Source organism: Hemicordylus capensis, chromosome 4 (assembly GCF_027244095.1).
Source record: "Hemicordylus capensis ecotype Gifberg chromosome 4, rHemCap1.1.pri, whole genome shotgun sequence".
NCBI classification, from domain to species: Eukaryota; Metazoa; Chordata; class Lepidosauria; order Squamata; family Cordylidae; genus Hemicordylus; species Hemicordylus capensis.
The window spans coordinates 33252439-33396617 of NC_069660.1; the positions used below are offsets into that span (position 1 = coordinate 33252439).

Below are 144179 nucleotides of genomic sequence, written 5' to 3' on the forward strand. Positions count from 1 at the left end.
TCTATGACACAAACAAATCAGCCAGGCAGAAGGAAAATCCAACTGATCGTTATCCTCTACCCTCTCATCTTCTGCGGCTTTGATCTGTTCTTCAATTTGATTATGAAGCAAGGAATGGAAGTTCTATCTCCTGCCCTTTGCCCTGTGTCCTGCAGCTGGGATTCTCTTGCTTGTTATCCAGTTAAAAGGAATCATCTAATCTTTCTTCACATTGTCAGTTTTATGCCTGTTCAGTAAGGAAAAGAGCAGTGTTCCCTGATAGTGATACGGATTCACTTTGCAATATTTGTTGTTGCCAGGTCAGTGCAACTATCTGTTCTTCGGAGTTATAATTGCTCTTGGGTGGGAGCAACTTGGGTAGCATCTGCACTCCTTCCATGATCTGCTTTTGAAATATCCTTTCAAGATGTTTAGCTTTTCTCTGAATCTTTTACAATCTGTCCATCTCTTTTTTAGACTGTGGTCCTCAGAGATGATGAACACACCATATTCCAGATGCGGTCACCGCATAATCAGCACTAGTGCTGAATTATGTCTCTATTTATACACACATATCCTGAGTTTTTAGCCAGGCCTTGCTCCCAAAGTGGCTTGCAAAAAAAAAAGGAAAAATGTGTTTCACGAAAATTTCATTAAAAAAAGTTTCATGAAAGTTTCACGAAAAAACCTTAGGGCAGGCGTGGGCATTAGGTCACTCAGTGGCTATTACCACCTCTTGGGCTTATCTGAAGTAGCCCTCTGAGTGTTTGGGCTTCCTTCTCCCTCCCTTCCCTTCCAGCCAATACTAAGAACATAACATAGCAAAACATAACAGCCTTGCTGGAACAGGTCCAAGGCCTATCTAGTCCAGCATCCTGTTCCCCACAGTGGCCCACCAGATGCCTGTAAATCTGATTGTCTGGTTTAGTGGTGGTACAACAACACCATTTTTAATCTCTTTCTCTTTTGGTGCTCAGAGTTGATTTTGCTTTCCCATTCATTTATCTCTGTTTTCTTCTGAGCAGATTATTTTGTTCCCCTCGTGTTGTAGCAAATATATCATGGAATTCAGGAGATGTGATATTAAGTTGAAAACCTTTTATTCTGTTGAAGTAAGTGTTTGTACAAGCTGCCATTTTGGGACTAGTTCTGCCTCCCCAAGTTGTTATTTTGGTGCTAGCAGCTTCCAAAACACACACACACACACCCCTACTCGCTGCTGCCTGATATTATTATTATTATTACATTTATATCCCACTCTTCCTCCAAGGAGCCCAGAGCGGTGTACTACATACTTGATTTTCTCCTCACAACAACCCTGTGAAGTAGGTTAGGCTGAGAGAGAAGTGACTGGCCCAGAGTCACTCAGCTAGTATCATGGCTGAATGAGGATTTGAATTCGGGTCTCCCTGGTCCTAGTCCAGCACCTAGTCCAATATAGGAGTTTTCCATATTCTGAGAAACATACCAGCGGGGATTCGAACTAGCAACCTTCTGCTTGTTAGTCAAGCATTTTCCCGCTGTGCCACTTAAGGTTGAAAAGCGGTATATAAATATTCGGCCTATTCATATTCTATGGCTCTATAGCAGGGGCATTGACAGCATAGGGCCGCTGGGGGCATATGCCGTGAATCAGTTCTTGAGTGCCCCAGTCCTCCGTGCTGCCTGAGAAGCTGGACCTTCTGTTGCTTTCTCAGAACCACACGGTTACTCTCAGCAGTCCCTCCCTGCCATGGATGCTTTCTGCCAACTGCATTCTCAGGAAACCCCCTCCACCACCAATCCACAGGACAATGACAGCAGACAGCAGCCTCCTTGTTGTGCAGCACACATGCTCAAGCAGGAGGTTCCTGCAGCGCCTACAGGTGATGTGGAATGCAGATAGCGATGCCTTCCTCTTCCATCCCCTCCCACTACCATGAGGCAAGTGGTAGCTTGGGGAAAGTGCACTGAACTTGAGGCAAGTGGTAGGAAATGCACTGCTTGCAAGCAATGGAGCAAGGATGAGGGGGAGCATGTAGGGGAGCAATGGCACTTCAGCCCCCAAATAGCAGAGCAAAACCAGTTTGGTGAGAAAGCAGCAAAGCAAGAGGTCTTGAGACAGTTCTTTAGTACTGAAGAACTGTAGGGATTTATTTAAAGAAAAGGTTACAAACAAACGTGAAAAAGTCTGCAGCTTAATTTCAGCTGTAGCTCATGGCTGAAGAGAGAGAGCAAAACAAACAGCCATCTCTGGAGAGACAAAATGGAGATTAACACTAGAAGAACAAAGAGGGGAGGAGTCCAGCACTTTTATCCATGACCCTAACACCCCCCCCCCCGTGGTCACTATGAGACATTGCAACTGAGAGTTGATGCTGCCAAGGTCCTAGCTCCAACAGAGCAAAGGCAATCCTTTGTGGAGGACAATGGAGGGAGGACTTGGGTGCTTTAAAAGACAGTCACCTCATTCACATGACCATATATACCTGGGTACAGCCTCTGACCTGGGTATGTATGGTTGTGTGAATGTGCATGTGCGTGCACACACACCCCTATACACACAACCATGCACACCCAGGTCAGAGGCCTGGTCGTGTGAATGGGATGAGTATACATGTCTTCAGATTGCTGTCCCTGTGAAATATTGTGAAATATTTCCATTAGTGATTGATTTCTCTTGGGAAAAGAGTGGCTGTTCACTTTTCTTCATATACCAATTCCCAACATGAGCATCTTTTAAGTAGTACCTAGCAGTGCCCCTGCTCTCCCGACTTCTAGATGTCAATCCTTTCAAAGGAGCAGACTAGACTCTTGCTTTCCTATTCCCAAAGGGCTATGGTTGAGTGAGCCTCCTCGATTCACTCTGAGCATGTTTTCATGGACTCATAAATATTTTCAGAAATCTACCGGAAATGTCAGACTGGCTGGTGGAATCCAGATGGAATAATGATGTTTCTCGTTGACTGGAGTTATCATGTTTCTCTGAGTTATTAACCCCTAATGTGCAAATGTAATGAATGAAGACAGAGTAGGAACTAGTCTTTTGGTAGCAAGCATGAATTGTCTCCATGTGCTAAGCAGGATCTGCCCTGGATTGCATTTGAATGGGAGACTATGTGTGATCACTGTAAGATATTCCCCTCAGAGGAAGGGGACACTCTGGGAAGAGCATCTGCATGCTTGCATGCAGAAGGTTCCTTCCCTGGCATCTCCAAGATAGGGCTGAGAGAGACTCACTTCTGCAACCTTGGAGAAACTGCTGCCAGTCTGTGAGAAGCAGACTCACAGAGTTAGAATACTGAGTTAGATGGACCAATGATCTGACTTGGTAGAAGGCAGCTTCCAATTCCCCACCCTTTATTTATTATTATTATTTATTTTATTTATAAACTGCCCTGCCAAAATGGCTCAGGGCGGTTTACAATAAAAACAAACCACTAGAACAATAAAGAACTAAAACAAATTAAAAACAATATAACAACAATTAACAATTTTAAAACATTTAAAACAACATTTAAACAATTACAATGATTAAAAGCCCCAGAATCGGGTTAGAATATTAAAACAGATTTAAAAACCCTGGAAATTCAGGCCAAACAAATATGTTTTTAGTTGTTGATCCCCCCCCCGCCTCCCGATACTCAGTGTCTCAGATATGTGATATACATATTTTTCCTTAGTTGTTGACCCCACCACTCGGATACTCAGTGTCTTGGACATCAGATAATATAAAACGGATCTTTTTCATAAGGAACTGATCTCTTACAACAGGGCAGATTTCAAGGCCATTGCTCTATCTTAGATATAAAGGATATTCACACGACTGCTAGGCAGGGTGGGTGAACAGGTGGAGAGAAGTCTGCATGAAACTCACCTTCTCCGCAGATGAGCCAACAACATTGGTGGGAAGCATGGACTGCATTGCCACAAGTTCTGTGCTGTGGGATGCAGCACAGATCTCTGGAGGCCAGGACGATGTGTCTTAGCCTTCACGTATCCCACAATGCACTGTGCGACGAGCCCCAATAAAGCAGCCCGAGTGCACACAGAACCAGGCGACAAGAACTCCTGGCTCTTGGGAAATCCTGGTGCAGTGCACTGAGGGATGCTTGAGGATTTCCTCCTCCGGCTCCCTGCTCTGCTGCTCGCTGCAGCGCTGATCATGTGCTGAGTGAGTGGCGGAGCCTTAAAACTAGATTTGATCATGTGTGGGGAGGCAGGTAGGAGCCTGCCTCTCTGCCAGCCTATCTCTCTGCCAGCCCTCCCCCCCCCGCCACTGTTATTGGTCGTGTGAACAACCTTAATATCTAAGTTTCAATAATGGCTTTGAAATCTACCCTGTTGTAATGGATCAGTTCCCTGTAAACCCACTATTATGAAAGGTCTTCATTTCTGTTTGTGTCACTGTGATGTAATAAGAATGGTAGGAAATTGTATGGCAGTAGCAAAAATGCTGATAGCCAAACTGTACTGAAAGTCAAGTTCATTGCCAAGTTTAGAGGAGTGGCACAGGAAGAAATGATGGGTCACATTGATGGAGAAAAAAAATAAGTGCACTTACTAAAATGAAAAATGGGGAAGTCAAATCCATGCCCATATTTGAAAGTGACTCGAATGAATTTAGATTTTGGAATAATAAGTACAATCAAGAAAACCTGAGTGAAACAATATTATTAATACTATAAAAAGCCATGATATGATTATTGTGAATACAGTCAGTTCAGCCAATCAGGAAAAAAAGTTTTTGAAGCCTGAATATTTAATGCTTGGTTGGTAACATGGTCAGGTTTAAATTTAAACTTTTTACTTCCTTATCATTTTTGGCTTGTTGACTTTTCTTTATTGTGTGTAAAAATTGTGGAGTGATGTGATTTTTGTTTTGTAAGACTGTGAACATATTATTTCAATTAATAATATGATAATTGATTTTAATTTTAATTTTGTAAGGTTGTGAACATTTTAATTTTGTTTGAAATGGTATGTGGTGTGATAATAGTCAAGAAGAAAAATAGTCCCCGTGACTTTTACACACAGCAGGCTTGACTGCGAGTTTACTGGGAGGCTCTACTACAAACTCAAAGTTGTCCCAAGAAACTGACAAAAATAGTGGATTTTTTTAACCCGGATATAAATCAGGCTACACTCTAATACACAGTGAAAAACCTGAATTGTGTGTGAACAATTATGTAATGATAACAATTAAAGTTATCGCCCTGATAACTCACAGGGACATCGGGTAAATCTGGCTGATGTGAATGCAACCTCTTCATTCCGGAGGCTTTGCAAGCCAAAGGGCTTTTACTATGAACTTTACTGTGAACTAAGTGCTTTCCAAAAAACCTGATGCAAAAAGTGGATTTTTAAAACCCCGGATATAAATCGGGTTGCACTCGAGTAGTGAAAAACCCAAATCATGTGTGAAGTGCTCCCTGATAACTTGCAGGGACTTTGGGGGTAAATCTGCCCAATATATGAATGTGCTTGCTTCATTCCGGAGGAGGAGATGCAAGCTAAAAGCTGGGTGTGGAAAACATGCAGGCAACAGAATATATGGGGAGAGTCCTAGCTCCCAGTTTCACTCCCTGGCATCGATGGTGAAAAGGAGGGCAGATTATTGGGAAAAGGCAGCAGCATTAAAAACTACAGTCCACAGTGAGTGAAAACCCTCAAATCACACACCCCAGTCACCAGCCTGTATATCAGCCTCCCCTAAATGTGCAATGGGGAAGCAAGGTTTTAACGCAATGTCTGAAGGAGTGCAAAGTAGAGGACCACTGGGCGTCTATGGGGAGGCACAGTCAGTACCCCCACAGAAAAAGCTCTGCTCCTAGTGAAGGGATTCTCAAACTTGGGTTCCTGGTAGTTCAACTACAACTCCCATCACTTCCAGCCACAAGAGAGATGATGGAAGCACAAAGTAAGGCACACATTTAAAGGTCATCCTTATTGTACCAGGTCCCCAACTGTTTAGACTTTCAGAGGTAATGCCCAGCACCTTGAACTAAACTCAGAAACCAATAGACAACCAGTGTAAGGTTGCGGTAATGTGCTCCCAATGCTCAGCCCCTGTTAAAAGCCTGGCTGCTGCACTTTGTACCAATTGTATTTGTTTCTGAATGTTTTTCATGGGCAGTCCCAAGTACAGCACGTTATAGTAGTCCAACCTGAAGGTGACAAGATCATGGATAGCTGTAGCTGGATCAGACCTTTCTGCAGCTGAAGTGACTGAGTAAAAGATCTCCTTGTCACCAAGGCTGCCTAAGTCTCGAAGAGAATTCTTGGATCAAGGTTCACCTGAGAATTCTTGGATCAAGGTTCAGTGCCTGAGATTGGTGGGTTCAGATGCCATGACCAATCTCAGTTTATCCTAACCTAGGAAGAAAGTAGACACTTGTGCCGTGATGCAAAGGGAGAACATTTGTGCCTAAGACTGAAAGACGTCACATGGAGCTCTGCATCAGAACTCACCCTACGTTTTCTGCTTTCCTTTCCATATCATACCCCTCCCCAAAGCCCTTACGCTCTACCTCTGTGATGTATAAGGGCTTTTGCCAGCCCTAAGAGAACAGCAAAACAGCAACGGCTGCTGCTGCCCCAGGACAGAGGAAGGACTGGTGCCCCAATACAGACCAAGTACTGGGTCAAGGCAGGGTGAAGTGTCCCCTTGACCTAGCACCAGGAACAGCCATACACTCTGCTGCCACTGCAAAGAAAGATGAGCACAAGATCAAGCCCTAAACAAGTTAATAAATAGACAAACCCCAAATATTCATTTACCAAAGTAACTCTAACCCGGATATTATGTGCAATGTCCACCCCAGTCCTTTACAGTGCAATGGTTTGTTTGCAGGTTACCTTTATCAGCCAGGGATGTGTAACCTTGTCTTCACATTCCCCCCCACCCCTGTCTTGGCCCGTTAAGCCTTCATTTCATTGAAAAGTGACCTCCCTTTGTTTTCTCTAATCTCAGTGGCCTTCTGGCATGGAAAATTTATTCTGTGCCTCACCTTTACTTACTTCATGTCAGGTGAGATGCACAACCCCACTGTGATGACTAGAGAGATCTGAGTGCCTCCTCTCGCTATTTTTTTAAAAGTATGTTGAAACATTTTTTCTGTGTGGAGTGGTCCCTCTTGAAATTATTTTTTTGAAACGTTTGTGTTTTGTAGCTGCTTGTTTTCTGTTTTTTATCTGCTGTCCTGCAAATTGTGTTATTGTAAATGCTTTCATGTTTTTTTCATAAGCTGCCCTTAATTTTAAAAGAGTGGGATGTTATAAATCCATTACAGAAACACATGAAAAACAAATAACTGGACACGTTAAAAATATTTTGGTAATGATCCCCATCGCATGTTGAGGTCATCTGCAGAGGTCCGTCTCCTGGGACCATCAGTTCTTCTGGTGGGGACTTGGAACTGGGCCTTCTCTGTAGCTGCTCTTGGCCTGTGGAATGCACTCCTGGCAGATATCTGTAGTTTGGGCTCATTGTTGGCCTTCAAGAGAGCCCTAAAAACATACTTGTTTGGCCTGGCCAAGCCACCTAATGACACAGCGAGGAAGCAACCTGCCTAGAGAGCAGGAGGCTGTTGGTTCAAATCCCCTCTGATATGTTTCCCAGAATATGGGAAACATACCAGATATGTTTCCCATTTCCCAAAATATGGGGGTGTGGGAAAGGATTTACCCTGCTAATTGATCAAAGAGGCAGCTTTTAAAAGTGGTGATTCTCTTTATTTAGCAGGGGGATAATCTTTATTTAGCAACTGGCTCTATCAATTCCTAGCACAGCATCCCCCCAATGGCTGTTGCTGGTGTCTGTCTTACATTTCTTTTTTAGATTGTGAGCCCTCTGGGGACGGGAAGCTATTTTGTTTGTTTGTTTATATGTAAACCACTTTAAATAGTGTCCTGTACAAAAGGAAAGTGTTTGGAGTGGGACAATGCATTTGGCAGTATCCTCCACAATAAGAGCGGCCAGTGTAGTGTAGCGGTTAGAGTGCTGGACTAGGACTGGGGAGACCTGAGTTCAAATCCCTGTTCAGCCATTGAACTCATTGGGTGATTCTGGGCCAGTCACTTGGAGGGCTATAGGCCACTTCCAGCCTCGAAGGCAGGATGCCTCTGAGTACCAGTTGCAGGTGAGTAACAGCAGGAGAGAGGGCATGCCCTCAACTCCTGCCTGCAGGCTTCCAGTGGCTTCTGGTGGGCCACTGTATGAAACAGGATGCTGGACTAGATGGGCCTTGGGCCTGAGCCAGCAGGGCTGTTCTTTTGTTCTTATGTTTGTACTTAACTCTCAGCCTAATTTACCTCACAGGGTTATTGTGAGGATAAACAGAACCATGTATACTGCTCAGGGCTCCTTGGAGGAAAAGCGGGATATAAATGTTAATACTGAGCCATACACAACACAGAACACTGAACCGTACACAATGACTCTCATAGGAGAGAGCCTTCTGGCTGTGTGTGGGTGTAATTGCGGATGACCTAAAGCTTATTGTATGTATGTATGTATGTAAGTATGTATGTAATACATTTCTACATTTCAAGTTCTCTGCGCGGTTTACAAAACAATAAAAACAGTCAATAAAATATTAAAACATTTCAACAATTACAAAGTTAAAACTATTAAAACACAATTAAAACAGAATCTAATTAAAAGCCCGGGTGAACAAATGCGTCTTGACTGCCCTTTTAAAAGTGGTAAGAGTTGGGGAGGCTCTTATTTCACTAGAGAGCGCATTCCAAAGCCTCAAGGCAGCAATGGAGAAGGTCCGTCCCTGAGTAGCCACCAGACGAGCTGGTGGCAACTGCAGACGAACCTCTTCAGATGATCTCAGTGGGCAGTGTGGTTTATAACAAGGAAGACGTTCTCTTAATTACCCAGGGCCCAAGCTGTTTAGGGCTTTATAGGTTATAACCAAAACCTTGTACTCTACCCGGAAATGTACCGGCAGCCAGTGTAGATCTTTTAAGATAGGAGTGATATGGTCTCTCCGAGATTACCCAGAGACCAACCTGGCCGCTGCATTCTGGACTAACTAGCTTCTGAACTACATACAAAGGCAGCCCCACACAGAGTGCATTGCAGTAGTCAAGTCTGGAGGTGACCAGCAGATTTACTACTGTTCTGAGGTAATTTATTTCAAGAAATGGACGCAGCTGATGTATCAGCTGAAGCAGATAAAAGGCACCTCTGGCCACTGCCCAGCTTCCTCTTCCCAGGTTAAAAGGAAAAAGGAAAAAAAGGGCTTTGCCCACTTCCGAGCTTTCCAAAATTTTGCAGTGTAATGTCCTCAGTTCCTTATTTGTAAATGTTTTTGGGGGGCATCAAGTGTCAAGCAGTTTGGGCAAAAAGAACTCTTTGGGCCAGGCTGATTGCTTGTGCATCTTGTAAATGGCAATTTATGGTGATAGGGAATGATACTGATATGTGGTAATCCAGTGTTCCCCAATAAATTGTAACTGGGGCTGATGGGAGTTGTAGTTCATCAACATCTGGAGGCCCCCAGGTTGGGGAACACTGTGGTAATTCAAAGTTTATTTTGCAGTGGCTTGCAGATTTCATTCACTCATTATACAGGCTGCTCTTGCAACTCTTTATGGAATAAGGAACGGCAGCTAGGAACCAGGAACTAACTCCAGTATTTCTGTGAGCACTGTGTTCATTGCAGTGCAAAGAAAAACAAAACCCAAAACATTTTTGCTTCTGCATTTACTGCAAAGTTATGCTTTGTAAAGCATCATGACTGAAAATGGTAAAAGTGGGAAAGAAAAATACATATTATTTATTTTGATCAATATAAATAAATAACTTTTGATGTACGCTGTGGGGAGAAACTGTCTGAGAAAATTATCTGAAATTCCTTCTTGGGAGAAACACTCATTTGGGAAGAATGTTGGTTTCTTCATTCTTACCATGATGCTGCATTTTTTTTTTAATCAACTGGATAATGGGGGGCAATTTTGAAAAGTTTGTCCATAGTCAAGCTTTTGAATGACATATCAAAAATGCAGTCAGATAACTAAATACTGTGTGTGCACTCCATTTTTAAAAAGTGCCTGGGAGTGGGAAATATATGTCATTCCCAGCTTTCCAAAATAACAGTGGGATAATAAGCATTACAATTTACAAACAGGCAGAAGATGTGCATTTTCCAGGGTCCAGCCTGCCCATGTTCTTCGTCATATGCTGCAATGTCAAACTGTGAGCAAGCTGGAAGAAACAGTAAGGCTGTTCAACAAGCAACCCTATCCAGGTAGGGCTGCTCATCTGGAGTGCCAGGATTGGGGCCAGTCCTGGTGCTGCCCTATTGGGTAGCCTGAGGTTTCCCCCGGGCTATTACCTAGATCAAGGTTTCTTAGCCTTGGGCCCCCAGATGTTGTTGGACTACAACTCCCATCACCCCCAGACATGGCCTTTGTGGCTGAGGATGATGGGAGTTGTAGTCCAACAACATCTGGGGGCCCACGGTTAAGAAACCCTGACCTAGATAGAAGGGTCCGAGTGCACCTTTCTACCCAGGTACCTGGTCATGTGACTGCTCAGGCTGCAGGCAGCCTGAGCGGACACAGAGCTGGGTGCCTAGAGTGCCCGGCTTGTGGGGGAATCCCCAAAGCATTGTGCTCATCACATGGTGCATTGTAGGATACAGGAGGCCGCAGTCTGCTTCTCTCCTGTTCCCTCGCCACTCTCAGAGCCACCGTGCGCCTGTGGTGTGGGTGTGCGGTGGTGGCAAGCCTGAGAGCGATTTGAATCATGTGTGGGGAGGCAGGACAACTCCCCCAGCTACCCAGGCTGGGTAAGCATAGGTTGTGTGAATGACCTTTGTGTGTGATTTGCAGTGTTGCACTTGCAACACCCAAGCATGGAATCCAGTTTAGGGTGAGTGATATCCAGCATCTAGGCAATCTAAGCTTGCTTCATGTTTAAACAAAAAGGCTATTTCCCCAGTATTTAAGACTGCTAAGATGAGCTTGAAAGAGAGATGCCAATGTCGTGGAACCTTTAGGGAACGTTGACCATAGTGTGATCAAATTCAGCATATATGCAAGGAGAGATTTGCCAAGGAAGTCTAACACAGACACTTGGAATTTCAGAAGATGAAAGATTTGCTAAAGTAAGGAGTTTGGTGAAAACAAAACTGAAAGGGAAAATGAGGAGAGTCACTGCACCAGAATGCATGGAGTTTATTTAAGACCACAATAATAGAAGCCCAGTTAGAATGTATACCAAAAAAGATGAAAGGTACTACCAAGTCTGGGAGGATGCTAGCATGGCTAACAAGTAAAGTCAAGGAAGATATAAAGGGGAAGAAGACTTCTTTCAGAAACTGGAAGGCCTGCCCAAATTAAGAGAACAGAAAGGAACACAAACTCTGGCAAAGGAAATGCAAGGAGACAATAAGGGAGGCGAAAAGAGGGTTTGAGGAACATTTAGCTAAAAGTACCAAGGGGAAAAACACAAACTTTTTTAAATACATCAGAAGCAGGAAACCTGCCTGGGAGGTAGCTAGACCGTTAGATGATGAGGAAGTGAAAGGGATTTTTAAGAAGGATAAGAAGATTGCAGAGAAGCTAAACAGGTTCTTTGCATTTGTTTTCACAGCAGAGGATACTGCGCGTATACGTGTGCCTGAACTGAGCTTCTCAGGGACAGAGGCTAAAGAACTGAGTCAGACAGAGGTGATAAGATATGATGTTCTAAACTGCACAAATTAAAAATTAATAAATCACCAAGGCCAGATGGCATCCATCCAGGAGTCCTTAAAGAACTCACATGTGAAATTGCCGACCTCCTTGCAAAAATATGTAACTTGTCCCTACAATCAGGCTCTGGGCCAGAAGACTGGGAAGTAGCCAATTTAACACTGATTTTCAAAATGGGATTCAGGGGGGATCTGGAAAATTACAAGCTGGTTAGCTGCAACATCAATCTGTTGCAGGCAGATTGATGGAAAGCATTCTCAAGGATAAAATTGTTAAGCATATAGAAGAACAGGCCTGCTGAAAGAAAACAAGCATGGCATCTGCAAAGGTAAATCTTGCCTTACCAACTTTTTGGAATTCTTTGAGAGGGTCAACAGGTATGTGAATAAAGATGATTCAGTTGACATTGTATACTTGGACTTTCGAAATACTTTTGACAAAGTTCCTTATCAAAGACTGTTGAGAAAACTTAGCAGTCATGGGATAAGGGGACAGGTTCATGTGTGGATGGGTAACTGGTTGAAGGACAGGAAGCAGAGGGTAGGTATAAATGGAGTGTTTTCTCAATGGAGGGAAGTAAGAAGTGGGGTCCTCCAGAGATCTGTACTGGAACTAGTGCTCTTTAACTTGTTCATAAATGATCTAGAAGTTGGGGTAAACAGTGAAGTGGCCAAATTTGCAGATGACACTAAACTATTTAGGGTAGTGAAATCCAAAACAGACTGTGAAGACTGTGATCACCCCCATGATCACTGGAAAGTGGGCTTTTTGGAGATGAACTTCCAGTGCATTAACCTTTTGCACCAACTGTCCTAATGACCACTAGCGGCATTGGGAGTAGAGACAGTGAGTCAGGGTCTCCCTATCTCTCCCTACTCTGACCCCTGAACTGACTCTGCAGCACTTCCTGTGCTGAGTCACAATCCTCCCTTTCCTCCTAGAGAGCAGATGGAAACATCTCTCTCTCTCCTTACCTATCCACTATGTAGTCCTTTAGATTAGAGACAGGTCTTTCCTATCTAAGTGTATTTAACCAATAAATATTTAGTGTTTAGTCACACAAGGATCTCCATGTGTTTTCTCTAAATAGCTGCAATATCCAAACCATCCTCTGCTACCTACTCTGTAACTGGAGTGTGTGCTCATTCCTTAGTGCTCTGCTGTTTTACCTATTGTGGGTAATAATCAACAACCTCTAACAGGGCTAAGGGAGCTTAGCCCGCTTTCCAGTGGTCATGGAAAATACCGGGCTCGCAGGCGAGCCCGGTGCTCCCAAGGTGGCTAGCCTGCTAAACAACCTTCCCCTTAAATGAGGTTAACGGAGCAAGCACTCCGTAAACCTAATTTCATTGCTCGTGTGTCCCCACAATGTGCGGGACATCCTGGGACTTCTGGGGCCACTCGGCCCTCGATCCCTGCAGCCCCTGCCAGCTCCGTGATGCAACTGGCAGTCGTGTGGGCGGCCGATCCGGCCACCCAGCTAAGAGAGGCTGCTTGGCTGCGGGGAGAGCAAGCTAAGCCTGCTCCCACAGAAGCCTCTCATGCACTTCACACGTGTCATGTGAAGCGCCTCTGTGAGGAGCTTCAAAAGGATCTCTTCAAACTGAGGGAGTGGGCGACAAAATGGCAAATGTGGTTAAGTGTAAGCCACTGTAAGTAGCCCAACCCCACCCACCCACCCACTTCACATATACATTGATGGGGTCTGAGTTGTCGGCGACTGACCAGGAGACGATCTGGGGGTCTTGGTGGACAGCTTGTTGGGTCAACTCAACATGACGCCGCTGTGAAAAAGGCCAATTCCATGCTTGGAATAATTAGGAAGGGGATTGGGGGACCCCCCATTATTATAATACCCTTATACAAAACTTTGGTGCAGCCACATTTGGAGTACTGTGTACAGTTCTGGTCTCTATACTTCAGAAAGAATATTATAGAACTGGAGAAGGAGAGAAGAGGGCAACCAAGATAACAGGGGCTAGAGCACCTTCCTTACGGGCACATATAGCAAGTGAACTCACAAGTATGCAAGAATATAAAACAGGTGTATTTATGCAAGTATGCATTAGCAGAAACATTTCAACACACAACTTAACATATTCCCATTGCACATATTTCTTTCCCCACTGCCGGCTCCATCTCTAAAGCAGAGGTCACACCTCAGTCGCCCAGTGCAGGATACAGTCATGCTTGGCCACCTGGTGCAGCCTGGGCCAGCGGCGTGGTGACTGTACCACCCGGGACAGACTAAAGAGGATTTGGGGGCCCTCCAAGGTGTGTGGAGGCCCTGGAGCTTGGCCTGGAACTTCAGGAGTAAGAATGCCTCTGCTAGAACCAGGAGTCATCCCATTAAACTGATTGCCAAGAAATTTAGAACTGACAAAAGCAAGTACTTTTCCACACAACGCATAATCAACCTATGGAATTCCCTGCCACAAGATATGAGGATAGCCAACAGCCTGGATGGCTTTAAGACGGGTTTAGATAATTTCATAGTCACCTTAAGTGACACAGAGGGAAATGCTAGACTAACAAGCAGAAGGTTGCCGGTTCGAATCCCTGCTGGTATGTTTCCTAGGCTCTGTAAAACACCTATATCGGGCAGCAGGGAGATAGGAAACACCTATATTGGGCAGCAGCGATATAGGAAGATGCTGAAAGGCATCATCTCATACTGCATGGGAGGAGGCAATGGGAAACCCCTCCTGTATTCTACCCAAAGAAAACCACAGGGCTCTGTGGGCGCCTGGAGTTGAAATTGACTTGACCTTTACTTTTAGATACATTCATGGAAGACAGGTCTATCAATGAAGCTATTCTCATGAGCAGTGAAATCCGGGCTAGGGCTAGGGAAGCCCAACCAATTTTCACTGCTCATGAAAACTGCTGGGAGCCCTGGTGGCATGGCGGTGAGCCCTCCTAAGAAGCCTCCGCTTAAACCATCTGGTGGGCCACTGTGTGAAACAGGATGCTGGACTAGATAGACCTTGGTCCTGATCCAGCAGGGCTGTTTTTATGTTATGTCCTTATGTGTGAGCAATAAAAAACCTACTGGGAGGAGGGTTGACCAGCATTTCTAGTGGGCAGACGATGGGACATGAACAGCAAAAGCAAAAGTAAGCAAATAAGCAAATATCTGCACATTTCCGTATTCCGCACAGGTTGCAGAATCCAGATTTTTCTAAGCACAGAATTTAGATAACTTGCCTCAGGTCTGAGGGTTTTTGTGTTTGTGTTTGGCGTAAAGAGTCCTGCTGATACATTCTTGACTTGAACACAAACTACTTGCGTCACAAGCTTTTAAATACACGAAATACAAAGTGGCTTCTTGGGTTCAGCAGCTGCTATGTGAAGGCATTTCTAGCCGCAGTCTTCTCCATTATAGTGCAGCCGCCCTGTAGGAAGTGGAGCTTTGGTCGGTTGCTGCATTAGCAACAGTTCACACATGCAGGCACACAACTGGTTTTCTTTGCACTTGTTTACCGGCAACCACACGTGTGAACTAGTTCACCTGAAATGCATGGTGTGTGTGAGAGAGATTTAAGTTCTGCGACAGCTTCATTTTTGATAGTCCAAACACCACGCGAGTCGTCACTGGTTGCTGCCGAAATCAAGGCATGAACGCGCACGTGTGAACTGGGCTCGCGGAGCTAGTTATCCAGAGAGAAGGCAAAGCCATTCCATATGGCGATCTTGTCTCGCTTTTTATTGCACGTGTTCCAGGTCCGAATCTGGAGCATTCGAAAGGGAGCCCAGACACTTCCCGATTCCCAGCGCAGGGCGGGTCAAATGAGACGCGTTTGCCCGGAAACTTCTCCAAGGTTGCTGTCGCCTCCCATCGCTCAAGCGGCCCTTGACTATACGTGGTGCTGCCCCACATTACTGCTGGCCGTAGTCCCTCCCACGCCCAATCTGGGGCTGCCCCGCCGGATTTCTGAACCAAAATTCCTCCTTCCTCGTGGCCTCAAAAGAGGAGGCGGGCAAAGGGTTGGCCCATGGCATGGCGAACCACCCCGTATCTCCCGTTGAGCTCCGCTGGCGGGGGCCGGGAGGAGGAGGCGGGGGCCTCTTCTCCCGCCTGCTCTGGTTGGGAGGGAGAGCCGGCAGCCAGGAGCCTCGTACTCCGAGCCGCCGCCGCCCCCCGCCCCGGTGAGAGCCCGGCCTCTTTCCCCCTCCTCCTTCTTCCCCCGGGATAAAACGGCGGCCGTGGCGCGAGGGCCGCTCTCTCTCAAGCCGGTCCCTCGGGGTGCTTGTCGGGTTATGGCAGCGCTGGGAGCCTTAGTGAAGAAACTGTGGAGTATCCGCCGCTTCGTGGTGCTTCTCTGCACCCCACTGGTGCTGCTGCCCATCCTCTTCAGCCTGCCCCCCAAGGTAACCCTTTGCCCCCTCCCCATGATAACCACCCCGGTTAGCAGCGCCCCCCAACGGAGCGCCTTCCTCCTCCCCTTCGCTTCTTCCTTTGCCCCAGCCCTGCCCCCACCACTGCTGTTTTTAGGGTAACCGTAAACCGTCTGTTCATCTTCAACTTGCTCCGTTCTCACTCCAAAACAGCTCTGATTTGTTCTTAGCACTTTAACGGCGGCAGGGCAGGCCGAGTTTCAACAGGTGGTGCTTTCCCCATCTATGCATGCCCCTCTGTGCCTTGACTTTCTGCCTGTCATCATCTTCGTCATGGAATTGGCACATCTGTCAGGTATACTGCACTGAGTTTTTTTGCACTTTTTTTTGCACTGAGTTTTTTTGCACTGAGCAGAGGATTGGTCTGGAAGATCTCTAAGGTTCCCCTCCAGCTCTAAAATGCAGTGATTCTAGGATTCTTTAACCCTATCAGATAACAAGGAAGGTATCATATGTTTCCCTTGACTTAAGAAAAGCCTGTGCTGCCTAGCCTTTCTGAAGAAAGCCTTTGCCCTAACCTGTCCCATCATGGGTATGTGCTGCCCACCTTCTGCCTTTGTTCTTTGGGTTCCTCAGAGAGAGAAAATCCACATCTCTTGAATGTGCTCAAGGGATTCCTTTATCCTGCAGCAGCTGCTTGCCCTTTGCCTGCCTCTCCTGTATCAGCATAGGATACCTGACTGCTGCAGTCATGATTCCCTGATTCCATAACAAGTACCTTTAAGGTAAAGGTAAAGTATGCCATCAAGTTGATTTTGACTCCTGGCACCCATAGAACCGTGTGGTTGTCTTTGGTAGAATACAGGAGGGGTTTTACCATTGCCGCCTCCCGCGCAGGAGTCGAAGGTGCCTTTCAGCACCTTCCTATATCCAGGGGTGTAGCTATAATTGAACAGATGGGTTCAAAGTACCCAGGTCCCTGAGCTCCTAAGGGCCCCCCAGCTCCACCCCTCCCTATCTTCTCCATTATCTCCTTCACTCTGAAGGGCCGCTGGAGAGAGGGGTGAACACGGCCCCCTTCTCTCCTAGCTACGCCCCTGCCTATATCGCTGCTGCCTGATATAGGTGTTTCCCGTAGTCTGGGAAACATACCAGTGGGGACTTGAACCGGCAACCTTCTGCTTGTTAGTCAAGCATTTCCCCGCTGCACCACTTAAGGTGGGACACCTTTAATGTAGTACCTCTTTATCTAGAGTCCCAACCAAGGAATCTCTATAATAGCTCTCGCCTCACCTATCCCCAATACTTCCACCACACATTTTAGGTGGATCATTCTTTGTCCTCTGCTCCTTGCACCTTGTTGAGGATCAGGGTCCCTGATCCTGAGGCCAGTCCTTTCAAGATCTAAGGTTACTGCTTTGATGGTCATCCATTCCTGACTCAGACATTCCCTTTGCATCCCCTCATGTTAGCTCCTACCTTAAATGCTTTTCACTGAGTAAGGGAACTTGTCCCTCTTGCCCACGTGGGAATAAATCAAACCTAACGCATACCCTTCACTTTCTCTGCCTCTTACTTCTGTCAAGAATTTCTACAAGAAAACTTTCCCCATATTATAGAGGTTCTCAAAATTGGGTCCCCAAAATTGGGTCCCCATATATTGTTGGATTACAATATCCTCATCCCCAGCCACAATGGCCAAACAGACATCCAGATGCTCTTATTTTGTGAGAACATCTCTCAATTTAGGGCACTCTATTTTCATACAAGTGTAAATTCAAATGGCCCTTGTGGCTGGGATGATGGAAATTGTAGTCCAGCAATATTTGGGGACCCATGCTTGAAACACCGTATTAGAAAATGGCTCCTATCCCACATCCCTCTCATCTTCCTTCAGTTTTCTGCGTCTTCCTTCCAATCATTTGCCTGACCTACCTGGCATCCACTTGAATATGGCTCTGAAGAAATTATAGATTCCTACTTGTCTCCTCCAAAAAGGATGCTCCCTCCACAAAACTAACTTAGCATCCACTTTATACGAAACAGTCTTCCTATTCCCTTAAAAAACAAAAAACTTTTCTCCTCTATCCTGTCAGTGGACTACCAAACTAGACATTGTATAAAGCTCATTTTTGTATAGTTCAGTTTTGTAAAAAACTTTAAAGTAGCAGCTGCATTGAAGCTCAGTCCGGACATGGCATGGAGATAGAGGTGTGTGTGTGTGTGTGTGTGTGTGTGTGTGTGTGTGTGTGTGACCCCACTCCTGCAGAAGCCTTTGGACATTTATAGCAGCTGCTGGTGGGGTGAGGTGATTTTTCACAGTGAAATGTCTGGAGGAAAAGGGTTAATGCCCCTACTTCTGTGCCTTGGTCCCCATCCAGATTTGGCCCTCACATAGCTGCTGTTTTAAAGTTTAACAAACCCCAAATTGGACAGTGGCATTTTTAACATATCACGATCCATTTCTCTTCTCAACGCACAAAAAAGTTCTCTCTCTGCACTAGAAGGAATTGCCCAGCTTGATTTTCTGCTGCTTTTAAGGAAGATCCTTCAGGAAAACATCTGCCCAACCTGTTACTGTTAAAATGACTCCCCCTTTCCTGAAACAAATCCTGCTCAGCTTCCACAACAGATACCCAGATGCTCTTATTTTGTGAGATAAAATAATCTTTTAATTTAGAGATAATCTCTTAATTTAGGACACTCCATTTCCATACAAGTGAAAAGCCTGTCCCAAATTGGAGAACAAGGCACCCTACTTATAGCATAGAATTCCGGGATCATCCCCAGAAAGCTAATCTAGCTATTCTCCTTCAAGGGCTGCTTCTCATTCACTCTCATTCATGTCACTAGGAAATAATTCTTTTTCCTGGAGAAATTCCCAGGTTTTGTCCACTGCTCCCCTTAGGAATGCCCTCCTGATTCTCAAGGAATTTTTTTCCCTTCCAGTTACCAATAAAAGACATCACTTCATTCATTCTTTGTCTCTGTTTCTCAGTCAGTCTGCTTCTAGAACACTTCCTCTGCCAGTCAGCTTACAGACAGGTAGTGGGGGACCGTTCACAGAAAATGTTCCACCTACTGCCCGCCTCAGCATACTTACTCCAGGATAGGTCCCATTGAACTCAGTGAGACCTGAGGAAACATGCAGCAGATCTACAGGACAGCTTCCTAAACAATTGCTCAGTGCCCTACAGCAATTCTCTGCAATTTTTCCTAAATCTTGGCATTCCAGAGATCAATTCAGATATTACGTTGTGCATGTGAACACATCTGTGCACGTATACAAGTTTTTTGTGTGAATGAGTGTACATGCATTCATTAAAAAAGCAAACCAGGGTACAAGCCCCATAAAATTCAGACTACAGATAGGAAGTGTACTGCTGTTCTTGATGTATTGAAGAGCCCCTGGTGGCGCAGTGGTAAAAACTGCCGCCCTGTAACCAGAAGGTTACAAGTTCGATCCTGACCAGGGGCTCAAGGTTGACTCAGCCTTCCATCCTTCCGAGGTCGGTAAAATGAGTACCCAGAATGTTGGGGGCAATATGCTAAATCATTGTAAACCGCTTAGAGAGCTCCGGCTATAGAGCGGTATATAAATGTAAGTGCTATTGCTATTGCTATAATGTGCTAATAACTATCTGCATACAGATTTGTATGTGCATGCACTGGACAGACTGTATGTGCATCAAACAAAATGTGTGAATAGGGTTGAGATGTAATAGAGCCTAGGAGAGGAGAGCTGGTCTTGTGGTAGCAAGTATGACTTGTCCCCATAGCTAAGCAGGCTCTGCCCTGGTTGCATATGAATGGGAGACTTCTTGTGTGAGCAATGCAAGATATTCCCCTCGGGATGAAGTTGCTCTGGGAAGAGTAGAAGGTTTCAAGTTCCCTTCCTGGCTTCTCCAAGGTAGGGCTGAGAGAGATTCCTGCCTGCAACCTTGGAGAAGCCGCTGCCAGTCTGGGAAGACAATACTGAGCTAGATAGACCAATGGTCTGACTCAGTATATGGCAGTTTCCTATGTTCCTATCAATTACATATTAATTTTCTCATCTGCTTGGAAATGGAAAACTGAATAAAGGATCAATGGTAGGAAATGGTACAGATTCCCCCTCCCCCTCCAAATGCGGGAATTGTCCACCTTCTTGTTCTCTACTTGCCAAGTTCTAACTGAGGTTTCTAGAGCAGCATTCATTTGTACAGAAAAGACTTTAATCCAGGACACACAGTTCCCATTCTCTAGCAATACATGCCTTTTTTCTCTTGTCTGGTTTCAGTTTCTAAATCTTAATTTCATCCTATTTAAGTAAATGTCAGAATGTGTAATGCTGTGTGTGGCCCTCACTGCTCTCTCTTAAGCTGCGAGATAGCACAGCTTTTTAAGCTGTGAAAAATTACACTTTTCATATATTTCTATCATGACTGTTCCTACATACATTCAGGGGCCTGTTCTATAGAGGGGCTGACATCCAGAGCAAGGAAATAACGGTACAGCAAGAGGAGGAGACTAACAACTCTTCCAAACTAACTGCAATGGTGCACCAAAGGAGACATTTTCGATGCCCTTCCCTTCCCCTTCCCTCTGTGCCATGCAAAATATGTCTCTGAGTGTTGCACGGTCCTCAGGGACATATTTTGAGGTGACACAGAGGGCTTCTTTGGAAAGGGGACATAAAAAATAGCCGGTACTATTTTAGCTTGTGCACCGATGCAGTTAGTTTGAAAGTGCTGCTAGCCTGCTCCTCTCACTATACTGGTGCTCTAGTTCAGGTCAGTGAGGGTTTTTATTCATTCCCAACCATCAAACAGGACCCTACATTCTATGCTATAAGCTCTCCCCTTCGGCAACAAGGGTCTGTTGTCGCAGAACAATGAGCATCTTAAGCCATGAGTTCCCCTATTTTGCTTCCTCATCCATTGATCTGTTTGGCTGGCAGGACCATAAATGCACAGTGGAATCGATAATTACAATATCAATACAGTTGATAGAATGTTACAGAAGAGATGATGGCAATATTATTTTTCCTTTCTGGCTGGTGAAACTAACAGCCTTGCTTTCCTGTTAAACCCTCTCCAACCGTACACAAATATTTATTTATTTATTATGATTTATTTACTTATTTAACATATTTTTATACTGCCCGTAACTTATGTCTTTGGGAGGTCACATTTGGGAGGCCCCCCCACCCCAGTATTTTAAACACATTTTTAATGTGACCACACCACCCCGGACAGACTAAAAAGGATTTGGAGGCCCCTAGGGGGTGTGTAGGTCCTGGACTTGAGCCTGGGGTAAGAGCGCCTCTGCCCATGCTCCCTGACTTTAAAAAGGGAGAGGAGAATGGATTAGAAGAGGAGTGATTGGGCTAGAGTGCAGGAGATATTCTAGGCCACCACTCCTCTCTTCCTGCCAACATTGGATCTAGGGTGCAACACTGGAATCTTAGCCAGTGGCTCTGGGAAACCTTTAGTGCTGGTTCCATACCACTAGAGTTTAACGTTATTTGAGGTATATCTTCTCTTCTTAGTTTAACTAGGAAGGGGCTGCCAGACGGGGGCATCTCTCCTCTGGACTTTGTTCAACCTCTTTGGTAATGGATTTGTTAACTTTCTAGCTTTGTTGTAAAGAATATGGACTTTCCCCCTTTTAATATGATTTCCTTCTTTTTTAGCATTTAGGTTGGCCCACCCCCCACCCAATGTTTGCTATAATTTTTTAAAACAAACCTTGAGGGTCTGGTGTAGTTCCTCCCCCCTACATTCCCTGAGATATTGGTGATACTGGTTATTATTCTGTCAGTATATAAAAGATGCTTTTCAGAGTAATGTAAGCAAAAGGCAAGTCTCTGCCCTGGGAAGCTTACAATCTAAACTTCGACTAGGCCAATGCTGGCACAAGCATAGGGATGGACTAGGCAATCACCTAGAATGCAAAAATTCCAAGGGCATCTGCTTCAACCATATAAATGTCTTGGAGAGAGAGTCACCAACTATGAATCTCTATGTTCTGGAGTATCTCTGTTTTGGAGGAACAAACCATGAGCTTAAGGATTCCCTTCCTTCTCACACACAACATAATACATTATTAATATATTATTTCCTGGTCTAACCATGCCACAGTTTCCTGTGATGTCCAAACTGGAAAACTGCAGTTTGAGCAAGCCCTTCAAACAAGGATTGCAAACCAGTATCAAACAGCTTTCCAATCCTATTTTGGAGTGCTTACTCAAAGGACCTTTCCCCAGTTTGGGCATTGCATAAAACTAGCTTGATGAAACCAGGAAGCAATGTGTCAGTGTGCGAGAGGGGAGGAGGGAGCACATAAATAAATGAGTGATAACTGAGCCCTTTCTCACGTGCAGTGAGAAAGGGCGACCTGTTTTTGTGGGGAGGGAGCCCGAAAGCGCTTACCTCCCTGCAGACGATCCTTGCGATGTCCCTGGGTGGGTGGATCACCCACCCAGATGAGCACTGACTCCTGCTGGCAGCTCCAAGGGTCGGGGTGCCAGGATGCGTCATCCTGCATTGCCCCACTCCTCTGGAGCTCCAATAATGCACCGCGCAAGCGAATGGTGCATTATGGGGACCCCCCCCCGAGGGCTAACAGATGATCTGGAAAACGGGGCACTTGTACCCTTAACTTTGTTTCCAAAAGAGGCTCTAGGTGGGTTTGCCGCCATGGTGCTGCTGGGATTGGCTGTGATCCCGGTGGTTCACACATGCACGCTATACCGGGCTGGGCTCCCTTAGCCTGGTTTTGCACGCCTGTGTGAATAGCCTCATTAAGCGAGCGAGTGGTTCCCAAAGTTGGGCCCCAGGGATACTTGTTTTATGTTCTTAATCATTGGTTCTTGCGCATTTGTTTTATGATCTTGTAACATAAAATAAATGATAAAGAGTTGACAGGGATACTATTTTTTCGTATTCTTTTTCAATATCTTGCATTTCTTTCCTGCCTTCTCTTTATAAGTGTGCCTATGCCTGGGCAGCTCAGGCAGATAAAAAGGCTCGCCCCCATGGAGACTTTGTGGCTCCACTGCGGACCGCTGTGGAAAAGAGGATGCTGGACTAGATAGGCCTGGCCATGATCTTATAACATAAGACCTGTTTTTATAAGATCATGTCCAGGCCTATCTAGTCCACACCCTCTTTTTCACAGTGGTCCACAGATGCATCATGGAAGCCCACAAGCAGGAGATGAAGGCATGCTCCCTCTCCTGCGGTTGCTGCTGGTACTCAGACACATACTGCCTCTGAACCTGGAGGATAGCCTATAGACATCAAGACGAGGAGCCATTGATGGACTTGACCCCCAATGAACTTGTTTAATCTCCTCTTAAAGTGGTCAGCACTACATCTTGTGGCCAGGAATTCTATAGATTAATTTTACCCCATGTCAGTAGTGCAGCAGGTTTGCTGATGGCCCAGGACAGGTTGCCGCCGCCAGCCCTACCTGCCCACACCCCTTGTGCTGACATCAGGCACACGCCAGTGCAGGGGATGTGTGACCATTCAGTCCTCCCCAGCCTGCTGGTGCTTTGTTTGCTGGCTATGTGGTTCCTTCTCTCCCTCACTCCAAGTGAGAACACCTAGCTGGCAAACAAAGTGCTCACAGGCTGGGAGCGGGGGGGGGGGGGGGACCCCAGCTGGTGAGGACTTCATTTGCCAGCGTGTGGGAAGGGGGCAAGGTGGTTCCCTGGAGGAGGGGGCAGACTCTGGTGGCCCAGGGACATTTGTCTCCCCTACCTTGCTCAATGCACTATATGAAGAAGTTGTCCATCCTAAATCTCCTGCCAATCAGTTTCATTGGATGAGCCCTGGTTCTAGTGCTGTGTGTGTGTGTGTGTGTGTGTGTGTGAGAGAGAGAGAGAGAGAGAGAACTCCACTTTCTCTACACATCATTTTATTTTTTCCACATAATTTTATGTCTCAATCATGTCCCCTTTCCCCTAAACTAAAAAGCCCTAAATGGCATAGCCTTTTCTCATAAAGAAAGTGCTTTCCCCAAGATGACAGTTGCTGCTGCCTCCACCTCCGCCTCCTGCCTTTTGGAATACAAAGGACAAAAGTGAGGGCTTCCCAAATCTCAGTTCACCACAGGCAGCAAAAAAACCTTCTGCTGGTCCTGACTTGTGGGGGTGAAGTTAGGAGCCAGGAGAACAACAAAAGTGTGGGGAGGGGGATGCCTATTTTGGGGATACCTTTGGGCTCTGTGGTCGCCAGGAGTCGACATCGACTCGACAGCACACTTTACTTTTCTGTAGACAAGACATTTTATGTGTAGCTTTGTTTGGTACCACAGCATGTAGGCTGGAAGAGCTTCTTTAAGAGTTCATAATTCCCTTTTTGGATATTCAGTAATTTCTAAGTGCATATGTAATGTTTGGTTTGCTTCAAAGAGTTAAAAATTAGATTACAGAACCAATAGTTAATTCCTTTTGGGGGCTTGTAAATATCTCATTATGTTAACTTGTTCTACATTAGCTGCACAAACAACATTATTAGTTTTTAATGTCTTTTGAAGACAATTCTGTTGTAAGCCCACATACAGGGCTCGAAGAAAACCAAGCGTGTCGTCTTCTAAATGCAGACTACTCTCATCAAAGGAGCTCAGATTCCTGATAAACAATAGTCAGTGTTTTCCTCATGTTACATTAAACTGTGTGGGTTTTATGCAGAATCACAGAGGCATTCTTTTGCACTACAATAAGTCTGCACAATTTGTTCCCTGCCAAGCTGGATACAACCCATGGGACTTATGGTGGTTAGGCCCAGCCCAAACTCTAATCACACCCAAGGAAGCCCAATGACTTTATGGAAGATGTAACAATTGGAATATTTAGCACTGCAGGTTGTGCTGAGTACACAGACCCCAGTGCTTCTCAAACTTTGCTATAACAAAGTTTGGTGGGATCACAGATGTGTGTGCATCAGCTGATTTTGCATCACTTGATTGCCCAGTATTCTGTGACTCGCAGCTGAATGCGTAACTCTTCCCACTGAAAAATGATAGTCTGTTCATGTTTTTGTGTGAATGATTGTACAGTACATGCGTTCATTTTAAAAGTGAACCTGGGTTTTGGGGATGGGGCCATTGCTCAGTGGTAAAGTATCTGCTTTGCATGCAGAAGGTCCCAGATTCAATTCCTGACATCTCCAGGCTGGGCTGGGATAGAGCCCTGACTGAAACCTTGCAGTGAGCCACTGCCAGTCAGTGTAAACAATACTGAGGCATTGTTCCCTCTAACAGGGATTCCTAGACATTGTACACTACAACTCCCAGCATCCCCAGCTGCAGTGGCCTTTTGCTAGGGATTATGGAAGTTGTAGTCAACAAAATCTGGGAATCCCTGTTTGAGAGAACACTGTACTGAGCTACGGTAGATGGACCAGTGGTCTGATAAGGCAGCTTCTTGTGTTCTTGGGTTCCCCTGAAATGCCTGGTACAGATAGGAAATGTACTGCTGTACCTATGTTCAGCATAACATGTGAATAACTGTGTACAGGCTTGTTCCTGTGTACACTGTACACTCATCATATTTAAGAGCCCTTAAAACCCATCTGTTTGGCCTGGCCTTTCAGGGTTTTTAATTAGTTTTAATTGTTTTTCAAGGTTTTAACCTGGTTTTCAGGGTTTTAATTGTTCTGATAGTTTAATTGTATTTTAAGATGTTTTTAAATTGGTGTACATATTTATATCTCTGTTTTAATTGTTATTGGTTTTAATGGTTTCTGTTTTTAATTGTAAACCGCCCTGAGCCATTTTGGAAGGGCGGTATAAAAATCAAATCAATCAATCAATCACATGGGTGTCCAGCATAATTGTTCGAATAGGGCTATTGTTTTTGAGGCATTTAGTTTAGTTCTGTCTGTGGCATTTGTTTTTTTGATGGCTCAATCACAATTTGAAGCTAGTTGTCACTGCATGCAACTGCCGTCAAAATGGGGAACAGCCATTTGGGAACAAGCCTGACATTTCCTTTGTATGTCATGAAAATCAGGCATCAGCAAGTATCAAGACAGCAGCTTCTCCTAAAGGCACTTACTCATACCTAAGAGGATTAAGCAGGGGTGCCAATTAACAGAATTATCCAGCCTTGTCTGCATCAGCAAGAAGCTTTCTAATGGTTCATTGTGCAAAGCTGCTCGCTTGTCACGCGTATGCTCTGTCTCTGCAGTTGCTTTACCTGTTGTACCCTCTGTTGCTCCATCTTTCTAATGTGCTTACCCCAGGAGTTGTAGTGTGTTACATTTCCTTTCCTACCCCTCTTCACTAACAAGGATCCAGAATGTAGGGATTCTCAAACATGGATCCCCAGAATATTGTTGGACTACAGAGAGCTGGTCTTGTGGTAGCAAGCATGACTTGTCCCCTTAGCTAAGCAGGGTCCACCCTGGTTGCACATGAATGGGAGACTTGATGTGTGAGCACTGCAAGATATTCCCCTCAGGGGATGGAGCCACTCTGGGAAGAGCATCTGAAGGTTCCCAGTTCCCTCCCTGGCAGCATCTCCAAGATAGGGCTGAGAGAGATTCCTGCTTGAAACCTTGGAGAAGCCACTGCCAGTCTGTGTAGACAATACTGAGCTAGATGGACCAGTGGTGTGACTCAGTGAGGCGAGTCTCACGATCAGTGAGACTCTCTTGAATGGGGTTAGCGGGAAGAACGGGCTTAGCCCGCTCTTCCCGCAGACAAGCATGCTGGCAGCCCTGGGTGGCTGGATTGGCCACCCACATGACTGCCGGTCCATCACAGAGCCAGCAGGAGCTGCGGGGATCGGGGGCCGCGTGGCCCCTGGAAGTTCCAGGATGCCCCGCGTGAGCATGCGGGGAATCCTGGAGAGACCTCCAGGGTCTGGAGGCCTTTTCCAGCCTCCCGGCAGGGGTCTCCTCATGTATTGCCATGGTGTGGAGCCACGCGGCGGCAATACACAATCAAACAGATGGGGTTAGCAGAGCACTCGCTCCGGTAACCTCATCTAAGGGGAGGGCTACCCAAGCAGATTACCCGCGTTGAGGAAACTGGGCTCACCTGCGAGCCCGGTGGTTCTCACGCTCACCCAAAAGTGGGCTAGGCTCCCTTTGCCCGCTTTTGGCTGATTGTGAGAATCTCCTCAGTATATGTCAGCTTCCTATGTTCCTAACTCCCATAATCCCCAGCCTACTGTAGCTGGGCATGATGGGACTTCTAATCCAACAACATCTGGGGACCCAAGTTTGGGAACCCCTATAGTACAACATGGCTGGCCCTAACTACCAGTAGCATGATGATCTTATCATTCCTACCTGGCTTCTGCTCTAGCTGATTGCTTTAGCAATATAAAAGGTGCAAGGAGGAAGAACCCAAAGATGTACACAGCTCTCTTTGAAGTGGAAGTTAATATGATTTTTATGGCTTTCAGACAAGTGCATTTTCTGCCTTCGATTCTTGTGTTCTGTAATAGCAGAGTATGGAAGAGCCCAAAGCAGAGACTTCTGCTGTCTTAGAGAAGTTTATTTTATTTGTCTTCTGAATAAACAGATTTATTTGGATTAAAAATAATAATAAATGGCTTCATTTTATTTTGGCAGCCAGAAATGCTTGTTGTGCCCATGGGGGATTAAGTTCTGATGCTGGGAGCTGAGCTTAGCCAGCAGGCATTACTGGAAAAAGGAGGCACAGGTTACATTTTTTAGCAGCGTCTTGAAATGCCAAGGGGGTTGGGAGAGGTAAAGTCACAGCAGGCAAAGGAAGTTTATGTGGCTGAGTTCCAGATGGCATACCGACAGGAAGGAAAGTTAGTGCTACATCCATTTCTGAGTTGGAATGAGGTCTTCATTAGAGGCCTAAGTGGAATTCTCATCTACTAGTTGAGTTATTGGACTGACAAAAAGAAAAAAGAAAAGAAACATACTTATTTAGTAGGGGCACACTGTTCCTAATTAGCTCATTCTGAGTAGCGTCTCATTCTGCCAGTGCAGATTTAAAAATTTCCAAATGCCAGAGTACTCCACCTAAACAACACTTGAAATGTGCTTCGATACGGAGGGAAGCTTCACAGACCTGCTGCACTTGTGAAAACTGGTCTCCAGCTCATGACTGAAGAACCTGCCAGTTTTGCATGGTGCTGCTAGTCAACAGTGAGGTACTGCAAGGGCATGCAAAACTGGCAGCATTTGCTTGTGGCAAACAAGACACATGTGCACATATGCCATGTGCCAAAGTAAAAAGTGATCAGAAATCAGTTTGGATAAGGAAGATTTGAAAGCATGATCTGTGTGGAAATCTTTTCATTGGTCTGTTGTGGAGAAGACACAAGGCACTCCCCACCCCCCATTTTCTTCATTGACATACTTAATGTGTGTCTCATCCCTGCTAACTGGGCAGAGAGGCACCTTTAAAAGTGGTGATTCTCTTTATTTAGCAGGGGGAGAGCAACTGGCCCTATCCAGCCCCTCCAGTGGCTGCTGGTGGTGTCTATCTTATGTTTCTTTTTAGATTGTGAGCCCTTTGGGGATAGCTTATTTATTTATTATTTCTCTGTGTAAACTGCCGTGGAAATGTTGTTGAAAAGCGATATATAAATATTTGTAGTAGCCTTTATTTACCAGAGATAATCTCTATTTTATGGTTCCCCAGGAATATATCATCATTAGTATTAATTAATAAATAATTATTATTAATTATTAATTTAATAAATATGATATAAACAATTATTATTATCATTCTGCTTTTCAACAAGAAAGTTCTCGAAGTGGGTTACATAAGAAAGAAATAAGAGCCCTGTTCCAAAAGGGCTCACGATCTAAAACAAAACATAAGATGGATACAGCAGTAGCCACTGGAGAGATGCTGTGCTGGGGATGGATAAGGACAGTTGCTCCCCGCCCGCTAAATATAAGACCCCTTTAAAAGGTGCCCCTTTGCTCAGTTAGCAAGGATAGCTCACTATCCCTGTACAGATGATACAATACAATAAGGGAGCTGGCTTTTCATACAAGAAAAAAAGACTAACCATACTGGTTTACATGTTTCACAGCGTAATCCAGGTGGTACAGAACTACCTACATTGTTGCGAGGATCTAACAAACTTGGCCACAGTGCTGCAGAAGAGGACTGCTCTGCTGCTACTTATCCTTGCACAATCACATTGGGAATAATGCAAATAGTATCACAACAATGCAATTGCCAGGCTGGTCTCTGGGTCATCTAGGAGAGACCACTTTACTCCTGTATTGAAGGAGTTACACTGGCTGCCGATATGTTTCCGGGCAAAATACAAGGTATTAGTTATAACCTATAAAGCCCTAATCAGCTTGGGCCCTGGGTATTTAAGAGAACGACTTCTTCATTATGAACCCCACCGTCCATTGAGATAATCAGGAGAGGTCTGTCTGCATTTGCCACCGCTCGTCTGGTGGTTACTCAGGGACGGGCCTTCTCCGTTGCTGCCCCGAGGCTTTGGAATGCGCTCCCCAGTGAAATAAGAGCCTCCCCATCTCTGACAATTTTTAAAAAGTCTTTAAAGACGCACCTGTTCACCCAGGCTTTTAACTGATACTGTTTTGATTGTTTTTAATGTTTTTTTTCTAATATTGTTTTAACAATGTTACATTGTTGTGTTTTAAATTTCTTGTTCTTGTTTTTAACTAATGTTTTAATGTTGTTTTTATCTTCTTGTAAACCACCCAGAGATTTAAGTTTTGGGTGGTATAAAATAAAATAAAATAAAATAAAATAATAAATAAATTGTGCAAGGGAAACTAGCAGAACATCCCTGTTCCACAGCACGGCAGGTGTGTTTGTTAGACTCTTGCAGAAGTGCAGGTGGTTTGAACTAACCACATTATGCTGTGCAACATGTAAGTCAGTGAAAAAACAAAACAAAATTAGAAGATACCACTTTTTTCTTGCTTTTTTGCTTTTGGGGATTTATACCTTGTTAAATCTGGTTAGTGTCCATTTCTAAACTTTTATTCTTCAGAATTCAGCTTCATTTCCAGCATCAGAGTTAAATCTCCAAGTAGAAAATGGGTGCGTTTTATCTCTAGTGCACATGTGTATAAATGCATGTGCATGAAATCTAAAGCCCCATGCAGAGCAAGTCATCTCACTCACTGCAACTCCTGCAGGACAATGATGTCTTTCCAGTATATCTTTATCACCAAACAGAGCTCTTTGCGTTGGCTTGGATTGTATCCAAAGGTGACTTGCATGAATGAAAAGACACTTCTACTTGTGCAAGTCCCCTCGCCCCCTCTAGCTTCAGCCTCTGTGCCCCATCCTAAACTGTTCTGGAGGGCCCCTGACCCCCAATAGTGGATGTATGGGTGGCACAGGGGGCTGCAGTGAGGAGGAGGCAGCAGGAAATGTCCGCTGCATGAGTTCAGTTCTGCCTACATTGCTGTGGATACAACACATAGACATATTGGATACAACACTTTGCAATCCAGACATGCCAGTCATGGCCAAGAACAATTGAAATAAATGAGACAAGTTAGGCATGACTAACTTAAGGCCCTCACTTTTAAAGGGAATTAGGCACTTCCAACTTAGTCTAGATCCTGCCCATTGTGGCTGGCTTCTAAACTGAACCACAGCAAGCAAAATGCAGCTTTCAACAATGTATAATCATAAGGGAGGATGCTCAGGCAGTGATCTTTGGATGAGAAGAAGGGTTACGAACAATCATATCCCTGTTTTCATCCGTGAAATGTAGATAGGTGTGCCATAAGGTTGCGATCTTCCATTTAAAAAGCAGGCTGTGATTCTAAGGATTCTAAGAATGGGTCTATATCAGGCTGCACAATTTCAGCCATCCAGCTGTTGTTGGACTACAACTCCCATCATGTCTGACTACTGGCCACTGTAACTGGGGATGATAGAGGTTGTAGTCTAAGAACAGCTGGAGGGCAGAAGTTGTGCAGCTCTCGCCCACACTGTTCTCCCAAAAGCTCATGTTTTTGCTGCTGGGGGTGTAATGGACATTACCATCCCCTTCAATTATTGTTGAAGACTGTGGAGTTATCTTATGGGATCTATGAAGTACCGGACCTTGGACCAACACCGGGGGTCAGCAGCACTGGAAACTGCCAAGGCATACTGCCAATCCCTGAGACCACCTCTGTACCTGTAGCCTTTGTGCAGAGGTGATTATCTTGGCCCGGAGAATTGCTCCGTTGTCAACTCTTCTATCCCACCCACCAAGATAAACTCTACCAAGAACGCCAGGGAGGCCCAAGTCGGCGGAGGCCCATGGAGGGCCATTTGCCAAGGATCCCCTGAAACCTGCAGACGACACTGCCCTAAATGCCAAGCTGGCTTTCATTTTTGCATATCCAGCTGCGATGAACCACGAATGGTAAGTTGACTGAAATACTTTGGGATAAACTTATCAGCCTGATAAAGGCTGATGAGAAGAAGAAGCAGGGTGAGTGTGTAGGACTTTTCAAGACTGACAGAGAATAAAAACTCCACAAGATGGTGGGCTGCAGCTGTGTGGCTGTCAAGGATAATGGCAAAAATGTCAGGTCTGGGATCATGATGATGATGTCTAAGCATTCATATCCCACCTTTCTGTCACAAAAAGACTCTAAAGGCAGCTTACAATAGTAAGTTAACATTTACAAGAGGAATAAAAATAAGACTAATCAAGAATAACAACAGCAATTATTATTTTTTAAAGCCAGAACAGTAACAGAAAGACTGTAGGAGGGAGGCAGTAAGCATTATGATTATTATTCATATACCATTCTTCAACAGAAAGTGGTTTGTGTAGAATAACAACAACAACAACAACAACAATAATTCTGGCATCCCAGGTCCTTGGGAAGGACTCGATGTCTGGATAAAACAAACCAGTCAATAACACCTGTCTGACTGTGTAAAATTAATAATAATAATAATAATAATAATAATAATAATAATAATAATAATTTACTGGGAACAGCCTATATTCTGTGATGATATCTATAACAATTGACAATAAAATTCAGCCATCCCAGGTCCTTGGGAAGGACTCGATGTCTGGATAAAATAAACCAGTCAATAACACCTGTCTGACTGTGTAAACAAGAAACAACAATAATAGGGGAAAGATGGTTCCCTGTCTTGAAGGACTCACTAGCCTCATTTACCCCTTATCTAAAAAGAATGGTGTACTTGAGTACACCATCCAAAATGAGAATGGAAGTCCCGCCCTGTTGGCATGCCTGTCATTCTCCTCCCTCCCCCTCCCTCCATGCTCATGCTTACAGTCTTTGTCTGAAGCGGCAAAGACTGTAAGCATGATGGTGGGCACTTCCATGATCGGTAGGCACGCGTGACCAAGTCTCCCAGTCACAGAAGCTGCTTCAGATGAAGGCTGTAAGTGTGAATGCTGTGGGAAGGGTAGTGAGGAGAACGGCAGATGCGCCAGTGGTACAGGACATCATTTCTGCTTTGGTGGGTGTACTCAAGTTCACCAATCCTTTTTGATAATGTGAATGAGGCTATTCGCTAAAAAACCCAACAACCCATAAAACAGACATCAGCAAGCTGTGGCTGAATGAGGCAGTTGCTTTTCTAATGCTAAATATAAGAGAAACACCACTTTAAAAGGAGCTCCTTTCTACACTAAACACCTGATAAAACAGATACAATAAGGCCCTCCACACGAATAGTGTGGAGGGCCTGAATGGGGTTTGTGGGGAGAATGGGCTTGACCTGCTTTTTCCGCACATGAGCAGGAAGCCCCCCCTGGGCGGCTGAATCAGCTGCCCAGATGATTACCGGCTCCATTACAGAGTTGGTTGGGGTGGTGGGGTTCGGGGACCTTCTGGTCCTCGGAAATCCCAGAATGACCCATGCTAGTGCACAGGGCATTCTGAGGAGCCCCCCTCCCCGAAGCCGGGAGGCTTGTTGCAGCTTCCTGGTGGGGAGGCTGTTCGTGAGTTGCTGTGGGGTGGAGCCACGGAGTAGTGACACACAATCAGGAAAATGGGGTTAGCGGATTTTCACTAATCCTACACTAATATCGTTTAAGCAGCGGGATTTAACCGGGCTTGCCACCGGGAGCTGCGTGGCTCCCGTTGCTTCCCTCGATCGGGAGAAATTGAGCTAACCTTCCCTAGCACAATTTTTGCTGATTGTGGGAATAGCCTCACCTTCTCCAGCTGCCAGAAAGCCATCAGTGAAGGTGCCAGGTGGGCTTATTGGGGAGCAAGGTCCATACAATGCATGCTATCGCTGAAAAGACCCTGTGGCAGGTCTTTACCAATTGGTCTTCCAAAGGCAGGAGAACTCAGTGGGAGGCTCTGGTGGATGATCGAAATGAGGGCAGGCCCATGTGAGGAGAGTTAGTCTTTCAAATGCTCTGGTCCCAAAAATCATTTAGGGCCTTACAGGCAAATACCAGCACCATGAATTGTGCTTAGAAGATGATGCAGATGGGACAAAATTGGAGACTTGTTCCCAAGCATGTGGGTCCCAGGAAGGAGTCTAGCTGTCACATTCTGTACCAGTTGAAGATGTTATCAAAGTGCAAGAAAAGAACTGGGGAAGGCTGGGGCTGCAGCTCAGTGGAAGAGCATACATATACTCAGTGGAAGAGCCTTGCATACACAAGGTCCCAGGTTCAATCCCTGGCATCTCCAGGGTAGGTCTGGGAAAGATTCCTGCCGGAAACCTTGGAGTGCAGCTGCCATTTAGTACAGACAATACTGAACTAGATGGACCAGAGTTCTGACTCACAATCAGGCAGCTTCCTAAAAATACATAAAAAATTGTGAACCTGGAAAATATTACTAGCTCAGGAATTGTTTTAATAATCCATCTGCCTAATATGACTGCCACTCAGTTAAGAAATATGGATTGGCTAATCATATGGGATTTGATAAATAAATCTGTATATATTTCCATATGAATACAAGTTCTGAATTAGAAAGCATTATTCGTTCTAGGTTATGCACACACATGTGTCACAGCAGACACTGAGGTCGTTCTCATGACCATTTCCTACCCAGGTAGGGCAGTGCTAACCTGGGTAGGGCTGAGATTCCCCCCAGGGAATGGGTGCTCTTGGCCTCCATCTCTGTGAAAGCAGCCGGCTCTGACACATGATCCCGGCAGCCGAGTTAAGAGCACACTTGCACCCTTGACCTGGGCTAAGAGCCAGGCTTCAGCACTGGGTTTGGTGCCATGACACTGCCAAGATCCAGTTGGATCCCAGTGGTTCTCTCAGGAACAGCCCCCTTGTCTCATTGTCTGAGGTTGCGGACTTCTTAACCTGGGTGCTGATGGAGCTGTCAACCCTTTCTGGGAAATGGTGAATGATTGCAAGAGGAGCAGGCAGGGCAGGAGGCAGCTGGAAGAGCTGTACTCTTGGCAGGGGCACAGCGGGCATTTTTAATGAGGTGTGCAAAGAGCTTGTCACTACAGCTTCTAATGGACTTGGTGTCAGTGGGACTCAACCTTGAAGCAGGCAGCAGGTGCTGTAAGCTGTTCTTCTGTCAACCAGGGTCAGGTTACGAAAGGCCTCCGCTTCAATAATGGATACTCTGGACATTGCAGAGGTTATTAGGATGGTGCCAAAACTGAGTTGGGGAGCCCTTTGAGACTAGGAGAGAAGCAGCACTAGCAGTGGCTATAATGCTGCATGGCTGGTTCCCAAGCATACCAACACCTATCCAAGCTATATTTGCTGGTGGTGAAGGGATGAAGGGTGAGTAGCTTCAGGAAATATTGGCAGAGGGAGGGAAGGAAGGAAGGAGGAAGGAAGGAAGGAAGGAAGGAACTCCTTGAAGCCAATTGTTTACAAAGCCTCATGCTTTTTAGATTCCAGCTTTCGGAGACTCTGAAGTTAATCAAAGTACTTTTTCTGAACTACAGAATCAAAATATTCCAGTACACTTTTGTGAAAGTGGCCCCCCAAATAGACTACCACGGTAGCTCTAAGAGTGTTTAAACAAGGTTTTGTAGTGCACTGAGGAGTGATTCTGATGAATACCCCTAACACACTATTAAAGGATGGGCTGAGCTTGTGACAGCATGTCCTTACTGACGTTGGAGCAGATGTGTTCTTACTGCAGCCCTGATGCTGTTGAGTGTAAGGGCTGCTGCAGACTGCTATTCATCTGGACCGGCCTGCTCTCGCGTTCTGTATTGACACAGGCCCAGGGGTGGAGCTACTATTGGGCAAACAGGTTCAAAGAACCTAGGCCGCCACCAATCATGGGCTGTGAATGTGGCCCCAGATAGCCCCCTGGCATCTGACATCAGATGTGGGTGGGGCGTTATTTTGGTCCCAAATGTGGCCATGAGGCCCCATTTTGGTACTGAAATCGGCCCTCGCTGCATTGGCGGTGCGGCTGGAGTGACTCTCCCTGCCTTTAAGGCAGACAGAGTCACTCTGGCCCGTGCTGCCCAACACAGCTTGGGCCAATCTCCCTTCAAAATGGGGTTGCACGGCCCCATTTGAGAGGGAGACCACGCTCCTGCTTCTGACCTCAGATGCGGGGGCGGGGCCAGGGGGCCACAGCGGCGGCCACACACGGGCCACCACCAGCCTCCCTATGCTCCTGCACAGGCCCTAGTGTGGTACAACCCCATACTTTCTCTAACCAAAAGCCTGCATTGAAAGAGCGGAAATAAGATGCTCATTCGACATATTTTGGTGAGGGCTGTCACTCAGTTAATCACTACACACAGTCATATTATTACTTTAATTGACCTATTTACATGTATTTCCATAGGAATAAATAGTTTTTTAAAATCCTTGGCTTTTAAATAACGCCCACATATGTTGCATCATTCAGATCCTCATTTTAGAAGGGGCATTCTCTCCTTTGTAGAAGAAACAGGCACTATTATTGTAAACACTTGATTAAAGTTTAAAAAAACAAAACAAAATTTTGCTGCCTGATTATTTGGGGCACATTTCTCAGCCAACCAATCACATTTATTTGTATGTCATCTTTACACAAGCTGTGCCCAAGGTGACTCACAACAAGCAATTCTTAACGTTTTACAGTAAGATCTGGGAAATGGTCTGGCATCCTATTTCCCAGACTGGCCTACCAGGTGCCTCTGGAAAGCCCACAAGCAGGAGATGAAGACATCCCCCCCCCGCTGCTCCCCTGCAACTAGTACTCAGAGGCATACTTCTGTTGAACCTGGAGGTAGCATATGGCCATCAAGATCAATAGCCATTGATAGGGTGGATTCACAAGACTGCTTGGCCAGTCTGTAAGTGAGAAACATGTAGATACAATGTCAGGATATGAGAGCACGCACTCCCAACGGGTATGTGACATCTGAACCCATGCAGGTTTGATTTGCGAGATGCTCCATTCAATATTCTCTCTATTTCCACTCCCAAGATCTGGAAGATGGATAAGAGAATATTGGGCAACTCCATGCTACTTGTGAATGTGGCTACCGTAATCTCTCAAAATTGCTAACAGAGTTTAGCTACAAGGAGCAAGGCATGTCTTTTTCAGCCTCTTTTGATGACAGATATTGGAATAAGTCCTTGAAAAGGGCTTTGCCAGAGCACATGGACATTTTATAAAGTCTAATTTGAAGGCATTTGAGGATTCTCCTCTCTCTTTTTTTGCCAAAATTAACATTGCACTCCCTCTGGCATGGTGATTCTCTCACATATTTTTTCAATTAGTATCTTCAAAGGCTCATATGCATGCCCAATTACCCACAAAGGTAAAGGAATAGTAGCACTGGTGTCATTTTTCTTGATGGGTCATGTATGCATTTTTTAGAGGAGTAAACTTCCGTTACAACCTCCCAAGTCAAAAGATTACTACCATTGGAATAGGATTCCTGATAAGCAGAGGCACTGTCTGTGGACACACCAGGTTACAGCAGCTGGTGCCAGATGGTGCTGTTATTCTATTGTAGGTAATATATGGCTGTATTTCATCACTTAAATACTTTCTTGTTCACCTCAGTACTCTAAATTGCTACTGGTAATTACCACTATGGTCTTTGGTCCTGCATATCACTGATATCATTGACAGTATTCTCTGCCATGGGAATGTGGTGATGGCCACCAGCTTGGATGGCTTTAAGCAGGGCTTAGACAAATTCATGGAGGACAAGTCTATCAGTGGCTACTAATCCTGATGGCTATAGGCTACCTCCACGTTCAGAGGCAGGATGCCTCCGAATACCACTTGCAGAGGAGCAGCAGCAGGAAACGGGGCATGCCTTCAACTCCTGGTTGTGTGGCTTCCCAAGAAAACTGGTGGGCCACTGTGGGAAATAGGGTCCTGGATTAGATAGGCCTTAGGTCTGATCTTGCAAGACTGTACTTATATTCTTATGTATATCAGTATCACAATAACATCTGTAAAAACGTTGGCCAACATGATGTGGAGTGTCTCGTCAATGTTGCACATGGCACCAGGGCTGCTCCAGACACATGAGCAGCCCCAATGCAGTTGAAAATGAGAGGTCTCACAAGCAGTGTGCATGAGAGTAATTGTGGCAGCACTGTTTGTGCAACCACTTGTTCTCAGCAGCGTCGAGCTGCCTTACATGTTCAAAGCAGCCCCAAAGCAGTGCCCAGCATTGACAAGACACTGTGCATCATGTCAGCCACTGTTTTATAAATGAGACCTGAGTCAAATAAAAATTCTCTCTCCCTTCCTGGGTATAATGAGCCTCAACTCAGAGCTTCTAGGTTGGAGAGAAGGTTTCTGCTTCTTGAACTATCTAAGTCAGGAGTTCTCAACCAAAAGCCATTGTGGCTGGGGATGATGGGAGTTGTAGTCCAACAACATCCGGGGACTACCCATGGTTGGGGACCACTGATCTAAGGACTGGTTGTACATAGTAGATGAGTATCCACTTTGCATTTAAAAGTCCGAGTTCAGTCTTCAGAGTCTCTAGCAGGAGGACGGGGAAGGATTTTGGCTAAAATCCCGTGGAGCTGCTGCAGTACAGTGTAAGTACCACTACTGGACCAATTACCTGATGTACATCTCCAGAAGTTAGATTTCAGTCCTGAAAAGGTGGCAATCTAGCTAACTGCCCCATGATTGCTCTCTTGAGCAGTTTCCATTCAATTGGGGGCATGGCACAGTGGGGAAATGACTTGACTAGCAAGCCAGAGGTTGCTGGTTCGAATCCCCCCTGGTATGTTTCCCAGACTATGGGAAACATCTATATTGGGCAGCAGCGATATAGGAAGGTGCTGAAAGGCATCATCTCATACTGAGTGGGAGGTAGGCAATGGGAAACCCCTCCTATATTCTACCAAAGACAACCACAGGGCTCTGTGGTTGACAGGAGTTGACACCGACTCGACGGCACACTTTACTTTTACTTTAAGAGAAGGATATATGGTGGGTTGTGTCCTTGGTCTTTTCCCTTCCTCTAGACAGCCTTTCCTGTTATGCAAGCAGGCATGATCCAATAATCAGCAGCTGCTAGATAGGTCTGGGTTTCACTTTAGACTTTAGAGGTTAAAAGATATAGAAGAAAATCCCCTGGTACAGTTTTATAGGATGGAACTATAGTTTGTTCCTTCCCCGAACTCATAGTACTGACTGATTGTGTAAATAATGTCTTGTGTAACTGAGGAAAAACCTAAGACGTATTTTTCCTTGTTAGCAATCATTACATGGTTAGAAAATTAACCCAGTCACAAGACAGTTTCTGTTTGTGACCAAAAATTATTTGAACTTTAATCAAGTTAGATAATAATTCATTTTCCAAAAAATAATTTCAGTTTACACGCAGGCAAGATTGGTTGCTATGAGGCTGTGCATTTTACAGCAAAATGAACTGTATGGTGTTGAATGCTCTCCTCTCTGCATCTAAGAGCTGCTTTAGGAGGGAGATTTGGATTGGGGCTCCAGTGTGTGTGTGTGTGTGGGGGGAAGGTTACACTACCCACCACTTCTCTGGTGGGACCAGCCCCACCATGCAGCAATGTGAAGTAGAACAACTTGGGTGGAAAATATTGGGGAGGAGCAGCAGTTAGTGAACTGACCTGCTTCTTCACTGGCTCGCTTGCTCCTATGACTACTGTGAGTAGCAGCACAAGTTTCTAGCTCCGTTACAGGCTAGAGGGGCACTTTCTCCACTCTCTGAATGCACAAGGAGGAGTGTGGCCCTTTGCCCTCCTGATAGGTGCAAGATGACTGCCGATGGCCACCATTCCTGCTGCAGCCAAGTAGCCAGGTGGAGGATGAGAATGCAAATGGGTGGGTAAGTGGGGGGTGGGGGGCAGCATTTCAGCACTTGCTTCAGGCATCAAAATGTCTTCAGCTGCTACTGTCCCCCAGTGCCACAGCTTCCATTGGAACTCCCACTGCCTGCACTGGCTTTGAACAAAAGAAAGGGACACCAGAAGATGCATTCAGTGCCTTTGGTGTCACATTTGGTGTCGCTTTTAATTTGCCCTGATTTACCAGGGCAGGTTCTGTTTTGCAGTTCCATTGCCCAGTGCCGGGCAGCTGATGTACTTGCATTGATTTAATTATACATTTCTTGCTTTAAGCATCCTGCTGAAATGGAAAGGGAAGGAAGGAAGAGAGAGTGCAAGCAAGCAAGCAAAATAGTAAATTGTGTGGTTCTGCTCCATTGATTTGAAGGTGGTCAGAAAGCTGCTGTGTCACCCTTCTGGCCAAAGGTGATTAAGAAAGGATGCTGTCCACATACCTCCCTCATTTCCATAGGAACTGGTGCACTTTGGCCACATCCGCCAGAAGGGCACGCACAAGATGGACTTTGCTTTACCATAAAAATGAAAGATGAGGAAATAGATTGCTCAGATTAATCTTTGGAAATCTGAAGTGCCCAAGTGGGAACAGAAAGGGCAAGTGAATGAGCAGATCACCAATTATGTCTCTGCCATGATAGTTCTGCACTGTGATAGGTCTGCTGCACCTGTCAGTTGATTTACAGGCTAAGTAATTCCAAAACTGTGGAATTATTTAGCCTGTAAAGCGGGTGCCTTCATGGACATTGCTTCTGCATTTGAATGCTGACAACTAATATCAATTGACTTTGCTGCAGATTTTGCTGGGATTTCATTGGAAATCCACTGAGGTCATTCACACAATAAAAAACTCTGTTCTACCCAGGTTTGGGAGCTGTGTGTGCTCCCAAACCTGTGTGTGCTCTCATTTTTTGGTTGTGCGGAAGCAAGGTAAGAGGAAAACCTGGATAGAAGTGATTGTGTAGAAGCAAAGTAGGAGGCAAAGCTGCCCAGGTTTTCCTCCTACATTCCTCCACACTATAACTTCTCCCCAGGTTTTCCTCTTAATTTGCTCCACACAACCGAAAGGTGAGGCACACACAGCTCCCAAACCTGGGTAGAACACAGTTTTTGATTGTGCGAATAACCTCACTTTCTGAAATTGAAAGAGCGGTGCTATATACTGGTGCTATATACACAAGCTTCTCTTGGATTCCTTTCCCAGCCTAGTCCCTGGGTATTGTATTTTGACTAGGCTATTAGAATTTCTCTCTCACTAGATTTCAGTTAATGCAACATCTATGGTTTTGTGGCTTCCATTCTTTTGTGCTCTGCCTAGTCCAAGGCTCTGCATGTTGCTCCTCCTAGTGGCAACTAGCTGCACTGCAGCAGGTTGTTAGACCTTTGGGGCCCTGGACAACCCTACTTGTGAGATCATTTAGTGACTCTCCTTGTAGCAGGAAGAGTATAAGAAGTTTCCTGTCGCAGGCAGGTCTTCCCACAATACAAACTTTCCATGCTTCTGGAGTGTTTGTTCTTGTTTGCTTCATTGATCTGTGCTTGGCTTGACTCCTGGTGTGTGTTCCTAGACCTCTGACTACCAGCATGACCCTTGATTACTGACTGTCTCCTTAGCTTGACCCCTGGTGTGTCCCTGACCTTTGGTTACCAACTTGATCCATGATTCCTGGCTGTCTGCTTGGTTTATCCTCTGATGTGTTCCTGACTTTTGACTACTGGTTTGAACCCTGATTCCTGGCTGTCTGTTCGGCTCGATCTCCGACTACTGGCTTGATCTCTGAGCCCCAACTAGTTGCTTGGCTCTCCTGGTCCTGCCTTCTAGCCTTGTACCACCCAGTGCAGGGGTGGGCAAACTTGGCCTTCCAGCTGTGACTGAACTACAGCTTCCACCATCCTTAGCCACAACTTTGTTGTTGTTTTTTGCTGGGAGTTGTAGTTCAGCAACAGCAGGAAGGCCAGGTTTGCCCACCCCAAGTGGCTGCTGCTTACAGCTCAACCCTGACACATTCCTTCACATACACTCCATTTCCACCACCCTCCAGTGTTGATCGATTGTGTCGTGAGTCAATGGGCAAGCCTCATATTTCCACCACAAGCCTTCTCATGTCTTGAGGCTCTTACCTCTCAGAAAATGCATCGTGAACTCAAATGGCTCAGACTCAGGGCCGTACTGTCCGTTAGGCAAGGGGAGACCGTTGTCTCCCGGCCTGCTGCATCAAAGGCCCCCCCCCCAGAGGCCAGTCATGCACACCTGTCCCCCGCGGCCACTGCCTGATTGCAGCCGGCCACCCCGGGTGGGCTGTGCAATGGCCAGCAGCCTCGGTGCGGTGAGGGCGGTGATGGGGGGGGGGTTCCCTTGCCTTCAAGGCAAGACTTGAGCAGTGGTGCCTGTGCACCCTCTCTCTTCCGTTCTGGACAGCAGCGGGACAGGGCAGAAGCCACCTGCCTGCCTCATGTGCATTGTGAGCAGCAGGGAGGTGTGTGTGGGAAGCTAGGCAGCGGCGAGGTCAGCCGACTTGGCTGGTGGCATTGCCAAAAAACCCACTTTGAATGAAGGACCTGGAGGAGACAAGGAGGAGAAGCTCCAGAGCAAGCAGGGTAGGGACTGCTGCGGCGGTGGGCCATTACGTCCTAGTCTCCACACTCCATTGCCTGAGCCGCTCTTCCCCTCCTGCATTGTTAGTAGCTATTAGCAAACTCCGAAGTTGCATGAGAAAACTCTCCAGAAATCCTTATCCCACGTAGGATTGGCAGCAGCAAACAGGACTCTTGGAGGAAGTAAATATGGGGCAGTGGGGTGGGAGAAGGGGAGTGTCACAGGAGTCAAATTATTTTAATTGTGATCACTGTAATTTGAGCCGAGATTAATCTTAATTGAGCTAAGAGTACCGTGGTCACTTCCTCCTCTGCAAGAGTTGCTTTCGTTTTCCCTGCATCGGAGACTGGGGCGGGGGGAGGGTGGATGTGTTGAGCCCTGGAGAACAACAATCCCATGGACATGTTCTTGTGAACGTGATATGTAAAGAAAATATTACATCTGATCCATGGATGTGCAAAGTGCTTTCCTTCCCACACCATGGCTATCCCCCACCCCCCCGGGTCTGGAATTAAGGGGGAGAGCATCCACATTAGAGGGGTGTGATGCAGGTAAAACTCTAGCTCCAGACTTTTAAAAAATTAAATCATAACAAGAAAACTGTTGGCACAGATGAACGGTCCTTGTGACCCAACACTCAGCTTCCTACAGTGCCAGCCAGTTGCTTCTGTGGAACTTAAAAGCTGGGCACAAAAGTAATAGCCCTCCCTGGTGTTTGTCCCTAGCTTCTGGCTTTCTAAGGTATACTGCCTCTATACAAGGAGGTTTATTTAGCTTTCAACGCTGCTATTAAATTAGGCAGAGACCTCTCCCAGCTCAACTACATAATTATTAGTGTTTTAACTGGAAAGGATGTTTGGCCCAAAAAGCAAAGGATATGTTGCAACATCGCTGAGGTCTTGGTTATTTTAAGAGTAGGAAGAGAGAAGTGGACCATTGCAGAAGGAGCAAAGGAGGGAGGAATTTGGTGCGAAGGGTGACAGGGATTGGTGAGAAAGGAGGTTGGTTTGAGGAAGTTGCTTGATGTAGTGACAAGAAGAGAAAAATAGTAGGGAGAGCGGAGCAAGAGTTGAGCCTAGAGAATAGAGGGATGGTAGGAAGGGTAGCAGGGCTAGGGAGTTTGTTAAGGGTAATAACAGTAGGGATAACTCTTCAAACTTCATGTAGTTAGAGCTGCAATGTGTCTACAGTCTATGGTTGGTGTTGCACCATTTTACAGATAGGAAGCAAAGGCTGAGAATTAATTAATTTCCCTGCATTATTCAATGAGGCTTGGGGCTGGATGAGAATCTCCTGACCACATTAGCTTTATTCTAGGTTTCATCTGTTTGCTATTTTTGCCAGGACCTCTTTATTCTCCAGAAACAATGACGAGTCTTGTGACACACCTTAAAGACTAACACATGGATTATAGCACAAGTTTTCATGGAGTACAGTCCACACCATTGGGTACATGAAGTATAATCTCAGACAGGTGCACATATAGTGCCCTGAGCCATTTTGGAAGGGCGGTATAAAAATCAAATCAAATCAAATCAATAAATTAATAAATAAAATAAATATAGTGGGGGTAAGTGAAAATAGTGGAATGACCTTATTCATTTATTGCTTAATTACCAGACAATGCTTTAGGGGCATGCTTGCCATGCAAACAATAACTGCCCTCCACCCTGCTTATAGTATAACTATAATACGGTTGGTGCCTTCAGATAGCTGGAACTTGCAAGTTATGGAGCTCAAGGACTTGAGTTGGGATATGTGCAATTATTAGAGTTCTTCATTGATACTGTTGTATTAGTTGGTTCTGCTGCTGTTTACACCTTGTAACTGTAGTTGGGATAGTTAGCAGAGACATGGGGCCAGAAGAAGGAGAGGAAGGCAGCGAGGGGCCCATTTTAAAATCTTGTCTCCGGAACCAGGTGCAGAGCCACCATTGGGCCAACGGGTTCAAAGAACCCGGGCGGGTGGCCAATCAGGAGCTGCGAGAGCGGCCCTGACACGCCCCCCGCGTCTGACGTCAGACGCGGGGGCGGTAGTTTAGCTCCCGAGTGGGGGCCGCGCAGCCCCTTTGGGAGCTAAGACTGGTGCTGCGTTCACAACGCAGCCCAGAAGCGGCTCTTCCCTGCAGGGAAGAGCTGCTCCTGGGCTGCGCTGCAAACACAGCACCAGGCTTCGTCTAACCGCCAAAGGGGCCGCGCGGCCCCTTCAGCAGTTAAACTGCTGCAGTGATCCCGAACGGAGCCTCAAGACTCCGTTCGGGAGCCAGACCACGCCCCCGCGTCTGATGTCAGACGCAGGGGGCGGGGCTATCGGGGAGCCTACCGCGGTCACACACGGGCCGCCAGCAGGCTAGCTACACCCCTGTCCGGAACCACTGCAACTTTGCTACGCCCCTGCTCAGACTTCTGTTTATGAAGCTGTATTCAGCCACTATGTTGTACCTGCATCCAGATGTCTGTACGTTCCTGCATGTTTTTGCGTGAATGAAGCTCTCTTCAGATGCTTTAAAAAAAAGGGCAATATACTCATGTACACCAGTCTGAGAGTGTGTGGAAGTCCAACCCCTGATGCATCACTCACTCCACAGTTATGGTCTGAAGACGTGAATACCATAAGTGTGATGGCGGGTGCTTCTGTGATGGGTACAGCAGTGGTGGAAATTGTTTTCACAAGGTTTCTCCACATCCAAAGAACATTTGGCTGCCCTAGACCTAAACAAGAAAGAAATATTAACAGAAACCACAAATGGTGTGGCTCCCTTGTACCTTAACAGTAATCATGCATAGAATTTGTGTAGTGGTTTTTCAGTGTTCAAAGCACTTTGCATATATATTGTGAAGATTGGCTCTACCCATACATGGAGGAGGAGCATATCTGTGTGCGCCGGCCATATTGCTCATGTTGACACCACCACTGGCCATGCCTCCAGGCTGTGCATTTGGTATTAATTACTGTAGCACTATTCAGATATTATGTTGTACAAGTGTAAAGACGTCTGGACACTGAAACATGTTTTTATGTGAATGACTGTACCTGTGTCCATTTTATTAATGAATGTGGATATAGGCCCCTCCAATGCATGGTACTGTTAGGAAGTGTACTGCTGAACCTGTGTTCAACATAATGTGTGAATAGCTGTACCTGTGTACATATTTGTACCTGTGTATACTGTGCACTTGTTGCACAAGTGTTGAACATAACAGGTGAATAGAAGAGCCTTATGTGTGTAAAGGTGCACATGCATAGAATTTGAGAGGAAAGCTGGTCTTATGGTAGCAAGCATGACTCGTCCCCTTTGCTAAGCAAGATCTGTCCTGGTTGCATTTAAATGGGAGACTATATGTGAACACTGTAAGATATTCCCCTTAGGGGATGGAGCTGCTCTGGGAAGAGTATCTAGGCTCTAAGTTCCCTCTCTGGCATCTCCAAGCCAGGTAACTGATCTCCAAGATAGGGCTGAGAGAGATTCCGGCCTGCAACCTTGGAGAAGCCGCTGCCAGTCTGTGTAGACAATACTGAGCTAGACAGACCAAAGGTCTGACTTGGTATATGGCAGCTTCCTATGTTCCTAATTTCATGCAGTTGGGATTCCTTCATGATTAGGGTTCTGTTTTATAGCTGCTTTCCTCATAAACACAAAGTAATTTGATGTAGATTTAACTAAAGATCTATTCAGAAACAACTCCATTGTATCCTTTCTCTTTCCCTCCCCTTTCCTTTCTGTCTCCACCCCCTACACTCTCTACATTATCACTTCTCAACAGCAAGACATAAAGGATTACTAGACAGAATACAACAGGTTCCCTTCCCAGTGGAATAGAGGAGTTCTACACAAGTACAGCTGTATCCATACAGAGCCCCTCTCACATTGATTCCAAATGTGTGGCTGCCAAGGGTTCATGGCTGGGCATGTTAACAGTCAGTGTGTGACCAGACATTGTCCTGCTCTTCCTCCTATGCATAGTCTAAACGCCTGAGGAGTGGGAACAAGGGAATGGTTCTACTGTTTCAGTAATTCTTAACACCATCCTTGGAAAGTATGTCTGTACTAACCCAGGTGGCAGAAGGGTAAGATTGAGGCACAAATTCTCAGAGAAAGCTCCATAGCTCAATAAAAGAGCATTTGCTTAGCATGCAGAAGATCCCAGGTTCAATCCCTGGCATGTGGCATTCCCAGTTGAGGCTGAGATTATTCATCTGCAAACCCTGGAGGAACACTGCTAGTCCATATAGGCCAGGGGTTCTCAACCTTGGGTCCCCCAATGATACTTGGGTCCCCTGATGGGTCTCCCGATTATACTTGCTGGGTGACTTTGGGCCAGTCACTTCTCTCTCAGCCTAACCTACTTCACAGGGTTGTTGTGATGAGAAACTCAAGTATGTAGTACACTGCTCTGGGCTCCTTGGAGGAAGAGCGGGATATAATTTTTTTTATTTTAAAGATGTTGGTGGACTTCATTTCCCATAATCCCCAGCCATAATGGCCAGATGCCATTGTGGTTGGGGGTTATGGGAGTTGAAGTCCACCAACATCTGGGAATCCAAGTTTGAGAACCCCTGATATAGACAACACTGAGGTAAATGGAGCAATAGTTTGATTTAGCATAAGATAGTTGGCTTCCTATCACTTGCCTCTTGCATTTATAGGATGAAGCAGCCATACATCTTCCTAAGGGTCAGACTGTGTAAGAGTGTTTCCTTCCTTCCTTCCTTCCTTTGTTTGTTCCTTCCTTCCTAAGGGTCAGACTATGTAAGAGTCTTTCCTTCCTTCGTTCCTTCCATCCTTCGTTTGTTCGTTCCTTCCTCCCTCCCTTCCTTCTTGGAGCTGCAATCTGGACTGGAAGTTTGCATTAGGGAAGGACGAGCGATGCTTATCTCTTCCCTTACAGGCCTGTTTTCGTATCAAAATTGTCCACTCCAAGTTGTATTTGACCCCCACAGGGATATGTGGGATATTATGTTGCTTCCCTCAGAGCGCAAAAAGCAGTGTGGATGGTTGCTTTTTCTTCTTTAATTTTATGCAGAAGAAGACTTTCATTCATTTCAACAGAGACAAGACTGTTATAGAAACAACTTTCTTTCCAGCTCTCTATGTTCATAATGCACATTCCAGTGAACAATATACACAGTAAGTCCATTTGTCTTCCAGGTTCATTAAATAAAATGATCCAGGTTGTCGATGGATAACAGTCAATTTATCCAATTCTGTTCTTCCAGGAATGGCAACATCCACTCTCTGATCGTAGGAGGGATTTTTTTTTTTCTAGAGACATGCCCAGGCATTTTTCAGGGATATCAATGTGTTTGATATAAGAACACATTTAGGATATTTTTTTCTCTAACATGAAATAATATCAACAAATAATACTGAGGGCTGCTTTTACCTGAAAAAAAAAAGGTTCACAGAGAAAGAGGTGTGTCCCTCTCCCCCACCCCCATTAATTTCCATTTCAGATTGAAGCTTTCAATATTTTCTTTGGGTTACAATAATAAAATCATCTTAGCGAGAACATTAATAGGACTGAGCACCATATATAATAAGCTCCTGTGAGTGTTGGAAGAAGTTTGAACACATATGCTTTGTCCCAAAGTCATGCATCAGAATGGAGCGAATCTGTGTCCAAATGTTCTACCAACCTGCAGAGGTTGCATCCTTAGAGATGGCCTCTTCTTTGACTATGACCTACTGCAAACTCTGATAGCAACTGAGAACAGCCTCTCGGTTATGCTCTCTTGCACACAGTATTTTGATGGTGTGAATGCAAGAAGAGGTATCTTAATGGCTGTCCCACAATGGTAGATCACCCTTGTTTTTTCCATGCTGAATATTTTTGTGTGTTCTTTACATTATAACTCACCTTTCCTCCAGAGAGGAGGCTGGCAATAAACTGAGATGTTTTGGGCAAACAGATATGTCAGCCTCAAATCCTCATCTATTAAAAAGAGAAGAAGAAGAAGAGGAAAATGGCTACCTGCTTTGTGAAGTTGATATTGCAACAAATAAGATACGGATATGAAGATTAGAATTATCAAGGGTGTTGCAGATTCCCAAGTGCTATAAGAACCATATGTAATATTATCTCTTCCTTTTTCTCTTTTGATTTCCTTACAGGAAGGAAAATGCCTCTATGTAATTCTGTTGATGGCCTTTTACTGGTGCACTGAAGCCCTGCCGTTGTCCGTGACTGCCCTTCTTCCCATAGTTCTCTTCCCATTCCTAGAGGTCCTTCCAGCCAACAAAGTTTGCCCCCAGTATTTTGTAGACACTAACTTCCTCTTTCTAAGTGGCTTAATCATGGCAGCTGCCATTGAAGAGTGGAATCTGCATCGCAGGATTGCGTTGAGAATCCTTATGTTCGTGGGAGTCCAGCCAGCCAGGTAACTGATGAAGTGACTGAACTTGGGTTTGACTGTAGGGATGTGCAGGAGCTGTTCATGCAGCTGGCAGCGGGGTGTGGAGTGGTTCCCTTTAAAAGCAGGGAAGGACCTCCTTACTTGTTCCTCTGCCACTCCACTGCTTTTGTAAGGTTGCCAGATCAAGATCTTGAGTAGATACTTCATCCAGGTGTGGCTGAAGCTGCCATAGTTGGTGGGATTTTCCTTCCTATATAATTTCTCTAAGGGTCTAGGAGCTTTGCTTTTTACTTTTAAATGTTCTAATCTAAGGCATGGGACAGGGAACCATCTTTCCACTCTTTTGTGATGTAAACTGCTTTGATAGCTTTTGTTGTTGTTGTTCAAAAGCAGTATACAAATATTCTACATAATATTAATGTCCAGGGATTTTTTTGTATGGGGCGGTTTAGAAATATAATAAATAAATAGGTAAGCAATCAAGCAAGCAAGCAAGCAAGCAAAGGTAGAGTCTAACCTATGCTAGGCATGCATATTTTAAAGATGCATTTGGAAAAAAAGGGGTGGGTCAATCAACTGTCTGGTCACAGTAATTAAAAACCTGAAAACAGGGGGCACAGTCCAGCCATAGTTAAGTACTTGGTTTACCTTGGAATAACTGAGTGAGCCTTTGTTCTGGTAAATATATTTAGAATTGTGCACAGTCATTAACTATCTTTCTGAGATCCATATTGCCTACATGATTATACTCGATAGAGCATGTCCATGAAAAACTCAGTTATGGAGAATGGAAATGTTTCATGAACACATTTCTTGTAGTTTAAAAATACCCAAATCTTTCCTCAGAAGTCATTTAGTACAAATTCCAGATATAACATTACTGAGATAGCTGTTCTGTCAGAAGCAGAGCAGAATAACTGAGCAGAATTACCTGTGTGATTCAACATAAGGCATTAATGAGAAATGAGCATTGAAAAAGAGTTCTTAACCATTCAACATGTGTCAGGAATAAAAATCCTTTGATAATCTGCAAGGTTTGTGCCAGGCTTGACTGCCAAAGGTGCTGTCCCGTGTCCCAGGCACTTAGCTGGCCAAGTAGTAGACTAGTGTATGGAGAGTTACTGCAGTGAAGTGGGGACCAGAGTTGAGTGACGGAGAACCTGCTTTGTATGCAGAAGGCTCCAGATCCAGTCCTTGGTGTATTCTGGTAGAGCTGAGAAATATCCCTGCCTCCTTGGAGAGCTGCTGTCTGTCAATGTAGATAGCTCTAACCTTGATATTATTACAAATATTTATATACCACTTTTCAACAAAAAAAGGTTCTCAAATGTCATTATCCTGGAGCCTGGAATCCCCCAGGTGGGGTATGGGACAAAGGGTTAGAGGAAGAAAGGTGATGCATGGTGACCTCAAGCAACAGGGAGTCCTCACATTGGGTGAATTAGGGATCCCTAACTAGCAACCCCACGAAAAATATGAAGACACTGTCTTACCAACATCCTCTGAGTCAGAAGAGTCCTCTCAGGATCTCCCCAGGCATGGTGGATGCCCCACAATGTAGCTAAAGCATACTGCTGTGAAATTGGGCAAGGGCCAATTTCTCTAAACACCAGGGCTTGCCTATGGAAGAGCAGGATAGAGTCATTGAGCCTTAACAGCAGACTATAAAGCCCAGCGGTCTCTTGGGAGACACTGCTGGAGCAACATCTCCCGGTTGCAGAACCCAACTCCTGCAGTTCCTGGCGAGCTCTGGCCATGGTCCTGACTGATTGTTCTGGGAGCTGTCCCAAGTCTGAGGCATACCTGGTCTGGGCCGTAGAGGAGATTGTGGTGCAGCCCAGAACAGAATATCAACATGGTTTATTCAACAAGAGTAATGAGAAGATGGCCCTGTCTCAAAGGGTCTAACAATCTGAAAAGAAACACAAGAGAGTCTCCAGCAACAGACACTGGGAGGGATGCCATACTGGATCAAATAGGGACAGAATAGTTGCTTAATTTAAGAGAGCCAATAATGGTGCCTATTTACCAAGTCAGTAGAGGTTAGGGATGGACCCAGTGGTCTGACTTGGCACGAGGCAGCTTCATATGTTCATATGAGCAACTAGCCATATATAGCAGTCCCAGGAAGCATTCTGTTTCTGCTGTGTGTCTGGATCTGCAAGAACAGGGTTATCAGCATTTGGCAGGGTCACAACACAAGGCTAGAGAGCTGCTTTCAGCTTGGTGTGTCACAAGTTTTGTAGGCCTCATCTAGTGCAAGTAACATTCCTAACTTTCCCCCCTTGACTAGTAAAAGAGGAGCAAAGAAATCCAACTAATTCAATGCTGTTGAAATCAGATTAGCATTTATCCCAGCTGTATAGGCTTGGGCCTTCTTACAGAATTTAACTAGAGGCTGCTTTGTTCTGATTAATCTTACGAGGTCTTGGTATGGAATTTTCTCAGCTGGAACAACAACAACAACAAAATAACCCTGTAAATCTCTGATTTCCAGACTTCATTCCCTTTCTTTATTCTAGGCTCATTTTAGGCATGATGTTGACAACTTCCTTCCTGTCCATGTGGCTGAGTAACACAGCCTCCACTGCCATGATGCTACCAATTGCAACTGCTGTCCTGAAGAGTCTCTTTGGGGATAAAGAAACATCTAAAGATTTCAGCAGAGGGGATGAGGAAAACCAAGGTAGGCTTGATTGGCACATTTCAAGCTTATTAATAATGTGACTTCCTCTATGTCAAATTGCTGAATTGTTGTGGAGGTTCTTTTCAGCGTTAAATCTGCAAATGTACATGTTGTTAATGAACAACTGGCCCTATCCATCCCCAGCACAGCATCCCCCCAGTGGCTGTTGCTGGTGTCTATCTTGTGTTCTTTTTTAGATTATGAGCCCTTTGGGGAGAGGGAGCCATTTTATTTGTTTATTTTTATCTATGTAAACCACTTTGGGAACTTTTGTTGAAAAGTGGTATATAAATATTTGTCATCGTATTCGTATTGTTTGAAAATGTGCGGGTTTTTGTTTGTTTCCCACCTACAAACACTTGTTTTGTGATAGTGTATGCAATTGTAGGCTAGCGACATACACAAAATGGATTTTGTGTTCTGTTTTGAGTTCAAAACAAAAAAAGCAAAATGGCTGAAAGTTTTTGTTGAAACAGCATTTGGGCTGGCTGTTTCGACCAAAAGAGAAGATGACTGAATTTTGTGTAAATGGGTGAACCTTTTAAAAAGCTTTTTGGGTAATTTTTAGCTTTAAAAAGCTAAACCTTTTTAAAATGGGAAATTTAAGATTACTTCTTTTAAAAAGGTTATATTACGCCAAAGGAAGAGAACTCTGAATTTAAGATGAACCCCCTGCCCCATTTCTAACATTAAAGTACTTGGGGGAAAGCTAGTCTTGGATTCAAGTAAATACTGTATATTTTGGAGTGATTAGCTTTGGTGGGGGAGTTCAGTATGATGGAGGGGGGGAACCTCAACAGGATCTGCACCATTGGAGGGTGCTTCCTTTTGCTTCTCTCCTCCCTGGGCAACTGGCAACTGGAGCAGAGTGCTCTGGAGGAAGTAGGAGAAGTTCCCTGCAGCTGCCCTGACGACTGGAGGGGCTCCCAGTGAATGCAGGAGAGCCTCTGATTGGATGCTTGTGCATGTGCAGCAGGAGCTGCTGCTGACCATTGCCGGGATAGAAAAAAGAGAACCCATGCAGCACTGACAACAGATGGCTAAGGTGAGTGGAGAAACTTAGGGATGGATGGACGCCCCAGGACGCCCCGCTGTTTATGGGCCTGGCCTGTTCGACCAAAACATCTCATTCAAATCCCTTTCTAAAAGATTTTGGTAGTACAATGTTGAACGAACATTAAAGCACTAGGGTTGCTGTAGTAGTGTATAGAGTATTTTGCAAAGAGCCTTCAGTAGTTCTGCTTCTTTCTTCATATTATGAGTAGTTCTTTCTTCATATCCCCCATTTCCCAGAGGTCTCTCTCCTGATGGGGGTCCAGTGCACCTGGACCATATGATATTCATCTTGCATGTGTTAAAAAGCATCAACAACTGCTTCCTCAGTGTAGGTGTCAGGCCTAGTTTGCAGTACTGGCATAAGGGAGACTGAAAGTTTTGTGCATGATCATATAATGATTTCTATCACACCTTGGAGCACAGGATTGGACTGTTAGATCTGAGTGCTTTAGGACAGCATTGTGTCACTTCTATAATATGTATAAGGAAACAACTGCTGTAGCTAAATGGTAGCAACAGTTGCATCATCCTTGACAGATGGCTGTCTGGCCTCTGCCTAAAAACCTCCAGAGAAGGAGAACCTACAACTTCATGAGGCAGACTGTTCCATAGTCAAAGAGCTGCTATCCAGCCACTGGTTGTAAAGCAGAAAGTGGTGTTTCTGGAGATGATGGTGTCAAGATTAGAACCCTGATTGCTTAACCGCATTAATAATGGCTGTTCACTGCCACCTTGAATTCACTTCTTTACTCTTCTGTGACTTTGTTTCTCATCAGGGTGTGGAAATTTGATTATATTGCCCCCTCAATGGGAGGAACAGATATAATGGTCCTCTTGACTAGAGCTCTAGTTCTGTGTAAACAAGCAGGTCACCCACACAATCAAAAACTGTGTTCTAACCAGGTTTGGGAGCTGTGTGTGCAACCAGGAGGTGAGTCTCACGATCCATGAGACCCGCTTTCCCCCAAACTGTGGGGAGAGTGGGCTAAGCCCACTCTCCCCACAGATGAATGCAGAGGGAGTCCTGGGCGGCCGCCCACACGATTGTTGGATCAGTGACGGAGCCAGCGGGGGCTGGGGAGCTCGGGGGCTGCACGGTCCCCGGAAGCCCCATTATGCCCTGCGCGAGCACAGAGGGCATACTAGGGAGACCCCCGGAGTCGGGAGGCGGCTTTTTGCCGCCCCTCCGGGGGTCTACTCGTGAATAGGTATGGCACAAAGCTGCTCACTTTGATCTAAGAAATCAAAGGTATTTCTTAGAGCAAAGAAATCACTCACGATCTGTGAGTGGATCGTGAGTGATTTCGTGGCTAATCACTACTACTAATCACTACTACTCACGATCTAAGAAACCAGGTTCGCGGAGTGCTCGCTCCGCAAACCTGGTTTTGGGGCAGGGGTTCTTGAGTGGGTTACCCGCTCTAAAACCAGTGGGCTTGCAGTGGTTCTGACAATCAGGAAAAATCGGGCTAGGCTTTCCTAGCCCAATTTTCCCTGATCGTGGTAATAGCTGCCAGGTTTGAGAGCTGTGGATGTTTTGTTTGTGGAAGCAACCTAACAGGAAAACCTGGGTAGAAGTGATAGTGTGGAAGCAAGGTAGGTGGAAAACCTACCTTGCTTCCACACATTCACTTCTACCCAGGTTTTCTTCCTACATTGCTTCCAAACTAACAAAAATTGAGAGCACACACAGCTTCCAAACCTGGTTGGCATACAGCTTTTGATTGTGTGAATGACCTCCCAGTGTTATTGGGCACCTAGCTGCATGAGAAAATGGGAGGAGAGCTGGGTCTTTTGGAAGCAAACATGAATTGTCCCCTTGCCTAAGCAGGGTCTGCCTTGGTTGCATTTGAATGGTAGAATATGTGTGTCAGCACTGTAAGATATTCCCTTTAGGGGATGGGGCAGCTTTGGGAAGAGCACCTGCTTGCCTGCTTGCTTGCTTTCAAAAGGTTGCAAGTTCCATCTCCAAGATAGGGCTGAGAGAGATTCCTCCCTGCAACCTTGGAGAAGCTGCTGCAGTTTGTGTAGACAGTACTGAGCTGAATGGACCAATGCCCGGGGCATAGCTAGGGAAGAGGGAGCCTATGTTCACTCTGCCTCTGGCAGCCCCTCAGAGTGAGGCGGGATAATGAAGAAAATAGGGAAGGGACTGGAGTTGCATGTGAGGACATGTGGTTCTCTCCTTATGGAGGAGAGCTGGTATTGTGGTAGCAAGCATGGTTTGTCCCCTTAGCTAAGCAGGGTCAGCCCTGGTTTGATATGAATGGGAGACTAAATGTGTGAGCACTATAAGATATTCCCCTTAAGGGATGGAGCCGCTCTGGGAAGAGCATCTAGGTTTCAAATTCCCTCTCTGGCTTCTTCAAGATAGGGCCAAGAGAGACTCCTGCCTGCAACTTTGGAGAAGCCGCCGCCAGTCTGTGTAGACAATACTGAGCTAGATGGACCAATGGTCTGACTTCTTTGTTTCTATGTCCTCAGAACTTCAGCACTGTTCTGAGGGAGTGTCTGGGAACTGTTGTCAGGGGTGGGAACCCAAGCCAGGGTCGACCCCTCTTTCCTCTCAGACTTACTTTCCTCAAGGTCAGTGTCCTAAGTGAATCTGGACAATTTCAGAGCACTCCATTCATTCAAAGATAGTTTCTCTGCAGTCTTAATATGATTATTGAATCGTGTGTCTGGTACTGATGATCCCAGTCCCATACCTTCAGACTGCACCATTTCTCTTATTGCAATTTTCAGTGATTGCCTTTCTGGATGGTGATGTTCTCTGTAAGATTTTTTTTTATTTAAAAAGGTCCCTGAAGAAAAGTGCTAGGAAATTCATAATCTCAGAGAGGTATGATAAATTTCTTACAATAGTTCCATGGAAGTAAGGGAATATATTTCATCCAGGTCATTTTGGTTAGGTTTCATTCTTGGAGGTTTTTTTAAAAAAACATCCTGTGATATATTAATAATTAAGGCTGAAGTAGCTTTCTTCCCTTTCCCCTGAAATTAGAACATTTCAGAATGTCGTTTTGTTTCTCATTACCCATGAATCTGGAACCAATTTGACACTGTACTTGAACACTGATGTAGCAGACTGAAATTAAAAAATGCTACTCATGTAATTTGAAACACGCGCATCTGTTTTCTTCTGACAGATGTTAGGGGAAATATACACAGATGGGCACAAAAGGAAATGCAAAGAACATGGGAAATGTAGGCATGGTTCTCTCCTTCTGTTTTGCCTGCCCAGGAATGGTAAATATCTTCCTTCAGTAAACCTTAAGTAAGTCAAGAAGGGAGGCTGCATCGTTACCACAGATATCAGCTAAAGATGTGTGCACACAATTTCCCCCTTAAATGTCACCCCTCTTTCTTTTAGATCGGGGTAGGCTGACTTCCGGCTTCTGGAAGGTACATCTACCCCTGCTGCAGAGCCTTGAGAGACATCAGCACAAAATGGTCATTTGGGGAGGGAGAGCCAGTCACAAAATGGCAGCTTTTACAGCGACCTAGGCACTTTCCAGATTAGACCCTACAATGGAGTCACGTCGTATCTCGGAAGTGTGCTTCCACACTTCCTGAGTTGTGACACGGCAGTCCCTACACGGGCAGCAGGGTGCCGTTCGCATTCCCAATGCCTTGTTTTGAATTTAATCGCTGCAATATAGAGCTAGGACGTCGTATATCCAGAGTAAGAAAGTTGTTTTCCCCCCGGGGTTGTTAGTTTCCGCAAGACCGCTTCCCCTGCTGTTTATGTTTCAAATGCGACTTGCCTGAACAGAGGCATTTTGCTGCTGTTGAGCAGCTAGTCTGGAAAGCGCCCTAATGGCGCAGCAGGGAAATGACTTGCCTAGCAATTATGAGGTTGCCGGTTTGAATCCCCACTGGTATGGGAAACACCTATATAGGGCAGCAGCGATATAGGAAGCTGTTGAAAGGCATCTGTTAGAGGTTGTTGATTTTTACCCACAATAGGTAAAACAGCAGAGCACTAAGGAATGAGCACACACTTCAGTTACAGAGTAGGTAGCAGAGGATGGTTTGGATATTGCAGCTGTTTAGAGAAAAATACATGGAGATCCTTGTATGACTAAACACTAAATATTTATTGGTTAAATACACTTAGATAGGAAAGACCTATCTCTAATCTAAAAGACTACATAGTGGAAAGGTAAGGAGAGAGAGAGATGTTTCCATCTGCTCTCTAGGAGGAAAGGGAGGATTGTGACTCAGCACAGGAAGTGCTGCAGAGTCAGTTCAGGGGTCATAGAGTAGGGACAGATAGGGAGACCCCGACTCACTGTCTCTACTCCCAATGCCCCTAGTGGTCGTTAGGACAGTTGGTGCAAAAGGTCGATGCACTGGAAGTTCATCTCCAACAGCATCATCTCATACTGTGTGGGAGATGGCAATGGTAAACCCCTCCTGTACTCTACCAAAGAAAAACCACAGGGCTCTGTGGTTGCCAGGAGTCGACACTGACCCGATGGCACACTTTACTTCAGGCAAGTTACTTCAGGCAAGAGCTACTTCAGGCAAGTTCAGGAGCAGGGGCATAGCTAGGGGAGAGAGGGCCCCTCTCCCCATCAGCCCCTTGGATTAAGGGAGATAATGCAGAGAATAGGGAGGGGTGGTGCTAGGGGGCCCATCCACTCGGTTATAGCTACATCCCTGTTTCGGAGCTCCCAATAGCAACCATGCTAATTAATGCCCACTTCTATCTTAGAATCCATTGCGTCACCTAAATGCAGTGATCCAATATAACACAGAAATAATTTTCTTGACAGACAAACTAAGAGCCTGTATAACAGTAGCCCTTTGCTTATGTGGCTATATTCTTGGCTGTACCATATGTATTCTGTAAGTATTGAGGAGACACACAGCAAGCTTAAAAACAAAGGGGAAAAAATGCTGGGAGACAGCCGCAACATTTATAGGAAGAAAGACATTATGCTGGGCTGAACTGGAACAGTCGCTTTCCCTCTGCTAGGGATGAGAGTGTCGCCACTTTTAAAAGGTATTGTTTTTGCTCAGTTCGAAGGGGTTAACTTTGGGTATTGGCTGTTATCTAAAGGGCTAAGCATGAGCATGTGAGCCTCCTAATGGTGCAGCAGGTAAATGACTTGCCTAGGGAGCAAGACGGTGCTGGTTCGCATCCCCACTGGTATGCTTCTCAGACTATGGGAAGCACCTATTTTGGGCAGCAGTGATATAGGAAAGATGCTGAAAGGCATTATAGGAACATAGGAAGCTGCCATATACTGAGTCAGACCATTGATCTATCTAGCTCAGTATTGTCTTCCCAGACTGGCAGCGGCTTCTCCAAGGTTGCAGGCAGGACTCTCTCTCAGCCCTACCTTGGAGAAGCCAGGGAGGGAACTTGAAACCTTCTTCTCTTCCCAGAGCGGCTTCATCCCCTGAGGGGAATATCTTGCAGTGTTCATACATCAAGTCTCCCTTTCATATGTAACCAGAGTGCACCCTGCTTAGCTAAGGGGACAAGTCATGCTTGCTACCACAAGACCAGCTCTCCATCTCATACTGCACGGGAGGAGACAATGATAAACACCTCCTGTATTCTACCAAAGAAAACCACATGGCTTTGTGGTCGCCAGGAGTCGACACCAACTTGGGGGCACAACTTTACTTTTAATCATGAGCATGGACCTTAGCTTTCTCCTCCCAGTGGCAACCCCCCCCCACCACAAATAATATGCTCTAATGGTTTCTATTTACTAGGACTGTCCCTAATTTTTTATACATCTCTGGTAAAAAACTGTCCCTGATTATTCATTTTGGGGGGTATTTTTTTAGAAGTGGGGCGGTTGACTTTGGAGAATGTCTTTTTGAAATGTTGTTCATATTCTCACTTGTACATTAGAGTTGTCATTCCTCATATTTCAGCCCTCCTGCTAGCTTGCTAGAGGTTAAATCAAGTAGCATCTCTTGTTGCTGCTGGTGAGGTTCATTTGGAACTAATAAATATGACAATATATTATTGGACTGGCTGTTTCAGAACAAATGAAGTCGGCACACAGTTGGCACACCAGAGCCTTCAGAAATGTGTAAGAGGGTTGGAAGACCTCCTGGGAGTGAGGATGGAGGGTGTTACACAAGGCCCCATATTCAACTAGTAACTATTGGAGGGGGTGCCAAAAGCCACCCCACAAACTCAAAGGACCCTCTGGACTCAAGGAGCACTTCATTTAAGCAAGAAGGGCTGCCTGGGAATGGAAATTCAGCACACACTCTGCGGTGTGCATGCAGAAGCACTTTGCACATGCTCACAAGCCATTCTTGCTCCCAACATGTGTCTTTATCATGCTGACCTATATGCAACATGAGTTGTGAATTATTCCAAAATGGAGGGGGAAAAGGAGGGGAGATCCACATAATCAGTGCATTAATATTCTCCTTTTTAACCCCTTCCCCTTTATTATTGTGGTCATGGGACTGAGCTCATTTGCATTGCTTCACTAAGTCATGAGATCAGAGTTGCTGACTCGTAAAGTGTCAAACATGATCCTGCAAAAAGTCTCTGGTTCACTGAGCAGCAATAGACTAACATGGCTTCTACAGCAGAGTGAATGAGTCCATAGACTTTGATCTCCATGTACTTTCCTTGTGATGTTCTGTCTGTCTTAATGTGGGGAAATGGATAGGAGTGGGCAACATTTCCAAATGGAAAAATTTATACTGGGAAATTCAAGGTCCGAATAGCACTTGTGCTGTTCAAATCAATGAGCAACAGGGCATTCTACTGTTTAGTGATCCTAATCATGGCCTTTCGCTGGAAATTTAGTAACGTATAAGGATTGTGGGGGAAAGGTAAAATCAAATCTTTCACTGAGCCATCATATCAATAAATAAAACTCATAAGTATTCTGGATTCCAGGTAAAAAATTAAGCCACAGTTTATGTAATTTGCTACCCTGAGAAAGATCTTCTGCTTCTCTTGGGCATGATGTTGTTTTGGAATTATTGAGTGTTAAAAATCTGTTGAGAACAATAACAGTTAAAATGTGATATTATATTCAGAATTTCTTTTTAAAAATATATTTTTAAAAGCCTTTCCCCCAGTATACTCCAGTGTAAAAAGTAGTATATTCAGCTAAATTTCAGTGGCAGGATTGCTGGTGCAAAATTTGGTATCTGTAGGTAATCGGGAAGTATGATATTCAGAATTTGTTCTAAAAATAAATTAAATTTCCACTGAGCATATTTTGGTGTAAAAAGTAGTGGCAGGATTGTGTACGCAAAATGTAGTATCATTAGGTCATTAGAAAATGTGACTTTATTTCACACCAACCAACCAACCAACCAACCAACCAAGTGGCCTTTGGAAAAAACCTCGATGTTTCTGCTAAGCGCTAATGGTTGTCTTTGAAGTGTGTAAGGGAGTAGCCGCGGGCCATATGAATGGTCCACCTAATCCCCCAGATTAAACTGTCTCGAATCTGCTGCGAAGCAGATTTGCTTCTCGGATACCCCACCGCATAAATCCCTGTCTATAAAACCTCATGGTGAAGCTCTTCTGGGAGGGCATTCCAAAGCCAAGGGGCCACAACTGAAAAAGACCTTGCCTCTAGTTTCTGCCAACTGAATCTCAGTCCATGGTGGAGCCATGAGGAGAGTCTGAGATGCAGGGTCTTCAAATGGCAGTCAGGGCCACAGATACCCTCCTGCCAACTGCAGCAATCAGAGGCAACTGCCAACTGCAGCAATCATAGTCCTAAATCTATGTATTCTGGATGCTGGTGTGTACTCTTTTACCCCTTTTTGTTCTGTTCATGTCATTCCATAAGGCTGGAATTTAGCACTTCATTGTTTTTGAATAGCAGTCCTTCTTTCTGTATGGCTTAAGGAAGTATTTAAAAATATTTCTTTTTCAGTTTCTATACAACAGAATAAACTTCACATGGTGCCAACTGAGATGCAGCTACTGACAAATACTGATGAGTAAGTTAACACTAAAGTTTATATTAAAGACTTGGAAGAAGAGGGCAATGGTAGCAAGAAATTCTACATCAGCATCAGGGGTGTGAAATGAAGGCTGCTTACCTGGAAGTAAGTCCCACTGCTGGAACATACTTCCAAGTAAACATGGGGATCTTCCAGATGCTGGAACATCTGTTCAAATTGCTACAATAAGACAAAACAGGGAATCCACACTAGGAAGAAGGAGACTGCATTATATTCTTAGTGCCATCTGCTCTTGCTTCACTGCTAAGTTAAGTTGTGTCCTCAAGTTGGTGTCAACTCCTGGTGCCCACAGAGCCATGCGGTTTCCTTTGGTAGAATACAGGAGGGGTTTACCATTGCCTCCTCCCGCACAGTGTGAGATCATGCCTCTCAGCACCTTCCTATATTACTGCTGCCCGATATAGATGTTTCCCGTATTCTGGGAAACATACCAGCGGGGATTCAAACCAGCAACCTCTTGCTCGCTAGGCAAGTCATTTCCCCACTGCGCCATTAGGTGGCTGATTGTTTTTCACTGCTAGTGGAAGCAAAACAATCTTTTTCAACTTGGAATGGAATCAAGTTAGAATTATTTCATTGCTTCAGATTGCCAGCAGATGGTGGTACAAATATAATGCAACCTCCTTCCTATTGTGGATTTCCCATTTTATTTTTTGTAGCAATGTGAGCTGATGTTGGGATATATCTGCATTTGGAAGAGCTCAGGCTTCATGAGCACAGAAGCAATGTTAACAATGCTCTTGAGTTCGGGGTAACCCAAACTTGTGGATGTCTTATGGGACAGAAAGTGGACGTCACTTTAAATTCAAATGTGCATTTTACCCACTGTATGAGTATTTTGATTAGAGCAGTGTATCACATTGGTCCAATAAGCGGAGTGATGCTGTGCAAGCATTATCAGAATTTTTCACTGGAAATAATCCCAATAGAAAATTTCTTCAGTAATAAGATACAATTTGATAGAAAGACAATATTGTATTGTGTTGTGTTGTGCTGTATTTTATTGTATCATATTGTATTGTAACAATGGAGGGGGTGGGATGGGGAGACTTACCTGAAATGAAGAAGTGGGCTTCTTTGTATCTTCTTCAGAAACATCAAAATACAATTGGAAATCCAAATCCATCAGTTGTTTAAATGATCTCAATAATTGTAATTGGCTTTGATAGTGCCACTTTCCAAGTCCCTGAGGCAATTCTCCCACAGACGAGTGCACGCAGAGCCCTGGGTGGCCGGATCAGCCACCCACACAACTGCCGGCTCTGTCATGGAGCCGGCGGGGGCCGCGGGGATCGGGGGCCGCATGACCCCTGGAAGTTCTAGCATGCCCTGCATGAGCGCGCAGGGCATGCTGGAAAGACCCCTGAGCTGGGAGGCTGCTTTTTAGCAGAGCACGCCGTGGCAACACATGATCCGGAAGCCCGAGTTAGCAGAGCGCTCACTCCGCTAACCTGGGCTTAGGGGAGGGTAAGCTTAGCAGGTTACCCACTTTGGTGAGACCGGGCTTGGCTGCGAACCCAGTGGTTCTCACACGCGGGTGAAGTCGGGCTAGGCTCCCTTAATCCTTGAAGGTCTGCTAGTCCAACCCCCGATGAGTGCAGAAGAGGATTGCTGGTCTTGTTGTAGCAAGCATGACGTGTCCCCTTAGCTAAGCAGGGTCCACCCTGGTTGCATATGAATGGGAGACTAGAAGTGTGAACACTGGAAGATATTCCCCTCAGGGGATAGAGCCACTCTGGGAAGAGCAGAAGGTTCCAAGTTCCCTCCCTGGCTTCTCCAAGATAGGGCTGAGAGAGATTCCTGCCTGCAAACTTGGAGAAGCTGCTGCCAGTCTGTGTAGACAAAACTGAGCTAGATGGACCAATGGTCTGACTCAGTATAGGGCAGCTTCCTACATTCCTATGAAACAACAACATCCTTGACTGATGGCTGTCCAGCCTCTTAATGAATACCTCCCACGAAGGAGAGCGTGCAACTATATGAGCCAGACTGTTCAATTGTCAAACAGCTCTTATAGTTAAGAAGCTCATCCTAAGGGCCTTTTTGGTTGTGGCCTTTTGGCTTTGGAACACCCTCCCTGAAAAGCTTCACCATGCTCCCTCCCTCAGTATTTTTAAAAAACAACTTAAAACACATCTTTTAAAAGAGGCTTTTAAATGTTCCAGTTTGGTTATATCTGGTGGGTTCTTTAGTCTTTAGTTTTCATAATTCTCAATTTTTAGCTTTTAAAATAACTTTTAATTTGAAACCTAATAATTCTGATTGTGGTTTTAGTCTGAACTTTTAACTTGTTTACTTAATTTGGTTAATTTTAGTAGTTTATATTGTATCTATTCTATTATTGTGAGCTGCCCCGAGCAGTAGTGCATTGTAGGGATGTGCAAAATGGTTCAAATTCAAATTGGTTCGAATTCAAACCAGTTAAGTTCAATGGTTCGAATTTGAACCGAACCAGCCATCAGGTTTGAGCTGCAGGTTCAAATTCAACCCAAACTGGGGGTGGTTTGTTTTGAACTGGTTTTAACCAGTTAGAACTGGTTCAAACCTCCAAAAGTGGGTAGGGTGGTAGCTGGCACCCATGGGTACCTACCACCCAAACCCCAAAGAAATCGGACACTCGTACGATCTTTTATGAATTTTTGAAATTTATTTTAATTATTTTTCTCATTGGGTATAATGGGACCTGAACCAGCCCATTATCCCCTATTGTGGAGCACCTAGGGGCACAAAAGTGGGGTGGGTGGTAGGCACCCAGGGTTGCCTACCGCCCACAAAACCCCAAGGCAATCGGACACTCCTCTGATTATTAGTGAATTTTAAAATTATTTTTGAATTCCTCATAGGGAATAATGAGGATTCCAGCAAATGTATAGCTGCACGTTGGGGGGAAAGGGGTGGGCTAGAGAAGAGTGTGATGGGTGGTAGTTCCCAAGGGGGGCAAGGAAGCTACCAGAATTATTTGAAAGTAATTGGGCAAAGGGCTGATTTTTAAGTGATTTTTGAAGTTTACGCGTCTTTAAGGTTTTTCTCCATAAAGAAGCATGGAGGTGTCAGCAGCCCCATAACTGTACTTGGGGGTGCTGGGGTGGCCCAGAGAGAGTGATGATGTAGTGCACAGAGGGTGCCAACCACCCCCATGAGTTGCTAACCCATGGGGTACTGGGTTTTGTTGTTTCTGAGGTGTTCTGAGTGTAGATTCTTTGGTAGCAAATGAGAGTGGATTCATGGTTTGTCATTGAAAATCTCATATGCTACCAGAGAATCTACACTCAGAATACCTCAGAAACTGTCTGTCTGTCTGTTTGTCTAGGCTGAATCTGCTTCCTTGTAATTTCAACCCATTGATTCTAGTCCTGCTCTGAAGCAACAGAGAACAAGTCCACTCCCTCTCTTATGTGACAGCCCTTCAGATATTTGAAGAATGCTATCATATTTGATCATCTTCCTGCTCTTGTCTCTAGGGGGACCAGATGCCAAGGAGGACAGTGCTCCAGTACCTTTATGAGTTATATAAAGTGTGCTATCAGGTCGATTTTGATTCCTGGCACCACAGAGCCCTGTGGTTTTCTTTGATAGTATACAGGAGGGGTTTACCATTGCCTCCTCCCACCCAGTATGAGATGATGCCTTTCAGCATCTTCCTATATCGCTGCTGCCTGATATAGTAGCAGCAGGGATTTGAACTGGCAACCTTCTGCTTGTTGGTCAAGCATTTCCCCAATGCTCCACTTAAGGGCGAATTTGGGCAGGTGTAGCTTATTATGCAGGAGTGAGAAAAGCTGAAATTCCCTCTTTTACACAATTATTAAAGGTACTGAATATTTGTTCTCATTTGCATTGTGTTACCCCCTCTCTCGTTCCTCTTTTTAAAATAAGCCCTAGACACAAAAATAAACTGCTGTGATCCATCTCGAGTCAGCAGATGACACACTTCAGAGTCCTATTGGAGCCATGTAGAAACCCCCAATAAACAAAAAAGGCCCCCATCAAGTAATGAGCAAATAATATGTTTCAAGAATGATCTTTTGGAATGTTTTAAAGGAAAGACATGTCAGAGGAGAAGGAAGTCACAATCGAAGTTACCTCTGATGCAAGGAAAGAGGAAGAATACAGGACAAACATATGGAAAGGTTTCCTCATTTCGATTCCTTACGCGGCCAGTATTGGTGGGACAGCCACACTGACGGGCACTGCACCAAATCTCATTCTTCTGGGACAGCTGAAAAGGTATGCAGAAAAGGGGCCCGGGGGAAGGAGGTACCTGATGATTGTAAATGTTCCAGCTCTGCATGTACCTATGGTTGCTAAACTATGATTGAGGAAGTATGTGCTACTCCAGACTAGTAAAAATATGGCTATGAAGCAGTGTGGGAAAAGAGCTTTAAAATGCTGTGATGGTCCAAGAGGATTCTCCCCCTGCCTCTTTTTGGATTCCCTGGAATAGAAAATATAACAATGACAACCTCAGTTCTGAGAGAAGTTCTGAAAGGGACTACAACCCCCAAGGTCTGCACATCCTCCCAGCAGCTGTGTGGGCTTTCCAGGCTGCCCTGTGTTGCTCCCTGCCTGCCCCAAGCTCCCATGAATCACTGCACCATCCAGCTCCCAGCTGCCCCTGTGCCAGCACTGGGCGGGCACTTAAAAGGCCCCTGCCACAAGCATACTACCCGGGGTACTTGCCCATGCTCTGATGCCTCCTAGTGGTGGGGGCTGGGAATTCCATTGTTGAATCCGACATGCACAGCCCTGCTGTAAGTATGACATGTCATATATGTAAAATCTTTCCTCAGATTGACCCACCTTATATTAACTGAGCTTTCTCTCTCAAAGTTTTTTCCCAGGATGCGACATTGTGAATTTTGGCTCTTGGTTTGTGTTTGCATTTCCCTTAATGATCCTTTTCCTGTTCCTTGGATGGCTCTGGATTTCCTTCCTATATGGAGGGATTAGTTTAAGGTATTGTTGTTGCTGCTAAGAATATTTGTCTGATATTTGATGTCACTTTGATTCTTAAGTAACCAGTTTAGCTGGATTAGGTATGTACGAACTGGCTTGAGGTCAAGCCGGTTCGCCATTGAACTGGTTTGGCTTGAGGGCTCCAGCCGGGCCGGGCCGGTTTGGCTTGATCTTGAGCCAAACCCCCCAGCCAGCGCAGGTCGGGTTTGGAGGTTCTAAACTTAAAACCCCCCCACAATTTTTAAAAAACTCACTGCTGCAGCGCTGCAGGTTCGGCGGCCTTGGGGGCTGCTGGCACGGCCATGGGGAGGGGGATGTCTCCTTGGTCTCCCTCTCTCCCTGCCAGCCTCCTTCTGGTCTTGCAAGGGCCATTTTGGCCTGTTTTCGGGCCATTCCAGCCCTTTCCCCGATGGCTGTGGCCATTTTGGAGGTTGCAGTGCATGCTCCCTGGCCATTTGTGTGGTTGGGTCATGACTCAAACCGAACTGGGCAAACTGGTTTTGTGCACACCCTTAAGCTGGATCCTTATCCAAATCTTGATAGGAATAAAGGAAATCCTTTTCTGATTTCAGAAGGCTTTGAAAGAGGCCTTCTTTTAATGTGGAGGTATTTTCTTGTCCCACAACAAAAAAATTAATTTGAATAGGGAAAAGGGGAATTACCAAAATATTTAAAGAAAAGAAAAGAAAAAAGAAAAGAGGACCTCATAGATTTGCTCTCAAACAAATACAGGTGAGAGCGGTGATTTGCATTGGGAGCTCTGTACAAGGGCAAAGGGTTAAATCCCTGCCCACACCATGGTCACAATCCTTATCAGGGCCCACTATGGCTGCTACTGGTTCTTTTTTTTAAAAAAAAATCTGCACAAATGGAAATGCAAAAACCACATTTATTTTCCATTTATTTAACTAATTTATATACCTCCCAAAACTTATGCCTCTGGGCGGTTTACAATAAAAACAGTATAAATTAAAACAGAATTATAACATTAAAACATTAAAACAATTTACAGTTTAACACAATGTTAAAACTGTTAAAACGATTAAAAACTGTAAATCTAATTAAAAACCTGGGTGAATAAATGTGTTTTAACTGCTTTTTAGAAAGTTGTCAGAGATGGGGAGGCGCTTATTTCAACAGGGAGCACATTCCAAAGACTTGGGGCAGCAGCGGAGAAGGCCAGTCCCTGAGTAGCCACCATTAATCATCACCTGTAGGAAACTGCCTTATAAAGTCAGCACATTGGTCCATCCAGCTTAGTATTGTCTCCACTGACAGCAAGTCTCCAAGACTGCAGGCAAGAGTCTTTCCCAGTCCTACCTGGAGATGCCAGAGATTGAACGTGGGACCTTCTGCATGCACAGCCCTATCCACTGAGCTACAACTCCATTCCTTACTCTCATAAGGTTGCTGTGGAGGTGCCTTGATCCCTGACTTGGTACTCTTACCACCAAACAAATTTCTTTCCCTGCTACCAATGACCTTTGGATTCTCTCCATTGCCATTGATTTGTTGAGGTCCACAGACTTTTGCTAATTTGCTGTAATGTGTTCCAAAGAACTAGATTTTCCTTCTTACGTAATTCCTTGTCCATTTGGGCCTGCATCTAGTATGCCTGCAAAAGTTCATTTATGCATGTAGACATTTGTGCATACAAATTTTGAGGTTAGGCACTTGTTTCTGATACTGTTGAAGCATAAAGCTCACATTACATTGGCTTTTTAGGTTTAGATATAAAGTCTGTGTTTGAAAATTTGGCCCGAAACATGTTACATCGTGACAAGGATTAAACGTTAGTGATTTCATAACAATTTGTTAATCTGTAACAGAGCAGTAACATGGTTTTATTGTAAATCTTTCGCTAATCTGGGTATTTACAACCCCCCACCCCTCCCCCCCAACTCCTTCACTTGGAGCATGTCGGTCAGAGGCATTGCTGATGAGCTGGAATAAGTTTACTGCAAGTCTTTATAAATACAAGCAGCCATGGGTGGGGGGTGGTTACTGCATGTATTTAGTAGGACTTTTCAAGGAACCTGTGGTATACTTCTGACATTCCATAAAGGCCTCTATTAATCCTGCAAAGCTATATGAAGTCCATCAGATGTATGCTCCATCCTGTGCCTGAATGCCTATGACACTTATTAATATGAATATATTTTTTTCTGTTAAATTAAGGGGGAAGAACTTTATGGGTGGGTGAGGGGAGAGGTACATTAGAACATATGAAATTGCCTTATACCAAGAACATATGAAATTGCCTTATACCCACTGGTCATAGGAACATAGGAAGCTGCCTTATACCAAGTCAGACCATTGGTCCATCTAGTCCAGTGCTTACAGGGACTCTTCAAATCCCCAAGCAGAGGTGCTTTGGGGCCTTGGAGAAGACAATGCTCATGGATTATCTACCTTCCTACCCTCCCGTTGCCCTTCACACAGCCCTCTCTCTGAGTCCCTCACTTTTTCACATAGCCTTCTCACCAAAGTGATGTTCGGCAAGGCCATCCTGACTTTAGATATCTGTTTAGAGAGCACGGCTTTTTTGGAGAGAGAGAGAGAGAGAGAGAGAGAGAGAGAGAGAGAGAGATGGAAAGGTTGAGTCCCCAGATTCCTCTGTTCTACTATCTCACAAATGATGTCTGATGTTCTTTTCAAACATTCAGTTATTTACACTGTCACCTGATAACCTGCATGATGATAACAGCCAGATGTCATGAATTCTGCCATCATAGATTACTATGTCATATTAGCCAAAGAAAATCTACTCATGTTCAAGCAAACACAATTTAGTGTAGTGAGATCATACCTCCAACATGAATTTATCTGCTGGCCATGCCCCCTGGTGACTGCGCATTTGGCATTTGTCTGCACAGAGGCAAACATGTTGTGGGTTGCTCAGTGGGACTTGAATTCCCAATCAGCCGGGGCTCCAAAAAGGTATCCTCTGCACATTCACTTCTGCCGTGCTTTGTACAGACAAACTTCAACAGTGAAGTCTCTTGTAAGTGTAGTTGGTAGACTGGTCCGTGATGCATGGCTGGAGGCACAATCCTGCTGCCCCTTCATGTATTTGCTTGAATACAAGTAGATCTTAAACTGAATTTTTTTCAAAAGGTGAAGATAGCTGAAACTATGGGACCTAGCTGAAAGTACCCTCACTATTTTATTGCAAATATTTATTTCTGTCCCAGGGTAAGCTCTGAAAAACTAATAATTTTTTTAAGTGTGTGTATGAAAAGTTAGCAGTGCCTATTGGATAGTACTGAGAAAGTCACCAGTGCACCTTCTCCAGTCTCCAGTTTTGCTCCTCATGAAAATGATTGACAGATTCATAACTGTAGAGTAAGTAGACTATACATTTGATGGTTTTACCTTCACTTTAGGAGTTTAATGGAAATCTAGAAAATGTCAGCATGACACTATTAGCATGTAACAAGCCAGGGATGGCTATAGCTTTCACATTTGCCCATAATAATGGGAGCAGAGGTGCATGGAGGAGCAGAGTATTTCATATCACACATAGGTTGCCTACTAAGGAGGCTTAGGGTGACAAATGAACTTAGAAGCACATTAGTATTTCATCCTTTGCTCCTCAGAATGCCTCAATTTTTGTTTTATTATCAGTGAACACTTTGCAAAAATCAGACTAGCCAGAAAATTTGTGAGTAATCTTGAGAGATGGCCTTGCCCCCCACTTTGACGCCTTCTGAATCAAGAATTTGATGGTGTCTATTGCTAGAGAGGATGCATAGAGGTGATGAATTACTGCAGACATGATGAGTTTGGCCTAATTTATATGATGAATCATTTCTGTGAACACAGGTTCTGATAGCTACAAAGAAGTTATTCAGTGCATTCAGGGAATTGAATATCTTTTTTGTATAAATGCCAAGAGATCAGATTCACCCTTGTGGATGGTGGTGGGAGAGCAGGAAATAAGCAGGTGATTGGAAAACTGAAAATCAAGTTTCTACAACTTTCTAAGTTTCAAAACTATATAATACCACCATTACTACTATACTTAAATTCTTCTCTTATTCCAAGAAGCCCAGAGTGGTGCACATGGTTATTTTTCTCCTCACAACAACCCTGTGAGGTAGGTTAGACTGAGAGAGAAGTGACTGGCCCAGAGAAACCTAGTGAATTTCATGTCTGAATGGGGATTTGAACTCAGGTCTCCTCGATCCTTGTCCAACACTTTAACCACTACAGCATGCTGGCTCTAAAAAAGATTCCTCACCCGCTTTTGTCAACATATAGGCCCTATTCACATTATGAACTCAGATGAATTTTATATCCCCACTTGCCTATTAATATTTGTTGAAGGTTCCCACATGTGTTGAAATACAGATCGTGGTGACCAGACCCTCTCTTTGAACACATGAAGCTGCCTTATGTTGGGGCCACTGGTGGGCCACTGTGAGAAACAGGATGTTGGACTAGATGGGAGGGCCTGATCCAGGAGGGCTGTTCTTATGTTGAGTAAGTCCATTCGTCCATGTAGCTCAATATTGTCTACACAGATTGACAATGATTCCCTAAGGGTCTTCCAGACAAGGGTCTTTCTCACCTCTACCTAGAGATGCCAGGGATTGGAACTTGGAACCTTCTGCATGCAAAGCAGTTTCTCTACCACTGAGCTTTAGCCCCTCTTGGATGCACTCCCTAGGAAAATGTGTTTGACTAGTCCTGTATGAACCTGAGGGAAGCAGCTAAAATGTTTCTTATTTTATTTATTTATTTATCAAATTTATATCCCTCCCAAATGTACGTCTCTGGGTGGCTAACAACAATTAAAACACAAATAAAAGTTAAAACAGTTCAACATATAACAACACATATAAAAGTTAAAACAATACAATAATTTAAAAACCATAAAATTAAACAAACAGTATTTTTTTAAATTAAAAACCTGAGAAAGCTTGGGTAAAAAAAGGGGTTTTCAAATGTTTTTTTAAAAATAGCCAGAGATGGGGAGGATCATAACTCAGCAGGGAGCGCATGCCACCATCTTGGGGCAGCAACCGAGGAGGCCTGTCTCAGTGTGACCACCAAAAGAGTTGGCGGCAACTGGAATCAGACCTCTTCAGATGACCTCAATAGGCGGTGGGGTTCGTAGCAAAGAAGACGCTCTCTTAAATACCCAGAACAAATTTTGGGTTTCTGGAGTAGCTGTTGATGTACATACCATGTTGTGTGAACTGCTTCCTTTTGATTGGTTTTTGTAATGTGGTAGTAGCTGAATGCTAGCATTACCAACCCAGGACCTAGGTCGATGAAACGAGATTGTCCCACTCATAGGGACTCAGTGCAGATGTAATTCCAGTCTTGAGCATGCTCGTTCAGTGATTCAGAAACATGATTATTATAATGTTTTTAAACCACCCAGAGATGAAAGTTTGGGGCGGTGTACAAATGTAATAAATAAGAAATAAATAAATTATTGTTATCAATAAGTGGTGCTTCTTGCCCCAGTTCCCTTCCTGTCCAACCAGCAAATGCCTGGGAAGTACACTTTACACAGGGGAAGCAATGCAGCAAAATCCCTGTACCTCATCCATGTACCTCAGTCAACAATCCCTCTACTTCAGTCAACAAAAATTTTAACAATTAAATTTCATAAATTTTATAACAGCTTCCCTCATAAACACAAAGCAATCTTAGGTAGATTTAACTGGGATTTTATTCAGAACAATTTCATTTTCTCCTTCTTTCCTTCCCCTTTCTTTCTGACTCCACTCCAACACTCTCTACACTGTGGGTAGGGAGTGTGGGACAAAGTGATCCCACTGGGACAGACATCTAAACCACGAAACACAAAAGATTATTAGAAATACAACAATAAATTACAAGCGTCAATGCTAAATACAAGCAATACAATCAAATAACTAAAATTATCACTCCAATTACTCAACTGAAATCCAACCACAAAATAATTAACATCTAACAGAACAATTGGTTATATTCAGAGATGATGATGATGATGACGATGATGATTATTTACATTTTATATCCCGCTCTTCCTCCATGGAGCCCAGAGCGGTGTACTACATACTTAAGTTTCTCCTCACAACAACCCTGTGAAGTAGGTTAGGCTGAGAGAGAAGTGGCTGGCCCAGAGTCACCCAGCTAGTATCATGGCTGAATGGGGATTTGAACTCGGGTCTCCCTGGTCCTAGTCCAGCACTTTAACCACTATGCCACGCTGGCTTTAAGATTACGTTAAGTTAAATTTGAATTTGGGTTACTTCCTTCCGTGCTCTGATTGCCATGGTACAAAACTTAGCAACACTGTAACTGCTTTATTCTCATTGGCTAAAAGAAGGGAAACATAAAATTCGTCTGGATGGCCTGGATATTTTAGTATAAAAGGGTGAATAAAAGTAACTGCTTGTAATAAAATGTGCTTCACCATTTCAACTTCACCAGACCCCCAGGGGCCTGGTTCTACACAGAGAATTTTATGAAATATACATTCTACACAGGGAACTTTATGATATTTGCCTTCCATTACCACAGATGGTAGGAAATTGAAGCATGCTAAGGAAAACGCCCTCCGAAATTTCTGCACTTTGAGACTATAAAGATAGTCGGCTGCCTTCTCCTTGGTTATTAATCTAATTGGTAAACTAACTATAATCTGATACAGAACTTAAATCATTTTGATGTTCAATATCAAGAATACACTGCTTTAAATACCATCTGATCTGTTCATAGCCCAGTGAGATCACATAATCAAAAGAAAACCCATAAAACTGGAGCTTATGGGTCAAGGACTGCTTCCATAAGGATTGGAACCTCATCGTAACTTTTCTTCTCTGTTATTGCTTTTTTTTGCATTTTATCTTTTGCACTGTACTCGGAGTGGGAGACGTTTTCGGTATTTCTGCATGCTTAAATTACCTAAGTGGGGAAAAAAAGTTCTCAAAGCTATTTAGATAATAAAAGGTTGTTTAAAGCAGACATATTTACCCCAGGATAAAATATCTTTTTTGCAAGAAAATTGGTTGCACAAGTATTGATTTGTGCAGCTTTTCATTTTTAAGTCTAGCTTTTAATTACATTTACAATTTATACATTGCATTTTTATTCTATATATTTATTTCGTAGATACATATCCAGCTTCTCTAGCCAGTAGCTCTTCAGGTGGCTTGTGATTAAACACAAAAATAAAACCATATTAAAACAATAAAACTTTAAAATCACAAACCCTGGATATAAAACTATATCTATCAGTAGATATAATAAACTATAGTAAACTATAGTAAACTATCAGGAGCAGCAAGGAATTATACAACCAAGTGGCTAGATACAATCAAGACACTCCTGAAAAGTCAGGGGGGAGGGGAAGGTTTTAATATTTTCCCTACAAATGCACTGATATGATAGCTGAACCACTTATAATCTCTAAACTTTTCCACAAGGAGGTTTGCAGTGCACCCAGAACCCCAAAGAAAGATAGGACAAGCATGTATGGATAAAACTAGGGCCACTTTTATTGATAAATTACTGGGCAAGGTCTGCAACAAACAAAGCATAACACACATGACCGAAAGTGTGGATAACTCTACCCCAGGCATCCCCAAACTGCGGCCCTCCAGATGTTGCTGGACTACAACTCCCAGCATCCCTAGACACAATTTTTTGTGGCTGGGTATGCTGGAAGTTGTAGTTCAGCAACATCTGGAGGGCTGCAATTTGGGGATGCCTGCTCTACCCCCTCACAAGTAAGGTCTGCCTCCTATAGAGGGCATGCCTCCTCTTACTGCTTCCTTCTTACTGCTTACTGCTTCCCGCATTAAAGTTGGGTGAAGCAGCCGGGCTTGGCAGATGCCAGCTGAAGCCTCAGCTTGGCCCCGCCAAACCACATAGTTACCTGTGTCAAGGAGTTACCTGTGCCCTCCAGGTCACCATCCCCCAAGCTGCAAGACCCTGAGTGGGTGAGTTGAACGGCACCCAAAAGTGGTCTATTCCCAGACACCACTCGGGCTGCAAGACCCTGAGGCACTGTTCCATGAAACCACTAATGACCTTAAAGGTGCCTACAGCTGAACACCAGTCCAGACCTTAACCTCCAAAGCCCTCACTCACCTGCCATTGAGACCACTTAAGCTGCACCCAGACTCCCACCCCTAACAGTGGGATTCCCCTCAAACATCATCAGTGAGGAGTAGGCGAATAAATCTCCACACAAGGCCAATCAGGTGGAGACAAAAAATTCCTACTCGTCCCTAAAAGTGACCAGCTGATCTCTCACTGAACTGGGAAGGGTGGGTGGGAGTCACTATCAAGCTGAGACTGAGCTGGAAGCCGGTGCGCTGATCAACAGCAACAGCATGCCGGCCAATAGCCCAAACAAGCCACGTGACCCAGGAAGGGCAGCCCCCTCCCCCAGGCGTTGATGTCGGGACGGAGTGGTATTGTGGCAGCAACACTAATAAATGAACAACACTGCTAGAAGGGGAGATATGTGCTTGGCGGTGGGTGAACTAAGCAATTTTTTCTTTTCTTGGCAGAAGCTGGAGAAAGAAGAAATCGGACATACGAGCAGATGCAGAAGCCAGAGCCAGAGCAGTAATAAGAGATGATTATCAGAAACTGGGGCCAATAAAGTAAGTCACAATTTAAAAAGTATATCAAATTCATGCAGGAAGGGGGGAAATGTCACGGGAGGAGATGACAGTGTGTGAGACAGACTGATTATAGCCCTGTCCTCGTCTTCATATCTGTGCTCTGAATGGAGAAGAGGGATTGTGCTCACTCGCCTGGTGCTGACTGCTGTACATCTCCTGGCTCTGCCTCCAACTTCTACATGTTCAATGGAAGGTGTAGAACAGTCTCTATGCTTATGCAAGTGCATGTGTATAAAGCAGGGTTGTCCAACCTGAGGCCCTCCAGGTGCTGTTGGCCTACAACTTCAGTAATCCCAGGCTATTGGCCCTTATGGATGGGGATGATAAGTATTGTTGTTCTATAACAGCTATAGAGCCTCAGGCTGGCCATCTCTGGTGTAAGGTCTGTATGCCTGAATGGGAACTTTGGTGCAATCAAGCTCCCCAGTCTGCATATTTATTTATTTGATTATATACTGCCCTTCCAAAAATGGCTCAGGGTGGTTTACATTTTTTTAAAAAACCCAATTAAAATCAATTAACAATTAAAATCAAAACTAAATCGATTAAACAATTAAAATCGTCTAAACATTAAAATCATTAACATAAAAATAATTTAAAACTAACATAAAAAATTTAAAACCATAAATCTAATTAAAAGTTGTTGCTCTTATTGGCTGAAAGTGGCCAGAAGTAGCGATCGTGTGTGTGCCTGTTGCGTGTGCACCCGTTGCGTGTGCGCACACGCCTGTCTGCTGTTCACATGTGCACGATGGGCGCATGCACGATTGCTACTTCCAGCCACTTCTGGCCAATGAGGGTAACGGGGTGGCAGGGAGGAACGCTGCTGCCTTGAGTGTTTGAAAATAATGGAGCGCCGGTGGGGGAAATGCGACGGGAGGGGTGAGTACACCCTCCCCCGCCCTTAAAGTACCACCCCCGCCAGCGCCGAATAACTTTCGGGCACATCCCTGCTTCCAGCGATGCAACAGACAGAGACTGGAGATCAATATCATCATGATTCTGGCATGAAGACAATGGAAATACAGAATCTTGAGCTCTCAGCATCAGCAAAGAGGGTGCCAAACCTCTTTCTGGGCATTCAGACTCCACAGAGGAAGCAGGCAGCTCCCACAGCTCTGGCAAACAAACTGGGGAGATTAAAGCCGTGATGTCATCAAAATGAGGATCGTTGGCAAACAACTTTCCAGGGCCCATAGCCGACAAGACAGTGTCCCTGGGGTTGCGTGTGGTGACTGTTGCTTTTGGGGCGATGGGTACACTGTAGAGGCCCTTTCCTCTGGGGTAGCAGTATCTGTGTGTAGGGTCTGGAGCTCTTCAGCCATAGTAGGAGATATGCATAGTGGGATTATGAGCTGGGGTTAGGGTTAGCTAGGGGTCTCCTACTTTAGGGGTTTCTGTGTCTTTGTGGAGCGTTTGAGGCTCTTTTGCATCAGGGGGAGCATAGATAATGCTGCCTTAGGTTGGGGCTGGACAAGCTCTGTGGTGTCCGTGCTCCTTGGATTAGCTGATGTGGCTGGTGAGGGATGGGTGGATTCCAGTCATGCCTGAGTCACTATCTTCGAGCTCTGAATCTGTGTTGCAGTCGGACTGATAATTTCTTTCTTGGTCTGGGTCTGGGTTACCGTCTTGCTTGGGTCGGTGCCTGGCAAGAAGGTCATAGGAATATAGGAAGCTGCTGTATACTGAGTCAGACCCTTGGTCCATCTAGCTCAGTATCATCTACCCAGACTGGCAGCGGTTTCTCCAAGGTTGCAGGCAGGAATCTCTCTTGGCCCTATCTTGGAGATGCCAAGGAGGGAACTTGGAACCTTCTGCTCTTCCCAGAGTGGCCCCATCCCCTAAGGGGAAGATCTGACAGTGCTCACATATCAAGTCTCCCATTCAAATGCAACCAGCGTGGACCCTGCTTAGCTAGAGGGACAATTCATGCTTGCTACCACAAGACCGGCTTGGCTCTTATGGTCATAAGGTCATGCTCCAGGGGATTGGTTAGGGCTCTGGCAGTTGCATTAGTGTAGCCCTCCGGTGAGGACTGATGGTGGAAGGTGTCCATGTCACGATCACTGTCTGTGGGTTCAGGCTCTGAGGAGGAGGCATGTCAGGGGCTGTACTTGCTCTTTCATGGCTGTGAGTAACTTGCTCAGATCTTCAAACTCTAGGCCTACGGCCCTCTGCTCATCACACTCTCCAGGCTGTGGAGATAGCCGAGATTCGGCAGGGTCATTTAAAAGATGTCTACTGTGGTTGAAGCTCAAGGAATGTTTTGACTCCTGGTCTTTCCTGAAATTAGTGACCAAATGGTGCAGTCTCTAAACACTTTATTGGATCTAACGTTAAAGTTAGAAGATGTCCCCCCCTCCCCCCCCCCAATCTGAAGGAGCTGGTGTGGGAGGATGGGATGATCGAAGGCGAGCAGAATTCAATTCCAAACCTGGGCAGCTTGGCAGAAATTGGATCAAATCCAGGTCTACAGATCTGGAGTGGCAGTTTAAGACTTGGCTCAGAGAGTTATTAATCTCTTTACAAATAGAGTTCATTTCTTTTTGTAGTAGCACCTGGGAGGTTTGAAATACACAGATTGATTTAGATGAATGGGTTGTTTTTTTGGCAGTCCAGCATGTGTCCTGAGTGTGATTTTGTCAGAGGTCCTGACTAGGCTAGGAGGGAGCTGCCTGGATGTTGATCCAGGGGCTGCATTTGGGGCTTTAATTGTATATTTATGTAGCAAAGGCATGCCTGAGCTTCCCTAATTTTTTTGAGATTGTGTTTAAAAGTGCTAGAATTTGTATAACTGTTTCCACTGTAAGTAAGCATGCATCTCCTAAATATTTTGGTAGGGGTCCACAGGAGTAGCCGCAGGGACACACATCTGGCTCTCTGGGGTCTCCTGTCTCTCTGCTCCAGGGGTTTTTCCAGTCCAGAGTTCTTAGATAGCAAAAGATATGCCTGATGTAATGCAGTCTTCCTTGTAGCAGACTCCTTGGGGGTGAGGGAGGGTTCTTTGTGCCCAGGGCCATAAATCTGTTCTTGGTAGTGAGTGTGGAAATTGTACTTGCAGCTTTGTTGGTGGGGAAGGTAGGAATCGATCCTCATCTGGTTCCCTGCCCTGGCTGTTTGGTCGTTTGCTGCTCCTCAAATTTTGCCGCTCTTCAAATTTTGCTGGGGGAGAAGAGAAAGTCCCCTCTTTTCTCCTCTAAAAATCACCACTGTGCGACGGGATCGGGGCAGTGAAGACCGCACAGTGGTGGCTGCAGAGAGGCGAGGGGAAAGTTCTCCCTTTTACTTTAAAATGCCACTGCGAGGTAGGATGGGGCGGTGGAGGCTGCAGTAGGGAGGGTGGTGGTGGGGTGAGGGGAAGCTCCCCCCTTTTACCCTCCCAAAGGTCAAGAATGGAGAAAGGTCCAAAATGGGCTGCAGATGGGGTGTGTGCAGTCATTTAGGAGCGAGGAGGGGAGCTAGAAGGAACTCTCCCTTGCTGCCCCACCATGCAGCGGCATTGCTTTAAAGGTAAAATGGGGAATGTTCCCCTCAGTTCTCACTTCAAGTTGTTAGAACTTCCACATGGGGAAGGGCACAATTTTTGCCAGTTTCCCCTTCCTTTTGAAGTGCTCTGTGCTACTCAAAAATATGTGCCCGAGGGTTGTGCAGCTCTCAGGGACATATTTTTGGGAGGCACAGAGTGTTTCAGAGGGAAGGGGAGATTGACAAAAAACCACCTCTATGCATGTGCTGCTCTATTCAGGATCGCAGCACAGTGTTCATGTGCTTACTTTGCTGTAGGTGCACTTCTTTAGTCAGGATATCAGCAAGAGAAATCATAAACACACCAAAAAGCAGAGGTGGCAAAAGAGACCCATAAAACCATAACAAGATGATACATTTGTTTGTTTGTTTGTTTGTTTGTTTCTTTGTTTGTTTACCATATTTCTGTACTGCCTGACATGTGCATCCCTAGGCAGTGTAAATCTTTGTTACATCCCTTCTCAATGCTTTTTGGTTTGCTTTTCACAAGCAGATCAGCTTCCGACTTCTGGTAGCGCTGCTAGAGAAAGTTTATCTCAAACATACCTACAAAGTGAATTTCAAATTGCAGTGTCAATGTGAAACTTCACAGTTGAGGATGTGTTGCTTAATTATGTCTGCTAAATTATTTAAGCAAGGAGCAAACTAATACTCTAATTAGCCAGTCCACTGAGTTTTGAATATTTGTAGCAACATGCTCGTGTATGATGCTGCAGACAAATGATGTGCTGAAGTCTTTATGAATAATCATTTATGTGATGATTAGAGAGCCAGAAGAATTCTGCACAAGTTGCAAATAGGAAATTAAACTGAAGTTTTGTTTCATAAATTATTCAAGGAGGATTACTCCTTTCATATTCGTATTCAGGCTAATAAAGTTAGTGCTGAGGATTTCTTTTGAAATGTGCCTCCCAAAGCTGAAAATTTTGTTTTTATATTTGAGAATACACAAATAAGTGGCTAGTACAGATGTGACATAGCCACCTAATGGTGCAGTGGGGAAATGACTTGACTAACAAGCCAGAGGTTGCCGGTTCAAATCCCTGCTGATATGTTTCCTAGGCTATGGAAAACACCTATATCGGGCAGCAGCGCTATAGGAAGATGCTGAAAGGCATCATCTCATACTGCGCAGGAGATGGCAATGGGAAACCCCTCCTTTATTCTACCAAAGGCAATAAACTGCTGGCTGCAGTTAAGCACTTAGTTACCATCAGTGTGGTCTGTGGGTAATGCTGACCAGGAAAACCACGATTTGAACCCACAATTAACGAGGAAGGGGAATTTTCTCCCAAAGAGAAAGGGCTATGGCAGTGATCTTCACTATTTTTCAAGCAGGGGGCACATTGTCAATAAAACTTCAGTGTGAGGACCATTTCCCACTGTGCCGAACTCTGTACAATACTGCACTTTTCTCAGTGCTGAGAGGGCCCTTTAAGAGAGACGGTACCCTCTCTTAAGAGCTCTATGGAGAAGTGCTGGGAAGAGCTACACCTCCTAAGATGGTTCAGGGGCTCAAGAGGGTTCTGCTTCCCTTAAAGGAATCCCCCAGTGCTGAGCAAAGTGCAGAACTGCATCTGCATTGGCCATCTCCACATGGTGTCAGGGAGACTGTGCAGAGTATTTAGCTTTGACTGAAGCTTCACACAGGCCCAATAAACAATTAGTCAGAGAGTTGCCCTTAGGGTAGATGGGAGTCACCATGGGCCTCTGGGCCTTACAATGAAGAACACTGGGCTATGGAGAGGGAATGTGCGTTCCCAAGACTGCTTCCCAGTTTCTCAATTGCATTTAATGGGGAGCCAGTGAACTCATACAAATGGCCATGTTACTCCAGGGCAAGCTGTTCCTGGAGCATTTTCCTTATGAGGCTATGCTATAGCATCTGAGGCACTTTACCTTGGAAAAGAGGCACTAATAATCGAGGTGTATAAAATTGTGCATGGAATGGAGAGGGTGGACACAGATAAATTTTTCTCCCACTCTCACAACACTAGAAGCAGGGGTCATCCCATGAAACTGAAAGTCGAGAAATTTCGGACTGACAAGAGGAAGTACTTTTTCACACAGCTCATAATTAATCTGTGGAATTCTTTGCCAAGGGATGTGGCAATGGCCACCAGCTTGGATGGCTTTAGAAGGGGCTTAGACAGATTCAAGGTGGACAGGTCTATCAGTGGCTACTAGTCTGGTGGCTGTGGGACATCTCCACTTCTCCAGCCTCAGAGGCATGATGCCTCTCAATACCAGCTGCAGGGAAGCAACAGCAGGAGAGAGGGCATGCACATACCTCTTGCCTGTGGGTTTCCCAGAGGCATCTGGTGGGCCCCTGCGTGAAACAGGAAGCTGGACTAGATGAGCCTTGTGCCTGATCCAGCGGGGCTGTTCTTATGTTCTTATGATCTTATATTATTTCTTTTTGAGCAGGATGGACTCCAAATTATTATAAACCAGATTTACAATAGGCATTTATATAAGAGTGGGTAGGAAGGAAGGTGCTGAGGGTTTTAAGATTATCATTTGATAAGAGCGGGGTGGAATTAAAAAAAAAAAGAGGAACATACCTGACAATTCAATTATAAAGATTTCAGTGCTGAAAATACAGAGCTTATTTGAAAGATCCATTTAGAGATATACAGTACTTTAGAAGTCAGATATCATACAGCATGGAGACCCAGATCCACTACACATTTCAAAGTATATTTTACTAGCTTACAGATCAGGCTGCTTTTGTGTTAACTTCTATGAAATGTTTCTTGAAAGACAGCTGGTGCAGCAACTAAATGAAAGAAATTAGTTTTCCCATTCAGGTCATTACATATCAGCAACCTGCAAAGTATCATCGTAAGAATCAAAGGCCTGTTTTTTTTAATCCTAAGAGTACAGAAAGTCCAAACCAGCCACTGCCAATTTGATTAGCAACTCTAGGTTTCTTCCAAATGCCACCCCCCTCTGCCATCTATTCTTCCTTAAATCTAATATTTGTGATTTGGTTCCTAGTCTTAGCTAGATACATAATCAGCAGACACCAGAGAGGCAGTGGATGCTCTGAACTGGGGCTTGGAGGCTGTTCTGGACTGGATGGGGGCAAACAAGCTGAAACTTAATCCGGATAAGACGGAAGTGCTCTGGGTTGGTAGAACTGATCATCTGAGTAATTAGGTAAATCTGGCCTTGGACAGGGTCACACTCCCTCTGAAAGACAAAGTCTGCAGATTGGGGGTACTTTTGGACCTGACACTGTCCTTGGAGGTGCAGGTGGTGGCGGTGTGCAGAAGTGCCTTTTACCAGCTACAGCTATACACCAGCTGTGATCCTACTTGGAGAAGTCGGTCCTGACCTCAGACACTCATGTTTCGGAAACATCCAGATTGGACTACTGCAATGCGCTCTACATGGGGCTGCCCTTGAAGACAGTTTGGAAGCTTCAGCTGGTCCAGAAATGCTGCTGCAAGAATGCAAGGATGCTCGTGGGTGCAAGTCACTTCATGAGTGTCACACCTATCCTGCGGCAGCTTCTTTGGTTACCAGTCTGCTTCTGGGCTAGATTCAAAGTGCTGATCTTGACCTTTAAAGCTCTACACGGCTTGGGACCAGGGTAACTTGCAGACCGTATTCGCCCATATGAACCTGCCAGGGCCCTCCACTCATCATCTCAGACCCTGCTCATGGCCCCACCGCTAACGGAGATCCGGTTGGTGGGGGCTAGAGACAGGGCCTTTTCAGTTGTAGCCCCTCAACTTTGGAACGCCCTCCCTGAAGAGCTTCACTATGCTCCCTCCCTCAGTGTTGTGTTTTTTAAAAACAACAAACACATCTTTTTAAAGAGGCTTTTTAATGCTCCTTTTTTGGTTATATCTGGTAGGTTCTTATATCTTTTGGTTATATCTGGTAGGTTCTTTAGTTTTTAGTTTTTACAATTCTCAATTTTTAGTTTTTAAAATAATTTTTAATTTGAAACTTAATTCTGATTGTGGTTTTAGCCTGACTTTTAACTTGTTTGCTCAATTTTATTAGTTTTATTTTACATGGTATCTATTTTAGTGTTGTGCGCTGCCCCCGAGTAGTAGTGTCCTGGAGGGGCGGGGTATAAATATTTTAAATAAAATAGTAAATAAAATAAATGTGCATATTCAGTATACCTGTTTTTCAAAGGTCTGAAAAGGGCATGTGTGCAGCATGACTGCAGCATGCTCTAAGAAGTAAATTCAAATTCGTCTAAATTAAATACATCTAACGCTTGTCCCTGGATTCCATGCTTGAATGGGGCACCGTGGGTAATTAAAATGGCTGCCAAAGGACCTGAGTGTGCAGTGGGGCTCCTGCTGGGAGGTATAAGTAAAAGTAGGAGACATACTTTCTTTTGTCTTTTAAAAACAAACAAAAAATGAATGGCAGTGAATGGGGGTTCCAAAACTTGATCCCCATTCTTTCAATTCATTCTGCGGCATGCTCATTTGGAAACAAATGCAACCGGGATGGGGCTCATTTGTATCTGGTTCAGTTCATTCTGAAAACGAATGTACATGTCTAGCGAAGTATAATTTGAGGATCCTCCTAGTATGCTATAAAGTAGCTTTCTTGTCCTGTCCCTTCCCAACATGTAAGTTAAGTCCTGAGATTCCAAGTGATTATCATATGATATATATTTTAAAGACATGCTGCAACCATGCTGTGTACAAGCTCTTTTCAGACTATTGAAAAACATACATATACCAAATGTATAAAGCCAGGGATCATGTCCAGTGTCTCCACTCCTTATTTCCATGCATTAATGAGCACAAGAACAACCCTGCTGGATCAGGCCCAAGGCCCATCTAGTCCAGTATCCTAGCCCACACACTGGCCCACCAGATGCCTCTGGGAAGCCGGCAGGCAAGAGCTGCGGGCATGGCCTCTCACCTGCTGATGCTCCCCTGCAACCAGTATTTAGAGGCATCTTGCCTCTTAGGCTGGAGGTGACCTGTAGCCCACAGACTAGTAGCCATTGATAGACTTGTCCTCCATGAATTTATCTAAACCCTTCTTAAAGCTATCCAGGCTGGTGGCTGCCACCACATCTTGTGGCAGATAAGTCCATAGGTTAATTATGCATTGTGTGAAAAAGTACTTCCTTTTGTCACTCATAAAGTCCTAAATGGACTTTGTGTGCATAGAAGCTATTTGTGCAAAGGCTCTGGATGTGCAATTAGGAATTCTGCAAATTTAGGGTCTCCAGTTGCTCAGAGAGCCTCCATTCATAGGCACTGTACCAACAAAGCCAACTGCATATGAAGGGGTGGGGGCAGAGACAGTGGGTGTGATCCTGCCCCTCCCCACCATGTTCACTATACACACTTTTAAAGGGGTTGGAAAGGGTTACAGTTTTCAGCAGGCAGGAGGATTAGATTCCATTTCCTGCTGCTTTACAAAAATAGAAGAGGAACAGATATATAATAGGCCTTTGGAGGCATTCATTCTCCATGCTGAATGAACATGTGCGAATGGAGGGGTCTTGCTGTCCTTGAGACTCTGTTCAGATGTTCAAATGAACACATGTATGTCAGGGAGCATAGCTTATCCCCATCCACATGTGTATACGTGTTCATTCTGTATGGGGAATGAATACATGAAAGGGCTAATGTCAGTGGGCACTGCATCTTGAAATCTACCAATGATCATACATGTTTTATTGCATTCATTATTGCAATAATCAAATTATGCAGCCTTGCATATATAAGTGTTATATGGTTTAATTATACCAGGGCAGACCCGCTTGCTAACCCTTGTGGCTGTAGAGATATGCTAGAATGTGTATCTACAGAATTTCCCCCTATGACAGCAAGTGTTGAATATTTGTTAATCCTTGGGTTTTAGTTTTTGCATAAAATTGGTGTCCACCTTTCCTTGAGAAAAAGGCCCAAGGCTGTTTCTTCATTTTATTCTGAGACAGTAAATTCCTCATTACAATACACAGAACCTTTTAACTCATGTTTCAGTCTATAGATTCTAGTTCTTCATTAGAATGGTTCATGGCATTTCTCTTCACTACAGGTTTGCAGAACAGGCAGTATTTATTCTCTTCTGCTTATTTGCCATCCTGCTGTTCTCCAGGGACCCTAAATTCATACCAGGTTGGGCAAGCTTATTCACACCAGGGTAAGATCCCCCCCCCCGCTTCCCCCAGTCCTGTGTTTTGACACCCAGTTGTTTCATAGTGTTGTCCAGCATGCGCTGGTTAGAAGACTAAATATTCACACATCTCGATGAAGAGCCATTCTAATTGTTTATGTTTAAGAGGATGTCAGTTGTGTGAGTATTTGAAGCCTAGAGAAACAGTGCAAATGAGAATGTTCTTTCAATTCACATGTATTTCATGGCAACCCCATAATCTTGAGTCTAGGAATACTGTTTATGAATGTATTTAGAACTTAAAACACACAGTCCACTGACTTCTCAGTCCTGCCCAGACACTGCAGTTATTGCATTTCAGAATTCTTTCTATAACTGTGAGAGCGAGAAATTTAAGAGTATCAAATAAATATATGCCATGCATTGGGTTCAATGTATTCAGTCTCCCTTCCCTTTCCCTTTCCCTTCCTTTCCCTTCTCTTTTTCCTTCCTTCCTTCCTTCCACTGCTGTTTGCTGAGCCCTGGTACAAATTAAGCCTTGTCACCCAGTCATTCAGCATGCACATCACATGTAGAAGATCCTTGTTTTAACAGCTGATATCTCCAGTCCAAAGAGATCTTGGGTACTAAATGTTTGAAGGGTTTTTGCCCAAGAATCTTGGAGACAAAGCCAGCCAGGGGCCTATAGGCTTGATTTGGCTCAAGATGTGGCAGCTCCTAACATCTTTATAAGTTCTGTCAAAATTGCTTGGGTATGCAAAAGTTAACAAAACACTTAAATGAACTGTGGGGCTCATGTTTGCAAGCATGCACATGTGGGTGTTTCTGAATGAAGACCAAAAATCAAGCCATCAAGTAGGCATCTACACAGAGATTACAAAGACATTGTAATTTGTAACCAAATTAGGCTCAGTTCTCAAAATTAACTCCTCTACAGTCAGCACAAGAGTTCTTCCAGGTTCTTTGGCATTGTGTGTGAATATAACATTCCTGATCTCTTGACCATGGGACGTGGTTGTTGCACTAGGCCTCCATGATCATTCAAAACATCAATAGTAAAACAAACCATAGGTGATCATCCTTTATAAGAGATAAAGGGGCCTTTCACATGACTTACTGGGTGGGGGGGGGAAGGCTTTGCAAACCTTGCCTTCCCCCCAGACGACGATCCTTTGCTTGGAGGGAGTGCAGGGCCCAGGGGCGTAGCTAGCCCGCCAGCGGCCCATGTATGGCCGCGGCGGGTGCTCCGATAGCCCCGCCCCCTGCGTCTGACGTCAGACGCAAGGGATAGCCATGCCCCCGCGTCTGATGTCAGACGCGGGGGGCGTGGTCTGGCTCCCAAACGGAGCCTTGAGGCTCCGTTCAGGAGAAGCAGCTTAACTGCTGAAGGGGCCATGCGGCCCCTTCGGCAGTTAAACAAAGGCTGGTGCTGCGTTGCGAATGCAGCACCAGTCTTAGCTCCTGAAGGGGCCGGGCGGACCCTTCAGGAGCTAGTTAGGCTGGCACTGCGTTCACAGCGCCAGCCAGGAGCAACTCTTCCCTGCCTTTGCAAAGAAGAGCCGCTCCTGGCTGGCGCTGCGAACGCAGCACCAACCTTTGTTTAGCTCCCAAAGGGGCTGCGTGGTCCCCGCTCGGGAGCAAAACTACCGCCCCCACGTCTGATGTCAGATGCGGGGGGGGGGGGCGTGTCAGGGCCGCTAATGGCGGCTCCTGATTGGGCACGGCTCGGGTTCTTTGAACCCGTTTACCCAATTATAGCTACGGCCCTGGCAGGGCCCACTCCCACATGATCTGTACTCTCCATGCAGCATGGAGCAGGGCGGATCTCTCTGAGGTTTGGACTCGTTATCCCAGCCTGTGGGTAGCCTGTGCTGAGCAGGATTCCCCCAGGGAACAGGCACTTGAGGCCCCGGTCTCCATGTCAGCACAAGCTGCAAGCAGCCTGCGCTGAGACATGATCCTGGCAGCTAGTTTAAGGGCGCATTTGCTCTTAAGAGGTCATGTATTCATAAAGATCAAGGTAGGAGGAGGGGAGAGTGTTCATGTGGGAGCCAGGGGCTGGGAGGATGGACAAAGGCAACCCACACTCTGTCCCCAGGATTTTATCAAGGGTGTATGAAAAGCTGTTTGTGGTGTTAATCCATTCATTGATCCAGGCCAGCTTTTGAATGGTGCTTTAGTTACTTTTATTCCAGTCCTGGAGTCGAGGTGGGGCTAAAAAAAATCCAGCAGCAAGAGCACTGAAGGCAGACTGAGGGGAGCCTAGCCCGATTTTGGCTGATCATGGGAGCCACCGGGCTCGAAAGCAAGCCCAGTGGCTCCCAGGCGGTTAACCCGCCTAAATACTCCTCCTCTAAAACTGGGTTTACGGAGCGAGCGCTCCACGAACCCGTTTTTTAAAATCATGAGTAGCTGCGGCGTGGCTCTGCGCTGCGGCTGCTCATGAGGAGACCCTCAGAGGGGAGGCAAAAAGCCGCCTCTCGGCTCCAGGGGTCTCGCCAGCATGCCCTGTGCGCTCGCGCAGGGCATGCTGGCGCTTCCAGGGGGCGATCGGCCCCCACTCCCCCCAGCCCCCGCAGCTCCGTCACGGAGCTGGTAATCGTATGGGTGGCTGATCTGGCCGTCCAGGGCTCCCGCCTGGATCGTCTGCGGGGAGAGTGGGCTTAGCCCGCTCTCCCCGCAAAACCGGCAGCAGCGGGTCTCACTGATTGTGAGACCCGCCTCATTATCTGTCTTATTAAACCGTTAACATTCCTGATTCAACTCCACTGTCTTGTCCTTGCAGACCACACTCTTTCCTCTGTATTCTACACCATTCTACCCAGCTCTTGCATCCCACACAATTACTCTCCCCTCCTCCTAATCTTGATCTTTGCAAACATACAACTGCCAGCCAGGTGCACGCATCGCTGTCCTACCTGGCTCTCCTACTCTGTTTAGGATTGTATGAATAGCCCCCGTAAGTAAAGCTGCTGTTCTCAAGATGTTTCTCCTTCCCTCTCTGTTAGTTTTGTCACAGATGCAGTTACTGGAATCACAATAGTGACAATATTGTTCTTCTTCCCTTCAAAAAAGCCATCTCTTAAATGGTGGTTTGACATGAAAGGTAAGTTGCTGTCTACGAAATCTTTGACCCAGTTTTTGTCTTTTGTGTGTGTGTTTTAAAATAGAATTGCCTATAAAGCTGGGCCTCAACAAACAGTGTGTAATGGTCACAAAGTCGAGACCACCTGAACCAATCACCCATAAGGGAACTCAGAATGTTCAACTAAGCAAATAGGGGAAGGATTAGATAACCCTTTCCATATTTCTGTTCTCAGAGACATAGGTCCTTTGTGGTGGCAGGGCCGGGGGTAGGCCATCTCTTCGGTTAAAGGTCACAGGTTCCTGCCAAACAGTTCTTTTTCTCTTTCCGTTTCTGATGCCAGTGAAGTGCCAGTGTCAGTGAAGCACTTTAAGAGAAGGAAATGTACCATCTTGGTCACAGACATCTGGGACATTAGTGTAGAGATGATATGACGGAGATAATACCGTCCTGCGAGGTGATGTGATGTGATTCCCTGCTCAGCAAAAGGGTGCCTTGTGAGGCTGTTAGCAATGACAAGCAACAATTCTGTTGTGGGTTACGAAAGCTCCAACTTTTCCATCTCTAGTTTGGCCTTCATCTGCTCATGAGGCCATTTTGCGTAATCGACTGTTTTGCTCTGCAACAATCCATTTATGACCTTTCCATGAATGAGATCCGGATTCTGCTTTGCCATAAATCTCACAATCTTTAAGCTAGATCCAAAGTGCAAACAAAAGGGGGGAAAGCTCACATGATGTCACCACTAGACAAATGCTGAAGCAAATAATATCTGTGCATCTTGCATTGAAAAATAAATTTGCCTAGTTTTCATATTTGACTCATTCATCAAGGTCTAACACAAGTCTGCAGTAGCACTGTAGTCCATGTCACTGGCAGAGGAAGCCAGCTGGCGGTCTGTGTTCCTCCCGCCAGCAGCCCCCTCACCACACCCCCTGCGTCTGACGTCAGACACTGCTGCGCCTGATGGCTTTGTTCATAAACGGGGCCAAGTTCCCCATCTAACAGCAAATACCTGAGATATCTGAGATTCCCACCTTGGCATGGATTCACACAGTCACACTAATGTAGGTAACCCACATCAAACCTAGATTCGAATGATTGTGTGAACCAGGCTAGTGTCTCCTAGATCAAATTAGTTAGGACTATGGGAGGTTTCTTTTCTCGTTCTGCAGGATGCAATATGGCTTATGATTGGCCAGAGACAGTGAGATTTGTTTATTTGCTTCATTTAGCCTAGTCTTTGTTATGATGTGTGTTCAGTCTTGTTGGCAAGGCATTGTATGGGCTAATAAACCTTTAGGATTGTTCCATTGGAAGGATTCTATCTCAGTTTATGGGTTAGATAAGATGAGTTTCAGATCTCTTTCACCTTATGGCTTCCTATACATATGTAATGTGTCTGTTTTCTGTGCTGTCAAAAAATGATGTTCTGCAGTCCTGATGCTAACATCATTTCTAACCTCACGCTGACAACTTTCACTGCACTTTAGCCATAGTACTTATGCACAACAAGCCTTGGGACCAGTTCTTACATTAGATTTTTGCTCACGTGTCTGATCTCATCTACCAAAGGTCATAAATAACTCTTTACTGTGCAAGATAACCTTTTGCAAAAAAGGATCTTTCTTGCAGATGAACCTTTTCATTCTCACAGATTCATATGCATGTGGGAAACAAATTGTGTATAAGATCGGTTGCATATTTTTATCACAGTACATCTGACTGAAAGTAAGCACTTACATTGGATGCTTGATGGAATATCCCCAAGCTGACTTATAAATGTTCATGGCCATAAGAACATAGGGATTATCTTCCTGGATCAGACCAACATGCATCTAATCCAACATAACAGAAGTATACCAAGATGAAGTTCACCCCATAGTACATGGAATTTCTCTGCACATGCAATTTCTATGTAGTTTTCGTGGTTAATGACCATTGACACACCATACATTAGTTAGCTCTTTTTAAAAAGCTACATCTTGTAGCAGTGAATTCCATAGATTAGGGATTCTCAAATGCGTGTTCCCAGATGTTGTTGGACCACAACTCCCATCATCCACAGCCACAGTGGCCTTTGGCCATTAATAAAAGACTGACTTTTGGCCATTGTGGTTGTGGATGCTGGGAGTTGTGATCCAACAATACCTGGGAAAACAAGTTATGAACTCCTGCCATAAGTGACTTATATATTGGGTGAGCAAATATTTTCATTTGTCTGTCCTAAAACCTACTATGAAATAACTTCATTTGGTGACCTGAGTTCTAGTATTATGAGTCGGAGTGAAAAATCCTCTGTCGACTTTCTCCATAATATTCAGAATTTTGAAACTTCAGTAATGTGTTCCCTAAGTTGTTATTTTCTAGATAAACATCCCCAAATGTGACCATTCCTTTTTTTAGTCATATATGTGCTTTTTCATTGCACATATATTAATTTCCATATATGGAACATAATGCGGAGCTAAACCCATCTGGTCATAAATTATGCTGACTTCTGTCTTTTCCTTTCTGTGCCACAAACCTCTTTGTCTAGCACCAAACACTGAAAGTCAGCCCTTGCTATCTTGGAGAAAAGCCCAAGAGAGTGTACCTTGGAATATAATCCTGTTGCTTGGAGGAGGATTTGCGATGGCAAAAGGATGTGAGGTACGCTTGTTAGAATGCTGCTGGTCAAACATGTTCCTCGTATGCCTGGTTTGCTAAAGGCACAGATTTTTCTTGGACACGTGGTATATGCAGTTTGTGATACTCGATTACTGAATCTAAGGACTAAGACAAACAATAATTTCCGAAGAGCCACCATGAGACATTTCCCCCCTCTGTGGCTGACATACCGCACAGCCTGCCATGTGTGTTCTGTACACCACAGGTGCTGCTGCATCTTCTTAATGGCATTAAGCATTTGTGCAAGTGTGAGAGTGCACATTTGCAGAAATGCTTAAATTGCATGAGGGAGTTCTATGATCGAATGGCCATTGGAAACAATGACCATGTGACCATGCAACTCCTGGTGCAATTTTTGCATTTGCACAGATATGTACTTTCACAACAGCCATTAGGAAGATGCAGCAGGGTCTGTGATGTGCTGAACATATGCAGGAGGCTGCAGGGGTTTAGCTATAATTGAACAGATGGGTTCAAAGAACCCGGGCCACCCCAACTCCTGAAGGCCTCCCAGCTCCACCCCTCCCTACTTTCTTCATTATCTCCCTCGCTCTGAGGGGCCATCAGGGAGAGAGGTGAACATGGGCTCCCTCTCCCTTAGTTACGCCCCTGGGAGACTGCATGGTCTGTCGGCCTTTTTACATGCTGCAGTGGTCTTGTGAATGGGCTCCCATGCAGTGAGTTTGCTATTTATCAGATTCTAGGACAGAGGAAGGCAACCTTGGCACTCCAGCTGTTGTTCCCCTGTTGTTCCCCTATGCTCCATCATCCCCTATAGCTGGGGATGATGGGAGTTGTAGTTCAACAACAGCTGGAGAGCCAAGGTTGACTACTCCTGTCCCAGGAAATGTTACAATATTGGCATTTTCCAGGATGTGGTTATGATCTTGATATCTTTGCAAAACCAAATTTACCATGTGAACTGAGAAGAAAGTTGCCTCATAGGCGCTTTTCAGATTACACCCTGCAACGGGGTCATGACAGATCACTGAAGTGTGCTTCCACACTTCCTGTGTTGTGACACTGCAGTCCCTATGTTGACAGCAGGGTGCCATTCACATTTCCAATGACTTGTTTTGAATTTAATCATTGCGATATAGTGCTATGATGTCGTGTATCCGGCATAAAGAAGTTGCTGTTTTTTGGGGTTGTTCGTTTCCGTGAGATTGCTCCCCCTGCTGTTTACGTTTCAAATGCAATTTGCCTGAACGGAAGTATTTCGCTGCTGTTGAACAGCTAATCTGGAAAGTGCCATGGTGGCTGTTCAAGCTCAAAAATGGTCATGCAAGTTGGCCTTAATTTGAAGTAAAATAGTATTTTAGAAGACAAATACCTACAGTTCTTAAAGGTGACTGAATAATTCCAGAACTTGTTCTCTCACCCTGGGGTAGCTTGGTCATGTGTATCACCCTCCCAAGGCTATGGAAGATTTTATTTTTAGGGGTGATTCTGCTATATTTAGCAGGAAGAAAGCAACCGTCCTTATCTAACCCCAGAACAGCGTTCCTCTGTTGGTTGTTGCTGATGTTTACATCTTGTGTTTCTTTTTAGACTGTGACCCCTTTGAGGACAGAGAACCATCTTCTTTATTTTTATTTTTCTGTGTAAACCACTTTGAGACATTTATTTGCTAACTTGGCAAAGAGGCACCTTTCAACATGGTGATTCTCTTTATTTAGCAGGGGGAGAGTAACTGGCCCTATCCACCCCTAGCACAGTACCTCCAGTGACTGTTGCTGGAGTCTATCTTACATTTCTTTTAGATTGTGAGTCCTTTGGGGACAGGGATCTATCTTATTTATTCATTATTTCTCTGTGTAAACCGCCCTGAGCCATTTTTGGAAGGGCGGTATAGAAATTGGATTATAAATATTGAAAAGGTTGTAGAAAATGAAGATGCAAAAATATTATGGGACTTCCAACTACAAACAGACAAACATCTGCCACACAATACACCAGATATAACTGTAGTCGAGAAGAAAGAAAAAAAAGTTAAAATAATCGACATAGCAATTCCAGGGGATAGCCGAATAGAAGAAAAAGAAATAGAAAAAATCGCAAAATACAAAGATCTACAAATGGAAATTGAAAGGCTGTGGCAGAAGAAGACCAAAATAATCCCAGTGGTAATTGGCGCCCTGGGTGCAATTCCAAAAGACCTTGAAGAGCACCTCAACACCATAGGGGCCACAGAAATCACCATCAGCCAATTACAAAAAGCAACATTACTGGGAACAGCCTATATTCTGCGACGATATCTATAATAATAACAACGATATTGATAATAAAATTCAGCCATCCCAGGTCCTTGGGAAGGACTCGATGTCTGGATAAAACAAACCAGTCAATAACACCTGTCTGACTGTGTAAACAAAAAGAGTAAAATATTTGTCATCCTTCACACATCAGGAGCAGATACATGGTGTAGTACAGGGCTGCTCAGCTTTGGCCCTCCTGCAGATGCTGGCCTATAACTCCCATAATCTCTGGCTATTTTCACTGTGGCTGGGGATCATGGGGGTTGTAGTCCAAAAACAGCATGGGGGTGGGGGGAACAAAGTTGAACAGGCCTGGGTAGAATGTATAGTCAAATGATCATTGAGCCCCTGGTGGCGCAGTGGTAAAACTGCCGCCCTGTAACCAGAAGGTTGCAAGTTCGATCCTGACCAGGGGCTCAAGGTTGACTCAGCCTTCCATCCTTCCGAGGTCGGTAAAATGAGTACCCAGAATGTTGGGGGCAATATGCTAAAATCATTGTAAACCGCTTAGAGAGCTTCCAGCTATAGAGCGGTATATAAATGGAAGTGCTATTGCTATTGCTATCATCTGCAGCTATCCCTCAGTCATGCTTGAGCAAGGGCACATTTCAATTGTAGTGAAATAATCTATCCCTAATTTATCGTTTTATGATGAGAAGTGTGAGAGACCCCATCACACGACTCAGCCACCTCAGAATTCCTTATGGTACCTTCTGAATTTTCTCCCCTGCTATAGGAATCAGGCTTGTCCACCTGGATAGGAGGCCGCCTGGATCCCCTAGAGAATGTCCCTCCTCCAGTGGCTGTCATTCTCATCACAATAGTGATTGCACTATTCACAGAATTTGCTAGCAACACAGCCACAATCATAATCTTCCTGCCGGTCCTAGCAGAACTGGTGAGTGATGTTTACATACCTTCCAGTCATGTGGCAGCTCAGCTGCATCAACTGTGTTTAAATCTGCTTAAATTTATTTTATTTATTTTATTTTTACATTTATATCCTGGCCAACTGTGCAAAGAGACACCTTTTAATGTGGTGATTCTCTTATACTGAGCAGGGGGAGAGCAACTGGCCCTCTCCAGCCCCAGCACAGCATCCCTCCAGTGGCTTTTGCTGGTATCTGCCTTATGTTTATTTTTAGACTGTGAGCCCTTTGGGGACAGGGGACCATCTTATTTATGTATTCTTTATTTTTCTATGTAAACCGCTTTGAGAACTTGGGTAGTAGTAGTATATCTTGCTCTTCCTCTGAGGAGCTCAGAGCAGTGTACATGCTTATTTTTATCCTCACTACAACCCTGTGAGGTGGGTTAGGTTGAGAGATACGTGAATGGCCCAGAATCACTCAATGAGCTTCATGGTTGAATTGGGATTCGAACTCGGGTATTCCCAGTCCTAGTCCAACACTCTAGCCACTACATTAGCAGCAATGTACCTTCCATTTCTGTCCACATTCTGTCCGGAATTAACAACTATGTGTGGCATAACTAGTGTGAGACTATTTTACCATCACCAGAGGTGCTCCTAGGTATTTTTGGATCCTGGACCTAAAGGCCTTTGGAGGCCATCCCTCCTCCCCTGCAAATTAAGTATCATCATGCTCGGCCAGGCAACCACAACACTTGGGACAGACTAAAGAGGATTTGGGGGCCCCCAGGGGGTTTGGAGGCCCTGGACTTTGGCCTCGAAGTCCAAGGGTCAGAGCGCCTCTGAATCACCTCTGAAAATACTATTAAGTGGATAGCTGAAATATACATTGTGTAAAAGCAGAGATCCAGCACCTAGCCATCCCAGACTCCACAGGTATTATTTTCAGTGAAATCCATGCCCTTTTCCAGCTTGAATTGTGCCTGAAGAAAGCACTGGATTCAGCTGAATAGTAATGTTTGTTGTGTCTGAGCTTCTTTCCAAAATTCCTTGTAGCCAGAAAGAGGCAACCTGGTTCCTGTTTCAAGAATGTAGTGTGTGAGTGTAAAAAAGTCAACTTGCCAATCTTTATATTTGTTTGTGCTGATCATTGGATAGACTCACTACTAGGATTGGTCCCCAGATATTGAATCCTGAGGAAGTCAGTATCCATGGGCCCTGCCAGTTTCCCCTATTGGTTTAGAAGCCCATTTAGAAGCCCATTTTGCTTGGAGGAGGGGGGCATAGTTCAGTGGTAGAGCATTTACTTGCATGCAGAAGGTCCCAGGTTCAATCCCTGGCATCTCCAGGTAGGGCTGGGAAAGACTCCAGCCTGACACCTTGGTGAGCCACTGCCAGTCTGTGTAGGCAAGACTGAGCTAGATGGACCAATGGCCTGACTCTGTATAAGGCAGCTTCTCATGTTCATCTTCCCACCCATCCCTGCGTTGAGTCATAGCGGCACCCATACCAGGCAGTGAGGCTATTCACACGCGCATGCAAAACTGGGCTGAGGGAGCCCAGCCCGGTTTTGCATGTGCGTGTGAACTGCCAGGATCAGGCCTGATCCTGGCGGCAACATGGCGGCAAACCCGCCTGTGAAGCCACCCTCTAAAATGAGGTTAAGGGAGTGAGTGCTCCCTTAACCTCATTTTTTTTGCTCATGTGGCAGCTGCGGCTGCTTTCAGGGACGGCTGCCACACTGTGGGGAGCCTGGGGAGGGGAGGGGAGATCCCCAGGATGCACCACACACTAGGGATGTGCACAGAACCACAGCGGGGAGGCTCGAAGGCCGTTGGAGTGCTGCTTTAAGAGTGGGGGAGGGTGCACTTACCCCTCTTGCCACTTTCCCCCCGCCGGCGTCACGTTTTTCTGACACGTCTCTCTGAGGCATCGGAGACTTCCAGGAATATCCAGAAAACGGGGGCAATGGGGCGGCAGGGAGGTACGCTGCCACCCCGAGGTGTTTTTTAAAAAACGGATGCCGGTGGGGGGAAAGCGGCAAGAGGGGTAAGTGCACCTTCCCCCACTCGTAAAGCCAGACACCCCCCACCGTCGAACCAGCGGAACCGCCGGTTCTGTGCACATCCCTACTGCACACCCATGCGGTGCATTCTGGTAGCTCCAGGGGCCGGGACAACACACCCCAGCCCTCCGCACTGCCTTGTCACACGGGGAATCGTCTGGGCGCACGGGGAGTGTACCCAGCATTGTTCAGTTGATCATCTGCGGGGAAGGTAAGCTTGATCTATGTACCTTCCCTGTAGACTGATCGTGAGAAGAGGCTCAAAGTGTGCTGTTTCCTCCTCCGCCATTCATCTCCAGATAGTAGCAGCTGTACATGCAGGGATGCGCTGACCTTCACCCTTTCCAGTCCAAGCTCTGCAGTGGCAGCAAAGAATAGCAGCACGAGCCACTGTTGCTTGGTATGATCTCAACTATACCTGCTTGCTTGTTCCCTATGGGAGGAATTTCTGGTCATTGAGGCACAAGCCAATGATGCCATAGGACAACACAAGCAGCTAGACACCTCCCTACAGGGAAGCGTGGTGGTGGTGGTAGCTATCAGGGACCCTCTTCTGTGGTGGTGAAGCTGAAAAAAGCAGTATGCATTGTCACATGCCTGTGGGGCAAATTCCGAAGGTAAGAGGTCAAGATCTAAGGAGAGGATTCAGCAGTGTGGGGAGGAACAGAAAAGAGAAGGTAGGAGCTGGAGCAAACAAGTTGGTTTATGTGATACTGGCAGAAGACAGTCTAGGGTGGGGCTAACCTGACCTGGAAGCATTTGCAGAGGCTCTCAGGGAGAAAGTTGAAGAGAAAAGAGAAAGTTGAAGGAAGTGCACCATTATTTCAGCTTTCTAAGCTGCCCAGCTCACTGAGGCTTCCGCCTCTGGTTACAAGGGGCCCTAATTCTAATTCTGGATGAGGATGAGTACAGGAGAACAGCAACAGTTACATCATATCAGATTATAGTTTTTCATGTCCTAGTCCCAGAGGCAGGGACTGTTTGTCTTATCTTTCTTGCTGAAATAGCAAAGGATGGAAGAGAATCTGTGTGAGCCTTTGGAGAAATGGAAGAAAAGGAGAAGGAGGTCCCGTGCTTTCTTCGAAGGGCTCTGCCTAGGATAATTGGGAGCAAGCATGTACAACTATACACAGATAGCTCTTTGCTAGCTTTTAAAAGAGAGACTTATCAGATGTTTACCATTTAGTTAATAAATTGTCTTATTTCCTTCCTCCTTTTGTTTTGTTCTTTCAAGGCCATTCGTCTAAAAGTGAATCCCCTCTATTTAATGATACCAGGAACTATAGGGTGCTCATTTGCTTTCATGCTTCCTGTTTCAACACCCCCGAATTCAATTGCCTTTGCTTCTGGGCACTTAATGGTCAAGGATATGGTAAGTTGTTCTGTACAGCTATCACTATTGGCATCATAATTATCTGGAGCTGAGAAAGGCATATATTTTTGCACCATGGGACTAACCAGAAAATGATTCATGAACTACTAGACTACAATTAATGTGCAGCAGCATCACCATTATTACTATTTCATTTATAGACTGTTTATCATATGAAGCTCAAAGTGGTCTACTGTGAGTAATAGAAACATCACTACAAAATGGATGTCGTTATGTATGCCTAAGGCCAATTTAAACCAGTAGGATGTAGGCAATGATTGAAGTGGGTGACTTGTATTTCTGGATGTTGCAGAGCGATATACCTGCATAAGAGACATAACACTCTGCAATGTCAATCTAGATGTGACACAGGGTATTTTGTTTGTTATATTTTATATATGTTAGAAAGAGCTGGAAATATTATAATCCTTATGGATGCCTAATTGGAGTACTGATGGAGAAATTCTGGGAATCCTGGGTTTGTTTAATGAGCAGAAGCCATCACCATCCAACAGGTCCAAGCTTTTATTGATCACGACATGCTGGGTGTCTCTCTTCCAAAAGCACACACTCAGGCACTTGGCAAGAGTCTTTTATATTGTTTAAAGGCTATAGGATTGAGTACAGAGCCTATTGGAGGCCAAAGTTTCATGGTATACACCAGCCATACTAGTACAAGCAGAATAAAGCTTAGCCATTGGTAGACAAGGTGAACCAATTATAAGGCAGAAACCAGCAATAATGCACCAATCAGCTTTAGCTGTGCTTATCCCTAGTCAGGCAGGGCAAGGTATGGTCAACAAGTGCTTATCTCTAGTCAGGTGTGGCAGAGTATTGTTTCCAGGAAAAGGGGTCCTGTAATAGCAGGGTGCAGAAACTTGTGACCGTTAAGACTTAAATAGGTGATACAACTAGGTGAAAGGAGATAGTGGAATTTTCCTTCATCAGTACCTATGGGACAGAGAGAAGTATCAGTGGACTCAGAGTAAGCCGCAGATATGTTGGCTACACACACAAAAATGAAGAACTACCGCCCCCCGGCAAAGGAACAAAAACCTGCCCAAACTGCCCCAGTGTAACTCAATGGAGTGAAATGTTTGTGGCCTCAGAAGGCAGTTATCAGACAATCAGGTGGATGGAGCTAATTGAACTCAGTGGTGAGGATGGGGGGAGGGGAAGGAGGGCTTCAATAAAAAGAGTGGAAAATTTTTCAGGTTGAAGAATACTTTCTCAAGACACTCACAACTGCTTCTTAGGGGAAAAGGAGTCTAAAACATTCACTGTGCTCAGTCACCGGCTGTGGTAACATACCACAGGAATATACGGCAACATTTTGTTGCAATCCATACTAGTTTGCTTTATTTTTCATTTTTATACCCAACCCTTCAATATAATTATTATCAGGGTGTCTCACAATGTTCAAATAATTGTTACACTAAAATAAGGACAACATTAAAACACAGAATAAAAACAGTAATATTGCAGCATTAAAACAGGTTAGCTGTGAAAAGCTGTAAAAGACCTGGTAAAATAAAAAAGGTCTTCACCTGGTGTCAAAAAGACAGTGTGGATATGAGGAAAGCCTCCCTTGGGAAAGCATCCCATCAGAAAGACACCACCATGGAGATGTTCCTTTCCCCAGTTGCCTTGCCATAGATGGTGGGGGCACCTGAAGGAGACCCTTCAAAGATGACCACAGTGGGCAGGCTCATGTTGGAGGAAGTACCCCAGCCTAGAGATGTGAAGGCTAGCTGGGAAATGGGATGTTTGTGTGAAAAAAAACCAGGCTGTTAGTTTCATTTTTCTCCCCCAGAAAAAAGCTTCCCCCGCTCATTCTATCAACTGACCTTTACATCTCTGCCCCGGCCCCAAGCAATGTAGGTTTCTGAGGATAAGCAGAAGCACTTGGAAATGGACTTGGAGCCAGTGCAGTTGTTTAAACAGCAGTGAGATGCAAAGGCTGTTCTCACACACAGCCTAACCCAGGCTAGGACAGCCTAGCCTGGGTTAGGCTATGCGTGTGAAGCACCAGGATCTACATGGATCCCAACACTCCAGCCCAGCCTGACCCTACTTGTAAGCCTGGCTTTTAGCCAGGGTTAAGGGCGTGAGTGCAGCCCAAGGAGGCACTGAGACTGGCGCCTAAAGGACCAGTCTTACAAGGGTATCCCTCAATGCACCACACTCAATGCACCACACCACATGTTGTCCCAGCCTCTGGCAATTTGCGCTGTTCGGAGCAGCACGGATCATCTGGGAGCGTAAGATGTGCTCCCAGCATATATATTTGGATCGTCCCTTACCTTCCCCTGTGGGGAAGGGAAGGTCTGCGCAGCCTTCCTCCCCCACTCGCCCGCACAATCGTGAACATTGCTTCACAGTTTGTTTATTCACTTATTAATTATTTATTTTTCAAAATTTGCAGTCCGACCCAAACTTTCATCTCTGGGCAGTTTACAACATAAAACAGATTAAAAAGGAAAACCTTAAAACAATTTAAAACCACAGTCCAGTTAAAAGGCTTGGGTTTAAAAAATAAGTCTTTAGAGACTTTTAAAAAGTTGTCCTATTTCAGCAGGGACCGCATTCCAGAGTCTCAGGGCAGCAACAGAGGAGGCCTATCCCTGTGTAGCCACCAGATGAGCCAGTGGCAACTGCAGATGAACATCTCCAGATGATCTCAATGGGCGGTGGGGCTCATGGTGAAGAAGTTCTCTTAAATACCCAGGGGCTAAGCTGTTTAGGGCTTTATAGGTAATAACCAGCACCTTGTATTTTGCCAGGAAACATATTGGTAGCCAGTGTAGCTCTTTTTGCATAGGAGTAATATGGTCTCTCCGAGATGACCCAGAGACCAACCTGGCTGCTGCATTCTGTATCAACTGCAGTTTCCGGACCACGTACAAAGGCAGCCCCACATAGAGTGCATTGCAGTAGTCAAGTCTGAAGGTTGCAGATGGCGTATCAGCCAAAGCTGACAGAAAGCACCTCTGGCCACCACCTCAACCTGAGACACCAGGGAGAGGTTTGGATCCAGAAGCACTCTCAGACTGCATATCGGTTCCTTCTGGGGAAGTGTCCAGAACCTGCAGAACAAAATCATCTCCCAAGTTCTGACCCCATACAACAAGTGCCTCTGTCTTATCTGGATTCAGTCTCAGTTTGTTATCTCTCATCCAGCCCATCACTGCCTGCAGGCAGCCATTTATTTATTTATTGTTTATTTAACATATTTTTATACCTCCAAAAACCCATGTCTCTTTAGGGAGGTTATGCTTTCGCCTGATGATGTTCCCAACTGACTGGTCCCAGTTAGCAGTGTAACAGCTGCATTTTTAACTAACTACAGTTTTCTGGGCAGTCTTCAAAGCTGTCCTCACATACAGAGCATTAAAGGTATCATATCTGGCTATCATCGCTGTGGCCAGGCTATTACTTGTCTAGAAGGAATTTCACCTGGTGCACCTCTTGTAGCTAATCAAAGGCCTCTTGGGCCTCCAGCAACAAGACTGAATCAATGAGCACCCTCAGGCTGTGAATCTGATCCTTCAGGGGAGTGCAACCCCACAGGTAGTACTTTAACGCCAAACTACTCCGAGTCACATGTAAACTGTATAGCAGTAGGAGCACATGCAGTAGTTAAGTACCAATGCTAATGCACCCAAAGGTATTATTTATTTATTATTTATTATTATTTATTACTTACATTTATATACCGCTCTATAGCCGAAGCTCTCTAAGCGGTTTACAATGATTTAGCATATTGCCCCCAACATTCTGGGTACTCATTTTACCGACCTCGGAAGGATGGAAGGCTGAGTCAACCTTGAGCCCCTGGTCAGGATCGAACTTGTAACCTTCTGGTTACAGGGCGGCAGTTTTACCACTGCGCCACCAGGGGCTCAAGGTATGGTAGTTTGTAGGATACTATAGAAACTATCTGCAACTAAATGGTATATCTATCATTTCACTTATTAATTTCACTGAATTAAGATTCAAGAAGGATAGTGTCTGCTTGCAGAAGCATGGGCTGACAAGGGAAAAGCTAATGCTGGTGTATGTTGGCAAGTGTCTATATTTATTCGGTTCAAATGACAGGATTACAGTGGTGTGATTGATTGATTGATTGATTGATTGATTGATTGATTGATTAAGTGCAGTCAAGTCGGTGTCGACTCTTAGTGACCACATAGATAGATTCTCTCCAGGATGATCTGTCTTCAGCTTTGCCTTTTAGGTTTCTTAGTGGTGCATTCATTGCTGTCATAATCGAGTCCATCCACCTTACTGCTGGTCGTCCACTTCTCCTCTTTCCTTCAACTTTTCCTAGCATTATGGACTTCTCAGGGAAGCTGTGTCTTTGCATAGTGTGTCCAGAGTATGTTAGTTTGAGCCTGGTCATTTGTGCCTTAAGTGGCAATTCTGGATTGATTTGTTATATGATCCATTTGTTTGTTTCCCTGGCTGTCCATGGTATCCTCAAAAGTCTTCTCCAGCACCAAACTTCAAAAGCGTCAATACATTTTTAATCTTGCGTCTTCAAAGTCCAGCTTTCACTTCCATAGAGTGTCACAGGAAAACCCATTGTCCGAATGACTCTAATCTTTGTAGGTACAGACAAGTCACGGCATCTAAATATCCTTTCCAAGGCCTTCATTGCAACCCTACCAAGTGCTAGTCTGCAGCGTATTTCTGACTGCTGAATCCTTTTGTTGATGGTTGATTCTAAAAAGCAGAAGCTATCCACCACTTCAGTGTCTTCATTATCAGTTCTGAGGCTGGTTGCTGTACCGTTGTCATTAGTTTCGTCTTCTTTACATTTACTCGTAGTCCCATTTTTTTCACTGTGCTCCTTGACTTTCATTACTAGAGCTTGCAGATCATCCGCATTCTCAGCTATCAGAGTGGTGTCATTAGTGTAGCGCAGGCAGAGGCGTATCTAGGGAAAATAGCGCCTAGGGCAAGCACTGAAATTGCGCCCCCTCTCCAAATATCTGACACCCATCTTTCAGATAACTTTACCATAATATCAGCTCAAAAATACAAGTCAAGCTCATTAATCTTTTAAAATTTCAAAAACTATTTAGCAGGGGATGTAGCCAGACCCAAAAATGCTGGAAAACTACAAATTTCAGTATGATGGGGCTCATGAAATACCCAAATACTATGTGGAGGTGTACTTGGAAAATTAAACAGAAGTGCCTGTCTAATTCTCTACTATGCATTGTAGCATCACTATTACATAAGTTTTAAAAATAAATGGAGAATTTGACTTTTCCCAGATACTCTGAAAATAATTAAAGGATATGCAGAGTAAACTGTGTCACTGCTTGGAATATATTCTAGTATTTCAGAAAGACAGTTAAAATGAGAGCAAGAGAGCAAGAAACTCCCAGTGGGCCTTAATACTAAGGATTTCACACTGATTCAAAGACAAACTCACCATTAATAGCCATATTATTAAGACATCACATTTAACTCACTTATCACAAGTTGTTGTTGTTGTTTCCCTTCTTTTTCCTGTATTTATGCTGGCCTTGGGCCGAAATAAACCAATACATACATACACACTTATCACAAGAAGCAAAGTAAGAACAAATGAATACAATCCTAGATCATAAGCTTCGGCTCAGTATTCACAAGCCCTGATTCTCTGTACATAGTGCTAAACTGAATATGTGTACAGTGCCTTATATTAAATTTTAAAAATATTTTTTACCTGTAGTCCCTTCGGGGCGCTCCTATAGGCCGTGGGTGGGGGGGAGTCTGCAAAGGTTACCCCTTCCTCCGCAGGCCTCTAGGATCTCACAGGGACCATTTGAGCATGTGCAGTGGCCATTTTTAAAAATAATTGTGTTGTTTTTTTTAAATGGCCACTGAAAACAAAATGGCCACTGCGCATGCTCAAATGGCCTCTGCAAGGCCTGAAATGGCCTAGGGCCTCACAGAGGCCATTTGAGCATGCACAGTGGCCATTTTTTTGGTGGCCATTTTTTATTTTTATTTTTAATTTTAAGAAATTGCACCCCCCTTCAAGTGGCGCCCGGGGCACGTGCCCTGCCTGCCCTACCCCTAGATACGCCCCTGAGCGCAGGTGGTTGATGTTCCTTCCTCCAACTTTAAAACCACGCTCATCTTCTTCCAATCTAGCTTCTCTCAGTATATTTTCAACATATGTTGAATAAATAAAGAGAAAGTGGTGTGCTAACTAGTAATTGCAGACTTACCTCCAGCTCATGTCAGATTTAATTAGCTTTCAGGTTCCTAAGATGTAGGGTATGCACTGATTATTGCCCTTTCTTTAAAGAGATGAAAAACAGAAATTTGCTGATCTTTTCCAACTAAATTCCTTTAGCATAAATTACATCACATAAGATTGTAGAAGAAGAAAAATTATCTCCCACATTCTTACCTAAAATGCATATTACACTTCTCTACTCATTGGTTACACTTCTGTACTGTAATTAGACTTCGACACAACATGAAATTTCTGCACTAGAATATTCTTGGCTTCCTTGATCTGGAAATACTATTACTATATTTGAAACATGCTTGGAGCAATTGCATAGAAGGTTTTCACACAAGGAGAAGTTAGAAGGGAGACTGAAGAAAGCTAGAATAGTCCATCTTAGGGAAGGTGGAGAGCACATTCTTTTTAAAAAAGTTGTAGAACTGCTCTGCGGATGGAGGCGGGGTGGGTTTGTGATGGCACTGCTGCCAGCCAATTAGTGCTGTGCATAGTTGTCACTGAGCTTGACCCTGAACAAAAGAGAAAATTGTTCAGAATATGGTGAATGCACTTCCAGAGCATTTCTGCTACTGAAGTAAAGTTTCATTTGTACACAGCCTGAGTTTCTGAGGTCGTTCTTACAACCAGCTCTGTCTGGGCTAGTGCAGCTCTACCCAGGTAGAGCTGCTTGTGAGAACTGCTAGGATCAGGACCAATCCCGACATTCCTTGGCTGGGTAGCCTGGGTTTTTTACCTGGGCTAAAAGCGAGGTTAGAGTTGTGTGTGCACGCCCTCCTCCCTCACTGCCCAAGCGTGTGGGCTGCCAACAGCTCCTTTCATGTTGCCAGCAGCCATGTAAATGATAGAGGACGGGGAAAAGAGCAACCCAGCCTCTAGCATTTCCCTAATGCACTGCATTGCCCTTGTATGGTGCATTATAGGATATCTGGAGGCCGGGCATCCTTCCTCCAGCCAATCGATGATGAGCAGCGGTGTCTGTAGGCAACCAGCATTCATGTTGGGGGCATGTAGGTAGGATCTTGCCTCCCCCCTAGCCCTCTCCGACCCCGGTATGATGGTCGTCTGAATGGGCTTACTATATCCTGAGGGTACACAGCTGCCCTTGGTGCATAGATAGGGAGGGGAAAACTGGGGAAGAAAGCAGAATGGGGAAGAAAGTGGATTGATCAAATCAAGCCTCCCACAAAAATCAGTATCCCCCTAGGACTTCTAGTTCTTTTGAAATACTACTCTAACAATTTGACTAAGTTAATCTGATTTCAGAATGACTCTGAAGCTATTCCCACGATCAGTAATGCAGGCGAAGGGAGCCTAGCCTCTGTTGCCAGATTTGGCTTTTTTACGGCCCATTTGACTCATGAGTATACTCCTGAGGTTCTGGCCACCCTAGACCACTTTCTACTGATCGTGGGAACCACTGGGCTCACGGGCAAGCCCGGTGGTTCCAAGGTGCCTAGCCTGCTTAATTCTCCCTCCCCTTAAATGAGGTTAACAGAGTGAGCGCTCTGTTAACCACATTTTTTTTGCTCATGTGCTAGAGCTGGTAGTCGTTTGGGTGGCCGATCTGGCCACCCAGGGCTACAATCATGATTGTCTGTGGGGAGAGAGGGCTAAGACCTTTCTCCCCACAGAGCCTGGTAAGGTGCTTTATACAAATTGTGTGAAGCACCTCCTTGTGTTTCTATTATGGCAATTACTCAATCATACACAATTAGTGGTATTCTCCCAAATAAACTAGCAGAGATCATATAGTGTATCTATTACTGCTGCACTCATTTGGGTTGGACAGTCCTGAAATTAGCTACTGTGCTGAGTTAGTGATGTGGGACTCTGTCCACAGTCCAGTGATTCTCAGCAGCTCTCGTTTGTCTTCTCTTTGACAAGTTGACACATTGGCTGAAAATGTAAGGATGTTTTTCCTGGGACAGTTTCCTCAGTGGAATTCAAGAAACTGAGGAACAACAGCCCCTTTAAGGACAAGATGGGGTTTCAAATCTGTTAGTGGCCCTCAAGCAAATGCATCAGGCCACTGAGCTCATGATTGGTAGCTCCCACAGAACCAACATTTATATGAACTTGTCAGCACTAGATTTGGCAGCTATGTAGCACGAGCCAGAAACCTGGACTTACAAGTCAGTTAGAAACCAAGAAGTCAGGCACAGTGATATTGGTATTGCCCAAGCAAAGTACAGACCTGATTCAGAAGCCTTTATAGCCCTTACAAGTCAAGAAGAGCCCAAGCAGGTGGATTTACTCCAAAGCCTCGAAACCACTTACTGACCAGAGCACCTTCCAATCTGTAATCTCTGTGGCTTACCACACAGACCAGTAGAACACAGATCCATCCATCTAAGTGAGATGCCTGGATGCTGCAGAGTTCTGAGAAGCACTCCACCACTCCTAAGTCCAGCATAATTGTTGCAGCAACAAAACCCCCAGTGGGATCTTTGTGATGACATGGAGGCGTTGCGTGTTTGCAAGGAGCAGTGGAGAGCTTCTCAGTAGAATGCTGCAATGTTCTGGCATCTTGCTTAGAAGGATGGTAGACTGCATAATATGCAAACCACTGTAGTCTCTGGACAGTCTGCATGTACAACACATTACAATAACTAACCTGGACCTTACTAGAACATGGATAACCATGACCAGCCTCTTTCCGTCCCAAAGAGTCCACAGCGGGCACACTAACCTATTTCATTTTTTTGGTTTTCCTCCACAGGCAAGGACTGGTCTGCTAATGAATCTGATGGGAGTTCTCCTTCTGAGCCTGGCCATCAACACTTGGGCCAAGGCCATCTTTCAGCTAGGCACCTACCCTGCTTGGGCCAATGTTCATCCAGAAAATACAACTACCCTGCTGGTGGATGTACAGAACATCACTTTGAACTCAATGAGTAAATTGTGAACAAAACAACCTTGTTTTCGGGGGACCCTTCCCTTCAGATTTGGGCATTGAATTAAATTAACATCAAGTACAAGTATGCACAGGAGACAGCATCAATGATGCTTACCCTACCCAGGACTGTCAAGTTCTTATATGTCGGTTGTTGTAAATATTAGTGAATATCTACTGGATAATTATTTTGTGTCCCAGAAGATGTCTCAACCTTCCTACAAAAATCCATCAGACATTTCTAGGTAGTGTTTGGGGCATTAACTGATGGGCCTGGCAGTCCTTTTCCCACCTGTGAACACTTCTCTTGTAGAAATCAAGGGAATGATTTTCCTTCTTACTAAAGGAGACTTGCCACCTGAATGTAGAAGCATATCACCATCTTAATATGGAAGCACAGAGCAAGTGAAACTGTGACTTGTCTTGGACCAGTAAACCATTTGTACACGGCAAGTTACTTGCTCTCCATCAGATACCAGTATCCAAAGCAAATATAAAAAGAGATGTTATGATCTCTCTTGTCCAAGATGATGACTACCTGGCTTCATTTGCTGTGTGTTAGAACACTGGAGTATAGACTCTGTGGATCAAATCGCAAACAAGTTTTGTCCAGAAAAGATGACTGAGTGCTCAGGATTTTGAAGACCTTCAGAGATAATTAAACGAATGTGTCCTCCCCACCACTTTCTAAATAGATAGGCATTGCTTTCCCTTTTCCCACTCACAGTCACCTCATAAATGTGAAAAAAGACTCACTAGGCATAATATGAAGGATGATGGGGATTTACTTGAAAAATGCAGGAACTAAGTAGTCAGTTTGGTTGAAAAATTATGGCAGTGTCTAGTGGTTGAGGATGTAAAGCTGTGTCTCACTGACCAAAGTGCCCATTCTCAAAGTTGTTGAAGGCTTTGATGACATTTGTCATCTGGTGTTCTTTCCCCTCCTGCGGCTTCCCCTCTGTGTGTGGCTAAAATTGGGTCATAGATCAGAGTAATAGGATATGTCCACACAAGTGCTCTTGTCACATTGCCTTTAACATTGCTGCTACAGAACTAATTTTATGCATTTCCTCTCTGCACATAGGCTTCCTTCTCCCAGAACTGCATGCCCAGAGTTTTTGTTTATTTCCTTAATAAGCACTGAAGGTATATAATTGTACTAAATACTGACACACTATGACCCCTGCCAATACATCTGATGCAGTGTACTGAGAAAAAAAGGGAATTGGGGAGAAGGAATCTTGAAATGTGAAGTAGCCAGGTATTCAACTTCTGCTACCCAATGAAATGAGCAAAGTGTCTAATGTGCAGTCTTTGATGGAGCCCAATAGAAAATAATTGGTAAAGGAAAAGGCTTCAGTGAAGAATTAGATTTTGAAAACCCCCAGAAATTGAGTTCAAACAGTGTCAGATCACACGTGAAGCTGCCTTATACTGAGTGCTCCTCCATATGGTATTTTTCCAGTTTACGTACACTGTGGAAGTGTGGGTGCACTGTTTTAAGAAGCTGCACAACTGTCCTCTTGCACAAGACCACTGGGGCTGGCTTCCATGTGTGCAGCAGTGCTGATTAGGAACATGGGTGTTTCCTTGCATATCATATGGGCCATCATAACAATGATGCAGTGTCATTTCTTATTAGCCCTTGTATTGTCATGTTCCCAGCAGCAGTCGCTTGCATCCTCAGTGGTGGACCTTGCCTCACCAGTGGAAAATATTGGCGGAAAATGTGTGGTACTTAATATTGGTAAGGTTAGCAGGATTAGACCCAAGTGGAAGAGGACTTCAGAAGCTAGATTTTGAAATATTTGTGTGCTAGGAGGACCAAATTTTTCTTAACTTTTTGAAAGTTATTATGATATGTAGCACGGTAATGACTTCAGATGCTTGTGAAAGACTCTTTCCAAATGGCTATGATGACTTACTGGATAAATTGTTGTATTCCTCCATTGCATGACAGTTTAGAAACACAGGACTACTCATAGGTATTTCCAACCATTTTTGCTGGAACCTTTTCAGTTATTGAACTTTTCAACGTGAGAGCCAGTGGAAAGTATTGCACATGGAATTGTCCAGATCTGCTAAGCATAACATACTGAAATTGAAGAAAGCCATAATATTTCAACAGGGAATCACAGTGGGTCTTGCACTCATAAGGTGATCTAGGTTCCACAATTTGCCTTATTTTAAGTGATGCATGTATAAGATCATAAGAACAGCCCTGCTGGATGGCCTGTCTAGTCAGGTACCATGTTTCCCACAATGGCTGATCTGATATGTTTGGACATATATCCATTCATCTTTCACCTTGTATAAGCGTCTCAAGAAAAATGGCAAAACTGCTCTAGGGGTTAGGTGGAAGAGATTTGTTGGCAACATCACAGGAGCTAGCCAATAGGTGAATTTCATAACCCACTCTTCCCAGGTTCAAAGCCAAACCACATCAAACACAAACATGTGTTTTCTAAGCTCACCCTCAGATCAGCAAGTAAGCTTGCACTGAACACAATGAAGGTGCTTTCAAGCTGTCTCTGCTGCTCTTAAAATGTTTTATCTGTCTTCATCTCGTATAGACTAAGACCAGTCACTATCTCTTAGCCACAATTAAAATGGGAATAATTATGAACTACCTCAGAGGGACATTGTGAGGGTGAGTGATGTAAGGGCTGTAGAAATTTCAAGAGCTATAGAATTGATGACTAACTCCATTCATGTCCTGATACTGACAGGAGATTTATTGATAGGTGTGAAGTTACATCATTGCATCATATATGCCCATGCAGGAGCTCTCCCTACTAATCATAACAATGCAAATTTTAAACATCTAGATTTTTGAAACTGACATGCCACCAAAGAAGTGCTGAATTAATAACATTTGCAGAGGATTATTAATGGTGAGATTTAGGGGTGGGAGATTTTAGCACTTTGATCTCTTTTTATATAAAATTGATTATTTGGGTGCTTTCAATGAAAGTGTTTATAAATGGACAGTGATTCTAATCACCATTGTAATCCAGATTCTGTGTGTTCTGTGTGTGTGAGGAATGGGCTTGTTTCAACTCAAAGATCGATACTGAAAGCATGTTTTGGAAAATGTGAAGCCAGCAGGAGTTGTGCTGCAGGGAAGAGGAGAAGGCAGGGAATTCTTGTTGTGATGCAGAAAATGAATCCAGTAGCTTCATAATTCATATTAACCCTTATGAAATCTATGGAGCAATGCTGCCCTACCTATGGAGAAAATAGCTTGGGGCTCTGTATTACACTGCCTTTTTCAGACCACTTAGGTTCTGTTCCTGGAGAAAATTTGGTGAATGCAGCCCATAGACCCACAACTCTCTCTCACTTCCTCTTTAATCATAGTAGCTGCTGCTATACAAATTAGATTATGATTGCATCATGGAAATGAGCATAGACAGAGGTCAAGCTAAAAGCACCAAAGCCAGATCATTCTTGATCCCCAAATCCTCATGATTATGACAACTGAAAATAAAATGCACTCATTAGCCTATCACACTGTTTTAGTTTACATTTGTGAGTCACAGGGAAAGGCTGATGCTCACGTCTCCTCTATTGCCCATTGTTGTTGTAGCCCAAGTGCAGGGCTGTCCTTAGGGCATGGCAAGCAGGGCAACCACCCTGGGCCCTGCTCTTTTAACCCCCATTAATATTAACTGGAAGGGGGCCCTGCACTGGCTGATTTGCCCTGGGCCCCATACCCTGCACCCCATCAGGGCTATCTAAGGACAGCCCTGCCCAAGCAGGGTTACTCTCCAGTATTCAAGCCATACAACGGAAGATGACTAACTTCATAGGCATTTTAGGAAACAGGCGTACTGGATAGAAATGCATTCCTATTGGTGCTACAATCCTATGAGACCTGGCTTGGGTACAAGCCTCATTGAACTTCTGTATGGACATATATTCATTTAGTACAGAAGTGCACAACTTCAGTTCTCCAGCTGTTGTTGGACTACAACTTCCATCATCCTCAGCCCCAATGGCCAATCGTTGGGACTGATGGGTGTTGTAGTCCAACATCTGCAGGAAGGCTGAAGTTGTGCAACCCAGATTTAGTAAAAATATTAGCTGCCCTCCAGCATATGCTCCTAGGGTGCCCTATAACTAAAAGAATCAAACATTAAAACAAAAGATAGCTGCAAAGCAATAAAAGTGTGGCAAAACAACATCCATTCATAAATGCCTACTGAATCATAAAATAGCCATCGAAACTAGCCGTACAAGATATTTTATTTATTCATCATATTTTTATACAACCGGATATGTACATTTCTGGAACTGAAATTCCAGAGATGAAATTCCAGGACTTATGTGGTGCCAGAAAAATATCAAACTAGACACCAGGTAAGCTACTAGGGGGGCATTCAAAATATGGGGAGCCACAGCCAGGAAGAAAAACATTGGCTTTTAGAAGGCCAGTACAGGCACAAGAGCAAAAGTGGTACTCTTGCATCAGCTCTGCAGTGAAAGTCTTGATGCAGTAGTGAGCATTGGCACCACTCTGGGGACGCTTGCTCACTGCCCAGTGGTGGCTCAAGGCCTCTGTGCACCTGAGGTAGGTGCCACCCTCCTTGTGTTATAAGAATATAAGAACATAAGAACAGCCCTGCTGGATCAGGCCCAAGGTCCATCTAGTTCAGCATCCTGTTTTGCACAGTGGCCCACTAGATGCCGCTGGAAGCCACAGGCAGAAGTTGAGGGCATGCCCTCTCTCCTGCTGTTACTCCCCTACAACTGGTACTCAGAGGCATCCTGCCTTTGAGGCTAGAGGTGGCCTATAGCCCTCCAACTAGAAGTCAATGATAGACCTCTCCTCCATGAAGTTCTCCAAACCTTTCTTAAAGCCATCCAGGTTGTTGGCTGTCACCACAACTTGTGGCAGAGAATTCCACAAGTTGATTAAGTGTTGTGTGAAAAAGTACTTCAATTTGTTGGTCCTAGATTTCCTGGCAATCAATTCAATGGGATGACCCCTGGTTCTAGAGTTATATGAGAGGGAGAAGAATTTCTCTCTATCCACTTTCTCCATACCATGCATGATTTTATAGACCTCTATCGTCTCCCCACAGTCGTCTTTTTTCTAAACTAAAAAGCCCCAGGTGTTGTAGCCTTGCCTCATAAGGAAGGTGCTCTAGGCCTCTGATCATCTTGACTGCTCTCTTCTGCACCCTTTCCAGTTCTACAATGTCCTTTTTTAGATTGGTGACCAGAATTGTATGCAGTACTCCAGGTGTGGCCGCACCAGTTTTGTATAAGGGCATTATAATATTAGGAGTTTTATTTTCAATCCCTTTCCTAATGATCCCTAGCATGGAATTGGTCTTTTTTTGGAGGGTGGTCCTTGAAATACCACCCTCGTGTGCAACCTCCTTTCTTCCTTTCCTCCCTTTTTTAAAAAAGCAAGGGGTAGGAGTTAGAAGGGTATCTTGCCACCTTGTTGGTGTTCCAATAAGTTGCAGCTTGAGACAATGGCCTTACCTTGCTTCAGGAATGGGCCACCCTTGTCATTGCCCTTTATAGAACAGCTTTCGAGTATGGGTATTGTTGCAAGGTCTTCAATGTGAGAGCGATTCTGAACTGTGCTGACCTCCACACATCACCACACTTTTCTCAGTGCTGAGAAGTCCCTTTAGGAGAAACTGAACCCTCTCTTAAGAGCTCTGTGGGGAAGGACTACATTGTCATTGCCTTACAATGACAGCACTCTGTACATGCCTCCCAACATGGTGCAGGGGCTCAAGAGGACTCTGCTTCCTTTGCAGAGGCCCCCTAGTGTTGGACAAAGTTCAGCACTACATGATGAGAATGATCACCTCCACATGGTGCCAGGGGAACCATGCAGTGTATCAGTATTCAGCTTTGGCCAAGGCTTCACACAAGCCCCAAAACTATTAGTCAGGGAGCAAACTAGGGGCTAATGCGGGGAGCACTGCTGTTTCCTGGGCCTTACAGTGACAAACATTATCATATAATCGCTCTGGCAACTGGGTTTAAGTTCTGATTGAAAATTCCTTTTTGTCACTATCTTGAGGCTGGGTGTTTCTTTATTCATATAAAACCTGCAATTGTCTTAGCCCTTGGTAACGCAACATGGTTGGAGAGAGAAATATATCCAGGGGAAGACGTCTGAAGTGCTATGATTACTTCCCTAAGCGTTGCCCTTCTGTTAATATCAAAATCCAATAATTGTCATAAGGATGATTCGACGGAATGATTCAGCACATGCACCTCCTACTTAATTGATTTGACATAACCACCCAAATCCGAGAGACTGTAGAGGATCACTTGAGATGCTCACAGGTGTGCAAATTTTTAAAATTTGTAATGATAATGTCAAGTTGGCATTTCTGTAACCATGATATTCACCTGCACATGCAGAGAACAATTACTACCTGGTTTTATAGCACACTTCCTACCACATTATGCATTTACACTATACAGAAGCGTCACAGGATCTCATTCCACCCTTCTCCCCCACCCCCCGAAGCCCTCTTACCTCTTTAGTGGGCCCCCTACAGAGTGGAACCGCCATAACCCCTTTGATGTTGTTCCAGGTGAAGGGTTGAGAGCCTACATGGAAGCAGCTCTGCCAGGCTGGATGGTTCTGGCCAGGCTGGTGGCTGTGGAGATTCCTGGGGAGGGGCAGGGCAAGACAGGTCAGGCCGGAGGCCCTCTAATAGCTATGGTTGATTAGCGGGGAGGGGGGCATAAACATGCTGCCTTGCACAGTTGCCTGGCCCGGCTTCTGCTGGTCTGATATGGCAAGAGCCTTAAAGGGGCAATGCTGCTGTAACATGGGTTCTGAAGCGCCCAGACTGCAATTGAATTTGCAAGAGAGCATTAAAGATAAAACAAGTGATACGTATTTATGCAAATATTCACTAACAAGAAACGTTTAACTTAACAGTTCTCACACATGTCCTTCCCACTCCCCACTTTTGTCTTTAAAAAGTCCAGTATTCAACTGATCCAATCCACTTTGTGAAGAAGGAAAGTTAAAAACAACTGTCCAACATGAACTCCTGGCTTGATCCAGCTCTTCTGTTTTCAAACACTTTACTTGCGGCTTTCCATGAAGGCCCACAAGACAAACTCAAGAATTACAGCTCTGTAATTAAACAATACATACATATAACACCAAACAAAATAAATCCCTCCCTTATAATTAAATAGACATCTGCTCACTTAAGCAAGGAGTTAGGTCTGGTTCAGCTTCTGTCTCATGCATCAGACATCCAGCCATCCATTATCTCCCTCTGGGTCTAATCACAGCAGAGTAGCTATTTGATCATACCCACCAGCCTGAACCAAATGCTATACTACACCCGGGAGGAGGGGGGTTATACTACCAACTGTGATACCTGAACCAAATGCTGTACTACACCCGGGGGGAGGGGGGTTATACTACCAGCTGTGAAAGCGATGTTAACATTAAGACAGATGTGAATGTCCTTGGAAAGGCCTGACGAAATATATTTATACTAGCTTAACCTGCACAGGGCATTTGCGCGCTAGTACTTGATTGCTCCCCTCACCCCTTGCCATAGTCCCCCTCACTTCAGAGATCTCTCCTCCCTCATCTGAGCCACACTCCTCCTCCTCCTCCTCCTCCATCATCATCTTGTTGCTTCCATTCCCCTCACCCCTCTTGTTCACTCCTCCATGCTTCACTCCTCCATGCTAGACCCAGAGGGAGATAATCCACCTCCTCACCACATGGCTGCAGCATTGCTGGTGCCTATTGGCCAAGCTGCAGCTACCTATCCCCAGAGACCTCCCCACCCTTACCCAAGCCCTGCTCCTGCGGCCCTTCCTTGCTGCTGCCACCACCATGGCCGCTCATTCCCCTCAGGCTGCTGACAAGCCAGGGCCCATCCCTTGCCTGCCTCCCTCCGCCAATGGCCTCGGTAGCCCCAAACAGCAGCAGTGGTTGACTGGGCCATTTCTTGCTGCTGCTATAACTACTTATTCTCCTCAGGCTGCTGACAGGCTTGGGCCTGTCCCTCACCCTTCCTTCTTTCTCTCTTCCCTTCCCTTCTCTTCTTTCTCTCTCTTTCTCTCCTCCACTCGCTCTTCCCCTCTGCCTTTCATCCCCTCCCAGCTTATCTCTGCCTCTCTCTTCCTGAGTTAACAGACCTTGTTCATCTTGTTTCCTCATCTAATTCACACAAAGGCAGCCTCCTTCTCCTGAAGGGGCTCTTTCCTCCCACATGACCCCTCTCTTTGCAGACCCCTGCCCACTATCCTTTTATATAGAGAGATTCCTCTCCTCTACAGTCAAGAACATCTTCCGACCAGTAACAGTTGCATTCCAACTGACCTTAACCATCACAGGCTCCTCCTCCATATCTGCATATGGAATCCCCACTGCCCAGTCAGGTGCTTCTGCTCATGAACTATTGCAAGAACTGTCGTGCACGGGATTAGCCACAGGTATGCCTTAGAGAATTATATATATATAGATTCCACTTTTCAACAAAAAGTCCTCAAAGTGGTTTACATAGCAAAAGAAAATAGAAGATAGTTAACTGTTCCCAAAGGGCTCACTCTAGAAAGAAACACAAGGGAGATGCTAGCAACAGCTACTGGGAGGGACACTATGCTGTGTTAAATAGAGACAGTTGCTCTCCCCCTGCTATATTTAGCAGGGGGAGAGCAACTATCTCTATTTAACACAGCATAGTGTCCCTCCCAGTAGAACTACCCAGTAGAACTACCACTTTGACAATTAGCAGGGGTATGCTTAGATAATAATTGTAAGAAGATATCTATGTATACATGTAGACATGGGTGGTGGAGGAGTGGCAAGAGGAGGCTTCCCCTCCTGGATTGAGCCAGTTCCCATTGAATTCAATGAGGCATACTCCCAGGGTGGTGGGTATTTGATTGCTACCCCACCCCGGAAAAAGTCTTGCGGACACCCCTGCATAAAGATGCAACCCGGAATGAGTAGGTGGAAGGCTACTCTGTGAAGAGCAGACACAGCTGAGAAGGTGAGCAAGCTTTTCTAAACATCTAGCCTTTTCCCCTTCAAACAAACTAACAGGAAGAGGGGAGATTTTCAGGGGCTGTTTCTCTTTAAGGAGTAGGTCTTAGTCTCTCTCTCTGTCTGTGTTATTTGCTAGGGTTAGAATTCCCCAGGGCTAGGATTTGCTAGGGCTACCAAACTCCAGTGTTTTACTTTGTCCCTGCCTGGAGGGGGTGGAGTCAGCTAGGGCTGGAAGAGGCCCCACATTCCTTTGACTCACATCCTGTGTCTCAGTTGGAAGGCTACTCTACATAAGAGGTGAAGGCCTGAGAGCATAGCGAACAGGGATAGTAGACAGGACATAGGGGTTTTGCAGGAGTTTAGTGGGAAGTGTCCGGGGGAGCCTGGAACAAGCCCGTGTGATCACAAGGAGTCTGGTGGAGAAGAGAACGTAAGTGCAAATCCCTCCCTCATATCCCTAATATTCTTGGGAAAGGCTGTTTGGACAGATAAATAGCTGACCATTACAGCTGAGACGTATCCTTCTAATAAACTATCTAATAAACAGATAATAAACAACTTCTAACAAACTATCTCTAAATACTGTAAACAGCCAACAAAAACAGTATGAAGATAGAAAGTCAGCAGGGGAAGGGGCACTTCCCAGTGTATTGCACAGAGTGCCACATGTATGACTATTTGCCCTATGGGCATAAGTCATGGGTGTGTGCTTGGTGCAAGGAGCTCCTGGCCCTCAGGGAACAAATGCGTTCCCTTAAGACCAAGGTGGCGGATCTTGAGAAGCTCAGAAAAACAGAGAGGCATGTGGACGAGACCTTTAGGGACGTGATAGAGGCATCCCACTCCAGGGCTGGTAGCTCCCACTCCAGGGCTGGTAGCTCCTCTGCTGTCAGGGAGAATGAAGGTCTAGGGCAAGGAGGACATTGGTCTGAGGAAGTGAGAAATGCTCCTTTAGAAGGGACGCCTTCCATGGATGATGAGCCCATATCTTCTCGCACAGGGGATACTCCTCTGTGGGGGGGCCTCCTTGTAGTGGGTGACTTGCCTTTGACCTGCCTGCCTGGTGCAAAGGTTGCGGACCCCACACAGTGTCTAGACAGGCTCTTAGGCAGTGCTGGGGAGGAGACAGCTGTTGTGGTGCATGTTGGCACCAATGGTGTGGGGATTGGGGAAATGTAGTCGGGAGGTCCTGGAAGCCAAATTTAGGCTGATAGGTAGCATTTTGAAGTCCAGGACCCCCAAGGTAGCATTATCAGAAATGCTATCTGTTCCATGCACAGGTACAGTGAGACAGGTAGAGCTGAGGGGTTTCAATGCGTGGATGAGATGTTGGTGCCGGGAGGAGGGGTTTAGATTTGTTAGGCACTGGGATACATTTTGGGGCAAGCAAGTCCTGCACAAAAGGGACAGGCTGCACTTGAACCAAGATTGAACCGGACTGCTGGTGCTTAAAATAAAAAAGGTTGCTGAGCAGCTTTTAAAATGACACCTGGGGAACAGCCGATGGGAGCTCGGCAGTATCCCGTTCAGCAAAAGCCATACTTTAAAGTGTGAGGCTGCAAAGAATTCAGATAAAACAGAAGGGGACAGAGCAGAACCGCATAAAGAGCAGACGGGAGCCTGTGCTAGCTGGTCAAAGAATCAAAAGAAAGATCGCATACATCAGGTGAGAGATTCAGCGTATAGGTGCTTATATGTGAATGCCAAGAGCCTCCGAGCCAAGATGGTTGAGCTGGAGTGCTTGGCTGCTAACGCAGAAATAGATATAGTGGGCATAACAGAAACATGGTGGAACAATGAGACCCAGTGGGACACTGTTATCCCTGGGTATAAACTCTATAGAAAGGATAGGGAGGGGCGCCTTAGAGGAGGAGTAGCACTATGTGTTAAAGAAGGGATAGAATCTAACACGCTAGAAAACCTAGGTGGACTGGAGTCCTCCACAGAAACCTTGTGGGTGTCAATACAAGGCCTGAAAGGGAACGTGCTACTGGGGATGTGCTATCACCCTTCGGATCAAAATGCCAACAGTGACTGGGAGTAGCAGGAGGAAATCAGGGAGGTGTCAAGGAGAGGCAAGGCTGTAATTATGGGTGACTTCAATTACCCACACATAGACTGGGTAAATTCACAGTCAGATCAGGTCAAAGAGGTCAAATTTCTAGATACACTAAATGACTGTGCCCTAGAACAGTTGGTCTTGGACCTAACCAGAGAGAAGGTGACCTTGGACCTAATCCTGAGTGGCACCCAGGACCTGGTGCGTGATGTCAGTGTCATTGATCCTTTAGGGAACAGTGACCATAGTGCCCATCAAATTCAGCATACATGTGGGGAGAGAATCACCAAGGACGTATAACATGGACATTTTGAATTTCAGAAGAGGAAACTTCTCCAAAATGAGGAGTATGGTGAAAAGAAAGCTGAAAGGGAAAATCAGCAGAGTCACTTCACTCCAGAGTGCATGGAGTTTACTCAAAACCACAATACTAGAAGCCTAGTTAGATTGTATACCCAAACGGAGGAAAGGTACCACTAAGTCCAGGAGGATGCCAGCATGGCTAACGGGTACCATCAAGGAAGCCATAAAAGGGAAGAAGAATTCCTTCCGAAATTGGAAGGCCTGTCCAAATGAAGAGAGCAGAAAAGAACACAAACTCTGGCAAAAGAAATGCGAGGTGACAATAAGGGAGGCAAAAAGAGAGTTTGAGGAACATTTAGCCAAAAGTATCAAGGGGAATAACAAAAACTTCTTTAAATACATCAGAAGCAGGAAACCTGCCAGGGAGATGGTTGGACCATTAGACAATGAGGGAGTGAAGGGATTATTAAGGAGGACATGGAGGTTGCAGAGATGCTGAATGAGTTCTCTGCGTCCGTCTTCATGGCAGAGGATACGGAGCATATACCTGTTCCTGAACCAGGCTTTTTAGGGATGGAGGCTAGATAGCTGAGTCAGATAGAAGTGACAAGAGATGATGTTCTAAACTGTCTGGAAAAACTGAAAGCTAACAAATCACCAGGGCCGGATGGCATCCATCCAAGAGTCCTCAAAGAACTCAAATGTGAAATTGCCGACCTCCTTGCTAAAATATATAACTTATCCCTGAAATCGGGCTCTGTACCAGAGGACTGGAGAGTAGCAAATGTAACACTGATTTTCAAAAAGGGATCCAGGGGCGATCTGGGAAATTACAGGCCAGTTAGCCTAACATCTGTTCAAGGCAAATTGATGGAAAGCATCCTCAAGGATTAAATTGTAAAGCACCTTGAAGAACAGGCCCTGCTGGGAGTGAGCCAGCATGGCTTCCACAAAGGTAAATCTTGCCTCACCAACCTTTTGGACTTCTTTGAGAGTGTCAGCAAGTGTGTTGATAAGGGTGATCCAGTTGACATAGTATACCTGGACTTCCAAAAAGCTTTTGACAAAGTTCCTCATCAAAGACTCCTGAGGAAACTTAGCAGTCATGGGATAAGGGGACAAGTACATGTATGGATTGCTAACTGGTTGAAAGACAGGAAACAGAGGGTAGGTATAAATGGAGAGTTTTCACAATGGAGGGAAGTAAGAAGTGGGGTCCCCCAGGGATCTGTACTGGGACTGGTGCCTTTTTATTTATTCATAAATGATCTAGAAGCAGGGGTAAGCAGTGAGGTGGCCAAATTTGCAGATGATACCAAACTTTTCCGGGTAGCGAAATCCAAAACGGATTGTGAGGAGCTCCAAAAGGATCTCTCCAGACTAGGGGACTGGGTGACAAAATGGCAAATGTGGTTCAATGTTAGCAAGTGTAAGGTGATGCACATTGGGATGAAAAACCCCAACTTCAATTATATGCTGATGGGACCTGAGCTGTCGGTGACTGAGCAGGAGAGTGATCTTGGGGTCGTGATGGACAGCTCGTTGAAAGTATCGACTCAATGTGCGGCAGCTGTGAAAAAGGCCAATTTCATGCTAGGGATCATTAGGAAGGGGATTGAAAAAAAAATCTGCTAACATTTTAATGCCCTTAAACAAAACTATGGTGCGACCACACTTGGAGTACTGCATACAGTTCTGGTCACCACATCTTAAAAAGGACATTGTAGAACTGGAAATGGTACAGAAGAGGGCAACCAAGATGATCAGGGGCCTAGAGCACCTTTCCTATGAGGCAAGACTACAACACCTGGAGCTTTTTAGTTTAGAAAAAAGACGACTGTGGGGAGACATGATAGAAGTCTATAAAATCATGCATGGTATGGAGAAAGTGGAGAGAGAGAAATTCTTTTCCCTCTCACACAACACTAGAACCAGGGGTCACTCCATGAAATTGATTGCCAGGAGGTCTAGGACCAACAAACAGAAGTACTTTTTCACACAACGCGTGATCCACTTGTGGAACTCTCTGCCACAGGATGTGGTGACAGCCAACAACCTGGATGACTTTAAGAGGGGTTTGGATAACCTCATGGAGGAGAGGTCTGTCAATGGCTACCAGTTGTAGGGCTGTGGGCCACCTCCAGCCTCAAAGGCAGGATGCCTCTGATTACCCATTGCAGGGGAGTAATGGCAGGAGAGAGGGCACATCCTCAACTCCTGCCTGTGACTTCCAGAGGCATCTTGTGGGCCACTACATGAAACAGGATGCTGGACTAGATGGGCCTTGGGCCTGATCTAGCAGGGCTGTTCTTATGTTCTTAATGCCTGGAGGTGAGCAGGGCATGATCCTAATCTCTGTCTATGCATTCATGGTGCACTGAGTAAGTGTCTTCATAGAGCTAGGATTGCATTGGGTTTACACAACCATCCCTCATTGGTCCTGTGTTGCCTATGCTGATTTAGCCAGTCTCCCTGAACACTATCTGGTTATGGGGGAGAAGAATAGTTATCAAGTGGCTTGCCAGTCTTTGGGTGCAGAAGGTTATAGTTCAGTGACAGAGCATCTGCTTTGCATGAAGATGGTCTCAAGTTCAGTCCCAGGTATCTCCAGGTAGGACTGGGAAGACTCCTGTCTGAAACCTGGAGAGCTGTTGCCAGTCAGTATGGACAATACTGAGCTAAATGGACCTTCATATGTTCACATGGTGCACCGACATACTTGACACAAAGACCTTTGGATGTTCCTTCACAGACTACAAACTTTTATTTGATTAGCTTGGTCCTATTCAGCAGGCAATGCTCTGTGATGGAATAGCAGCATCTGGCCACAAGGAGTCAGAGCTGCTTCACACAGGTAGAAATAAATGTCAGGTAATAAATATCTCATCCCCAGACATTCAAGAACGCTAGGATCGTGCATGAAATTACCAAGAGTTTATGCAAAAGAGGGGAGGGCTGCAGTTTTAAAATCTGTGCTCTTTCTTTCTCTTTCTTTCTATAACTGGCCCATTGAGGAACCCTAATTAATGTCTACAGATTTCCAAAAAGCTCCTCTGTGAATACTTCTGCATGAGTCATCTGCTGAATAAATCCGTTCAGCAGCAGAGGTGCCATGTGTACTGAACACAGTACCTCTCTCCCAGAATCCCTCCTGTATTCTATCAAAAGACAACCACAGGGCTCTGTGGTCGCCAGGAGTTGACATCGACTCGACGGCACACTTTACCTTTACCTATCCCAGAATGGTATCTGTTATATCCAATTGACACCTTGTAGGACAGTGATCTGGGGGAAACACTTATGCCAATGTAAGGAACTGGGTCCGGTGGTTGGTTCTAGAGGTTGTTCTGGGATAATTCTGGTTAAGCTGGTAGTATTTAACTGTCAAGTTGTGACCACCATGTTTTGCCTCTCTGGCTGCTGTGGCAACAGCAATGCATTTATATAGCTGAAATGACATCTTTGACAAAGTAATTCTGAAACAGAAGGGAAAATATACCAAGGAATAACGGCAACCTATCTTAGAAAACCTTTATGTTTACTCCTTATTTTGAAATTAGTAGGAGGTGCCAGGGCTTTAAGGAAGGTTCAGAACTGTACAATGATATGTGAGTATAATTCATACACATAGCATGTGCCGCTACAACACACACTTGTGCATTTTTTCTGGTACTCACATACTTTGTTGTACTAGAGTCACATACTCTACATAAAGTATGTACTCACATACTTTGTTGCCTAGAGTCACGTTACATGATGTTTAGAAGCCGACACAGAGTGAGAGAAAATCCTCAGCCCTGGGAACTTGACAGCACTACGGCAGAACAGTGTTGTATTCATTGGTGAAGAATCTGTGGGGAGTAGCAGTGAAGTCTGCAGGAAGTGTCTTTAGCAGTGGGAGGAGAAATGGGTACATTTGATCAGGGTCTGGGATCTAGAGGAACTTGGACTACTCGCTTTATTTTCTAATTGTTGACAGTCACTTTTTACATAATTTAACATAATACAACTTTATTATTCTCTAGCTCCCTTTTCCATCATGCCAATTAACACAGATGGAGCTGCGGGATGGAAAACCAACTTTAGTAAGAATTCAAAAATATTAATCTATATTCGGGCCTTGACTTTGGGATTACATTGGGATTACCTTTAAGTAATCCCAATTCCAGATGAAGAACTGTGCTAGCCACACACTGGGGTACTTGAAAAATGCTTCTCAAAAATTTAGACTGTACAAATTCTACCTTTGAAACATTTGAATACATATATACCAAGTTGAACTCCACACAAGAGCTGTGCTTGGGCCTTAGCTGAGAAAGGTTTTATTGCAGTGGGAACACTCCTAAAATCACAAAAATATTGGACTGCTAATGCAGTCTTATATGTGTTCTGTGAAACATATTCTCTTTGGGTACACCTCTGTGGGTACACCTCCTACCTGAGGCTTGAAAAATTACACTAACATATTTAACTTGTTCTAAACTGTGCCCATTTAATGACCAATTTTGTACCTTGGGTCTCTTCATGAACAACATTATCTTAGTTTTAGCGTAATTTATTTCTAAGGCTTGCTCATGACAATAGCAGGCAAGCAAACGCAAGGCTCTTCTTAGGTCTATTGGTGTTTGGGAAAGAATGACAGAACTATCCACATAAAGAAGTATGGCAAGATGTTTATCTGCCAATTTTGGTGGATGGTCGTCTTAATTTATGCCTCTCAATACTAGTTGTAGGGGAGCAACAGCAGGAGAGAGGGCATGCACATACCTCTTGCCTGTAGGCTCCCCAGAGGCATCTGGAGGGCCACTGTGTGAAACAGGATGCTGTTCTAGATGACCTTGTGCCTGATCCAGCAGGGCTGTTCTTATGTTCTTAATTATCTAGATGAGAAACAAGAGAGTTGATGTAAATATCAAACAGCAATGGAGCCAAAATACAGCCCTGCCTAATTCCTCTGAACGTTAAAATGTCCTTAGTGAGAGGTCCTTGTACACTACAGTGTACCCTTAAGTGAGATTTTTCATGAAATTTAATCATCAGATAAAGTAAATGATGGTCAACTGTGGACGTCAGTAGCTTAAGCCAAAGTTTCTTTCTAGAAATCAGGTAAAAAGTGGATCTAAAATCAACAAATGCTGCATATAAGGCAAAACTGGGTCTAGAGGTATATTTCTCTACCAAATGTTGTAATATTAAAGCTGAGTCCATAACAGAATAACCTGCATGAAAACCAGTTTGGTCCTCAGCCAGAATGTTTTTCAGAATCCATCTAATCCAACAGCTGTTCATATAAATGACTAGCATACAACTTGCTCACTATACTTAGAAGACTTAGAGGCCGATAAGTTTCAGGCAGTTTCCTCTCACCCTTTTTATAAATTGGGGTTATTATTGCCACCCCACAATCTTTTGGGACACAGGTAGTATGATCAATGAAAGAAAAAAGAGAAGCCAGGATTGGGGCCCACCATGCTAAATTGTTTCTAATTATTTCTGAAGATATATAATCCTTGCCCGGGGCTTTGCCAAATTTAAGCACTCTGTAGCCACTCTGGGAAAGGACCCACATTCAGATCTAAAGTAATATCAATTGGTTCATCTTTCTCATACAATGTGTGATAGTGCTCCTCCCATACAGTTGCAGGGATAAGGCAATCAAGCTGAGATGGACTATGAGGTGGCTGAGAGGCAATCACGTGCCAAAATAGCGATGATTTTTTGGAACGCGATGCAGCAATCAATTGCTGCCAGGACAGTCTCATAGCATTCAGAAGGATACCAGGGTCGATGGTATTGAAAGCTGCTGAGAAATCCAAAAGGGCAAACAAAGTCATTCAAAGGAGAGCTGGTCTTGTGGTAGCAAGCATGACTTGTCCCATAGCTAAGCAGGGTCTGCCCTGGTTGCATATGAATGGGAGACTTGATGTGTGAGCACTGCAAGATATTCCCCTCAGGAGATGAAGCCGCTCTGGGAGGAACAGAAGGTTTCATGTTCCCTCTCTGGCTTCTCCAAGATAGGGCTGAGAGAGATTCCTGCCTGCAACCTTGGAGAAGCTGCTGCCAGTCTGTGAAGACAATACTGAGCTAGATAGACCAATGGTATACTCAGTATATGACAGTTTCCTATGTTCCTATGTTCCTAAAGTCACACTCCCTCTGCCAGTTCCCCATTGGAGATCATCCATCAGGCCAACCAAAGCAATTTCTACCCCATAACCACCTCATTTTAGTCAGGCTTTTAATGATATCTAGTTTTAATTTTAATTTGTTTAAAACATTTTCTGATTTTAATAGTTTTATTATGTGTTTTTCATTTTAATGTAAACTGCCTTGAGCCACTTTAGGAAGAGTGGCATATAAATTGAGTAAATAAATAAATAAATACCAGCTCTTGGAGTGGGGGGTAGTACCATGAATTTTCCGTGAACCAGTGTAAGTTAAAGTGACAATGCTTGTACAATGCCTGTAAGTTAAAGCTGCAATGCCTGTACAATCCTAGTAATGCTATTTATCAATCCCCATGACTAATAATGACATGTCTCATGACATGAGAGTCAGTGTGGTGTAGTGGTTAGAGTGCTGGACTAGGACCAGGGAAAACCCGAGTTCAAATCCCCATTCAGCCATGATACTTGTTAGTGACTCTGGGCCAGTCACTTCTTTCTCAGCCTAACCTACTTCACAGGGTTGTTGTGAGGAGAAACCTAAGTGTGTAATACACCGCTCTGGGCTCCTTGAAGGAAGAGCGGGATATAAATGTTATTAATAATAATAATAAAAATAAGAAGAAGAAGAAGAAGGCAGAACAAAGAAGGACAAGAGATTCTGAATTCAGTGTTAAGGTGATCTGCTCTTTTGTACTTTCAGTCCATCTAACACGGGAGGGCCGCACCTCAAGTGCTGAATTTGAAAAGTCAGTAGGTTCTAAATGTAAGAGACTTTCAGAGAAATCTAAATGCATCTCTCCAGGCAGATGGTCATCTGGCTGGATAGCAATTTTGAAACACTCAAAATGAGTTAATAAACCTGAGGAAACTGCTATATAATCGATGGTGGAGAATCTAGTGCCACCCCAAAAGGTATACCCGGCTGGGTAATCATCAGCTGTAGCAACATTTATCAAATATAAACTCAGCCTATCAAAAGTATGAACCAAACATAGACCTGCATAATTTTCTATCATGTCTGGGTGAGAGAAAAAGTGGTGATAGGAGGGGGCACAACACTGGAATTTAGTGTATAGCGATCTATCATCTTTTTCTAATCTGGCATTAAAATCTCAGGCAACTACTAAAAGTGCTTGAGGGAAAGAGCATTGTAGTTCTTTTACATATGATTCAAATTTAGACTACACAGTCTTAATCTGTGAATGCTGGTGAACAGGTGGTACATATACATTTATCAACAGCAGGGTAACATTGCTGAATTGCGGGATTTGACTTTTAAAGTCAAATGATGGCAGACTAGTAACTGTGGCCTGTATTCAGCGGTGCACCAAGATGATTTTGGCACCCGGACCGCCTGGATTCCCCAGCCGCGAGGCCACCCCCTCATGCGAGAGCCCCCCAAACCTCCTTTGGAGGGCCTGCCCTGCCAAAACTTCGCTTGTGGCGATCTCTAAATTGCGCAGGCGTGCCTCACACTTTGTTAAAGACACTGGCCCGAATGGATGCAGCCAGTGTCCCTTCAGTCTCTCCACCTCCAGGGAAGGGGTAAACCTCCCTGAGCCAATTTTGGAAGGGCAGTATAAAAATTGAATAAATAAATAATATAAATAATCAGGGAGGGGGGAGAAAGGAGAAGGACTGCTCTGCTCCCCCCCCAACAGGCACCCCTTGGCCACGGTAAGAGGGGGGAGTTAAAAACAAACAAACCAAAAAACTGGAAGTTTGGCGGGGTGAGCGCGAAGTAGCTGCCAAGGCCCTCCGGCCACTTGGAGGCTCCCCCCGGTCCTTGGAGGACTGGATTGGGTCCGGGGTTTAGTGTGCCTCTGCCTGTATTGCTGTGGAGATGATGATGCTCAAACCTCCACAGAGTCTACCTCTCCCTAGGCCTGGAACCGATCCAGGAAGTGGTTCATCTGCCTCATTCTTTTCACATAGTGAATCAGTAATGGAGTGGACAGCCGACCTGCAAACCTTAGCAATGTGTCCCCCTTTTTTGAACCTGTTGCAAGAGACCTTCCGTGCAGCACAGAGAACAAAATTGGCTTTGTGGGCAGTCTCCACATTGGTAGTATTGGTAGCAACTCCTTCCTTGTGCTTCCACTTTCTGGGGCAGTGCCATATGAGAAGATAGGATTTGGAAGGATTTAGACTGAACAATCTGGATTTCAGGAGGTGGGTTTGGGGGTACCAAAGAGAGTGATTGATTCAGCACAGTGAAGAGCATTTCCCACCCTCCTAGCCATCTCTATAAGTTTATCCAAGGTACGTTTCCCTTAGTAGCAGCTTTTCATGCAGTTTGGAAGTTTGTTTTCATAACAATCTAATCCTTGATCATTTTATCAGTTAAGATGGCAAACTCACATGTTATACTTAAGGCATGCTGCACTATGATATATTGATTGATAGATTTACCAGGAAGTTGGAATCTAGAACAGAACTTGTAACATTCAGCAATCTCATTCAAAGTAGGGTTGAAATGATCATCTAAGGTTTGAAGAGCAGCTTCATAAGGGTTGGCATTCCCTTCCAAATTGGCAGGAAAGGGAAATGATGATATATTCTCTGTCCTTCAGGGCCCAGGCAGTTAAGCAATATATACAGCCTTCTGCTTTGCTGGAGCAAAATCAAGGGTCTCTATAGTGAGGAGGTAATTGCAGAAATAGGACCTCCATCGTTTCTATGGAAGAGCAGGTCCTCTTGGGGTGGGCAAGAAAAAATGGTGGTGGAGGGATCTGAGCCATGCTGCAGTGGGCATCCAGTGAACAACAGAGTCCAAAAGTAATAAATAGTACTGTCAGGGTAGGGATGCTATGCATCCCTATTAATCAGCAGCTACAATAATAGAATTCAGCAGTTCAGGAATGTCGGCCCAGTAATGCAATGAAAATGAAGATACAGGAGCCTTAACAAGCTTTGCAGACTCACATGCATAGCTGGTCAAAATATTTTATTTTATTTTATTTTATTTTATTTTATTTTAGTTTAGTTTAGTTTATAGCAACAACTCAATTTTTCTCCTTCTCCTTTCCCTCCCTTGCTTTTCTGACTCTACCCCCACAGGATCTCCACAGGGACAAATTTCTAATTAACAAAACATCAAAGATTGATAGATGCGTTCTATCTATCAATAGAATTCATATTTTGTTAATTAGAAGTTTGTCCCTGTGAGGATCCTGTGGGGGTAGAGTCAGAAAAGAAAGGGAGGGAAAGGAGAAGGAGAAAAATTGAGTTGTTTCTGAATAAACAAACATAAGTTTACATTGTGTTCACAAGGGAAGCAGCTATAAAATATGCAAGAGGCTGGCTGTTTACCCTACAATGATGCAGATATGCTCCGCCTATATCTAAAGTTACTCTCTTTACTGCTGTTGCATCTTTTCTGCTGTTTCTAAAAACAGGTCCTGAGGCCTATCCTTGTTAGGTTCTGGATCTGAAAATCCCACATGCTTGTCTTTGCCTGGGAAGCAGGGAAAAACAACCAGGAATGATACTCATGTCCTAAGACAGTGCAAAGGAAGTAGCTCTGAACACAATGTCATAGAAGGGCAGAGTATGTGAGCAAATAAAACAGCAATTCATTAACAAAAACATATTTAATAAAGCTTAATAGCTTGGTGAGTGATCTCTAATTAGCCTCTCATGAATGCAGGGAGCAGCAGCATTTTAATTTGAAACCACACAGCTAGGATACATATTTGATAGGAGAATTGACTCTATAGAGACAGAAGCTTGGTAAGTTCCTAGCACTCCAGCTAAAGGATATTTATGGAGCAGGCTTAACTGCGAAAGAGAAGCCTCCAACTCATATGTTCTTCTGTAACTCAAAATGAATCTGAGCTGGAATACCAGTGCTTCCCTTCTTCCTTCCCTGTCAACTGCACATCTCCTGCAAACCCCTCGCCCCAGGTATGTCTCCAAATAGACATAATCATATCCTCCCACTTATTTACCTAGTGGGAGTGAGGGAATAGGGGTGTGCATGGAACCGGCTGGCCTGGTTCGGTCTGGCCCCCCCATCCAACCCCCCCCGGTCCGGTCTCGGACCGGTCCACGAATTTTCTTTATTCGGGGGGCTTGCTGAGGCCACGGGGGCGGGGGTGTCTGCGCGGGTTCCCTCTCCCCCCACTGGCCATCTTTATCACTGCCGCGGCCCGCTGCTCATACGGAGGCCTGAAGTGGCCGAAAATGGTCAATTACCCAGCCGCAGCGGGCCGCGGCAGTGATAAGGATCGCCAGTGGGGGGGGGGAACCTGCGCAGACACACCTCCCCGTGGCCTCAGCAAGCCCCCTGAAGGGGCTAAAGGTATTTTAAATATACTTAAATTTTTTATTTTTATTTTAAAAAGAAAATTCGCGGACCAGTCGGACCAGTCCCAGCGGTCCAGTTCAGGTCCGACGGAACTGGGGGGGGGGGTTCGGTTCAACACTGAACCCCAGGACCGGACTGCCGGACCGGTCCGCACATCCCTATGTGGGAACAGTCCTTCTGGACATTTCTTGGGAAGCCTTTTTCCTGTCACTTGGAACTTTTCAACATCAGCATCCTTGGCTCTAGAGATACTAAGAAATGTAGCAAATAAAGGATTACAGGAACTTTTGAAAGGGGGTAGATCATAATGTAAAAAGCAGGCTGATCAGTTTATGAATTCTCCCTTTGCTGAATTGTTACGATGCAACAGAATCCTAGGAATCAGAAAACACATTTGGACAGTACTGTCTGTGTGTTCTGCCCACATGACCAGCCAAGCTCCCACCCAGCATGCTGTTCTGCTCTGCAAACTTACATGGGGGAAAGGCAGTTTGGAGTCTGGATAGTCCACTCCCTGATGTGAATATTCCAAGTGGAACAGTGTGATGGGTGGGGGAGTATTTGGTGCACACTCTGTTTTGCAGTTGTGTGGTGAACAGGTCTTGCAGAGTTGCAGTCAGTATAAGTCCAAACCATCCCAAAGCTCTGGCTTTGGTTTATGGAAATGCCCTCTCTTCACACTACTGGGTGAGCTTCTATGATGTCATGGAATGTTCATGAACATAAAACTACTTGGGAATAAACTGTTGGAAAATCATGCTGTTGGTAGGAAGTTTTGTAGACAGATGAAGGTATCAATTTAGTGTATAAATCAATCTGGATGTGCCCTTTCCACACATTTTCCTAGTTTTCCCCCTTGTATATATCTACATATCTGCTTCTTATTCATAAGATACCAGCTGATGATGTATAACAATAAGGCCCCGCTCCGACATAATGCAGAACTGTGGGTCCAATGGACCTGTGTTTCTGCCTCCCCCCACCCCCCGCTGCTCTCCTGTCTGTACTTGGACGTTCAGGAGAGCTGACTGGAGAGAGGCAGAGGAGCTGGCTGTGCGGACTTCATTCTTGACAGAAGGACAGCCTGCACAGCCAATTGGGCCAGAGTGAGGGAGGAGCTTCCTCCCTCAGCTCTGGCTCCATGAGGCCGAAATTGCAATGGCAGCATTCGGATGTAACACTGGTGCTGCAGAAATTGAGTTTGCAGCGGCCAAACTCCACTCTGAACCAAAGGTTAAGATTGGAGTTCGGGGAGGGAAACTGCGGGTCTTACCCCTCTGTCCAACTCCATTTCCCCAAATTCGGACATGCAGGTGAGGAAACCAGAGGTGAAGGGATCTCCTGTTTCCTGTTACATCTGAATTTGGCCTAAAACTGTAACAATAATCCATATAGTCTAGGTAGAAAGTTGCACATCTAGAGGTGTTAATGGGAAAGATCTAAAATGTCAGGAGTTTAAATTGGGATGTGTGTGCAAAATTTCCCTTATTTTGTTAATATTCACTGAATTTTCTCTAAACATCACATCAAAGGGAGGGGGGGGGGAGCACAGGTCTATTTAATTGTATACTGAAAGTATACAATTGCCTGCCTGAAAGTAGAAATTAGATTTTTTTTTTTTTTTTAAAGGGAAGGGTATTGTTTCCCAAATGGAAGATTTTTACCAACATCCACACTGGAATTTTTTTCCACTGGAATTTTTTAAATTTTTTTAAAATGGGGGAGGGGCTCATTCACAGTTGCAACATTCTTCCAACTGACAAGATAACTTTTTAAAAAAAAAAATGAAGGAGGGAAATGAGATTAAAAGTAAAATAGGTAAGTACATCTTTTAAAAAATGATGAAAATAAATGATTCTTGTAATCAGTTATGGTTTCTTCAGCAGTATCAACTGACATGCAACTCTGGTGTGAAGAGATGTGAAAGCTGAGGTTTTTAAACCACAGAGGTAAGCGATGCAATTTCTCTTCAACATCCTTCCTGCAATTAATCCTATGCACTTGTGAAATAACAGAATAGGAAGTCCACTAAAAAGTCTCTTTGTTTGCCCAAAGGAGATGTGAAAGTGATGGCTGTTACTTTGGTACACCCTTGTTTTCTGACTTTAAATGTTTTCTGACATGATGTAAACAATGAAATGAACTGTGTGGGCAGAACCAGTTTCCTAATGTATTATTTTGCATGGAGCAACGTGATCATAATAGTGTTAACTAATCCTGCCTACTCTTTATCTGTTCTTTCCATGTGTTCCTGAGTCATTCATTTGGAGAAATTGTGTTAAAAGCCAGCTTTTAGTTCACTGGTGGAATGAACATCTCAGCTAAATGCACATACATTTAGTTCAGGCTTGCAGGGGCTGGATAGCTCTTTACGGCATCATGTTCTACCATGCCAAATCCACTTTAAAAATTCTAGCTTTGTCTGGCTATTTTTTTACTGACCTGTCCAGGATTTCACCTACCCCCTCCTTTAAGGCCCAGGGTGACTGGCAATAAAAGCTATATTGGATTGTTTAAAAGAAATCAAATTTCTCATTTGTGGCATAAGTTCTATCTTGGGATCTTCAGAAGTCCCTAAAAACTGGCTTCTGAAGATCCCAAGGGAAGGGGAATCAGTGAAAATCACGCCCTCCCCTTGTGCAAAATGAACACTTCTTCCATAAACAGAAGATGTTCTGAAGACTTCCCACTTGTATCCAAGCTGTGCAATTTATAGATTATTATAATTGAGCAGGTACAGGTGTTCCTTTCCCCCTAAGTAATATCAGCATGATGGGGGCCAAAACTTAGTGGTAGAGCATTTGCTTTGCATGCAGAAGGTTCCAGATCCAATCCCCGCCATCTCCACGTAGGACTAGAAAATACTCTTGCCTGAAACCTTGGAGAACCTCTGCCAGTCTGTGTAGACAATACTGAACAAGATGGACCAATGGTCTGACTCGGTATAAAGCAGCTTCCTGTGTTCCTAAACCAGAATGTTTTATGGGTATATAGAACTTTGCTGATGTCAAAGCAGTTGGTGCTGCAAAAATGGTATGGGACAGTGTCTCCAGCTGGGACACCTTAACTAACACAGATATGAATTTGGCTGCACATGGGAAGTGGTGTGTAAGCACATGGTGGTGGGAAGTGTGTATAAACACATGGAAAATGGTATATAAGCTCAGGAAAAGTGTTGCATAAACACAGGGAAAGCTGTATATAAGCAACATGACTGAAGTTGCAGTACTAAAGGACACTTATTTGGAAATAAGCCCCATTGAATCAACCGGGCTTACTTTTGAGTTAACATATATAAAATGCATCTTCAAAGCTGCAATCCTAAGAATATTTTCTATAAAGTAAGACACATTGGGGCCATTCACACAATCTATTGGGCAGGCAGTTGGGCAGGCGGGGTGGGGTGGGGAGGCTTCACAAAACATGCCTTTCCCCCAGACGACCATTCTGAGCCTGGTGAGAGCATCCTCTGTGCTCTCACATGATCCCCACGGCTCTGTGCAGTGCGGACCAGGGCAGATTGCACTGAGCACAGTGCACTGGGGGACTTCCCAAGGGGATAGGTGCTGTAGTGTCCATTTCTATGTCAGTGTGAGCTACAAGGTACATGATCCCAGGAGCTGACAGACAAAACTGCACTGACACATGATCCCGGGAGCTGAGTTAAGGGTGCATTTGCACCCTTAACCTCAGCTAAGAGTCAGGCTTTGGTGCTGAGCTTAGCACTGCCGGGTTACGTGTGGATCAGTGTTCCGTCCAACAGGGATTCCCAGATGTTGTTGACTACAACTCCCAGAATCCCCAAGCAAAAGCCATTGCAGCTGGGGATTCTGGGAGTTGTAGTCAACATCTGGCAATCCCTCTTAAAGGGAAGACTGGTGTGGATCCCGGCAGTTCTCATTGGCAGCCAAGCCCAGGGTGTGCATGAAACATTTCATGCACATCCCACCAGAGGGGGGGACAGAGAGCAGGCACTTTAAAAAGAGGGAGGCAGGTCTTACTACTTGCACCTCCATGGCCCCTCTGTCACCTCCCGCTGCCCCAGCGCAGTGCTTTCGGGATTTAGCGCTGTGTGCAGGGCTTAATAAATTGTAGCTGGGAATGACGGGAGTTATAGTTCAACAACATCTGGAGGAACCCTGGTTGGGAACCACTGGTGTAGAGCATGCGTCTGAGTCTGGCAGGAGTGGCCATGTGCGCCTCTGTTACAGGCTGCTTAATCATCGTTGTGCAACTGCTCTCTGTCCATTTCTCTCTCTTCCCCCCAGCAAGAGACAGCCACAGAATGGAATTTTCCAATTATTTTGCAATGAATGGGAGCAGAGTCAGAGAGGCAGGGTTGTGAGTCAGAGGCAGGAGGAGGCAGAGAGGGGCAGCCAGGGAAGCAGAAGTTCTCTTTGACCTAGGAAAGAGATGTGTATCTGCTGATTCCCATTCCATTGGCTATCACCTCCTTGGTAGTTCACAGATGAAACTCTACAGAAACAGAAACAGGCTGTGTTTCCTTTTATACTGCCCAGACTGCACAGCAGTGCTTCCTCCCACAGCCTAACTAGCGCTGCAAAGGTCATCTGTAGAGCAAAACAAACAAACAAAAAACTGATTAAGGGTAAGATCTATGGGGAATGTGATGTCTCTTGCACACATTCTGCTGAAATGAGTGCAGGAGGTTGCATAAAAGCCAAGGCTCTTGTGGGAGGCCTCAGAAGAACTCCTGTTCAGATCCTAGGGATCCCCAAGTCAGTTTTTTCAGCAACAGATATCTAATTTGTGTGCCTGCAGAGAGAAGTCTGAAGGATGAAGGCCACAATTCCTGGTGTGGTTTTCCATACTGAAGATGTTTTGACACCCCAGATTATTAGAATGCAAAAATTGCCCTGCAGGGTCAAATGAAAGGTCTGTCTAGTCCCATATTTTGTTTTTTACCCAGAGGGAGGGGGGATGGGGCATGGCAGTGGTGGTTGCAGGGACAGGGGGCAAGGAGAGGAGAGTCCCCTCTGTTACTGTCCAGGATGGGAGGCGGTGATCTCCTCCCAGCTCCGCTCCCTCCTCCCAACTGACTGGACGGGCCTCTCTGCTTCCTTCGCATGGAGGAAGGCCGGAAACGGTCTGCTCAGCAGAGAGGTGAGAGGCTGTCCATTCACTTGGCCGTCCCCCCACCCTCCCTGAAACCGCCACCATCATGCACCATCCCACCCTCCCCCTGGGTAAAGATCTCGGTAAAGGGGAACTCTCCCCGCTCCCCCACTCCCCGCAATGGCATTTTGTTTTGTTTTTTTTACACTGCAAAAAGAGGGGACTTTCTCCACACACACACACCCCATCACAATGGGGGGGGGCCCTTCAGGTCTGGGCTCCCAAATGACCTGGGTGTGCCACTGCTGGGTCTCCCCCCTTCCCCCTTTCTTCTACAGAATGTCACGAGGGGGAGAGCTAAGAGCAAGCTGCCACCCAGCCAGTTGCGCCCACCAGGGGTGTAACGAGGCTGGAGTGGGCAAGAGACAAAATTTAAAAATGGGCCCCTCGCTGATACACACACACTCACTTCACATGTGACTTGCCTCTGGGGGGCCCCTCGAGGCGTGGGGGGCCCCCAGGCAGCCACCTCCCCTTGCCTAATGGTAGTTACACCCCTGGCGCCCACCCCCCACACTCAGGAGTCCTCCATCTTGCAGGAGTGAATTCTGCAATACAGTCACATGTTGTGTGGGGAAATACGGCTACTTCCTTTTGTCATTCCTGAATCGGTTGCCAAACAGCTTCTCTACCCAGTGCTATGAGAGGGGGAGAAAAATTTCCCTCAAGCCAGGGATGGTCCAAGACATTTTGCTGTTTGAAGTGAAGGACACTATAATGCCGCCCCCCCCCGCACCCCGCACGCAGTCTGTGTGTAGGAGCCCAGTATTCCAGGCCATGCTGCTGAGGAAGTTGTACATGGTGTCAAGCGAGAGATATTTTTCTCCCTCTCCCAAAGCACTAAAACCATAGGTCATCCCATGAAACTGATGATGATGATAATAATAATAATGATAATAATAATAATAATAATATTATTATTATTATCATTATTATTATTATTTATTACATTCATAAACCACCCCATCCAGAGGCTCTGGGCGGTCTACAAGACATAAAACCCACAATTAACCCACCTGAGCCATTTTGGAAGGGTACAAATCCAATTTGATACAAATCCAATCAATCAATCAATCAATCAATCAATAAGATGCTAAAAACAGTATAAAAACAATTCAATGATTAAAACTATTTAAAACCAATTAAAATACATTTTAAAACAACAACACTTTACAAGCCTTGGAAGGCCAGGCCAAATAAATAGGTTTTTAGGGCTCTCTTAAAGGCCGACAGTGAGCCTAAACTGCGGATATCTGCCAGGAGTGGATTCCATAGACCAGGAGCAGCTACAGAAAAGGCCTGGTTCCGAGTCGCCACCAGACATACTGGTGGTAACTGGAGACGGACCTCTCCATATGACCTCAACTAGCGATGGGAATCATACAGAAGAAGGCACTCTCTAAGGTAACCAGGACCCAAGCCGTTCAGAGCTTTAAAGGTAATAACCAGCACTTTGTATTTTGCCCGGAAACATATTGGCAGCCAATGCAGCTGTTTTAAGGACCAGCAAAAGGAAGCTTCACACAGTGCATGATTAACCTAGAGAATTCTATGCCACAGGATGTGGTGACTTCCACCAGCCTGGATGGCTTTAAGAGGAGCTTAGACAGATTCATGGAGGACAGGTCTATCAATGGCTACTAGTCGGATGGCTATCGGCCACCTCCAGCCTTGGAGGCAAGATGCCTCTGCCTGTGGGCTTCCCAGAGGCATTTGGTGGGCCACTGTTTGAAACAGGATGCTGGACGAGATGGGCCTTGGGCCTGGTCCAGCAGGGTTGTTCTTACGATCTTATGTTCTTAAGTGGTGGCAATATGTGGGCAGTCTCAGATTATGTCACTAAGCCAGACAGTGATGGCAAGATCAAGTTGGAGGTGGGGTGTGTATGTGTGAAGAGGTGAAAATGGAGGGGGAAATGAACAGCGTGGTCCAGTAGGGCGAGGGAAGGTGGCAGCAGCAGACAGTGGGGTGGCACTCTGGTGTCAGGGGTCTAGCACTTTCCATCTCCTGCACTCCTCATTGCATCTGAACCTGTGATGATTGCTTCACCCTGCCTCATGGAAGGGCTGTCCTTGCCTTTAGTCAGGGGTTTTATCCATTCAGAATTCTTTAAACCTCTGTCTTGTTCTCCCCCCTGCAGCCCAAGTCATTTTTTCCCTAAACGAAAAAATCTCAAATACTTTAGCCCAGGGCTTCTTAACTCGTTGTAGTCCAGGTATGGCTGAACTACAACTCCCATCACCCGTAGCCACAATAAATTATAGCTGGGGATGATGGGAGATGTAGTTCAGCAACATCTGGAGGTTGGGAAACCGTGATTAAGCCTTTTCTAATAGGGAAGATACTCCATCCCTTCCATCATTTTAGTTGCCCTCTTTTCCAATTGTATTTCCAATTTTGTATCTTTTCCAATTCTTATGTTTAAACTAGTATTGGAAGTGCATGTAAGAGGGGCAATTCAGATGAACATCCCACCTCATACAATTAAGGGACACCTTGAGAACACATGGTGATATCATGTCCACCAGTGATATCAGGGTGGGTGCACAGGGCATAACCCCATCTTTATCATGTAGGCAGCTGGTGTCTTGTCTGAACCAGTCCATTGTCTAACTGGGGTTAATTTGTATATCTGAATGTTTACAGAGGGGTGTTCAAAAGGTTCGTGTATATGAAAACCTCAAATCTGTGTATTTTGATTTTCATTTTTCAATGTAAAACTTGACTGCATTACACTTTTCCCATCTGTGCTCCAGTGCCTCTATCCCCCTGGGGGAAAAAATTATTTGTCCTGGTAGGCCAGCCACCCATCATCAGCAGTCTTGACCTTGAAATCTCACGAAAATTTCATCCCATAAAGGTGCTCCTTCATTTGGGGAAAAAACCAAAAGTCACTAGGGGTAAGGCCTGGGGAATAGGGAGGGAAGCTGCCATATACTGAATCAGACCATAGGTCCATCTAGCTCAGTATTGTGTACACAGACCGGCAGCGGCTTATCCACGGTTGCAGGCAGGAATCTCTCTCAGCCCTATCTTGGAGATGCCAGGGAGGGAACTTGCAACCTTCTGCTCTTCCCAGAGCAGCTCCATCCCCTATCTTACGGTGCTCACACATCAAGTCTCCCATTCATATGCAACCAGGGCAGACCCTGCTTAGCTAAGGGGACACGTCGTGCTTGCTACCACAAGACCAGCTCTCCTCCCTTCTAAGCACTCTACCCCATCTGGGTCTCAAATAAGGAAAAGGGCGCTCTGCACATGCTCAAGGGAAGCCTCAGGAGGCGGTCTAAGAAGGCAGCCACTCACGATGATCTTGAGGAAGTAGTTGGACACTCACATTACTTGAGGGTGTTCAAGTAGTTCGAATCCTGCATTATGAATGGCAACCATTGCAACATGGGAGGTGTGGCTTGTAGGGATGTGCATGTTTAGATGCTGAAACAAGTTTCAAAGCTGAAACATTTCAACTCGAAAAAGGCCATTTCAAGTGTCTCGAGCTTGAAACAAAATACCCTTTAAGGGCCTGTTTTGAGCTTGGAACAAAACAACCCCATTTTGATGCAAAACATTTCAACGTTTTGAGCACCATTTTGGAGGACTTTCCCTTGCTGATTGGTTTTCTGGAACTGGCGTCTGATTGGCTTGCCATTTCCTTGCTTTTTGGTTGACTTCTTATCATACATATCAACTGTTTCTTGTCAGACCATTGGTCCATCTAGATCAGTATTGTCTACAGTACACAGAGTCAGACTTCTTCCAGGTTACAGGCAGGAGTCTCTACCTCAGCCCTATATCCTAGTGTCCTATGGGGGTTTGGGGAAAATGTTAAAAAAAATGTTTAAAATTGACTGCTTGCCCATTTCTTTTGTGGCTTGGGTGGTAGCACCCAGAGGTACACTTAGGTTATTTTGGAGACTGGACCTAGAGGCCTTTGGAGGCAACTCTCCCCTCCCCCCAGCTGCAAGTTAAGCATCATTTTTAACACATAGGTTCTTGAGGGCAGAAGCCACACCACCCAGGATAGACTATAGAGGATTTGGGGGTCCCCAGGAGGTATTGAGGCCCTGGATTTCGGCCCTGGAGTCCAGGGATAAGAGCGCCTCTGGTAGCACACATCATACCCCACCACCCAACCCACTTTGGTGACCCTAGGAGCTACCCATGGGGAACAATGGGTTGTTTTGGGTTTCCCCATTGTTCCATATGGCTGAAACACTCAAAACATTTTGAGGTTTGTTCCGTTGAAATAACCCGGTCAACTGCTGTTTCAATTAAATGTTTCTACCATCTGCATTTTGTTTCATACTTGAAATGAAAAATCCATTTCATGCACATCCCTAGTGGCTTGGTGCATTGTCTTGAAGGAAGAGCATGCCTCTTCGTAACTTCCTGCACCTTTTCTTCTGGGTTGCGGCACAAAGTTGACCGATTAGATTGGCATTGTAATTGCCAGTAATCGTGGTGCCATGGTCCTGTAATCGTGGTGCCATGGTTGTAGTGCCATGGTCAACCACAAGGACAACCTTAGCATCCCCAAAAATAGAGACCATCACTTTGCCTGCTGATAACACAGCATGGGGCTTCTTGGGAGGTGGTGACGAGGTATGCTTCCTCACCCTGCTTTGATTTTTGGTCTCAGGATCAAAGTTATGGAACTACATTTCATCCATCATCATGATCCGGGCCCAAAAGTTTGTTGGATCTTGAGTCAACATGTCCGGATCGGCTGATGATATCTGTAAGCAACATGCCTTTTGTTGCTCTGTCAACATCCATGGCAGCCATCTGGCACTCATTTCTTCATCTTCAAATTGTCTGTCAAGATGGAATGGACATTACCAATTGAGATGCCCAAAGAGTCAGCAGTTGTCCTGACTGTCATTCTCCTGTCCATGATCACGAGATCACACACACTGCTGATGTTTTCCTGCATGATGGACATTGAGGGCCGTGCTGTGCATTTTCCATCTTCACATGATTTTCTGCCACACCTGAATTCTTTTTCTCTGCCACTTCACAACAGTCAAATGGGCTGGCACATTCTCATCCACTGTTTGCTGCATAGCAACATGAACCTCCTGTGGGGACATGCTCTTCAGAGACAGGTATTCTATCACTGCTTGAAGTTCAGATTTTTCCATTTTTTGTAAATTCACAACTTGCCTTAGAAGACCATCTGTAACAACAAAAACACCCTGTTATGCTCAGGAAGATGACATTTGGTGCCATAACATGCAATAACATACCTGTGGTGGGTGGGTGGGGTATACCATGTGGGTCAAAATATGACCACAATCTGAATCCAAGATTTGAAGTTGCTTTGTTTATCCTAACCCTGGTCTTGCATGATGTCTAAACCTGCAATTGTGTTTGATCTTGGTTTGTTTCAGTAAATCAGCCCCCACAGGGTTCTCACATAGAAAGTCAAGCTTAGACCATGGGAGGTAGGGAGAAGAGATGGCACCCAAACCAACCACCATTTAGTGAAACAATCAAGATTTGGTGATTGCTTGTACCACTTCAGGTTTGTTAAATAAACCTTATCTATCTATTTCTCTTAGGCATACCCATTGCTAATCCCGTGTGTGATAGCTCTCATGAGAGTTCGTGAGCAAGCTGCCAGCAGGGGAAGAGAAAAGCAGTGGCACTGGAGGCGAGGCGGGAAACAAAATGGCAGTGGTGGTGGTGGCTGGAGTGGGCGGGGGAGAGGAAATGGTGGCAGTGGGCGGGCAAGAAAATGGTGGTGGTGGGTGGGACAGTGGGCGGGGGAAGAAATCAGCATCGGTGGTGGTGGGCAAGGGAAACTAGAGGCGCAGATGCTCTGCGCCTGGCCCAGCTAGTTTACAGTAAACCATGAATCTGTGTGATAAGTGAACCCATCCTATAGATCTATATCTATAAAAATACTGGCCACTTTATTTTCAAACTCTTTCTAATAATCCTCAGCACTGAATTTGCGCCCCCCCCCACTGCTATTGAGCTTATGTTTTTACACGAACTTGTTAGCCTACTTTCCAGTAGGCTTATGAGATCACCTGGCATTCTGTCTGTGTGTGTCTGTGTGTATGCCCCCCACCCCCCGATATCAACTTCGCAATGCCTGGACTCAAATCGGGTACAGTTGTAGGGACACCTCAAAAGCATTGTGATGATGTCATCCACCCCAATCCAAGATGGCGGATGCATATACTTGTGAGGTGCAAGTGGGCTAACTTGTGAACCACTTAACTGATTTGAACATTTGCTACAGCTGTAGGGACACAGGGATGCCCAAATGGTGTGTTGTATGATGATGTCATCCACTCCAATTCAAGATGGTGGCTGTGTGAACATCGGAGGCACAAGAGGGCTAATTTGTGGACTGTCTAACCAATTTGAACCAAATTAGGTACAGTTGCAGTGAATGAAACACAGACAGCTCAATGGCATAGCCTGTGATGATGTCATCCACCCTGATTTAAGATGGCAGATGTGTAAACTTTTGAGGCGCAAGTGGGCTAACTTGTGGACTCTCTAACCCATTTGAACCAAATTAAGTACAGCTGTAGTGAGTGAAACACAGAGACACCTCAATGGCATCGTTTGTGATGATGTCATCCACCCTGATTCAAGATGGCAGACACAAACTTTTGAGGTGCAAGTGAACTTATGAACCGCTTAACCGATTTGAACCAAATTTGCTACAGCTGTAGGGGCACATGGGAAAACCTCAATGCCTCTTTGTTTGTTTGTGATGATGTCAACCACCCCATTCCAAGATGGCAGACATGTGAATTTTTGAGGCGCAAATGCACTAACTTGAGGATTGTCTAACTGATTTGGACCAAATTTGGTACAGTTGTAGTGAGTGACACACAGGGACACATCAGTGGTGTAGTCTGTAATAATGTCATCCACCCTGATCCAAGTTGGTGGATGCATAGACTTCTATTTTCTTTTACATTTATATTCCGCTCTTCCTTCAAGGAGCCCAGAGTGGTGTACATAGTTAAATTTCTCCTCACAACAACCCTGTGAAGTAGGTTAGGCTGAGAGAGAAGTAACTGGCCCAGAGTCACCCAGCAAGTATCATGGCTGAATGGAGATTTGAACTTGGTCCTCCCCGGTCCTAGTCTAGCACTCTAACCACTACACCATGTTTTCTCATTTGAGGTGCAAGAGATCTAGCTTGTGAACCTCAATTTGAACCAATTTTAGTCCAACTGTAGATACAGAGAAAGGAAAGTAGGCTGATCAGTGCTTACAAGAAAAACTTGTGTTTTCTATGTGAAGATATACAGTGCAGTACATTCTAAGCATCACTACCACTACATGATATCAAGTACTATAACATCTTAAGGTCAATAGAGATCAGCTGAGTGAATTCATCATCAAGTTCCAGCAGTCATTCATAGTGATCAGTCTTCCAACAGTATAAAAATAGGTCTTCACAGGAAATATATTTCTTCTGCTTTTTCAGAAACTGAAATACCAAATATGGTTTTATAAAGAGGAACCAGTTATCAGTATATGCATACAGTATAGTAGAGTTCCTAGAAACTATTTGTATCTTGTTCAGAACTGGGGAAGAACGGAAAGGAAGAGAAGGTATCCTACATTTTCATTTAGGTTATACTCACAGGACAGATTTAAGAACAATTCTACCAGCTGATCAAAACCATTCTCAAGGTTTCCCCGTACTTATGTCCAAAACGTACTATATTTCTGAACTGTCTGCTGGGAGCTTTACTTGAAATTTCTTTGTTCAACATATGAAAACAAGATGAACATTTGCAGGATCACAGAGCACTTCCAAAAGAACTGGAGACAACTTCATAATGCTGGGTAGGTAGATATATACTATTTTAATGTAAACTAGCTGATTTGGCGCAGAGCATCTGCGACCCAAGTTCACCCCCCCCCCTTCAGCCCCAGTCTGTTCTCCTCCTCCCAGGCTACTTTCCCTCTGCCGGTGGCTTCCTTTGCCGGTCAGTGTGCCCAATGCTTTCCCTCCCTTCCCGCCCACAGTGCTTTCTCTTGCCAGCCGGCCCAGCTGGCGCCTCCCTTCCCTTCCATCCGCCTCCCCGCCGGCCGGCAGCGCTTTCTCTCACCAGCTGGCCCTTCCCTTCCTGCCGGCCTGGCGCTTTCCCTCGCCGGCCAGCCGGCACATTCCCTCCAGCTGACCAGCCGCCGCCACCATTTTCTCCCCATGTCCCCATCGCTATCCCTCAGGCAGCTGCTTGCAAACTCTTGCGTGAGCTGCCATGCATGGGATTAGCGACGGGTATGTTTAGGAGAATTTATTTATACACACACACACACACACACACACACACACACACACACACACACACACACATATATATAGACATTGCATATACTATTTCTCTGTGCCTAGAAAAATCAAAGGGAAATTAAATTCCTATTTACAACTGTCCACCAGAAGAACAATCATCATATTATACCTTACTTTGGCAAATGTATTCACAAAGGTAAGGTTTGACTGTTGTAATAGAGTCTACAACTCTACGGTTAAAATGATGGCATTTACACTGCCCTTGAGGCAATACAACTGGGTTTCAATTTAATGTATTACTTCAGAGAAATACCATGTGAAATTATATTCTCCACTATATGGGAAAGGGGAGGGGAAGAGATTGCTTGCTGACCTCAGCTGTGAGAAATCCGAGGAGAGGAACATACATTAGAGGTGAGATTTTATTAGGTGTTGTACAGATGGGTATAAAGTAGTAAACACACTGCGCCATGGCATGCCCTTGCTGTCATCTCAGCAAAACTAGACATGTGCAATAATCCCCCCCACAATTTAATTGCTCCATTCAGTTTTATGTTAAACAATTGGAGTCATTTATGTATTGCTTTGTTAAGTCAGCCATTCTTTTTCATAATGAATGGCAGCCATTTTTGCTACACTGAACCCAGGAGCGGCTCCGAACATTTGGGGGAAGGCAGGTAGGCTCCTGCCTTCTCTGCAGCCCTCTCTGCCCCCATTGATTTTGGTTGTGCGAATGACCTTAACATGTTACTCACTGGCATTATGGAGGAAATTGTCACTGCCAGTGGGAGCCATCATATTTTTGTGGTGGTAGTGGTGATTCCCCCCAGCAATGCCCTGAAATGTCACAACACCCAGGGCATTGTGGGGAAAATGGTTGCCAACAGAGGCAGTTGCTAAAAGGGGCTCTGCCACGCTTTTTCAACTTTCAAATGATTTTTAAAAAGCCCACCACTGCTGCTGTACTTCATGTAACACCCCCGCACCCAGCAATTTTATGAAAACAAATAGTTCTTGAATGAACTGAATAGTAGATATGCCAACCGGTTCATTTGGGAATTTCCCCCTCTGTTGTGTAAAGGGATGAGAAATGACCTGAATAGAAGAAGGTAAGGAGAGCCATGCTCGATCAGGCCAAAGACCCAACTAGTCCAACATCCTGCTTCACTCAGCGGCCAAGCAAATGCATCTGGCAAGCACGCAAGTGAGAAAAAGAGGGCAACCACCTCATCCCATTGGTATTCCCTAGCACCTGGTGTTAGGGAGCATGCCCCCCTCCAATGGAAATATGCCGCTATTGAGGCTAGTAGTCCATTGATAGTCCTATCCTCCAAGAATTTGTCTAATCTGTTTAAAAACCATCTAGATTGATGGTTGCCACTGCACCTGGCAGCAGCAAATTCTGTAGTTTAACCCCACATTGTGAAAAGAAATACTTTCTTTTGTCTGTCCTTAATCTTCTAGCATATAGATTCAACGGATGACCTTGAGGATGAAAAAATTCTCAGTGCAGGCCAGTTTTTTTTCATTTGTATAGAAATGAATTCACTTCTTTAAGCTAAACGACATTGGCAATACAGGTGAACTCCATTATCCGCGGGTGTTCCATTCCACGGGGGAACTACAGATAGCAGGGCATTGGGGCAATGGGAATGGGGGGGGGAGTAGTTTCCTGGAGACTGGAAAAGGGCAAAAAAGGGTAAAAACTGGGGAAATAGCAAAATAAAGTACCCTACAGTACTCCACGGCTCTCCAGCCTTCCAGGAATGCCTCTCCCCCAAATCTCAAATTCGTCATTTGTCTGCAAAAAATCACTGGGGGGGCGGGTGTGTTTTTTGGATTAAAAATGAGCCACAAAATGGTTCCTGCTCCAAAATGGTGGCCCCAAATGACCTTGAAGGTAATTTCTGGCCACCCCAACCCACGGATATGCAAATTTAACCCTTTATTAACCTTACTCCCCCCCACACCTATGCTGAAGTCAGGGGTCAATTAACTGACCGTGGATACACGAATCGGTGGATGTGGGATCAACAAATGGCAAGGTTCTCCTGTACTATGAAATCAATATCACAGCTTAGCAGATCTCATCATATTATATGGCCTCATTTGCACATCACATGAAGTTGAAGAGGCCTCCGGCTGAAATTTTTGATCATCCAAATACATGAAACCTCAGTTTGGACAGAACATGCATCTGAAGTTTGCCTCCCCAGACTTAGGGATGTGTGAACTGGCTCAACCAGGGTCACACAGATGGCCATTGTGCATGTGTCGCAGCCTCCAAAATGGCCACGGCCAGTACACAGAGGCCCAGAATGGGCCGAAAATTGCCCAACCAGGGCCATTTTGAGACCAGGGGGAGGCTGGCGGGGGGAGGGGGGACGTCTGGAGGACACCCCCTCTCCCAGCCACGGCAACGCCTACTGGAGGCAGTGAGTCCTTTAACCTTTTTTTGCATTCGAACCCACGAACCGGCTTGAATTCTAGACGAGCCGGGGTGTTTGGGGATGCACAAAACTGAACATGCCTGGTTCTATTCGAGTGGTTTGGACTTGAACCAAACTGGGCAAACTGTTTTTTTGCACACCCATACCCAGACCCCGATTTGTACCTTTGGTTTGTAGTCAGTTCTTCCACCTTTAACTACGGTTTTGTGGTGCCAGCAATACCTCTGAACGTGGCACTGCAGTCTCACTTTTCAGTAACCAGAAGCTCCTCCCTCAACTCTGGTTGCAACTGGCTGCCGGGGCTGTCCTTCAGTCAAGAAGGAAGCACATGCAGCCAGTTTCCCCTCTTCTCTGCAGTCTCGCTGACTGCAGGGAGGGAGCTCTGTGTTATGTCCGAATTCAGATGGGAGAGCAGGGGGAGGGGGGAATGGAACATGTGAATATCGCCATTAGCTCCTGGATATACATTAGAGTATTACAATGAGACTGTTCTCATGTGCAGCCTAACCCAGGCTAGGGATGCCCAACCCGACTTAGGCTGCATGTGAGAACTGCCAGGTTTGGGCCTGATTCCAGAAGGGCAGCATCACCTAGCCCTGCTTTTTAGCCCGGCTGTTAGCCAAGGTTAAGGGAGCAAGTGTTCCCTTAACCCAGGCTACTGGCCCATGGGCAAGCCAGGCTACTACTACTACTACTAGTAGTAGTAGTAGTAGTAGTAGTAGCCTGGCTGCACATAGAGATGGGTGCCTAGAGTGCCCATCTCTTGGGCGAATCCCCCAATGCATCATGCATGTCACGTGGTGCACTGTGGGATTCACGGAGGTTCTGGCCTCTGTTTACCAGCACTACTGGGCACAGCGTGGAGATTTGTCTGTGCTGTTCTTGGCAGAGTTGATTGTGTGGGTATGCGTCTTGTGTGTCACCAAGGCTGTGAATAGTCATCTGGGGTTCAACCGTGCCTCCCCCCAGCCTGCCATGCATGTGCAGTCATGTTAGCAGCCCCATTGTCTGCCGATATGTTGTAGATCTTGTACTGTGTATACATATGAAATATCCAATGGTACTGACATTCACATTTAATGTTTATGGATATTTATATTAATAGCCAGTAGATCTGCAATGAAGTTGGCCTAAAACTTCTGCTCTGAATTTTGCTATTGATTATTCTCCAGATTGTTAGCTGTATTTGATAGTTAAATGTTGTTGTGTAAAGGTATTTATTATCTGACAATACTTAAGAGCTCGTATTTGACCATATCTTATGGTTGGCATGCAACAGTATTTTATATTTGACAGTACTATTTAGTATCTGAGCTTTTATGAAATTTCATATCTGACACATGCCAAATAATCAAAAGACTCCAATCAGTCTAAAAATCCACATTCCAAATGTTCACAAAAGATGCAAAGCCTTTTCACTAGTAGTACTGAGTTTGTTGAAGCCCTCTTCCTGGAGGGCTTCTATGTTTGAATGTATTCAGGTGCCAAGAAAGATTCCAAAGAAGGCTTTGGGAGACATTGGAACCTATTGACTGTTGTTAATGTCCCCGCCCCACCTTTCTGGATTTTGAATTTTTGAATTGGATTTTTCTGAATATTTGCAATTTCAGTTCTGGTAACCTGGAATAACAATGTTCGTTATTTGTACAGGTTAAGAATCTGGAACCACTGCCAGGACATTCTGTTTCCAAGAATACAACAATTCACCCTGGAAGCCTGGCTTGCTTATTCCACACCACTACCATCAAACCACAAGCAGCTTTTGTCCTTGTTTCTGATATGCTGTTGTATTGCTGTTTCAATAGGGGGCCTCTTCTACCATTGGATGTTTTCCTCACTCGAGTATTCTTTTCAGTTCTCAGCCACAACTGCTGCTGTCATTAGTCTTCTGGCCTTATTGA

General features: G+C 44.9%; 2 protein-coding genes and 1 long non-coding RNA gene across 4 annotated transcripts in view; 2 read left to right on the top strand and 1 right to left on the bottom strand.

Annotated features, from left to right (window-relative positions):
* The first annotated feature begins 15909 nt into the window (after window positions 1-15909).
* On the top strand, window positions 15910-108080 carry SLC13A3 (solute carrier family 13 member 3). Of its 2 annotated transcripts, XM_053250850.1 has the most exons (13): window positions 15910-16041; window positions 47920-48185; window positions 50684-50847; window positions 59790-59856; window positions 63922-64107; window positions 64711-64836; window positions 73356-73451; window positions 83031-83135; window positions 86117-86214; window positions 88733-88845; window positions 91858-92019; window positions 95292-95429; window positions 104399-108080. In XM_053250850.1, exons 1-13 carry the CDS (start codon window positions 15931-15933, stop codon window positions 104582-104584), a joined length of 1818 nt encoding a protein of 605 aa, XP_053106825.1. In that variant the 5' UTR covers window positions 15910-15930; the 3' UTR covers window positions 104585-108080. The 2 variants fall into 2 exon arrangements, with proteins under 2 accessions (XP_053106825.1, XP_053106826.1); XM_053250851.1 differs by lacking the exon at window positions 64711-64836.
* A 3355-nt stretch (window positions 108081-111435) lies between these two features.
* Window positions 111436-112854, bottom strand: LOC128325438 (uncharacterized). Its single transcript, XR_008307450.1, has 2 exons — window positions 112727-112854; window positions 111436-111698 (listed from the first exon to the last, which is right to left on the bottom strand). It is a non-coding gene; the product is annotated as an uncharacterized LOC128325438 (long non-coding RNA).
* A 28057-nt stretch (window positions 112855-140911) lies between these two features.
* The window catches only part of OCSTAMP (osteoclast stimulatory transmembrane protein), a 9019-nt gene continuing 5751 nt past the window's right edge, over window positions 140912-144179 (top strand). Inside the window, exons 1-2 of the mRNA XM_053243470.1 lie at window positions 140912-140937; window positions 143929-144179. The exon at window positions 143929-144179 is cut by the window's right edge and continues 794 nt beyond it. Of these exons, the coding sequence (XP_053099445.1) occupies window positions 140912-140937; window positions 143929-144179 (277 nt within the window). The remainder of the gene's footprint in view (window positions 140938-143928) is intronic.

Excerpts from the sequence above, each read along its gene's own strand:
- SLC13A3 (XM_053250850.1), top strand. The coding sequence starts at position 15,931 with ATGGCAGCGCTGGGAGCCTTAGTGAAGAAACTGTGGAGTATCCGCCGC. Across the intron at positions 59,857-63,921 it reads CTACTGACAAATACTGATGA|GAAAGACATGTCAGAGGAGA; the intron begins GTAAGTTAACAC and ends AATGTTTTAAAG. Across the intron at positions 88,846-91,857 it reads CGATGGCAAAAGGATGTGAG|GAATCAGGCTTGTCCACCTG; the intron begins GTACGCTTGTTA and ends CCCCTGCTATAG.